Below are 133,559 nucleotides of genomic sequence, written 5' to 3'. Positions count from 1 at the left end.
GGGGGGCAATACTTTGGATCTTGGAACACTCAGGATAGATTTTCCGAGGGCATTCACCAGCATTTTTTCTAGGCTATAGCCGGCCGGTCAGATGTAGGAGATATAAGAAGGTCAATTTGATTTAATATTTTTTACTGTGTATATAAAATCTTTGTTTTACAAATACTATAGTACAGCAGTAGCTGTTTGCTTTCAGACTGTCTCTCTTTAAATGAAAATAAATACTGCCCTGTCTAAAGAAAAAGAAGGCGGAGAGGGGGCGATACATGGGATCTTAGCATACTTAGCATACTTTTCTAAGGGCAATAACCGATATTTACAAGGATTTAGCCAGCCAGCCGGTCAAATGTAGGAGATAATTGGATGCAAGTGAAAAACAATCAGCAGTTGGGTTGTAAATGAGCCATGATTTTCTGGAGAGCTCCTTTAATGTGTGTAAGAATTTTTTTTTAACCATACGGGCCTTGAAAACAGAAAATGTAATACTTTTCCATAATTTCCTCTTTTCCTGGTGCCTATCCATGGCATTCTATGAATGGTTGGTAGCTCCGCCCACATCCAACCCACAGGACAGAAAAGAGAATGGTTCTTTGGGTTGGATGTGGGCGGAGCTACCAACCATATGTATGCTGCCATGGAGGCACCAGGAAAATGGAAAATTGACTACGTACCTTTCCGTAATTTTCCTTTCCTAGTGTCTATCCATGGCAGCCTACATATGGTTTGTAGCTCCGCCCACATCCAACCCATGGAACATCAAAGAAAATGTCATGGAGGCACCAGGAAAATTGAAAATGTACTACTTACCTTTCTGTAATTTTCCTTTCCAGTTGCCTATTCATGGCAGTGTACCTATGGTTGGTAGCTCCATCCACATCCAACTCACAGGACTGAAAAGAGAATGGTCTTTTGGGTTGGATGTGGGTGGAGCTACCAACCACATGTATGCTGCCATGGAGGTACCAGGAAAACTTAAAATTTACTATTTACCTTTCTGTAATTTTCTTTTCCTGGTGCCTATCCATGGCAGCATATGTATGGTTGTTAGCTCCACCCACATCCAACCCAGAGGACAGAAAAGAGAATGGTCCTTTGGGTTGGATGTGGGCGGAGCTACCAACCACATGTATGCTGCCATGGAGGCACCAGGAAAATGGAAAATTGACTACGTACCTTTCCGTATTTTTCCTTTCCTGGTGCCTATCTGTGGCAGCCTACATATGGTTGGTAGCTCCGCCCACACCCTCCCCATGGGTCCTGGTACCTATCTATGGCAGCATATCTAGTGTTGTTAGCTCCACCCACATCCAACCCACAGGACAGAAAAGAGAATGGTCCTTTGGGTTGGATGTGGGCGGAGCTACCAACCATATGTATGCTGCCATGGAGGCACCAGGAAAATGTAAAATTGACTACGTACCTTTCCGTATTTTTCCTTTCCTAGTGCCTATCCATGGCAGCCTACATATGGTTGGTAGCTCCACCCACATCCAACCCATGGAACATAAAAGAAAATGTTATGGAGGCACCAGGAAAATTAAAAATTTACTACTTACCTTTCCGTAATTTTCCTTTCCAGTTGCCTATTCATGGCAGCGTACGTATGGCTGGCCAACTCACAGGCCTGAAAAGAGAATGGTTCTTTGGGTTGGATGTGGGTGGAGCTACCAACCACATGTATGCTGCCATGGAGGCAACAGGAAAACTGAAAATTTACTATTTACCTTTCTGTAATTTTCTTTTCCTGGTGCCTATCCATGGCAGCCTACATGTGGTTGGTAGCTCCGCCCACACCCTCCCCATGGGTCCTGGTACCTATCCATGGCAGAATATGTATGGTTGTTAGCTCCACCCACATCCAACCCACAGGACAGAAAAGAGAATGGTCCTTTGGGTTGGATGTGGGCGGAGCTACCAACCATATGTATGCTGCCATGGAGGCACCAGGAAAATGGAAAATTGACTACGTACCTTTCCGTAATTTTCCTTTCCAGTTGCCTAATCATGGCAGCGTACGTATGGCTGGCCAACTCACAGGCCTGAAAAGAGAATGGTTCTTTGGGTTGGATGTGGGTGGAGCTACCAACCACATGTATGCTGCCATGGAAGCACCAGGAAAATGGAAAATTGACTATCTTTCTGTAATTTTCCTTTCCTGGTACCTATCCATGGCAGCATATGTATGGTTGTTAGCTCCACCCACATCCAACCCACAGGACAGAAAAGAGAATGGTCCTTTGGGTTGGATGTGGGCGGAGCTACCAACTATGTATATGCTGCCATGGATAGGTACCAGGAAAAGGGAAATATGACTACTTACCTTTCTGTAGTTTTCCTTTCCTGGTACCTATCCATGGCAGCATAGGTATGGTTATTCGCTCCGCCCACATCCAACCCACAGGACCATTCTCTTTTCTGTCTTGTTGTTTGGATGTGGGCGGAGCTATCCACTACATGTATTGGAAAAATGTACAGGAAAATAGTTTTTATTTGGTAGCAAATCTGTCAACCATGAACTTTTTTTTTTTGTTGGTACCGGAGATGAGCGGATCCGCTCTGACCGAGTTCACAGGTTGGGGTTTCGGTGAATATTGCTTGGCATCAGGGGCGTTGCTAGGGGGTGGCTATTGGGGCTATAGCCCCGAATCTGGGGCCCATAGCCCCGAGTCTCTTGCCTCAGGGTCCCTGCTTAACCAGCGCTTCAATCACCCTGACACCATATAAACCATGGTGCCATGATGATTGAAGCGTCAACACCAGCCATTGCCCGCGAAATATGGCTTACCACCGGCGTGCCCCCCCCCCCCCCCCCCCGCGGGCCTGCAAAAAGGTTGGTGATCACTGCTATGGGCTCTAGCCCCAGATCTTTTGCAGACCTAGCAACACCCCTGCTCGGCATTGAACCGTATTGTAGTCTATGGCAGCAAATCTTGTAAATGCTTAGCCTGTTAGCCCCCAAAATGATGACGCCTCTAAGCCCAACGATTGAAGTTCAAAGAACCTTTTTTTTTTGGTTACAAAAGAATTTGATAAAATTCACCATAAATTCACCAGGGCAGCACCCGCAGGATTCACCGTGAGCCCGTGGTGGCACCGAACCTGGACTTCATCACTTATGGATACACAATGAAATATAACAAAGGTGCACAATATATAACACACCTCCAACCATTAGAGGTGAACGTGAACAACCAGTAGCCAGCCAAAAATTTAGTCGGTAACGAGCCGCCTGGTCTGCAGCGTGATCAGAACTGGTCGTCTTGTGCGGGGGAAGGATCCGATTTGTTGAAAGAATCAGAAGAGCTGAATGTGAGATCAAAAAATAAAATCATCAGACTGGTAAAAAAAAAAAAAAGAGCAGAATAAAAAACTTTTTTAGGTTGGATACAAAAATGTATTAATCCAACTATAAAATCCCTTTAGACGTCTACGACAGACTCTCCGAAACAATTCATCTTTACTTACCTTTGTGGTTAGTCGATTATTGACGATGGTAAATGTCTCCTTTTATAAGTCATTGTAAATGTATTGTTTTATTTTCTAGGATTTTTGTTATTCCCTCAAAAAAAAAAAAAAATCAGATTTTTGCACATGTGATTTGAACTGATTCTATTGTATAGATGGAAGTTTGTTAAATTTGACAGATCTGTATAGATATCAGAAGTGCCTTCAATAAAATCTTAAATGTTTACCTCCTATCATTATTATGCCACTGAAATTTGGTAAATAAACAAATAATAAAAAAGAGATGAGGAACTAGAATTTCTGTTGGGATTTATAATATTTTCTATTATGTACAGTGCCTTAAAAAAGTATTCATACCCCTTGAAATCTTCCACACTTTGTCATGTTACAACCAAAAACATAAATGTATTTTATTGGGATTTTATGTGATAGACCAACACAAAGTGTCACATAATTGTGAAGTGGAAGGAAAATGATACAAATAAATATGTGAAAAGTGTGGGGGGGGCATTTGTATGGCGCCCCCCGGAGTCAATACTTTGTAGAACCCCCTTTCTCTACAAGTCTTTTTGGGGATGTCTCTACCAGCTTTGCACATCTAGAGAGGACATTTCTGCCCATTCTTCTTAGTAAAATATCTCAAGCTCTGTCAGATTGGATGGAGAGCGTCTGTGAACAGCAATTTTCAAGTCTTGCCACAGATTCTCAATGGGATTTAGGTCTGGACTGTGACTGGGCCATTCTAACACATGAATATGCTTTGATCTAAACCATTCCATTGTAGCTCTGGCTGGATGTTTCGGGTCGTTGTCCTGCTGGAAGGTGAACCTCCGCCCCAGTCTCAAGTCTAGCCAGTGGCGGATGGTGCTCAAAATTTTCGGGGGGGGCGCAAACAAACTGAAAAGTTCTGAAAAAAAAAACCCATCAATCGCAGCCACTGTTCCATAAACGCAGCTACTGTGCCATATCAAATTCTGCCACTGTGCCCATCTTATGCAGCCATTGTCCCATCAAATGCAGCTAAATATTCACATCCATTTTGTATTTCAGCAAGGGTATCAGAGTGTCATCAAAAATGTAGTCAGAATCATCATCTACACTCTCCACTTGCTCCAGATCATTGACGCATAATTAGAATAGAATAGAATTGAAAAAAAACAATAGTATAGAATAAAATCTAAATATTATACCGGCTTCTGAAATTTGAATTTCTAATAGAATAAATTTGAATAGAATAGATTAGAATAGAATAGAAATAAATATAATAGAATATAAAATAGAAGAAAATAGAATAGAATAAAATAGAAAGACTATAACCATCTTCTGAAATTTGAATTTAGAATATCATAAATGCGAATATAAATAGAATAGAAATAAGAGAATGGAATAGAAAATATTAGAATTGAAAAAAAAAAAAAAAAACAATAGACTAGAATAGAATAAAATAGTAAAGATATAACTGTCTTCCGAAATTAGAATTTTCAAATAGAATACATTTGAATTACAATATACAGTGGAACCTTGGTTTACGAGTAACGCGGTTAATGAGCGTTTTGAAAGACGAGCGACTTTTCTTTTTTTTTTTTAATTCTGACTCGGTTTGCGAGTTTTGTCTTGCAAAACAAGCAGAATTCAACTTAATGGGCGGTGCAGTACTGCATTTGGCCAGAGGTGCGGGGGCGCCGGGGACACTCGGAATGGTTCGGAGCCATTCGGAAATACTCGGAAATACTTGGAAACATTTCCGAGGCTCTCCGGAGCCCCCCCCACCTCTGGCCACATGTGGTATTGCATGTAATAGAAGTCAATGCGGAACAAATTATCTTCGTTTCCATTGACTTCTATGGGGAAATTCGCTTTGACATGCGAGTGATTTGGATTACAAGCATTCTCCTGGAACGGATTATGTTCGTAATCCAAGGTTCCACTGTAATAGATTAGAACAGAAGAGAAAAGAATAGATAATACGAGAGTAGAATATAATAGAAAAATAATTAAATAAAATAGAAAAAAACAATAGAATAAAATAGAGAGAATATTACCGTCTTCCAAAATGCAAATTTCAAATAGAATAAACTAAACTAAACGAAATCTGAAAACGAATGAAATGAGTGTAAGGCATTTAACTAAACAAAATGAGTTCAATAATGAACTGAAACAAAACACATTTTTTTATTCTGCACATGTCTACTAATTCCTTTGAATAGGTGTTCACTTTAAGGTACAACTCCAGACTCTTGTATAGGAGTCTAAACAAGTATCTAATCCAGTTACTATGCTATGCAGAATCCGAAATACTTCCTCTACCTTCCTGGACTGAGCCAAATCCTCCTCCATTGGTGTCTCCGAAATGCGGAGACACCAATGGCTCTGAAGGTAAAATACAAGCAGATTAAACTTCAGCTTTAGGAAAACTGTTTACAGTCAGAGATAAAAGATCGATTTTCAGCCAATCCCATTGTATATTTTTTTCTGCCATTACCGACATCCATTCCAGCTTTCTTTGTGGTGATAATAACGAGTCCTCAGCTGCCGATTCCGGAATCTCTCCCGTTTATTGAGCGGGTTGATTTTCGGACGTTTTTTTCCCCGACGTTTCACTTAACAATGTAATTAGAAGAGCGATCGACGTTTTTTACAGGCGAATCTCCGGAGGCAAAGTGTTTGTAAGCACACGGATGTTTTCCAGCCTCGGATAGAAAAATCAATCAAAAATTCTATTTTGAAGGCAGATGAAACGAGAGCGATCGTTCAAACATCGGCACCGCCCTCCGCCATCAGCAAATATATAGATTGAACATTTTCAGCAGGGGGGGGGCTGAAAAAAAAGGACTAAATTTGATATCCGATGAATTGGAGATTTAAAAATTGTATCTGAAGCTGATTTTTTTTTTATGTTCAGAATTTTTTGATTGCTGATCGATATAGCACCCTTCCAGTGTAAAAGAGGGTGCTAGTTAAAGTTAGTTAGATCCTCTGTAATCAGTGAAGCGGGGGTTGATTATTTAGGGCTGCTCGTTGTTTCACAGGCTGCTGCTCTGTTGCTCCCCCCTGTCTTCTAGAGTAGTGGTCTCCAAACTGCCGCCCTTTGCTTGACTTTATCTGGCCCTTAAAGGCACCAGTCCATCCACTAACACCAATGATGAGGCACTATTCCTCCCACTGATACCAATGATGGGACACTATTCCTCCCGCTAACACCAATGATGGGGCACTATTCCTCCCACTGATACCAATGATGGGGCACTATTCCTCCCACTGATACCAATGATGGGACACTATTCCTCCCACTGACACCAATGATGGGACACTATTCCTCCCACAGACACCAACAATGAGGCACTATTCCTCCCATCGACACCAATGATGGGGCACTATTCCTCCCACCGACGCCAATGATGAGGCACTATTCCTCCCACTGACACCAATGATGAGGCACTATTCCTTCCAATGACACCAACAAAATGGCACTATTCCTCCCACTGATACCAATAATGAGGCACTATTCCTGCCACTGACACCAATGATGGGGCACTATTCCTCCCACATTATACCAATGATGGGGCACTATTCCTCCCACTGATACCAATGATGGGGCACTATTCCTTCCACTGCTACCAATGATGGGGCACTATTCCTTCTGCTGACACCAATGATGGGGCACTATTCCTTCCACTGACACCAATGATGGGGCACTATTGCTTCCACTGACACCAATGATGGGGCACTATTCCTCCTACTGATACCAATGATGGGGCACTATTCCTTCCACTGATACCAATGATGGGGCACTATTCCTTTCACTGACACCAATGATGGGGCACTATTCCTTCCACTGACACCAATGACGGGGCACTATTGCTTCCACTGACACCAATGATGGAGCACTATTCCTCCCACTTATAACAATGATGGGGCACTATTCCTCCCACTGATACCAATGATGGGGCACTATTGCTTCCACTGACAGCAATGATGGGGCACTATTTCTCACACTGACACCAATGATGGGACACTATTCCTCCCACTGACACCAATGATGGGACACTATTCCTCCCACTGACACCAATAATGGGGCACTATTCCTCCCACTGACACCAGTGATGGGGTACTATTTCTCCCACTGACACCAATGATGGGGCACTATTTCTCCCATTGACACCAATGATGGGACACTATTCTTCCCACTGACACCAATGATGGGACACTATTTCTCCTACTGACACCAATGATGGGGCACTATTCCTCCCACTGACACCAATAATGGGGAGAAATTCCTTCCACTTACACCAATAATGGGGCACAATTTCTCCCACTGACACCAACAATAGGGGACTATACCTACCACTAACACCAATGATGGGGCGCTATTCCTGTCACTGACATCAATAATAGGGGACTATACCTACCACTAACACCAATGATGGGGCTGACACCAATAATGGAGCACTATTCCTCCCTCTAATACCTCTAAACTCTGAAGGACAGTAAACTGACACTTTAGAAAGTTCGAAGACCCCTGATCTAGAGGATTATACTATAGAAGTGTAGTGGGAGGAAGAACAAAGCAGGAAGTCTGAATATTTATGGAGCTCCAGCCAATCCCTGGGGAGGTGTGCCCAGAAGGTGGATGGAGGGCCCCTAAATAGTCTGAGGCCTGAGCAGCAGCAGTAGCAGAGTTCCTAGGTCTAGTCCTGCTGGAGGAGACCCCTGTGCAGGGGCCTAGCCCCTGGGGCAGCTTTCTGGAAGGATCTGTGAGGAAGACACCAAGGTCCCAGATAGGCTTAGCTGGGGTGCTATTCGCAAGCTAAGAACCAAGGATCAAAAGAGTCATTACACAGTACCTAGAGACTCCTCAAAGATCATATCCTACTCCTTGTCCTCTCAAATATGTAGTGTGCATGAGAACCAACAATCCTTGTCAACATGAAGACCTAGAAGGTCCTTATCCCACCAAGGGGAGAAAGGCAATCCGAAAGAGACAAGTAAGCAATGGAAAAGAGAGAGAAGAAAAACGACCTAGAGATCTCCAATAATAATAGCTTAATATCTGCAATGGGAGAAAAAAGTCAGCTAGAAATGCACATATTGGGCCCAGGGATCCCAAGTCTTCCTAAACTACCCTATCAATAATGACACTGGAGATCTTTCCATGGAGCATAATCCACCAGATTTTGTGTTTAACCTGCCATAAAGATACAAAGGGTTTCTTGCAATCAAAATTTTGGAGTGGAAAAGATCAACCATTGCATACTGGGAGGAGTGTTAGGGACTGGTTCATCGAGCAAGGCTATGTAGGACTGTTGATGTGTAGATCATTTGGATACTCGCCGGAGCAAGGAACAAATCCTATTCCAAATGTCTCCTGATCTTGGGGCAATTCTACCATATATGGTACAGTACCCCTATATAGTACCCCTTAGCTCACATCCTCTAAAGCAGGGGACTTCAAAATGTTTAAACAAGGGGCCAGTTTACTGTCCTTCAGATTTTAGGGGGGCTGGACTGTGGCCATTGGGAGTAGAAAAAAACATTGTCCCATCTTTAAAAATAAATAAAGAACCGCACTACGTGCATAAATGGGAAAACATAAAATAAGTGAATCGTGAGTGACCAAATTTGAAGAAAATCCTGCTGCTAAACACAATAACCTCGATATAAGGCAAAGATCAAGTACATAGCAATCGGTGTAGCGCTGGACATAAAAAATGTGACTAGTGACTAAAAAAATAGTGCACAATCTCTAATATTACTAAAATATAATGTCAAAAACAGTATAAACACACGTAGATTATTCATCTAAGGCTTATATCTAAATATGATACATAGTGAAGTTTTCATGAGTGATATTCCTTATAAATGTGGGTCCCTGCCCAAAATAAAAATAAATATAACATGAATAGTGAAATAAAAAGTTCAAAAAAAGTGTCCCAAATAACAATGTGTTAATTCCAAAGAAATCCAGAAAAAGATGTATTGCAGGGTTCGGGAATACTTGATCCACCTCTCGTGCAGCCCACCACCAAATGTTAAAATTGGAGTACCCCTGATGACGTCAGTTGTGACGAAACGGCCGTAGGGTCACAACGTTGATGCGCAACGAGCATGCGCGGACTGTTTTTAAACCGCTAAGGAGTTTTTCTTTTCTTTTCTCTGTCACTGTCATTTTGCTACAATTGCTTTTAATGCATTCTGGCTTTAATAAATCGCCCCCATATTTTTCAATCTACACTATTGGAGCCCTGTTCTATTTTTTCTTGGGAGCTGTGGTTTACCTATACTTGACCTTTTCCGAGAAGAAATATTGAAGGAATTCCTGGGAGCATATTTCCACATCGGGGTCCCCGTTGCTGTGGGCTGCCTGTCCGATGAAGTGAGAGAGGGCTCGGAGGGTCCATCATCCCTGGATATTTCCACAACTAAGCCTGTTTTGACCCCCCTGAGTAAGGGCGGTCGCAGGCTTTTCGGTAAGCCTCCAATTTTAACATTTGGTGGTGGGCTGCACGAGAGGTGGATCAAGTATTCCCGAACCCTGCAATACATCTTTTTCTGGATTTCTTTGGAATTAACACATTGTTATTTGGGACACTTTTTTTGAACTTTTTATTTCACTATTCATGTTATATTTATTTTTATTTTGGGCATGGACCCACATTTATAAGGAATATCACTCATGAAAACTTCACTATGTATCATATTTAGATATAAGCCTTAGATGAATAATCTACGTGTGTTTATACTGTTTTTGACATTATATCTTAGTAATATTAGAGATTGTGCACTATTTTTTTAGTCACTAGTCAAATTTTTTATGTCCAGCGCTACACTGATTGCTATGTAATTGTCCCATCTTTGGTGTCAGTGGGAGGAATTTTGTCTCTTCATTGGTGTCATATCGCCCCATTGTTGGTGTCATTGGAAGACATTGTGCCCCATCATTGGTGTCATATCGCCCCATTGTTGGTGTCATTGGAAGACATTGTGCCCCATCATTGATGTCATCAGGCCCCTTTGTTGATGTCATTGAGAGGAATTGTGTCATTGAGATTCATTGTTGGTGTCATTGGGTGGAATTGTCTCCCATCATTGGTGTCACTGGGCCTCATTGTCGGTGTCATTGGGAGGAATTGTTTTTCATCATTGGTGTCATTGGGCCTCATTGTTGGTGTCATTGGGAGAAATTGTGCCCCATTATTGGTGTTATTGAGAGGAATTGTACCCCTTCATTGGTGTCAGTGAGGGTAATTATGCTCCATTGTTGGTATCAGTCAATGAAATAATGCCCCAAGGGCCAGATAAAAGCAAGCAAAGGGCTGCATCTGGCCCCCCCGGGCCGCAGTTTGGAGACCACTGCTCTGAAGCAAAGCAGGGAAGATCGAGGATCCATTTTGACAAGACTGGAAGGGACCACATGGATGACACTGAGCACTACAGACAGAATTCTGTTAGAGAACAACAATCCTCAGGTGTCCAGCATTTTTGAGCCAGTGTCATGGAGCCTGCACCAACCCAACAATTCTGGCAATTCTGTTAGGAAACACACTTTTTTTCATTTTCCATGCTTGCTTTCTCATCCAGAGACCTCGCCACCTCAACTCTCTTTCCCGTGACTCCAGGATAGGTCCCTAGGCCATTTTTTGCTGCGGATCGGATCCCAGGTAGTGGAAAGCCGGTCGTTAGTGAAGGTGCCAAGCACATCACCCCCTGCACTACCGGTGTAACCATCAATTTGGCCATGTCACCCGTCTCCTGTCTGGTTGGCTGCTTTGGCATGTGACACAGACATTGGCAACAACATTTTAGGTGGACATCATTCTACCCATGTAATGTATCTTTCCTAACTCAGTAGTTGTAAGCCCTGTTCTTTTGATACACCATGCATGTGCCCCTTTAAGAGATTTCAGAACAGGCAAATCAGGAGAGCAAATAAAGATTCTTTACTGAGGTAGCTGCAGATCACAATGAACAGTTCTCACAGACATCTTCACACAGCTCCTATACAAAGCTCTCTATTGCCACATAAAGTGACTGTACCTTAGGCAGGTGGCTGGCAAGTCCATTAAAGCAATTCTTTCAAGGCAAAAGTCCAGTAGGCAGCAAATCCACAATAGTCCCTCAGAGTCCATGATCTGGTGCTAACCCACAAAGGCAATAAAGTCCATAACTGGCATTTGTAAGTCCATGAGGGTTTACAGGCTCCCAACCCCCCCCCCCCCCCCCAGGAACCAGATTAGGCTCCTATCAACCCCCCAAGGGAGAGATCCACACCAATAGAGTAACAGCTTTGGCAACCTTTTCCCAACCAGAGAATCCTAGGGCATTTAGTGAGCCCTATTGATATGATATGGCCTAAGGGGGGCAGTAACCTTTCAGAAAAGTGTTGGCAAAATGTGAACCCTCCTGCTAAGTCACCACCAGCTCAGCAGATCAACCCCAAGGACACAGTGCAACATTGCGCCTGGCTGGCTCAATTAACTTGAGGGCATGAGCACAGACAGTAAAAACACACTAACCCTTCAGAACCCTCTTGGATGCACCTACCTACACCAGTGGCGGCTGGTGGTATATTTTTTTTGGGGGGGGGGGGGCGACAAACAATCCACCCACCACCAACCCCCCCCCCCGGTTGGTCGGGTCACAGGCACCCCAGCGCCCCCGGTCGGTCACCAGCCCTGCACTTACCCCATCTAGGTCGCGGGCAGCACTTGCTCATGGTGGCATCTCCTCCTCCTGGTGCTTCATGACAGATTCCCCTGCATCTCCTCCCTTCTCCCCCTCTGTGGCCAATAGGATCGCTTCTCCTCTTGGCCAACCGGGTGACGGGACCCGCTTCCTGATTGGCCAGGAGGAGAATCGGGAAGACAATAGCGAATATTATTTTGCTATTGTCATATAACTGTGTAGGCTCAGGGCGCAGTACTCCCCCCCCCCCCTGCTTCTAAAAAAAACCCATTGGAATCCATGCGTCCGGCATGTAGATTGGGGGGCCGGGCGCATGGATTAGGGCATTATGGGTCGCCGCTGACCTACACCTTCCTTGTCCTGTATCTTTAGCACACCAGAGTGAGGGAGGGTCAGAAACTTTTGTCTAGGTAAAGGTATTGCAAGCATTTTCTTACACCCTGCTCTTTGATTTGATTTGGGGAGGGGGGTGGATTCCAAACCTAGATCTGTAAAAGCTTCATTTTGGGTTTACAACCACTTAGGGTTTAGGGTTAGTGGAGTTAGCCTTCAAATTTTCCCAGACAATCTTAATAAATATAGTCAAGAACACTATAGTGTGGAACTGGTATCTGACTGATCAAGGCTGCCGATAGAAATCCCGGGGCCCCCCCCGTACAGCCTACCTGACAGGGCCCTCCTCCGAAAATATCAAATGATATTTTTGTAAAAATGCCATTGCCCCCGATGCTTTGCTTCGCAGCCATGTCAGAAATTACACCCCAGTCAAACAAGTAACTACATTCAAGTAAATAGCGCTGCTCTGCAAGCGCCCTGCACATGACAAGGAGCCATTAACCTGCACTCCCACAGTGAGCGATTAGTACCGATCGCTCACTCTGTTCATTCAGGAAAGGTGTGCTCATTTAGGACCACGTAAAATAAACCCCCTGTGTGCCCTCGGCAGCTTAAGGGCAGGAGAGGAGAGAAGGGAAACTGGCAACACTGTGGGCTAAACGGACACAAAGGGTTCCCAGACAGCAGGGGGTGCAGATACTAGAACCGATCCCCCTGCAGTGCAGCTGAGGAGAGAAAGAAACATAGAACCTGGCAGCACTACAGGGGGATCCACAACAGTTAAAAGCGTCAGCAATAAGGCAGTACAGCCGCCCCTCCTGCCCAGCGGATATCCAGGCCCCCTTTGGAATTGATGGGGCTGGGTCTGGTACAAGAGGGCTGGCTGTACCGCCTTATCAATGGCCCTGTGATTGCTCACCATCGTGTTTTGGACTTCATAGTATCTAAGAGTTTCTTTTTAAAGAATTGGCTGTTGTAATTGAGACCTGTGAGGTATCTTAAAACTTCTGGGATTTGGTTGTCCTGCAGATCAATGTAGACCGGGATCACCCTGGCGGCATTTTGCTCTATAGCATTTTGGAGACACCATTGAGAAACCCATCTGCACCAGGACTCTTCCAGGAATCGAGAGGACAGGAGAAGGAAGGACGCCCTGCTGGACTGGATGACGGCATCGGCCTCTAAAATGGCCTGCACTCCGCCGGCCTGATCGCGGTGCTCAACAAAGCCATGGTAGCCGTTCTGCTCCAAAATACCGGCAACACGGAGAGCAATGTCTGTGTCGTGTTCAGTGTGCCACAAGGAGAACTCATACTTATATGGTGTTGGGCACATATCTCCAGTGCAGACACAACGGCAAGGCCAATGGCATGTTCCAGATCTTTTTACGAGGCTTTTGTCCAAAATAAACTATGCGCATGAACTATATTCACATGGATGCTCCTCTGAGCTCCTCAATGACACTTCCGAGCTTCATCCCAAAGATCTCAGAGCTGCACATTGTCCTTCAGTTCATAATGGGCTTCCTTCAACTTGATGTTTTATTGAACACATGAACGTACGTACTGCTTATTCACCTTAATGGATGCGTCATCTGTAGGAATAAAGGTCGCTGTTAGAAAAACATGACAAAGAAACCAGAAAAACAGAAGACCTCCATAAATGACTCAAATTCAAGCCATGGGTGGCCCTGTTGGCACCACCTGATTCAACAAAAGTTGACCTAAAAATCGAAGGAAATATGTCCGTTGAACAGTGAATGTGCCCTACCAGGTGCAGTCACTGTTCAGGTGTTCATACATGGCACGGGTGCCATGGCTGTCTGATCTAAACAGCTGGCAACCACCCAGCTACATAAAAGCCTTCTGGGCCCTTCGGATTACTAGTCAACACCACACTGGTGACGCCTACTCCTAGCTCCATCCCTTTTGTAAAGTGACTAAAGTACCTCCAGCCAGGGGCGTTTATAGGTCTGCAAAAGATCTGGGGCTAGAGCCCATAGAAGCAGTCACCAACCTTTTTGCAGGCCGGGGGGGGGGGGGGGGCCCTGGGCGTGTCACTTGCCACATCTCCTGCCACCAGATGCAGCTTGTCACTTACCACTGTCGCCTGTCACCAGATGCAGAGTGTCACTTGCCACCAGATGTGGATTGTCACTTGCCATGTTGCCTGCCACCAGATGTGGATTGTCACTTGCCACATCTCCTGCCACCAGATGTGGATTGTCACTTGCCACGTCGCCTGCCACCAGATGTGGATTGTCACTTGCCACATCTCCTGCCACCTGATGTGGATTGTCACTTGCCACGTCAGCTGCCACCAGATGTGGATTGTCACTTGCCACATCACCTGCCACCATTTGAAGATTGTCACATCACCTTCCCCCATTTGCAGATTGTCACTTCACCTGCCACCATTTGCAGATTGTCACTTGCCACGTCACCTGCCACCAGATCTGGGTTGTCACTTGCCACCTGATGTGGATTGTCACTTGCCACCTCATGTGGATTGTCACTTGCCATGCCAGCCAGTGCCACTAAATATACATTGTCACCGTATTGGTGGCAGGCTGGCAGCACTGGTCCATTTAGTTCTGAGTGAGGGCAGGAGAGCGCTGATGCAGGGCGGGCAGTGAGAGGTGATGTCATCTCTCTTCTCCCCACCGCATTTCACTCCGACATTGAAGAGGCCCGGCTGTGAGGGCGGAAGAGCAGTGATGTGGAGCGGCCGGAGAGAGATTATGTCATCTCTGCTTGTCTGCCCGCTCGCTTCTCTCCTCTCATCTGCCTGCCCGGCTCTCTCTTTCAGCCCGCCGCAGCCGTGGCCCGGCTAAATTGGCAGGGACCCTTTCGGCAAGAGACTCAGAGCTATGGGGCCCAGATTCGGGGCTATAGCCCCAATAGTCACCCCCTAGCGTCACCACTGCCTCTAGCACTTCCCACTACCTCTCAGACCAGGCACAGCCACTACAAACAAAATAGATGTAAATCCACTGCAACTAAAGGAGACTGGGATCAATTCACTACTGCATGTGATATGAAGGTCACGTGACTCATTATTTTTTTAAATATCGCATGAAGTAATAAAAGGATCAAATCATCAAAGTAAAATATTGAATGTGAGGTAAATACCACATAATGATAAATCATTAAAGTCAATTCACTATAAAAAACCACACATTGGTTATTTATAATCTTGTGTTTGCTGGCCGTATTTTAGAAATGTACAAAAATTAAAAGTATACAATGTATCAGTGTAAAAATGTTCTCCTCTGAGCTCATAGAATGTAAATAAATTGTAACATTTAAAGTGATTGTAAAGTCTTGTTTTTCTAAAAATAACAAACATATTATACTTACCTGCTCTATGCAGTGATTTTGCACAGGGCAGCCCAGATCCTCCTCTTCTCGGGTGCCTCTTTGCTGCTCCTGCCCCTCCCTCCTGTTGAGTGCCCCTACAGCAAAGAGCTTGCTGTGCCCCTCCACTGGCCAACCATTCCACTGGCTTCCATTCAGTGTCCTCCACCCCTCTCTGCCAATCCCTCCACTGGCTTCCATTCAGTGTCCTCCACCCCTCTCTACCAATTCCTCCACTGGTCTCCATTCAGTGTCCTCCACCCCTCTCTGCCAATCCCTCCACTGACCTCCATTCAGTGTCCTCCACCCCCCGCTGCCAATCGCTCCACTGGTCTCCAATCAGTGTCCTCCACCCCCCTCTGCCAATCCCTCCACTGGTCTCCATTCAGTGTCCTCCACCCCCGGCTGCCAATCCCTCCACTGGTCTCCATTCAGTGTCCTCCACCCCCCTCTGCCAATCCCTCCACTGGTCTCCATTCAGTGTCATCCACCCCCCACTGCCAATCCCTCCACTGGTCTCCATTCAGTGTCCTCCACCCCCCTCTGCCAATCCCTCCACTGGTCTCCATTCAGTGTCCTCCACCCCTCTCTACCAATCCCTCCACTGGTCTCCATTCAGTGTCCTCCACCCCTCTCTACCAATCCCTCCACTGGTCTCCATTCAGTGTCCTCCACCCCTCTCTACCAATCCCTCCACTTGCCTCCATTCAGTGTCCTCCACCGCTCTCTGCCAATCCCTCCACTGGTCTCCATTCAGTGTCCTCCACCCCTCTCTGCCAATCCCTCCACTGGTCTCCATTTAGTGTCCTCCACCCCTCTCTGCCAATCCTTCCACTTGCCTCCATTCGGTGTCCTCCATCCCAGAAGGACACTGGCATGGAAGGAGCAGCGTCAAGGTAGGAGCCCCTGTCATAGGGACCCTCCAGGGCCTGCTGCAGGGCTTCATGCTTTGAGTGCCCCTACAGCAAAGAGCTTGCTGTGCCCCTCCACTGGCCAACCATTCCACTGGCTTCCATTCAGTGTCCTCCACCCCTCTCTGCCAATCCCTCCACTGGCTTCCATTCAGTGTCCTCCACCCCTCTCTACCAATTCCTCCACTGGTCTCCATTCAGTGTCCTCCACCCCTCTCTGCCAATCCCTCCACTGACCTCCATTCAGTGTCCTCCACCCCCCGCTGCCAATCGCTCCACTGGTCTCCAATCAGTGTCCTCCACCCCCCTCTGCCAATCCCTCCACTGGTCTCCATTTAGTGTCCTCCACCCCTCTCTGCCAATCCTTCCACTTGCCTCCATTCGGTGTCCTCCATCCCAGAAGGACACTGGCATGGAAGGAGCAGCGTCAAGGTAGGAGCCCCTGTCATAGGGACCCTCCAGGGCCTGCTGCAGGGCTTCATGCTTCCAATTCCAGCGGTAGCCCTGGGAGGAATCCTCATCGCCGGCGGGACCCAAAGGGGGAGGGGGCATCCCGCTCTTACTCCCCTCTTTTCAGGTACCGGAGCTTGCGCCCCCCCGGTGTTCACCTGAATGTGGTAGGGACAGATATTTGGTCTTTGGGCCTGCAGGAGGGGGTGCTGAGGGCGCTTCAGGTGTGGAGGGAATCTCTTGAATGAGGTGTCACTCAAGCTCATGTGGCGGGTCAAGGGGTCTTTGAGGGGGTCAGTAATTACATGGTTACAAAAGTGTGGGTCCCATCTAAGGTATGCCGCTTCTACTTGGTTAGTTGTGGTTCTCCCAGGAGCGTGGTCTCCTGGGGGAGGGTAATATGGAATTATGTGTGATATCGGAACGTCTTCGAGCCAGATGGGGTGCGGCTGTGGACATGGACGATTCCAGTTAAAATTGTGCCTGAAGGACACCCAAAGATCTCTTGTTGTTGGGCATTACATTGTTGAATTTGCACTTATTGGTATGTTTTAATGTTATGATATTTTATTCTTTCGTTAATAAAAATGGCTGCCGTGGCCGTATAGAACCCATGTCACTCAGTCCGTGTCTTTATTCTAAATTTGTCAGGACCCAGGTTGACGAATCCTTTAGTCATGCATATTTGCAAAAGCTGGAGCTATCCTGTAAAATGATCAGCCAATGCAACTGGAAAACACTTACCATTCTGTTAGTGCAGTTCACCCCCCGTGTTCTCTGCCTGTTCCTCCTATTCCAATGTGACCCCCTCCCCCCCCTGTTATGAACCTGTTCTATACATCGTGTCACTTCCCCATTCCAATCATTCTGGATTCACTGTGCATTAGCCTCAGGCTCAGTACAGTCTCTTCTCTCATACAGAGGGTTCCACCATATCTTCAGATAAATGGGCCTGATAAAGTAAGGGGGGAGTAGAGTCAGAAACTCCACCACAGCAATGATGGACAAGCAAAGTCACAGACCGAGACAAATGATCCAATACAGTGGTCTCCAAACTGCGTCCCTCTAATATGTTGCAGCGACATAATAAACATGGAGTTCACCAGTGGCGGCTGCTCCATGCGGGGCGCAGGGGCGCCGCCCCCCTAATCCATGCGCCAGGCCCCCCCAATCCACATGCGGGGCGCCGTACGCATTGGATTTCCATGGGTTTTTTTTTGTTCTAAAAGGGGAGTTCCCTATTCCTGCCACACGTCACATTCCACAGGAACATGTGAATCATTGTTTATTTGTTACACTAGCAACAATGTTGCAACTTGCACTTAGATTAGATTAGGTTTGCAATTATAGTATGCATGTCGGATATGTGCACACAATCATGTGCTTGTAAACTATGTGGCATGTTCACCAATGCCAGGAGCCTGGCGGACAAGATGGGTGAAGCAGAGATACTGTTGTACGAGGAGGATTTGGATTTTGTGGGAATTTCAGCAGCAGAAGGGGCCGGCGTGACGTCATCTATCAGGACTTCATTTTTCTTGCTAAACTTCCCCTTTCAGCAGACAGTTTCAATAAAAGTTTAAAAAATATATAAAAACACCTTTTTTGGGGTTATTTTCGGAGCAGTGACTGGACCGCGGTCTCTGCTCTTCTCCCCCCAGCTCTGAGTGCTGGGGGCGGAGTCTCGTGATGATAATGGGGTGCAAGGCTCTGACGTCACACATCTCTGGGGTTCTTTAGCTCCACAGAGACAGGGAGAAACATCCTCAGGCTGTGGGGATGATTGACAACGGTGACACTCCCTACACTCCCTACAGGAGCCGCTGTCAGTCTCCAGCTGGTGTGGCCGCTGTCAGTATCTCCAGCTGGTGTGGCCTCTGTCAGTCTCCAGTTGGTGTAGCCGCTGTCAGTATCTCCAGCTGGTGTGGCCGCTGTCAGTCTTCAGCTGGGGTGGCCGCTGTCAGTCTCTCTGGTGTGGCCGCTGTCAGTCTCCCTGGTGTGGCTGCTGTCAGTTTCTCTGGTGTGGCCGCTGTCAGTCTTCAGCTGGGGTGGCCGCTGTCAGTCTCTCTGGTGTGGCTGCTATCAGTCTTCAGCTGGGGTGGCCGCTGTCAGTCTCTCTGGTGTGGCCACTGTCAGTCTCCCTGGTGTGGCTGCTGTCAGTCTCTGTGGTGTGGCTGCTGTCAGTTTCTCTGGTGTGGCTGCTGTCAGTCTCTGTGGTGTGGCTGCTGTCAGTTTCTCTGGTGTGGCTGCTGTCAGTCTCCAGCTGGGGGTGGCCGCCTGTATAGTCACAGGCAGACTACTAGAGTGCACAGGACGCCATTCTCCAGTTGGGGTGGCCGCTGTCAGTCTCCACTTGGTGTGGCCGCTGTCAGTCTCCAGCTGGTATGGCCGCTGTCAGTATCTCCAGCTGGTGTAGCCGCTATCAGTATCTCCAGCTGGTGTGGCCGCTGTCAGTCTCCAGCTGGTGTGACCGCTGCTGGAGACTGACAGCGGCCACACCAAGTGGAGACTGACAGCGGCCACCCCAGCTGGAGATACTGACAGCGGCCACACCAGCTGGAGACTGACAGCGGCCACCCCAGCTGGAGACTGACAGCAGCCACCCCAGCTGGAGACTGACAGCGGCCACACCAAGTGGAGACTGACAGCGGCCACCCCAACTGGAGACTGACAGCGGCCACACCAGCTGGAGACTGACAGAGGCCACACCAGCTGGAGACTGACAGCGGCCACACCAGCTGGAGACTGACAGCGGCCACACCAGCTGGAGATACTGACAGCGGCTACACCAGCTGGAGATACTGACAGCGGCCATACCAGCTGGAGACTGACAGCGGCCACACCAAGTGGAGACTGACAGCGGCCACACCAGAGAGACTGACAGCGGCCACACCAGAGAGACTGACAGCGGCCACACCAGCTGGAGATACTGACAGCGGCCACACCAGCTGGAGACTGACAGCGGCCACCCCAGCTGGAGACTGACAGCAGCCACCCCAGCTGGAGACTGACAGCGGCCACACCAAGTGGAGACTGACAGCGGCCACCTCAACTGGAGACTGACAGCGGCCACACCAGCTGGAGACTGACAGAGGCCACACCAGCTGGAGACTGACAGCGGCCATCCCAGCTGGAGACTGACAGCGGCCACACCAGCTGGAGATACTGACAGCAGCTACACCAGCTGGAGATACTGACAGCGGCCATACCAGCTGGAGACTGACAGCGGCCACACCAAGTGGAGACTGACAGCGGCCACCCCAACTGGAGAATGGCGTCCTGTGCACTCTAGTAGTCTGCCTGTGACTATACAGGCGGCCACCCCCAGCTGGAGACTGACAGCAGCCACACCAGAGAAACTGACAGCAGCCACACCACAGAGACTGACAGCAGCCACACCAGGGAGACTGACAGCGGCCACCCCAGCTGAAGACTGATAGTGGCCACACCAGAGAGACTGACATCGGCCACACCAGAGAGTGGCCGCTGTCAGTCTCTCTGGTGTGGCCGCTGTCAGTCTCTCTGGTGTGGCCGCTGTCAGTCTCCAGCTGGGGTGGCCTCTGTCAGTCTCCAGCTGGTGTGGCCGCTGTCAGTCTCCAGTTGGGATGGCTGCTGTCAGTCTCCACTTGGTGTGGCCGCTGTCAGTCTCCAGCTAGGGTGGCCGCTGTCAGTCTCCAGCTGGTGTGGCCGCTGTTAGTCTCTCTGGTGTGGCCGATGTCAGTCTCTCTGGTGTGGCCGATGTCAGTCTCTCTGGTGTGGCCGCTATCAGTCTTCAGCTGGGGTGGCCGCTGTCAGTCTCTCTGGTGTGGCCGCTGTCAGTCTCCCTGGTGTGGCTGCTGTCAGTTTCTGTGGTGTGGCTGCTGTCAGTTTCTCTGGTGTGGCTGCTGTCAGTCTCCAGCTGGGGGTGGCCGCCTGTATAGTCACAGGCAGACTACTAGAGTGCACAGGACGCCATTCTCCAGTTGGGGTGGCCGCTGTCAGTCTCCACTTGGTGTGGCCGGTGTCAGTCTCCAGCTGGTATGGCCGCAGTCAGTATCTCCAGCTGGTGTAGCCGCTGTCAGTATCTCCAGCTGGTGTGGCCGCTGTCAGTCTCCAGCTGGTGTGGCCGCTGTCAGTCTCCAGCTGGTGTGGCCTCTGTCAGTCTCCAGCTGGTGTGGCCGCTGTCAGTCTCCAGTTGGGGTGGCCGCTGTCAGTCTCCACTTGGTGTGGCCGCTGTCAGTCTCCAGCTGGGGTGGCTGCTGTCAGTCTCCAGCTGGGGTGGCCGCTGTCAGTCTCCAGCTGGTGTGGCCGCTGTCAGTATCTCCAGCTGGTGTGGCCGCTGTCAGTCTCTCTGGTGTGGCTGGTGTCAGTCTCTCTGGTGTGGCCGCTGTCAGTCTCCACTTGGTGTGGCCGCTGTCAGTCTCCAGCTGGTATGGCCGCTGTCAGTATCTCCAGCTGGTGTAGCCACTGTCAGTATCTCCAGCTGGTGTGGCCGCTGTCAGTCTCCAGCTGGTGTGACCGCTGTCAGTCTCCAGCTGGTGTGGCCTCTGTCAGTCTCCAGCTGGTGTGGCCGCTGTCAGTCTCCAGTTGGGGTGGCCGCTGTCAGTCTCCACTTGGTGTGGCCGCTGTCAGTCTCCAGCTGGGGTGGCTGCTGTCAGTCTCCAGCTGGGGTGGCCGCTGTCAGTCTCCAGCTGGTGTGGCCGCTGTCAGTCTCTCTGGTGTGGCCGCTGTCAGTCTCTCTGGTGTGGCCGCTGTCAGTCTCCACTTGATGTGGCCGCTGTCAGTCTCCAGCTGGGGTGGCCGCTGTCAGTCTCCAGCTGGTGTGGCCGCTGCCAGTATCTCCAGCTGGTGTGGCCGCTGTCAGTCTCTCTGGTGTGCCCACTGTCAGTCTCTCTGGTGTGGCCGCTGTCAGTCTCCAGCTGGTGTGGCCGCTGTCAGTCTCCAGCTGGTGTGGCCGCTGTCAGTCTCCAGTTGGGGTGGCTGCTGTCAGTCTCCACTTGGTGTGGCCGCTGTCAGTCTCCAGCTAGGGTGGCCGCTGTCAGTCTCCAGCTGGTGTGGCCGCTGTCAGTCTCCAGCTGGTGTGGCCGCTGTTAGTCTCTCTGGTGTGGCCGATGTCAGTCTCTCTGGTGTGGCCACTATCAGTCTTCAGCTGGGGCGGCCGCTGTCAGTCTCTCTGGTGTGGCCGCTGTCAGTTTCCCTGGTGTGGCTGCTGTCAGTCTCTGTGGTGTGGCTGCTGTCAGTTTCTCTGGTGTGGCTGCTGTCAGCCTCCAGCTGGGGGTGGCCGCCTGTATAGTCACAGGCAGACTACTAGAGTGCACAGGATGCCATATGGACGCACAGCGCCCTGTACACTGCCCATGGGTGTGCGCAGCCTATTAGGGTGTGCGCCCCCAAAGCTCAAACAAACACGCTTTTCTCTGCAGCCTCAGCAGCACTGGACAGTGAATGAATGGGAAGTGCTCTGTGCTAAGTGGCTTTCTGTTCATTCACAGACTGAAGCGTAGTAAACATAGTCCACTATGCTTCGGCTATGAATGAACACAGTGAGTGAGTGTGTTCAATGTGTTCATTTAGAAAAGGAAGGGGCCTGTGAATTACATATTTACTAGCCCCTTCCCCCCACTCTCCATCCTGAAACATCCCCCGCAGTAGTAAGGGGTAGTAATAATAATAATAATAAAAATAAAAATAATACAGAAATACTAATAATACAAATGAAATTATAATAAAAATGACAGAAATAATAATAATATAAATGAAAAAATAAATAGTAGTGGTGTATGGCAATGGCCTGAATCAGTCACTAGATGGCAGCACTGCAATGTATAATACAAATTAGCAATAAATGGCAAACTAAGGTACTCTATACTCCATGGCTGGGGGTATAACTACAATTCATGTGCCCCCTATAGTGAAATATTGATGCCCCCACCCCCCCACCCCAGGAACTTCCCTCTGTGACACCGGGGAATGTCATTTGGGACTATAGTGTAATTGATCCTAACATGAAATATGTCTAAAATAAGGACAGGCAGAAGGAGAGTTGTTTGTTAAAGCTGAACTCCAACCCAAAACTATTTTTGGCCGTTTGCTATAAAAAACAATGAATAAAATAATTACGCGCGTGCGATGTGCGTGCGATGTGCGGCCGGCGCTGTGTTGTGTAAGACTCTCACTTTCATCCCCTTCAAACTTAAAGGGGCTGATTTACTAAAACTGGAGAGTGCAAGATCTGGTGCAGCTGTGCATGGGAGCCAATCAGCTTCCAGGTTTTATTGTCCCGGTTCACACTGCCGCTGCTTGTCATGCGACTCGAGAGTTGAAAGTCGCATGACAAGTTGCGCCCCATTAACAGCAATAGAGCCGTTCTAATCAGTGCAACTCAAGTCGCTCCGACTTAGAGAAAAAAGTTCCTGCGCTACTTTGGTGCGACTTCAACACGACTTGCAAGAATTCCTATGGAAGCCGCGATGAAGTCACGTGGGGATGTCGGATTTAAAGTCGCACGACTTTGAAGCCGCGGCGGTGCGAACAAGGGGCTCAGTGAACGACGTTCGAAGCTGATTGGATCCGATGCAGAACTGCACCAGATTTTGCATTCTCCAGTTTTAGTAAATCTCACCCCCCCCCCCAGTGTCAGCTGCAGTATGACGATCACAGTGGGTCGCTCGCTCTGTGGCTCGTCCATTCTGAAAACGTCTTGCATTCTTTTCAATGAATACAAATCATTCTGTGATTGGAGGAGGCGAGGTTGTGACGTTCGTCTGCACTTCCTCCAATCACAACAACTATAGCAATTATTAATGAATTTGATCCCAAATTGTGATCCCGTCCATCTGATGTCAGCTGTTCAGGAATGAAGACTTCAGACAAGCTCTCTAGTTGGGGGCCCCTTCCCCCCCTCGGGCCCCATAGCAGCCTCATGGACTGCTATGGAAGCAGTTCTGCCACCTCTTCAGGGGGAGCACAGACCCCACAAGTCGGATGACTGTCGGGTTTTTGAACCTTGATCAATCTTTGTTATGAAAGATCTCAAATTTAAGAAAACATCCATATTGGCGCTGGGTGTCGGGTGATGTTTCTGTCGGATGCAGATCTGAGTGTCAGTTGCTACTTTTTGTAAACCACCCCCCCATAGTGCTTTATTTACCCCCATAGTGCTTTATTTACCCCCATAGTGCCCCATATTGCTTTATTTACCCCCATAGTGCTTTATTTACCCCCATAGTGCCCCATATTGCTTTATTTACCCCCATATTGCTTTATTTACCCCCATAGTGCTTTATTTACCCCCATAGTGCCCCATATTGCTTTATTTACCCCCATAGCGCTTTATTTACCCCCATAGTGCTTTATTTACCCCCATAGTGCCCCATATTGCTTTATTTACCCCCATATTGCTTTATTTACCCCCATAGTGCCCCATATTGCTTTATTTACCACCATATTGCTTTATTTACCCCCATAGTGCCCCATATTGCTTTATTTACCCCCATATTGCTTTATTTACCCCCATAGTGCTTTATTTACCCCCATGGTTCTTTATTTACCCCCATAGTGCCCCATATTGCTTTATTTACCCCCATAGTGCTTTATTTACCCCCATAGTGCCCCATATTGCTTTATTTACCCCCATATTGCTTTATTTACCCCCATAGTGCCCCATATTGCTTTATTTACCCCCATAGTGCTTTATTTACCCCCATAGTGCCCCATATTGCTTTATTTACCCCCATAGTGCTTTATTTACCCCCATAGTGCCCCATATTGCTTTATTTACCCCCATAGTGCTTTATTTACCCCCATAGTGCCCCATATTGCTTTATTTACCCCCATAGTGCCCCATATTGCTTTATTTACCCCCATAGTGCTTTATTTACCCCCATAGTGCCCCATATTGCTTTATTTACCCCCATAGTGCTTTATTTACCCCCATAGTGCCCCATATTGCTTTATTTACCCCCATAGTGCCCCATATTGCTTTATTTACCCCCATAGTGCCCCATATTGCTTTATTTACCCCCATATTGCTTTATTTACCCCCATAGTGCCCCATATTGCTTTATTTACCCCCATATTGCTTTATTTACCCCCATAGTGCCCCATATTGCTTTATTTACCCCCATATTGCTTTATTTACCCCCATAGTGCTTTATTTACCCCCATAGTGCCCCATATTGCTTTATTTACCCCATATTGCTTTATTTACCCCCATAGTGCCCCATATTGCTTTATTTATCCCCATATTGCTTTATTTACCCCCCATAGTGCCCCATATTGCTTTATTTACCCCCATAGTACTTTATTTACCCCCATAGTGCCCCATATTGCTTTATTTACCCCCATAGTGCTTTATTTACCCCCATAGTGCCCCATATTGCTTTATTTACCCCCATATTGCTTTATTTACCCCCATAGTGCCCCATATTGCTTTATTTACCCCCATATTGCTTTATTTACCCCCATAGTGCCCCATATTGCTTTATTTACCCCCATAGTGCTTTATTTACCCCCATAGTGCCCCATATTGCTTTATTTACCCCCATAGTGCTTTATTTACCCCCATAGTGCCCCATATTGCTTTATTTACCCCCATATTGCTTTATTTACCCCCATAGTGCCCCATATTGCTTTATTTACCCCCATAGTGCTTTATTTACCCCCATAGTGCCCCATATTGCTTTATTTACCCCCATAGTGCCCCATATTGCTTTATTTACCCCCATAGTGCCCCATATTGCTTTATTTATCCCCATATTGCTTTATTTACCCCCCATAGTGCCCCATATTGCTTTATTTACCCCCATAGTACTTTATTTACCCCCATAGTGCCCCATATTGCTTTATTTACCCCCATAGTGCTTTATTTACCCCCATAGTGCCCCATATTGCTTTATTTACCCCCATATTGCTTTATTTACCCCCATAGTGCCCCATATTGCTTTATTTACCCCCATATTGCTTTATTTACCCCCATAGTGCCCCATATTGCTTTATTTACCCCCATAGTGCTTTATTTACCCCCATAGTGCCCCATATTGCTTTATTTACCCCCATAGTGCTTTATTTACCCCCATAGTGCCCCATATTGCTTTATTTACCCCCATATTGCTTTATTTACCCCCATAGTGCCCCATATTGCTTTATTTACCCCCATAGTGCTTTATTTACCCCCATAGTGCCCCATATTGCTTTATTTACCCCCATAGTGCCCCATATTGCTTTATTTACCCCCATATTGCTTTATTTACCCCCATAGTGCCCCATATTGCTTTATTTACCCCCATATTGCTTTATTTACCCCCATAGTGCCCCATATTGCTTTATTTACCCCCATATTGCTTTATTTACCCCCATAGTGCCCCATATTGCTTTATTTACCCCCATAGTGCTTTATTTACCCCCATAGTGCCCCATATTGCTTTATTTACCCCCATAGTGCTTTATTTACCCCCATAGTGCCCCATATTGCTTTATTTACCCCCATATTGCTTTATTTACCCCCATAGTGCCCCATATTGCTTTATTTACCCCCATATTGCTTTATTTACCCCCATATTGCTTTATTTACCCCCATAGTGCCCCATATTGCTTTATTTACCCCCATAGTGCTTTATTTACCCCCATAGTGCCCCATATTGCTTTATTTACCCCCATAGTGCTTTATTTACCCCCATAGTGCTTTATTTACCCCCATAGTGCTTTATTTACCCCCATACAGGACATCACTATAATTCTATCACTGAAAACTCCACTCTGTCCCTCTGTTCACACAGCCCCGCCCCCATGCCCCGGGATTGGCCCGCTGAGCAGTCAGTCTCCGCCAGGGGCCGCCCCGCGGCGTAGGGATTGGGCGGTGGGAGGAGTCGGCTCCTCCTCGGTGGTCGGGGATTGGAGGAGTCTCCGGAGTCCGCTCCGGAGTCTCTCCGGTAATAACAGCTGGAAACTTCAGGGGGAGAAGCCGATCCGGGAACCGGAACACCCGACTGAGACCCGGGACCGGGGGACGGTAAGCGGGGAGAGTACCGGGAGAGCGGGCGAGGGGCGGGGCACTGTGTGTGCGTTCTATGGTTGTCATGGCAACGGCGGGGAGCCGCACCACGTGACACCCTCTCTATACAGCCCAGAGGATACAATGTATCACCCCGACTTCCCTCTAATATACAACATTGTATCATCTCTATATTATCATTATCATTATTATTATTATTATTATTATTATTATTATACATTTATATAGCTCTGACATATACTGCAGTGCTGTACAGAGATCACTGAACCAATCACATCAGTCTCTGTACAGAGGAGCTTACACTCTAACCTATGTGTGTGATTATATGTCAGTATTACATTGTATATCCCTGTATGTTGTGGTCATTCAGGTGATTATCTAATAGTTTCTTGAAGCTATCAATGCTCCCCGCTGAGACCACCGCCTGTGGAAGGGAATTCCACATCCTTGCCGCTCTTACAGTAAAGAACCCTCTACGTAGTTTAAGGTTAAACCTCTTTTCTTCTAATTGCAATGAGTGGCCACGAGTCTTATTAAACTCTCTTCTGCGAAAAAGTTTTATCCCTATTGTGGGGTCACCAGTCCGGTATTTATATATTGAAATCATATCCCCTCTCAAGCGTCTCTTCTCCAGAGAGAATAAGTTCAGAGCTCGCAACCTTTCCTCATAACTAAGATCCTCCAGACCCTTTATTAGCTTTGTTGCCCTTCTTTGTACTCGCTCCATTTCCAGTACATCCTTCCTGAGGACTGGTGCCCAGAACTGGACAGCATACTCCAGGTGCGGCCGGACCAGAGTCTTGTAGAGCGGGAGAATTATCGTTTTATCTCTGGAGTTGATCCCCTTTTTAATGCCAATATTCTGTTTGCTTTGTTAGCAGCAGCTTGGCATTGCTGAGCCTATCATCTACTAGGACCCCCAGGTCCTTTTCCATCCTAGATTCCCCCAGAGGTTCTCCCCCCAGTCTATAGATTGCATTCAGATTTTTGCCACCTAAATGCATTATTTTACATTTTTCTACATTGAACCTCATTTGCCATGTAGTCGCCCACCCCATTAATTTGTTCAGGTCTTTTTGAGAGGTTTCCACATCCTGCGGAGAAGTTATTGCCCTGCTTAGCTTAGTATCGTCTGCAAATACAGAGATTGAACTGTTTATCCCATCCTCCAGATCGTTTATAAACAAATTAAATAGGATTGGTCCCAGCACAGAACCCTGGGGAACCCCACTACCCACCCCTGACCATTCTGAGTACTCCCCATTTATCACCACCCTCTGAACACGCCCTTGTAGCCAGTTTTCAATCCATGTACTCACCCTATGGTCCATGCCAACGCACCTTATTTTGTACAGTAAACGTTTATGGGGAACTGTGTCAAATGCTTTTGCAAAATCCAGATACACCACGTCTACGGGCCTTCCTTTATCTAGATGGCAACTCACCTCCTCATAGAAGGTTAATAGATTGGTTTGGCAAGAACGATTCTTCATGAATCCATGCTGATTACTGCTAATGATATCATTCTTATTACTAAAATCTTGTATATAGTCCCTTATCATCCCCTCCAAGAGTTTACATACTATTGATGTTAGGCTAACTGGTCTGTAATTCCCAGAGATGTATTTTGGGCCCTTTTTAAATATTGGTGCTACATTGGCTTTTCTCCAATCAGCTGGTACCATTCCAGTCAGTAGACTGTCTGTAAAAATTAGGAACAATGGTCTGGCAATCACTTGACTGAGTTCCCTAAGTACCCTCGGATGCAAGCCATCTGGTCCCGGTGATTTATTAATGTTAAGTTTCTCAAGTCTAATTTTAATTCCGTCCTCTGTTAACCATGTAGGTGCTTCCTGTGTTGTGTCCTGAGGATAAACACTGCAGTTTTGGTTACTGAAGCCCCCCGATTCACTCGTGAAGACTGAGGAGAAGAATAAATTCAATACCTTCACCATCTCCCCAGCCTTTCTAACCAGATGTCCTTCCTCATTCTTTATGGGGCCAATATGGTCTGTCCTCCCTTTTTTACTGTTTACATACTTAAAGAATTTCTTGGGATTTTTTTTGCTCTCCTCCGCTATGTGTCTTTCATGTTCTATCTTAGCCGTCCTAATTGCACCCTTACAATTCTTACTGCATTCTTTATAAAGTCTGAATGCTACGTGCCGTTGGCTCTGTGACTGGCCGGAGCCCCGTGACGTCACTCCCACGTTATGCACGCAGGAGCCGCCAGTCAAGGCACATGTTCCTGAAGAAATGGCACGGGCAGCCGTTTCTTCACAGCGCATGCGCCGATGACATTATTTGCGCAGCGTACAGTAAATATCTCTTAAACAGCGCATATTCTAGAGATATTTACATTACCTATCAGTGATCCTAGAATAAGGCTTATCTAGAGGTACAAGTACTGCAGGGAGGTTTACAACTTCTTTAAGGACACGGCGGCCCCGCTCCGTAACAGCCACTAAATGACAGATTTTTTTTTTGTTTATATTTCAGCTGTTAATGGGGGAATGCTGCTGAAAGAAATTTTATTCATATCCAAAAAAATTGTAAAAGAAAGTTACAACTTTAAAAAAAAAAACTCGCCATGCCTCTTACTAAATACCTTGGACTGTCTGCTTTCCAAAAAAGGGTCATTTGGGGGGTATTTGTACTGTCCTGACATTTTCGGACCTCAAGAAATGAGATTGGCCGTCAGAACATCAGGATTGATAGATTTTCAGATATACACTATGTTACCAAAAGTATTGGGACACCTCCCAGTCTTAGTCTGTAGGGTTCTATATTGAGTTGGCCCCTCCCCTTTGCAGCCATAACAGCTTCAACTCTTCTGAGAAGGCCATCCACAAGGTTTAGGAGGGTGTCTATGGGAATGTTTGACCATTCTTCCAGAAGAGCATTTGTGAGGTCAGGCACTGATGTTGGACGAGAAGGCCTGGCTTGCAGTCTCCACTCTAATTCATCCCAAAGGTGTTCTATCGGGTTGAGGTCAGGACTCTGTGCAGGCCAGTCAAGTTCCTCCACCCCAAAAACGCTCATCCATGTCTTTATGGACCTTGCTTTGTGCACTGGTCCAAATCATTTGGTGGAGGGGGGATTATGGTGTGGGGTTGTTTTTTAAGGGTCGGGCTTGGCCTCTTAGTTCCAGTGAAGGGAACTCTTAAGGCGTCAGCATACCAAGATGTTTTGGACAATTTTATGCTCCCAACTTTGTGGGAACAGTTTGGGGACAGCCCCTTTCTTTTCCAACATGACTGCCCACCAGTGCACAAAGCAAGGTCCATAGAGACATGGATGAGCGAGTTTGGGGTGGAGGAACTTGACTGGCCTGCACAGAGTCCTGACCCCAACCTGATTTAGAGTGATAACTGCGAGCCAACATCAGTACTTGTCCGGTCTTGTTTTTTTTTTTCTTGCTTAAAAATAACAAACATATTATACCTCCCTGCTCTGTGTAATGGTTTTGCACAGAGCAGCCCGGATCCCCCTCTTCTTAGTCCCTTTTCGCTGCTCCTGCCCCTCCCTCCTGTTGAGTGCCCCCCACAGGGAGCAGCTCACTATGGGGGCATCCGAGCCACTGTTCTGCGTGTCCATTATGACATGGAGCCGCAGCCCGGCCCCGCCCCTCATCTCCTCGCTGACTTTGATGGTGCTGTGCTGCCGGCTCAGCCAATGAGGAGGGAGAGTCCCGGACAGCTGAGTCTATCTGAGAGGGGACTCGGGTAAGTATTGGGGGGGGGGCTTTTTATATTAATGCCCAGAATGCACCTTCTGCCTTCCCCGGGAAGTGGCCGGGATTTGATCCATCTCTGTCCGGTTCTCCTCTCCTGGAATACTCGGCACCGTGGAGGACTCTCCTTCTATACAAGTAACAATGGAGCGGCTCCCTCGTACCGCCTTGCTCGCGGTGGGTGCTCGTACCAGCCCCGGCCGCCATGGCGGTTTTTCTCTTGGCCGCCATCTGTTATTGAATTTGGCCGGCGTTCATAAAGCTTCTCAGCTAATTAATGTTTGGCTGGAAGTATCTGTCTGGAATTTCAGTGTCTGTGGAATGTTAATTGGCCCGTCTGTCAGGTAAAGTACATAGTGATTGGGTTTCCTAACGTTTACCTGGCCTGTTGCTGGAGATATCGCATTAATTATGCGCAAACAAAGCGCCGCTGCAATCCTCGCAGGAAACCAGGCTCATTTAGGAGTGAAAAGTCTGACTGCTGTGACAAAGTATCTGCCCCCTTCCTGAGTTTTTACATTTTCTTTGTATATTTGTCACATTTAACCTAACCACTTCAATACCGGGTACTTTTACCCCCTGCCTGCCCAGGCCAATTCTCAGCTTTCAGCACTGTCACACTTTGAATGACAATTACACGGTCATGTAACACTGTACTCAAATGACATTTTAGCATTGTTTTCACACAAACAGAGCTTTCATTTGGTGGTATTTAATCACCACTGGGGGGGGGGGGGGGGTTATTTTTTTGCGAAACAAATGAAAAATGACCTAAAAATTTGAAGAAAGTTTTTCTTTATTTCTGTTATAAAATGTTGTAAATAAGTATTTTTTTCCTTCACTGATGGGCGCTGATGAGGCTGATAGGCATCACTAATGGGCACTGATAGGCTACACTGATGGGCACTGATAGGCTACTGATAGGCTATACTCATGGGCACTGATAGGCTATACTCATGGGCACTGTTAGGCTACACTGATGGGCACTGATAGGCTACACAGATGGGCACTGATAGGCTACACTGATGGGCACTGATAGGCTACACTGATGGGCACTGATAGGCTACACTGATGGGCACTGATAGGCTATACTCATGGGCACTGATAGGCTATACTCAAGGGCACTGATAGGCTATACTCATGGGCACTGATAGGCTATACTCAAGGGCACTGATAGGCTATACTCATGGGCACTGATAGGCTATACTCATGGGCACTGATAGGCTACACTGATGGGCACTGATAGGATACACTGATGGGCACTAATAGGCTACACTGATGGGCACTAATAGGCTACTCTGATGGGCACTGATAGGCTACACTGATGGGCACTGATAGGCTACACTGATGGGCACTGATAGGCTACACTGATGGGCACTGATAGGCTATACTCATGGGCACTGATAGGCTATACTCAAGGGCACTGATAGGCTATACTCAAGGGCACTGATAGGCTATACTCATGGGCACTGATAGGCTATACTCATGGGCACTGATAGGCTACACTGATGGGCACTGATAGGATACACTGATGGGCACTAATAGGCTACACTGATGGGCACTAATAGGCTACTCTGATGGGCACTGATAGGCTACACTGATGGGCACTGATAGGCTACACTGATGGGCACTGATGGGCTATACTCATGGGCACTGATAGGCTACACTGATGGGCACTGATAGGCAACACTGATGGGCACTAATAGGCTACACTGGTGGGCACTAATAGGCTACACTGATGGGCACTAATAGGCTATACTCATGGGCACTGATAGGGTATACTCATGGGCACTGATAGGCTATATTAATGGGCACTGATAGGCTACACTGATGGGCACTGATAGGCTACACAGATGGGCACTGATAGGCTACACTGATGGGCACTAATAAGCTACACTGATGGGCACTAATAGGCTACACTGATGGGCACTGATAGGCTACACTGATGGGCACTGATAGGCTACACTGATGGGCACTGATAGGCTATACTCATGGGCACTGATAGGCTATACTCATGGGCACTGATAGGCTACACTGATGGGCACTGATAGGCTACACAGATGGGCACTAATAGGCTACACTGATGGGCACTAATAGGCTACTCTGATGGGCACTGATAGGCTACACTGATGGGCACTGATAGGCTACACTGATGGGCGCTGATAGGCTATACTCATGGGCACTGATAGGCTATACTCATGGGCACTGATAGGCTACACTGATGGGCACTGATGGGCTACACAGATAGGCACTGATAGGCTACACTGATGAGCACTAATAGGCTACACTGATGGGCACCAATAGGCTACACTGATGGGCACCGATAGGCTACACTGATGGGCACTGTTATGCTATACTCATGGGCACTGATAGGCTACACTGATGGGCACTGATAGGCTACACTGATGGGCACTAATAGGCTACACTGGTGGGCACTAATAGGCTACACTGATGGGCACTAATAGGCAATACTCATGGCCACTAATAGGCTACACTGATGGGCACTGATAGGCTACACTGATGGGCACTGATAGGCTACACTGATGGGCACTGATTAGGTGGCACTGATGGGCACTGAGGAGGCAGCATTGATAGGCAGAACTGGTGGGCACTGTTGGGGCTGCACTGATAATCAGGATGATTTGTGCCCTGATTATCAGTGTAGATGCCCCCTGTGTGGATTTGCCGGTTATCGGCTCTCCTCTCTTCACGCGCTGCCAGCTTGTCATAGTGATCAAGAATCACACCGCATTCCTGTTCAAATTGCATCCGTCTCCTTGCAGTGCAATTTGCGATTATTCATTTTGTATAATGGGAAGTAAAGACAGTTCCCAAAACTGGTCTCCACTGAGAGAAGGAGAGAACTATCTCGTTACTGGCAAGGCAATATACACATATAAGATAAAAAAATCATATTTTATTTTACATATAAAAAAGACTGAACATGATTTCCAATAATCGATACAAAACAATATAAAAACAAGGAATGTTGATACAGTTATATGGATACCTAAATGCTCCAGGAGTGGAGTCAAAAGTATAGAAGGTCCTCACAGGACATGTGGTCCTCTACATGTTTCGCGGCCATTTGTCTGCTTCATCAGGAGGACGAGTCTGCAATAGAAGTCCATATAACATTCCTTGTTTATATATTGTTTTGCAGTGATTATTGGAAATCATGTTCAGTCTTTTTTATTTGTAAAATAAAAAACGATTTTTTAATCTTATATGTGTGTATTGCCTTACTGGTACCGAGATGGTCCTTTCTTTCTCTCAGTAAAACCAGTTTTGGGAACTGTCTCTACTTCACATTATGCATTTCACTAGGATGATGGTACCCCCCCCCCCCCTACAATTTTTTTCTTCCTTTTTGGAATTATAATCCTTCAAGGATTACTTTTTCTTTTTTGCATTCATTTTGTAAGTCAAACACTGCAAAGTACTGGTTTTCAGCAACATTTTCATGAGAACTCGTGAGAATACTTTGTATCGGGACTGATACCAGTATTGTTGTTGGTGCATTCCTAGTATTTTAAAAGCGTTCAAATGTGTAAATTTAACCGCTTGCCAACCAGCACACGACGATATACATCGGCACAATGGCATGGCTGCACAAACGGGCGTACGGGTACGTCCCCTTTAAGACGCGGCATTTCCGTGTTCTGCCCAGTGACATGACAGGGATGGTCCCTGTCATCGGAAGCAGTGATCGCTGTCATGTCAGTGGTAGCCCATCCCCCCCACAGTTAGAATCACTCCCTAGGACACACTTAACCCCTTCATCGCCCCCTAGCGTTTAACCCCTTCCCTGCCAGTGTCATTTATACAGGAATCAGTGCATTTTTATAGCACTGATCGCTGTAAAAATGACAATGGTCCCAAAATAGTGTCAAAAGTGTCCGATGTGTCCGCCATAATGTCGCAGTCACGATAAAAATCGCAGGTCGCCGCCATTACTAATAAAAAAATATTGCCATAAATCTATCCCCTATTTTGTAGAAGCTATAACTTTTGCGCAAACCAATCAATATACGCTTATTGCGATTTTTTTTTTTTTTTTACCAAAAATATGTAGAAGAATACATATCGGCCTAAATTCAGAAAGAAATTTGTTTTTTTATATTTTTTTGGGGATATATTTTAATTTATTTGGCAAAAAGTAAAAAATATTGTTTTTTTTTTTTTTTTAAATCGTCGCTCTTTTTTTGTTTATAGCGCAAAAAATAAAAACCGCAGAGGTGATCAAATACCACCTAAAGAAAGCTCTATTTGTGGGGAAAAAAGGACGGCAATTTTGTTTGGGTGCAACGTCGCACGACCACACAATTGTCAGTTAAAGCGACGTAGTGCAAAAAGTGCTCTGGTCGGGAAGGGGGTAAAATCTTCCGGGGCACGGATAGGTTAAAAAAAAAACTCTTTGAAAAAAAATGCTGTGCGGTATTTTCACCACATACTCGGATGCGGTCAAATACCGCCTTATGAATGGAGCCCATAAATATTTATAGCCTTCTAAAATGACATCAGTGGCTAAGCGGCATCATGTCTGTAAATGGCTGTTCAGCAGGTGCCCCGCCCCCTCGGTGTACGAGCCGGGGGGTGGGGTATATATAACCCCCTGCATCTGTTTGTGGGTGGAAAGGTGGTTTGCGTGCTATTAAATGTTGCCTGGTGATGTCAGCGCTCTTCTCCAATGTTTGCTGTGAGATCTGGATGGGCTGTGATTGGAGGATCCGGTATACATTGCCCATCGCCAGATCCGGTATACATTGCCCATCGCCAGATCCGGTATACATTCCCCATCGCCAGATCCGGTATACATTCCCCATCGCCAGATCCGGTATACATTCCTCATCGCCAGATCTGGTATACATTCCCCATCGCCAGATCCGGTATACATTCTTCATCGCCAGATCCGGTATACATTCCCCATCGCCAGATCCGGTATACATTCCCCATCGCCAGATCCGGTATACATTCCCCATCGCCAGATCCGGTATACATTCCTCATCGCCAGATCTGGTATACATTCCCCATCGCCAGATCCGGTATACATTGCCGATCGCCAGATCCGGTATACATTCCCCATCGCCAGATCCGGTATACATTCCCCATCGCCAGATCCGGTATACATTGCCGATCGCCAGATCCGGTATACATTCCCCATCGCCAGATCCGGTATACATTCCCCATCGCCAGATCCGGTATACATTCCCCATCGCCAGATCCGGTATACATTCCCTATCACCAGATCCGGTATACATTCCCCATCGCCAGATCCGGTATACATTCCCCATCGCCAGATCCGGTATACATTCCCCATCGCCAGATCCGGTATACATTCCTCATCGCCAGATCCGGTATACATTCCCCATCGCCAGATCCGGTATACATTCCCCATCGCCAGATCCGGTATACATTCCCCATCGCCAGATCCGGTATACATTCCTCATCGCCAGATCCGGTATACATTCCCCATCGCCAGATCCGGTATACATTCCCCATCGCCAGATCCGGTATACATTCCCCATTGCCAGATCCGGTATACATTCCTCATCGCCAGATCCGGTATACATTCCTCATCGCCAGATCCGGTATACATTCCCCATCGCCAGATCCGGTATACATTCCCCATCGCCAGATCCGGTATACATTCCCCATCGCCAGATCCGGTATACATTCCCCATCGCCAGATCCGGTATACATTCCCCATCGCCAGATCCGGTATACATTCCCCATCGCCAGATCCGGTATACATTGCCGATCGCCAGATCCGGTATACATTCCTCATCGCCAGATCCGGTATACATTGCCGATCGCCAGATCCGGTATACATTCCCCATCGCCAGATCCGGTATACATTCCCCATCGCCAGATCCGGTATACATTCCCCATCGCCAGATCCGGTATACATTCCCCATCGCCAGATCCGGTATACATTGCCGATCGCCAGATCCGGTATACATTCCCCATCGCCAGATCCGGTATACATTCCCCATCGCCAGATCCGGTATACATTGCCGATCGCCAGATCCGGTATACATTGCCGAACGCCAGATCCGGTATACATTCCCCATCGCCAGATCCGGTATACATTGCCGATCGCCAGATCCGGTATACATTCCCCATCGCCAGATCCGGTATACATTCCCCATCGCCAGATCCGGTATACATTCCCCATCGCCAGATCCGGTATACATTCCCCATCGCCAGATCCGGTATACATTGCCGATCGCCAGATCCGGTATACATTCCCCATCGCCAGATCCGGTATACATTGCCGATCGCCAGATCCGGTATACATTGCCGATCGCCAGATCCGGTATACATTCCCCATCGCCAGATCCGGTATACATTCCCCATCGCCAGATCCGGTATACATTCCCCATCGCCAGATCCGGTATACATTGCCGATCGCCAGATCCGGTATACATTGCCGATCGCCAGATCCGGTATACATTGCCGATCGCCAGATCCGGTATACATTCCCCATCGCCAGATCCGGTATACATTCCCCATCGCCAGATCCGGTATACATTGCCGATCGCCAGATCCGGTATACATTGCCGATCGCCAGATCCGGTATACATTGCCGATCGCCAGATCCGGTATACATTGCCGATCGCCAGATCCGGTATACATTCCCCATCGCCAGATCCGGTATACATTGCCCATCGCCAGATCCGGTATACATTCCTCATCGCCAGATCCGGTATACATTCCTCATCGCCAGATCCGGTATACATTCTTCATCGCCAGATCCGGTATACATTCCCCATCGCCAGATCCGGTATACATTGCCGATCGCCAGATCCGGTATACATTCCTCATCGCCAGATCCGGTATACATTGCTGATCGCCAGATCCGGTATACATTCCTCATCGCCAGATCCGGTATACATTGCCGATCGCCAGATCCGGTATACATTCCCCATCGCCAGATCCGGTATACATTCCCCATCGCCAGATCCGGTATACATTGCCGATCACCAGATCCGGTATACATTCCTCATCGCCAGATCCGGTATACATTGCCGATCGCCAGATCCGGTATACATTCTTCATCGCCAGATCCGGTATACATTCCCCATCGCCAGATCCGGTATACATTGCCGATCGCCAGATCCGGTATACATTCCCCATCGCCAGATCCGGTATACATTCCCCATCGCCAGATCCGGTATACATTCCCCATCGCCAGATCCGGTATACATTTCCCATCGCCAGATCCGGTATACATTGCCGATCGCCAGATCCGGTATACATTCCCCATCGCCAGATCCGGTATACATTCCCCATCGCCAGATCCGGTATACATTGCCGATCGCCAGATCCGGTATACATTGCCGAACGCCAGATCCGGTATACATTCCCCATCGCCAGATCCGGTATACATTGCCGATCGCCAGATCCGGTATACATTCCCCATCGCCAGATCCGGTATACATTCCCCATTGCCAGATCCGGTATACATTCCCCATCGCCAGATCCGGTATACATTCCCCATCGCCAGATCCGGTATACATTGCCGATCGCCAGATCCGGTATACATTGCCGATCGCCAGATCCGGTATACATTGCCGATCGCCAGATCCGGTATACATTGCCGATCGCCAGATCCGGTATACATTCCCCATCGCCAGATCCGGTATACATTCCCCATCGCCAGATCCGGTATACATTCCCCATCGCCAGATCCGGTATACATTCCCCATCGCCAGATCCGGTATACATTGCCGATCGCCAGATCCGGTATACATTGCCGATCGCCAGATCCGGTATACATTCCCCATCGCCAGATCCGGTATACATTCCCCATCGCCAGATCCGGTATACATTGCCGATCGCCAGATCCGGTATACATTGCCGATCGCCAGATCCGGTATACATTGCCGATCGCCAGATCCGGTATACATTCCCCATCGCCAGATCCGGTATACATTCCCCATCGCCAGATCCGGTATACATTCCCCATCGCCAGATCCGGTATACATTGCCCATCGCCAGATCCGGTATACATTCCCCATCGCCAGATCCGGTATACATTGCCCATCGCCAGATCCGGTATACATTCCTCATCGCCAGATCCGGTATACATTCCTCATCGCCAGATCCGGTATACATTCTTCATCGCCAGATCCGGTATACATTCCCCATCGCCAGATCCGGTATACATTGCCGATCGCCAGATCCGGTATACATTCCTCATCGCCAGATCCGGTATACATTGCTGATCGCCAGATCCGGTATACATTCCTCATCGCCAGATCCGGTATACATTGCCGATCGCCAGATCCGGTATACATTCCCCATCGCCAGATCCGGTATACATTCCCCATCGCCAGATCCGGTATACATTGCCGATCACCAGATCCGGTATACATTCCTCATCGCCAGATCCGGTATACATTGCCGATCGCCAGATCCGGTATACATTCTTCATCGCCAGATCCGGTATACATTCCCCATCGCCAGATCCGGTATACATTGCCGATCGCCAGATCCGGTATACATTCCCCATCGCCAGATCCGGTATACATTCCCCATCGCCAGATCCGGTATACATTCCCCATCGCCAGATCCGGTATACATTTCCCATCGCCAGATCCGGTATACATTGCCGATCGCCAGATCCGGTATACATTCCCCATCGCCAGATCCGGTATACATTCCCCATCGCCAGATCCGGTATACATTGCCGATCGCCAGATCCGGTATACATTGCCGAACGCCAGATCCGGTATACATTCCCCATCGCCAGATCCGGTATACATTGCCGATCGCCAGATCCGGTATACATTCCCCATCGCCAGATCCGGTATACATTCCCCATTGCCAGATCCGGTATACATTCCCCATCGCCAGATCCGGTATACATTCCCCATCGCCAGATCCGGTATACATTGCCGATCGCCAGATCCGGTATACATTGCCGATCGCCAGATCCGGTATACATTGCCGATCGCCAGATCCGGTATACATTGCCGATCGCCAGATCCGGTATACATTCCCCATCGCCAGATCCGGTATACATTCCCCATCGCCAGATCCGGTATACATTCCCCATCGCCAGATCCGGTATACATTGCCGATCGCCAGATCCGGTATACATTGCCGATCGCCAGATCCGGTATACATTGCCGATCGCCAGATCCGGTATACATTCCCCATCGCCAGATCCGGTATACATTCCCCATCGCCAGATCCGGTATACATTGCCGATCGCCAGATCCGGTATACATTGCCGATCGCCAGATCCGGTATACATTCCCCATCGCCAGATCCGGTATACATTGCCCATCGCCAGATCCGGTATACATTCCTCATCGCCAGATCCGGTATACATTCCTCATCGCCAGATCCGGTATACATTCTTCATCGCCAGATCCGGTATACATTCCCCATCGCCAGATCCGGTATACATTCCCCATCGCCAGATCCGGTATACATTCCCCATCGCCAGATCCGGTATAAATTGCCGATCGCCAGATCCGGTATACATTCCTCATCGCCAGATCCGGTATACATTCCTCATCGCCAGATCCGGTATACATTCCTCATCGCCAGATCCGGTATACATTCCCCATCGCCAGATCCGGTATACATTCCCCATCGCCAGATCCGGTATACATTCCCCATCGCCAGATCCGGTATACATTCCCCATCGCCAGATCCGGTATACATTGCCGATCGCCAGATCCGGTATACATTCCCCATCGCCAGATCCGGTATACATTCCCCATCGCCAGATCCGGTATACATTGCCGATCGCCAGATCCGGTATACATTGCCGAACGCCAGATCCGGTATACATTCCCCATCGCCAGATCCGGTATACATTCCCCATTGCCAGATCCGGTATACATTCCCCATCGCCAGATCCGGTATACATTCCCCATCGCCAGATCCGGTATACATTGCCGATCGCCAGATCCGGTATACATTCCCCATCGCCAGATCCGGTATACATTGCCGATCGCCAGATCCGGTATACATTGCCGATCGCCAGATCCGGTATACATTCCCCATCGCCAGATCCGGTATACATTCCCCATCGCCAGATCCGGTATACATTGCCGATCGCCAGATCCGGTATACATTGCCGATCGCCAGATCCGGTATACATTGCCGATCGCCAGATCCGGTATACATTGCCGATCGCCAGATCCGGTATACATTCCCCATCGCCAGATCCGGTATACATTGCCCATCGCCAGATCCGGTATACATTCCTCATCGCCAGATCCGGTATACATTCCTCATCGCCAGATCCGGTATACATTCTTCATCGCCAGATCCGGTATACATTCTTCATCGCCAGATCCGGTATACATTCCCCATCGCCAGATCCGGTATACATTCTTCATCGCCAGATCCGGTATACATTCCCCATCGCCAGATCCGGTATACATTCCCCATCGCCAGATCCGGTATAAATTGCCGATCGCCAGATCCGGTATACATTCCCCATCGCCAGATCCGGTATACATTCCTCATCGCCAGATCCGGTATACATTCCTCATCGCCAGATCCGGTATACATTCCCCATCGCCAGATCCGGTATACATTCCCCATCGCCAGATCCGGTATACATTGCCCATCGCCATGCGTTCTCCATGTCTCCTGTAGTTTGATGGATCTCCAGTTGGAACGTTTCCCTCTTCTGATGCAGCAAAGAGCTTTTCTGAGCGCTGCTCTGAGCCTTTGGGGTTGATTTACTAAAGGCAAATAGACTGTGCACTGTGCAAAGTGCAGTTGCTCCAGAGATTAGTATATGAGGTAAGGCTTCACTTTGCAAAGAGTATCCAATCACATGCAAGGAAAAAAAAAAAAAAAAACGCACTTTTGCCTGCACATGATTGGATGATTGAAGCCAGCAGAGATTCTGCTCATTTACAAAGCTCTGGAGGTCTTCTTGCCTTTAGTAAATTAACTCCTTTGCGTCTGTTTGTGCAGCGAGCGCCCCCCCCAAAGAGGTCACGAATGACCCTTTACCTTACTGAGATGTTACCAGCGACCGTCTATGCTTGGGGTCTGATCGATCGTTATTCCTTGTCTGGCTTCTATGGCTCAGTCTAATGTGAAAAGTCTCTTTACAGCCATTTCAGTGTAGATCGGGCGGGGAAGGGTTACGGCTGGGTAGTAATGCGCAGGTTAAATGCCTTGTGATGCCATTCATTTTGAATGAACCCCCCAACACACTAAGAGGCCCTCACACCGATCAGTTTGTCATCCATTTTTGCCTTACCAAAAGAAAAATGCATGATCATTAAAGTGCCTACCGGGCACTTTCACCCCCTTCCTGCCCCAGGCACCAATTTTCAGCTTTCAGCGCTCTCACATTTTGAATGACAATTGCGCGGTCATCCAACATTGTACACATAGGACATTTTTATCATTTTTTTCACACAAATAGAACTTTCTTTTGGTGGTATTTTATCACTGCTGGGTTTTTTATTATTTGCTAACAAAACTAAAAAAGACCGAAAATTATGAAAAAAAAGAAAACTGTTTCATATTTTGTTAAGAAATTTTGAAAACAGGTAATTTTTCTCCTTCATTGATGTGCGCTGATAAGGCTGCACTAATGGGCACTGATAGGGCGGCACTGATGGGCACTGAGAGGTGGCACTGAAGCACACTGAATGGTGGCATTGAAGGGCACTGATAGGTGGCATTGAGAGGTGGCACTGATGGGTGGCACTGATGGGCACTGATGAGTGGCACTGAAGGGCACTGATAGGTGGCACTGAAGCACACTGAATGGTGGCATTGAAGGGCACTGATAGGTGGCATTGAGAGGTGGCACTGATGGGTGGCACTGAAGGGCACTGATAGGTGGCACTAAAGCACACTAAATGGTGGCATTGAAGGGCACTGATAGGTGGCACTGATAGGCACTGATCACTAATGGGTGGCAATGATGGGCACTGGTAGGCGCTGGTAGATGACCCTGATAGACAGCACTGATCAGTGGCACTGATGGGCATTGATTGGCAGCACTGGTGGGCATTGATAGGTGTCACTGTTGGGCAAAGGTAGGTGGTGCTGAGGGCACTGGTGGGTGGCACTGTGGGCACTGGTAGGGCGGCACTGGTGGGTAATGATATGTGGCACTGGCAGATGGCACTGCTGGGCACAGATGAGGCAGCCGCGGATCTCTGTGTGAGGGATTGATGTCCCTCTGACAGAAGCCGGTGATTGGCTTTTTCTTCCCCACACACTGACAGCTTGGGGAAAAAAACATCATTATATCACGTGATCAGCTGTCATTGGCTGTCATTGGCTGACAGCTGATCAGGTGGTAAGGGGCAGGGACTGGCCCCTTACTCCGATCTGAGATCAGCCGGGTCTCATAGACTTGGTGATCACAGAGCGCGCTCTCCCCAGGGGGCACGTAGGCAGCTCATGCGCAGGAGGACGTCATATGATGGCCTCCTGGCAATTAAGGCCCGTGCTGTAGATGTCATTCGGGCGGGAAAGGGTTAACCTCTTGCCGACCGCCCAACGTACATTTACTGTGGGGCGGCGGCTCCTCTGCGCAGAATTAAGTACAGGTACATGATTCTGCACTTCGGGGACTGCAGAGCAAATGCACGCCGCCGCCGACCCACTTTGCTGGGACACAGCGGGAGCCAATCCGAGGGTCCGGTGTTCCGTCAGGTTAGGCGACCCGTCAGATTTCGTAACGGAAGTGACGCTCCGTCGCGGCCATCTTGCTACACTCAGCCACACTAAGCCTACAGTCTGAAGTCACCAAGCGGCCATCTTTTTGAACCCATTGGAGTCTTGCATTTCACACTTATTTTTACCAGTAAGCTGAGCTTATATAGTGAAATACAGGATTTAGAACTCGGTGACGCTGTTTTGATGTTAAATTTTAAAAGCAGCGGCCGAGCTTGCTGATCTCACACGTTTGCTAATCTGACAGAAGACCGCTGCTTTTATTATTCAACATTAGAACAGTCTGATGGATATCTAAATCCTGTATTTCACGTTATAAGCTCTGTTTACTGGTAATAATAAGTGTGAAATGCAAGACGGGTGTAAAAAGATGTCCGCTTGGCGACTTCAGACTGTAGACTTACTGAGGCTGAGTGAGGGGTGTACCAAGATGGCCGTGACAGAACGTCACTTCCATTACAAGATTTGACGGGTCGCCTAATGTGACAGAACACTGGCAGACCTGATGTCCACCGGGACCTGCCGATCGTTCCTGACAGAGGCAGAACGGCGCTCTGTTAGTAGGGAAGACAGAGATCCTGTGTTTCTGCTAAGCAGGAACACGGATCTCTGTCTTCCTACAGTTAAAGCTCCTCCCCCACACAGTTAGCAAGCACTCCCTAGGGACACATTTAACCCTTGATGTTAACCCTTTCCCTTTCAGTGCCATTAGTACAGTGACAGTGTATATTTTTAGCACTCATTACTGTATTGGTGTAACTGGTCCCCAAAAAGTATCAATTGTGTCACTAAGGGGTTAATTTGCTAATGGCAAATAGACTGTGCACTTTGCAAAGTGCAGTTGCTCCAGAGCTTAGTAAATGAGCAGAAGCTCAGCTGACTTCCATCATCCAATCGTATGCAGGCAAACATGCTGTATTTTTTTTCTTGCATGGGACCGGGTATTCTTTATTCTTTGCAAAAGTGAAGTGTTATCTCATTTACTAAGCTCAGAAGTAATTGCACATGCAGAGTGCCTACTTGTCTTTAGTAAAGCAACCCCTTAGTGTCCAATTTGTCCACCGCAATATCGCAGTCCCGCTATAAGTCGCTGATTGCCCCATTATTAGTAAAAAAATAAATAAAAATTCCATAAAAATATCCCATTGTTTGTAGACGCGATAACTTTTGTGCAAACCAATCAATATACGCTTATTGGTATTTTTTTTAACAAAAATATGTAGCAGAGAATCCATATTGGCCTAAATTGATGATAAAAGTTGTCGCTCTTTTTTTGTTTATAGCCCAAAAAATAAAAAACGCAGAGGTGATCAAATACCACTAAATGAAAGCTCTATTTGTGGGGAAAAAAGTACATCAATTTTATTTGTGAACAGCGTCGCATGACCGCGCAATTGTCAGTTAAAGGAATGCAGTGCCGCATCACAAAAAATGGTCTGGTCATGAAGGGGGGTATATCTTCCGGGGCTGAAATGGTTAAAGGCTGGAGGTTTTTACCTTCATGCATTCTATGTATGGAGGTAAAAACCCTTCTGTGTGCAGCAGACCCCCCCTCCCTTACTTACCTGAGCCCAATCGCAATGCAGCAATGTGCACAAGAGTCTTGGCTCTCTGGGGACTCTCCCTCCTCATTGGCTGAGACAGCAGTGGGGAGAGAGGGGGGCGGGGTTGAGCCACATCTCCGTGTCTGAATGGACACACAGCAGTGCTGTTTGCTATTGGGACACTTGGCAGGAGGGAGGAGCATGGAGTGCCAGCAGAGAACCAGAGAAGAGGAGGATGGGGGGGGGGGGGGGGGCAAAACCATTTCACAGAGCATGTAAGTATAACTAGTTTGTTATAAAAATAAACTTGCCTTTAATATCACTTTTAACATTGCTTATAAACATTGTTCAGACAGGAAAAAAGAGAGATACAAAGTAACATTGTTTATAAACATTGTTCAGCCAGGAAAAAAGAGAGATACAAAGTAACATTGTTTATAAACATTGTTCAGCCAGGAAAAAAGAGAGATACAAAGTAACATTGTTTATAAACATTGATCAGACAGAAGATAGAGAGATACAAAGTAATATTGTTTAAAAAACATTGATCAGATGGGAGATAAGAGTAATGCCATGGGGTTGATTTACTAAAACAGGAGAGTGCAAAATCTGGTGCAGTTCTGCATAGAAACCAATCAGCTTCCAGGATTTATTATCAAAGAATAAGGTAAGAAGCTGATTGGTTTCTATGCACACCAGATTTTCATCTCTCCAGATTTAGTAAATCCACCTCGGTGTGACTATTCAGTTTTTCTTGAAACTCACAATCTCTTGCCTTTTGTAACCTTGGATGGGTGGAGCTTAGACAGGTGGGAGCAGAAATGGGAGGTGCTTAGAGCTGGGACGGTACGGCTGGTCGATCGCCTTGTCAGACCTCAGGCAGGGGACGCTGGCGGTGACATGGGCCCCCGGGCTGTGTACAAGATCGCTGTGAGACGCACAGATATGGGTGAGAACGCACAACGCCGAGTCTCTGAATTCATTTTATCTTCTGATAGAAACAAAGAGAACTTTACAGGGAAGAAGGATTTCCTTTTCATGTTTATCTTTTCATATCTATGAATGTTTTGTTTCTGGTTTATTTACAAAAGAAACAAAATTACATCCCTTCCTTTATTTATTTCCTTTCCATCCTTTTCTCCTCCTTTTCATGTTTTTATTGTCAGGATTTATAAACTTTAATTAGTTTTTGCTCTTATCACTCGTTACTAAATCCGGATAAAAGATTTACCAGAAAAAAAGGAGCAAGAAAAGCGAGAAGGCGATCGTAATAAAATGTCAGCGATCTCCAATTCCCCTTCCCAGAAACTTGAATTTGTGACAGGAGTATAGAATGTATCTAATCGGAGAATGTATTTAACCTTATAAAATAATAATATTAATATAACATAATAATTCTTCTTCTTATAATACAAGATATATATATATTCTTTTATATCGGACATGAAATGATATTATTGTAATGTTTACTTTCTACCATTTTATGACTGATATAAAAGAATATATATATATATATATATATATATATATATATATATATATATATATATATATATATATATATATATATATATATATATATATATGTGTATATATATATATATATATATATATATATATATATATATAATATAAATAATAATAATATTTTTGTATATTATACAATATTCTTCTTCAAAAATTATGAAAATAATAATTATTATAATTCAGGATATATATATATATATATATATATATATATATATATATATATATATATATATATATATATATATATATATATATATATATATATATATATATATATATATATATCCTGAATTATAATAATTATTATTTTTGACACACATCTACACACCCCGGGTAAAATCTTTTAGGTGGAGGGAAGTAAAAATAAAAAAATAAAAAAATCTGGTCACATAAGTTTGCACACCCCTTACACTAATACTTGTGAAGCCCCTTTTGATGTTATACCAGCACTCAGTGTTTTTGGGGATGGGTCTATCAGCATGGCACATCTTGACTTGGCAATATTTGCCCCGCTCTTCTCTGCAAACACACTCCAAATCTGTCAGATGGTGAGGACATCTCCTGGGCACAGCCCTCTTCACATCACCCCACAGATTTTCAATGGGATTCAGGTCTGGGCTCTGGCCGGGCCATTCAAAAACATTAATCTTCTTGTGAAGCCGTTCCTTTGTAGATTTGGATGGATGCTTTGGGTGGTTGTCATGCTAAGAGATGAAGTTCTTCTTCATGTTCAGCTTTCTAGCAGAAGCCTGAAGGTTTTGTGCCAATATTGACTGGTATTTGGGATTGTTCAGAATTCCCTCCACCTTGACTAAGGCCCCTGTTCTAGCTGAAGAAAAACAACCCCATAGCAGGATGCTGCGACCACCATGCTTCACGGTGGGTATGGTGTTCTGCACGGTGATGTGGAGTGTTCGGGGATCGGGGCTGCTCTGCAAAACCACCTGCAAAAAAAAAAAAAAAGAAGACTTTAGAATCGCTTTTAACAGTAGTCTTTGAGATCCGACGCCTGATGTCATCATTGTGAGCCGGCAGCGGGGGGACCAGAGGAGCGGCTCGGCTCTCCAAGCTGGCCGTACAATTAGTAGACTTTCCTTTGAAAACTTAAATTTTAAGAACATTCATTCAGGCCGGGTTCACACTTAAATCGGATGTGGCTCACAGCAGGGGTCCGGTGCGTCTCCTGTTCTCAGTATCGGGAATGAACCAGGCCAGAATTTTTGCCTATCTTCGGACCTGAAACGGTGCCAAAAACGCACAGGACACCGCATCCGTCACGGAGATGTGTGAAGCGGCTCCATTGAGAGCTCACAATCTCCTGTCATGTGAATCGGATGATTCGGCCTCAATCTTCTAATGGTTAGTGGAGGTCCAGCTGACATTCATTTTCAACTGCAGTGATGGTGGAAAACTTAAAGCAGAGTTCCAGGCTAAAATGAAAGTAGGTCTTGAACAATAGCGCACCCCACCCCCACCCCACCCCCCTTGTTTTTGGATATTGGTTTTTTTTTTTTGTCGTTTTGTAAATTTTTTGTTTTTTTTCTTCTCCAGCTGGACTTCCATCCTACCTTGCCGCGGCGAGGTATGTCATATACGCCCCCCCCCCGCGGCCTTCTGGGACCTGTGTGTGTCCCAGAAGATGACGGGGCCACTCAGAAAGCGCCGCGCGACTCGCACATGTGCAGCAGGAAACCGGTTGGGAAGCCTGAAGGCTCCACTGCCGGCTTCCCTTACTTGCAATGCCGGCGCAAACTTGATTTAAACCACTTCCGGACCGTCCGCCGGCGTTATATGTTGGCACTTTGACATAGCTGCCATAACCCCGGTATTTTTTAAAAACGCCGGGCGGTCCGCTTTCTGATAAAAGTGGTCTCTGCGGGGGATTCGCCGCGAGATCACTTTTATCGGCAGCAGGAGAGGTACACATCCCCTCCCGCCATGTTCCAGTCATCCCCGCCGCTTAGCTTAGCGGAGCCGACGGTAGCGGCAGAGGCGATCTGGTCCTCTCCCCTCTGAAGCATGGAGTTGAGTGAGGCAATGATGGCCCCCCCCCACTCCGCTCCATACCATTGGATGATGGAAGCGACGTCAAACTTCACTTCCACCCATTGGTCTTAAAGGGGGAAAAAAATGTATTGCAAAAAAAAAAAAAATTTTTTTTTTTTTTTTTTAATTGCATTCAAGTGTAAATGTGAGACCTGAGGTCTTTTTGACCCCCCAGATCTCACATTAAAGAGGACTTCCTGACCTTCTTATTTCTGTTAAAAGGAATATTTACATTCCTTGTAATAGGAATAAAAGTGATCCAATTTTTTTTTTTTTAAAGGGACAGTGTAAAAAAAAAAAAAAAAAAAAAAAAAAAAGTTAAATAAATAAGAAAAAAAAGAAAAAAATTAAAGTGCCCTGTCTCCCCCATAGCCATGCATGTGCGCAGAAGTGAACGCATGCGTGAGCCGTGCCCACATATGTAAACAGTAAACACAGCACACATGTGAGATATCACAGCAATCGTTAGAGTGAGAGCAATAATTCTAGTATTAGACCTCCTCTGTAACTCTAAACTGGTAACCTGTAGAAATTTTTAAACTTCGCCTGTGGAGATTTTTAAGGGTCAAAGTTTGTCGCCGTTCCACGAGCGGGCACAATTTTGAAGCATGGCATGTTGAGTATCAATTTACTTGGCGTAACCTTATCTTTCACAATATAAAAAAAAAAAAAAAATTGGGCTAACTTTTCTGTTTTATTTTTTAATTAAAAAAAGTGTATTTTTTCCCCATAAAATTGCGTTTGTAAGATATGGTGTGACATAAAGTGTTGGATAAGAAGGACAAGCAGCGCCTATCAAAGTGCAGCAGTAATTATAACACATTTAATTAAATAGTAATGCACTTACTCAAAGTAAGATAAAAGCAGGCACGTCTTTGTTAATGTCAAATGGACGACAGGGATCCAAAAACGAGCATCCTGGCATAGCGCTGCAGGGTCTTGCTTGGCGGCGCCAGTGGTTTCCGGTGTCCCGGGCTTGAACATGCAGGGAGCAGGAGGAAGTTGTCACTCGGAGGGTTCCTGGTCTCAGTGGGATGATGCTGTAATGTGAACGCGTTGGGAGCATGCGTGCTCCTTCATCAGGCTTCCAGTATTGGAACAACCGCCATTTTATTCTTTAGGGTGTCTGAAAATATATATATAATGTTCAGGCATTCATGTGAATGTTCCTACGAAGAGTCATTCTAAAATCTGAGTGTCCGGCCAGCCAAGACCCCCTCCTTGTAACGTTCTCTCTCTGCACCGCCAATAATCCTCGTCATGGAGCAGAGAAATGCATCCTGTGTGTGGAGGAACATGGACTTCTCATCATTATAATGTAATTAATGCCAGGGTTGTGAACTAAAACAAAACCTTTATTACCCCCACCCCAGCCGACACCAGGGAGGGGCATTTATACGGGACAGAGATGAAGATTTTTTTTTTTCTTCTATAATTAGAATAATTGTTTTGTGTCGTGATTTCACAAGAGCCGTGAAATGATCTCACCTGACATAATAGTTCAGGTTTCTGAGTGACAAATTATCATTTTTAAGAACTCCATAATGAATTACAGCCCCCCCCCCCCCCCATCCGTGGCTGTAAGAAGGAGAGTGTCCACACCTACAGTGCCTTGAAAAAGTATTCATACCCCTTGAAATTTTCCACATTTTGTCATGTTACAACCAAAAACGTAAATATGTTTTTTATTGGGATTTTATGTGATAGACCAACACAAAGTGTCACATAATTGTGAAGTGGAAGGAAAATAATAATTGATACAAATAAATATGTGAAAGGTGTGTGTGTGGGGGGAGCATTTGTATTCAGCCCTCTTTACTCTGATACCCCTAACTAAGATCTAGTGGAACCAATTGCCTTCAGAAGTCACCTAATTAGTAAATAGAGTCCACCTGTGTTTCATTTAATCTCAGTATAAATACAGCTGTTTTGTGAAGACCTCAGAGGTTTGTTAGAGAACCTTAGTGAACAAACAGCATCATGAAGGCCAAGGAACACACCAGACTGGTCAGGGATAAAGTTGTGGAGAAGTATAAAGCAGGGTTAGGTTATAAAAAAATCTCCCAAGCTTTGAACATCTCACGGAGCTCTGTTCAATCCATCATCGGAAAATGGAAAGAGTATGGCACAACTGCAAACCTACCAAGACATGGCCGTCCACCTAAACTGACCGGCCGGGCAAGGAGAACATTCATCAGAGAAGAGCCAAGAGGTCCATGGTAACTCTGGAGGAGCTGCAGAGATCCACAGCTCAGGTGGGAGAATCTGTCCACAGGACAACTATTAGTCGTGTTCTCCACAAATCTGCCCTTTATGGAAGAGTGACAAGAAGAAAGACATTGGTGAAAGAAAGTCATAAGAAGTCCTGTTTGTAGTTTGTGAGAAGCCATGTGGAGGACACAGCAAACATGTGGAAGAAGGTGATCTGGTCAGATGAGACCAAAATTCAACTTTTTGGCCTAAAAGCAAAACGCTATGTGTGGGGGAAAACTAACACTGCACATCACCCTGAACACACCATCCCCACTGTGAAACATGGTGGTGGCAGCATCATGTGGTGGGGATGCTTTTCTTCAGCAGGGACAGGGAAGCTGGTCAGAGTTGATGGGAAGATGGATGGAGACAAATACAGGACAATCTTAGAAGAAGACCTGTTAGAGTCTACAAAAGACTTGAGACTGGGGGGGGGGTTCACCTTCCAGCAGGACAACAACCCGAAACATCCAGCCAGAGCTACAATGGAATGGTTTAGATCAAAGCATATTCATGTGTTAGAATGGCCCAGTCACAGTCCAGACCTAAATCACATTGAGAATCTGCGGCAAGACTTGAAAATTGCTGTTCACAGACGCTCTCCATCCAATCTGACAGAGCTTGAGATATTTTACAAAGAAGAATGGGCAGAAATGTCCTCTCTAGATGTGCAAAGCTGGTAGAGACATCCCCAAAAAGACTTGTAGAGAAAGGGGGTTCTACAAAGTATTGACTCCGGGGGGCGCCATATAAATGCCCCTCCCCCACACTTTTCACATATTTATTTGTATCATTTATCATTTTCCTTCCACTTCACAATTACGTGACACTTTGTGTTGGTCTATCACATAAAATCCCAATAAAATACATTTATGTTTTTGGGTGTAACATGACAAAATGTGGGAAATTTCAAGGGGTATGAATACTTTTTCAAGCCACTGTATATTCATTGGTTTCCACAAAAGTTATAGGGCCTACAAACTATGGTGCATATATATATATACTGGAATTTTATTTATTTTTATACTAGTAATGGCGTTGATCAGTGACTTATAGCAGGACTTCGATATTGCTACTACGCCGCTACTACACAGCTACTACAGTGATCTCCACTAGTTTCCTGCTCCTGTACCAATTGGCTGCCCTTCAGCTTAGTGAACACAGGAGGTCACTCGCTCGCTCAGTCTGGGCGCCATTCAGAGAACACTTTCCATTTTCTCTATGAATGCGAAGTGTTCACTGAGAGTTGTCACTCAGCACCAAAGCAATTCCAGATTTCACATTAAAGAGGGACATGCTATACATTGTATTATTATATTTATTATTACATCAACACCTCACTGATGACATCACATTAACATTCCACCAGCTGGTGATCAGAAAATGATTTCCTGAGACCTGGAAATTCCTCCAGTGTGAAACGCTCGGGAAAGGTTGAACAATGTATCCGGTCTGCGCTAATCTTTTATATCTGAATATGTATCCGCTACTGTGATAATAAGATTGCAGTAAAAACTTGAAACAAACAAAAAATCCCCCAGATCACTATAAATGCCTAAAAAATAATAATGTGTATTTAAAGAAAATAAGTACCCAATGGGGGGTACTTATTTTCTTTAAATACACATAGGGATGAGCTTCGAGTTCGAGTCCAACTCATGGTTGACTCGAACATCGTCTGTTCGCAAGTTCGCCGAACAGCGAACAATTTGGGGTGTTTGCGGCAAATTTGAATGCCGCGGAACACCCTTTAAAAGTCTATGGGAGAAATCAAAAATGCTCATTTTAAAGGCTTATATGCAAGTTATTGTCATAAAAAGTGTTTGGGGACCTGGGTCCTGCCCCAGGGGACATGGATCAATGCAAAAAAAAGTTTTAAAAACGGCCGTTTTTTCAGGAGCAGTGATTTTAATAATGCTTAAAGTGAAACAATAAAAGTGTAATATCCCTTTAAATGTCATACCTGGGGGGTGTCTATAGTATGCCTGTAAAGGGGCGCATGTTTACCATGTTTAGAACAGTCTGACAGCAAAATGACATTTCAAAGGAAAAAAAGTAATTTAAAACTACTCGCGGCTATTAATGCATTGCCGGTCCGACAATACACATAGAAATTCATTGATAAAAACAGCATGGGAATTCCCCACAGGGAAACCCCGAACCAAAATTTAAAAAAAAAATGAAGTGGGGGTCCCCCTAAATTCCATACCAGGCCCTTCAGGTCTGGTATCGATATTAAGGGGAACACCGGCCAAAATTAAAAAAAAAAATGGCGTGGGGTCCCCCTCAAAATCTATACCAGACCCTTCAGGTCTGGTATGGATTTTAAGGGGAACCCCGCGCCAAAATAAAAAAAAACGGAGTGGGGTCCCCCCAAAAATCCATACCAGACCCTAATCCGAGCACGCAACCTGGCAAGCCGCGGGAAAAGAGGGGCAGACGAGAGAGCGCCCCCCCCCTCCTGAACCATACCAGGCCACATGCCCTCAACATTGGGAGGGTGCTTTGGGGTAGCCCCCCAAAGCACCTTGTCCCCATGTTGATGAGGACAAGGGCCTCATCCCCACAACCCTGGCCGGTGGTTGTGGGGGTCTGCGGACGGGGGCTTATCAGAATCTGGAAGCCCCCTTTAACAAGGAGACCCCCAGATCCCGGCCCTCCCCCCTGTGTGAAATGGTAAGGGGGTACTACATTTCACTAAAAAACTGTCAAAGATGTTAAAAATGACAAGAGACAGTTTTTTGACAATTCCTTTATTTAAATGCTTCTTCTTTCTTCTATCTTCTATCTTCCATCTTCCTTTGGTTTCTTCCTCCATCTTCTTCTTCTTCTGGTTCTTCTGGCTCTTCTGGTTCTTCCTCCGGTGTTCTCGTCCATCATCTCCTCCACGGCGTCTGCGTCTTCTTCCCTTCTTCTCCTCAGGCCGCTCCACATCCAAGATGGCATGGAGGGTGGCTCCCGCTCTTCTCTTCACCTTCTTCTCTTCATCTTCTTCTCTTCTTCATCTTCTTCTCTTCATCTTCTTTTCGGGCCGCTCTGCATCCATGATGGCATGGAGGGAGGCTCCCGCTGTGTGACGGGACTTCCCTGTGGTATCACGGGAATGCCAAAATTAGCACGTTTTTAAAACTTTTTTTGCATTGATCCATGTCCCCTGGGGCAGGACCCGGGTCCCCAAACACTTTTTATGACAATAACTTGCATATAAGCCTTTAAAATTAGCACTTTTGATTATTCATGTTCGTGTCCCATAGACTTTAACGGTGTTCACGTGTTCAAACAAATTTTTTGCCTGTTCGCATGTTCTGGTGCGAACTGAACAGGGGGGTGTTCGGCTCATCCCTAAATACACAATGTATTTGGGATGGTGGCAACAACAAATGGAGCTTTTTATTCTCCATAATGGTTCCCTCTCTATAATTTAAAAAAGAATAATAATCAACTTGCTGTGAAGAATAATTCATATAACAGCCGCATAATAAAGTACTGAATTATTGTCATTGGGAACTCAGTGAGAAAAAAGAAAATGCTGAATGTTATTTTGGGGGGGATTTACTAAGACTGGAGAAAGCAAAACCCTGGTGCAGCTGTGCATGGCAGCCAATCAGCTTTAACTTCAGCTTCTTCAATTAAGCTTTGACAATAAAACCTGGAAGCTGATTGTTTATAAACAATTTTAATTTGTATCTCTCTATCTCCCTTCTAATCAATGTTTATAAACAATGTTACTTTGTATCTCTCTATCTCTGTCTAATCAATGTTTATAAACAATGTTACTTTGTATCTCTCTATCTCTGTCTAATCAATGTTTATAAACAATGTTACTTTGTATCTCTCTATCTCTGTCTAATCAATGTTTATAAACAATGTTACTTTGTATCTCTCTAGCTCCTGTCTGATCAATGTTTATAAACAATGTTACTTTGTATCTCTCTATCTTCTGTCTGATCAATGTTTATAAACAATGTTACTTTGTATCTCTCTATCTCCCGTCTAATCAATGTTTATAAACAATGTTACTTTGTATCTCTCTATCTCCTGTCCTGGAAAATCATTGGCTAACGACTTCCTCCCGTAATGTCCTATCAGATGCCGTCACTATTTGGACTATGACAGTTTTCATACAATAGCCGGCGGGGGAGATTCCTTCATACACCATTTTGTTCTTGCTCAGCCTGCTGTCTATGGAGTTAGCCTTGGTCTTGTCCCTTCATCCTGGATCTGCACATGGCTTTACCAATAGTAACCTCTGATTATGGATTATTGATTAACGCCTGAGGCTTGTAGTATTATGGCATCCAGATGGTGAGAATTCAGCGCATTTATATTTTTATTGCAGAAAAAGTCTATCTTCATAGTTCAGAAAAGGTCATGAGATGCTCTGAAGCCCAGTGAGACTTCACTCGCCCATTCCAGCTCATTGCCCTCCGGACTCATACTTTGGTACTCTGCTCTGGTCTTTGTTGGAGAAATGGAATGTTTGGCTGATTGTAGCTGTTTGAAGTCGCCGCGTATCATTTTGTTCGATGATCTGTGAGAATCTCGGCAGCGCTTACAAATTTTTGGCCTTCACTGCTCTTGACGTCACAAAGTGTCCTCAGAGAGCTCCATTGCTCAAGTAGCGGCAGATCATGTTGGAACTTGTAACTTTCCTCCTCAGTAACTTTGTATCCAAGTGAAACGTCTCTACAGGTAGATAACAACCGTCATTGGTCAGCGTCCAGATAATTCTGTGTGCGTCCTTCCCATTACATCTCCCCCAGGATAGACGGTCCATGAGACCCAAATCCTTCTCAATTATTTGTGCTGATATTCTGGGATGTAAGTGATCCCCCTTTATTGGATTACTTACATTATTAAAGGTTCAAACTTTGGGGATGACTTTGATTTCTTCTTCTGGCTTTATAGAAGGCCATACAGAAAGGATCAATGTTACCCAGAAAGGTTCACAGTTCTTATAACTAATAAAGGGGATCACCTGCACCCCAAACTTTCTGCTTTCATCAATGGTTAATATGGTACAATACAACTCAGTACTGACCTACTCTACTTCTATCCCAGAGGAGCTTACACTCTAATGTCCCCCACGGTCACATATTATTATACATTTATATATCTCTGACATGTACCGCAGTGCTGTACCATCACTGAGCCAGGCACAACAGTCTCTGTACCAGAGGAGCTTACACTCTAATGTCCCCTCCCCCCACAGTCACATCAGTCTCTGTACAGAGGAGCTTACACTCTAATGTCCCCTCCCCCCACAGTCACATCAGTCTCTGTACAGAGGAGCTTACACTCTAATGTCCCCTCCCCCACAGTCACACACTATTATTATTATACATTTGTATAGCTCTGACATATACTGCAGTGCTGTACAGAGATCACTGAGCCAGTCACAACAGTCTCTGTACCAGAGGAGCTTACACTCTAATGTCCCCTCCCCCACAGTCACACACTATTATTATTATACATTTGTATAGCTCTGACATATACTGCCGTGCTGTACAGAGATCACTGAACCAATCACATCAGTCTCTGTACCAGAGGAGCTTACACTGTGACTGTGTCATCTGTCCCAGTTATGAACTATGCTAATGCTGTCGGGACAAAGTCATGCTTCTGGTGGTGGAAGGGAGACAGTTGTGCGATTTTCACCTAATGCACCTTCTTCCATTAAATGCAGGAATGTGGTACAGCTCAGGTGGGAAGGAGGAGATATTCCACCTATCAGGAGGGTGGTTGTGGATAAGATACTAGCCATAGGATTTAAGGCAGAGGACATTTATGCTCTTATCAATCTGGCTGGTTCCTATGAATATGATTTATCATTTGTGCGTCCAGAATCGCTGGATCTGTTTTGGGAGCGGTTTGAGCATGTATATGGGGGCCAGCCGGACTGGAAGGGGCTTGTCCCCAACGCTGTCTCACATCAGCGCTTGATTAAGAATGTAACTATCCTGACAAGGAATGAGTCTATACCCCCCATGGATTTATGGGTCTGGTTGAGGAGGTTTGGTGAAACATTGTGTCCCCTAAAAAAGATTGTGGATGATAGAGGAATCTGGACGGGTGGGTGGTCAGTATCAATGAGGTTGAGTGTGTGTGGGAATGTGGTCCAGCATTTGCCCTCCTCTGCCTTTATTGGTAGAGATAGGATTACCGTCTTCTACCCTGGTCAACCTAAGCTGTGCCATAAATGTGGAGTCAAGGGACATTTCTCCACTAAATGTCCAGAACAGAAGTGCTCTTTGTACCAGGAACTGAGGCTTTTGGCGAGGGACTGTAACCTCATTATATGTAACCTATGTGATAAGTTTGGTCACCCTTATAGCCGGTGCCCTGAGGCTTTGCACAATAAGCCAGAGTTAGTGGAGGAATTTTTCTGTCTGGATGGAGAAGAGTCTGGGTTGGCGGAGGTTGTACCAGGGGATCCTAGTGTCTCTGTCCCATCAGAATCTGTGTCTGTGAGGCCCTCTGTGGTGTCAGTGTCCCCCCAGTCTGTGGTGTCAGTGTCCCCCCAGTCTGTGGTGTCAGTGTTCCCCCAGTCTGTGGTGTCAGTGTTCCCCCAGTCTGTGGTTCCCCAGTCAGTGTCAGAAAGTGTGGTTGTCAAGTCTGTGTCTGCACCTATTGTTTCTCCTAGTGTAGTGAAGGCAGTGGAGGGTGCTGGACCAGAGTGTATGGTGCCAACCTCTCCTCCTCGGTGTGGCAGAAGTGCGGCTAGAGGTCGGCAGACACCGAGGGGTGGAGTGAGGGATGGATTGGATGATGGTGGAGGGGGAGGTAGGAAGGGAATGAGGGTGGCTGGTGCAGAATGCAAGGTGAATGATGTGGAAGTCGGGGTGAATGATGTGGAAGTCGGGGCGAATGATGTGGGGGGAGGGGTTAATGGGGGGGTTTTGGAATCACATCCTGATGGCGATTAAATCTCAAAATGTTTCTTAGCCTGGATTGTGTTTAAGTTGAGGTTTGGGGTTTGTAGTTGTCATTAAAATGTGTTTCTTTCTATGTAATCTTGTCAGGAAACGGTTTTCTTTACTTGCTGATGTAAACACGCTTGTTTTTGTTTAGTAGTTGTTTATTTTTGTGTAAATATGTTTTTATTAATGAACTGTATGTTTGTGTGATTTTTTTAATAAAGAAATTTACACTCTAATGTCCCATCCCCCACAGTCACATCAGTCTCTGTACCAGAGGAGCTTACACTCTAATGTCCCCTCCCCCCACAGTCACATCAGCCTCTGTACCAGAGGAGCTTACACTCTAATGTCCCCTCCCCCACAGTCACATCAGTCTCTGTACCAGAGGAGCTTACACTCTAATGTCCCCTCCCCCACAGTCACATCAGTCTCTGTACCAGAGGAGCTTACACTCTAATGTCCCCTCCCCCACAGTCACACACTATTATTATTATTATTATACATTTATATAGCTCTGACATATACCGCAGTGCTGTACAGAGATCACTGAGCCAATCACATCAGTCTCTGTACCAGAGGAGCTTACACTCTAATGTCCCCTCCCCCCACAGTCACATCAGTCTCTGTACCAGAGGAGCTTACACTCTAATGTCCCCTCCCCCCACAGTCACATCAGTCTCTGTACCAGAGGAGCTTACACTCTAATGTCCCCTCCCCCACAGTCACATCAGTCTCTGTACAGAGGAGCTTACACTCTAATGTCCCCTCCCCTACAGTCACATCAGTCTCTGTACAGAGGAGCTTACACTCTAATGTCCCCTCCCCCACAGTCACATCAGTCTCTCTACAAAGGAGCTTACACTCTAATGTCCCCTCCCCCAGAGTCACACACTATTATTATCGGTATGTATGAAGCCGGTGGGGGTTGGTGTCAGTTGATATCGGGTCCCCAGTACGTAGCACGCAGTCCTCCTCCCTGAGTTTTTGTCCCTCTGATTGCCACCTTTGTCCCCCCCGGCATTGTGTGACCACCTGTGTGCGCATTCACGGTGTCAGCATGACTGATGGTTGCGCAGTATTTATTGCGTTCGTTGATCCGGCTCATTGGCTGTCAATGCCGGCAATGTAATGCCTGTTCTTCTCTAACATCCGCTGTGATTGAGCGCCGCACTCTCAGGTTACACATGTAGTATACGGAGGAGATGTTTCTGCAACAATTTCTATTTTAGCCTGTTGCTCGGCATTAGGAGAATTGTTTGGTGGGCCAATTAAAAGGCGTCATTGTGCTGCCACCTGTCTGCCTGTCAATGTCCTGCTGCAGGTGTGATAGAAAAGTGCTATCCAGCAAACACCGGAACTGTGCTAAAGTCAGAAAGTTCACTCAGTTTACCTTTAATCCAAGTTATAAAATATAATCTGAGTGGCTCTATGTTGTCATGCACCTCATCCCGCTAAGCGAAAATTGAAAATGTGGAGGAATGGGATTGTAACGGTGCTAGCAACAATAATTTCATAACAGATTTTGTAAAAAAAATTATATTTTCTTTATTAAATACAAAGAAATAAAGAACAAAGTGCAAAAAAGATATGAAAATGGTTAAAATCAATGATAGAGTATTTACAGGGTACATATTTTGGGTTGCTGGTGACCCACGAGAGAAACGGAGGGGCGGTCACAGATGGATGTTAAATCCCAACATGTTTCGCCAGTAATGGCTTCCTCAGGGGATAATGTGGGACCACCACAGTATTCCAGCTCTAGCATAAAAAGGAAAAAAATATGCATAAAGTTCACCCCTCAGTCACATCTCTGTAAATCTTTTCTTCTATCTTTTCATGTGACAACACTGAAGAAATGACACTTGTCTACAATGTAAAGTAGTGAGTGTACAGCTTGTATAACAGTGTAAATTTACTGTCCCCTCAAAATAACTCAACACACAGCCATTAATGTCTAAACCGCTGGCAACAAAAGTCAGTACACCCCTAAGTGAAAATCTCCAAATTGGGCCCAAAGTGTCAATATTTTGTGTGGCCACCATTATTTTCCAGCACTGCCTTAATCCTCTTGGGCATGGAGGTCACCAGAGCTTCACAGGTTGTCACTGGAGTCCTCTTCCCCTCCTCCATGATGACATCACAGAGCTGGTGGATGTTAGAGACCTTGCACTCCTCCACCTTCCGTTTGAGGATGTCCCACAGATGATCAAAAGGGTTTAGGTCTGGAGACATGCTTGGCCAGTCCATCACCTTTACCCTCAGCTTCTTTAGCAAGGCAGTGGTCATCTTGGAGGTGTGTTTGGGGTGGTTATCATGTTGGAATACTGCCCTGCGGTCCAGTCTCTGAAGGGAGGAGATCATGCTCTGCTTCAGTATATCACAGTACATGTTGGCATTCATGGTTCCCTCAATGATCTGTAGGCCCCCAGTGCCGGCAGCACTCATGCAGCCCCAGACCATGACACTCCCACCACCATGCTTGACTGTAGACAAGACACACTTGTCTTTGTACTCCTCACCTGGTTGCCCCCACACACGCTTGTCACCATCTGAACCAAATAAAAGACAACTGGATATTGGGATTTTTAAGGCACCGAGCCCTCCTTAAGGAATGACATCTGACAAAGTGATGTATAAAAATATTTATTATAATATATAAAATGGCGTCTATGCCATATAGACCTAAAGAGTATATATACATCTACAGCAATCTCTAAATGCAAAACAAGCATTTCCTATATGCCAATTCCTTTATAATCATACAAGCTGTACACTCACTACTTTACATTGTAACAAACTGTCATTTCTTCAGTGTTGTCACATGAAACACGCCAAGGTTAGGAGAGCGAGGAGAGAGTAGCACATCCTAAGGCCTAACTCCAGGGATATAAAAAAAAAGTCCTCCCTTGTCCTATATCCCAGGGTAGGGTTAACCCTGCAAGGGTTAAATGCTTATTACGAGAAAGAGAGGTGATGTGGAGGGAGCACAGTGATATAAAATGGAAAGGGGGGACTATGATGTAAAGGGTGGGATTCTGAAGTAGAAGGGGGTACTGTGACATGGAGGGGGGACTGTGATATATAATGGAGGGGGGCTGTGATGTAAAGGGGGGGGGCTGTGATATGGAGGAAGGGGATAAAAATACCCCCAAAAAAGGTTGATGGGACTTTAACGGCAATCAAGTAATAAAAGAACAATTTTATTAGATACAAAAGGAACAATACAAAACAACAAAATTGGTATGTACATATACGCAGAAAAGTATATAACAATAGATAGCTAAAATCACCGGTATGCAATGGTAGTGATACTTGTGAAGTCTTCCACGCGGACCTACGCGTTTCGGGACTGTGCAAAACGTCCCTTCATCAGGGCTAACTTGTGGAGAAGAATCACACTGTATAGTAGAATCCAGATTAAGAAAGAGTATATCAATAAATTGTTACATGAATATATTAGAACAACCGCTTTATATCACAAAAACCATTCAGTATTGTAGTCACATCAAGAGAAATAACATACCCAGACATATCAATATTGGAATCTCATTGCCAAAGTCCTGGCGGCGGAAAAACCACCCCAAGATCCAAAAGAGGAAGCCGGGGTGTATTGTTCCTTTTGTATCTAATAAAATTGTTCTTTTATTACTTGGTTGCCGTTAAAGTCCCATCAACATTTTTTGGGGGTATTTTTATCTCTCGACTTTAGGGATGGTGGCAACCTTTATGATCTAGCTGGATGGTATTTTCTGTTTTAATATTGTGATATGGAGGCAGGACCGTGATATGAAATAGAAAGGGGGACTATAATGTAAAGGGTGGGGTTTTGAAGTAGAAGGGGGTACTGTGACATGGAGGGGGGACGGGACTGTGATGTGTAATGGAGGGGGGCTATGATGTAAAGGGGGAGCTATGATATGGAGGGAGGACCGTGATATGAAATAGAAAAGGGGGACTATAATGTAAAGGGTGGGGTTTTGAAGTAGAAGGGGGTACTGTGACATGGAGGGGGGCTGTGATGTGTAATGGAGGGGGGGGGCTATGATGTAAAGGGGGAGCTGTGATATGGAGGGAGGACCGTGATATGAAATAGAAAAGGGGGACTATAATGTAAAGGGTGGGGTTTTGAAGTAGAAGGGGGTACTGTGACATGGAGGGGGGCTGTGATGTGTAATGGAGGGGGGGGGCTATGATGTAAAGGGGGAGCTGTGATATGGAGGGAGGACCGTGATATGAAATAGAAAAGGGGGACTATAATGTAAAGGGTGGGGTTTTGAAGTAGAAGGGGGTACTGTGACATGGAAGGGGGCTGTGATGTGTAATGGAGGGGGGCTATGATGTAAAGGGAGGGGTCTTAATGTAGAGGGGGGACTATGATGTAAAAGGAGGGAGGGAGCTGTGATGTGAAGGATCAGAATTATTGGAATTATTGGAAAAAAACCTGAGATTTGGACCTCTACTTGAAGAAAATTTTGCTGACTGGACCTCCATGATTGTTACATGAAGAGATCTGGGAAAAGGGAGCGCTTGACTTTTCTTTGGCTGTTTCTGTGATTACTGGCCGGGTGGCTTTGTGAAATGGAAAGGACTCTATCTATAGGTGACTCTATCTTTAAGTGACTCTCTATAGGTGACTCTATCTATAGGTGACTCTCTATAGGTGACTCTATCTAGTTCTTTGTTTTATTGTTCCGTCTTCTCTAAACTCTCTGGAGTCGCTGGTTACCTGGTTATGTGTTGGTTATGTGTTGTTGTGGACGATGTAACGAGGTTCAATTCTCTTTTTAGACATACTTCGCATTCATACGGTGCACCGTCCATCATGGCTGTCAGCCATCACTCATAATGAGAGGGAAGATCTGCTAACAATGGCTGTGCGGAATGTGTTCAAGTCATTGATCGGCCCGGAGACAGACACTGTACCTGCAGTTCTCATGAATCATAGATGGGGATTACTGCTGGAGGGCTATTAGGTTATAATTGACATGGAATTGGAGGAGATACAGTGGGATTTGTGGTAGAATGGCAGACATTGCTGGGTTCTGGTGCCCAGTTGGATGCACGGTAGAATGGGGAGCATTGCTGGGTTCTGGTGCCAAATTGAAACTGTGGTAGAATGGGGGGCATTACTGGGTTCTGGTGCCCAGTTGGATCAGTGGTAGAATGGGGGGCATTGCTGGGTTCTGGTGCCCAGTTGGATGCACGGTAGAATGGGGAGCATTGCTGGGTTCTGGTGCCAAATTGGAACTGTGGTAGAATGGGGGGCATTACTGGGTTCTGGTGCCCAGTTGGATCAGTGGTAGAATGGGGGGTATTGTTGGGTTCTGGAGCCCAATTGGAACCATGGTAGAATGGGGGGCATTGCTGGGTTCTGGTGCTCAGTTGGATCCATGATAGAATGGGTGGCATTGCTGGGTTCTGGTGCCCACTTGGAACCATGGTATAATGGGGGGCATTGTTGGGTTATGGTGCCCAGTTGGATCAATGATAGAATGGGTGGCATTGCTGGGTTCTGGTGCCCAATTGGAACCATGGTAGAATGGGGGGCATTGCTGGGTTCTGGTGCCGAGTTGGATCAGTGGTAGAATGGAAGGGCATTGCTGGATTCTGGTGCCCAATTGGAATCATGGTAGAATGTGTGGCATTGCAGGGTTCTGTGCCCAGTTGGATCCATGATATAATAGGTGGCATTGCTGGGTTCTGGTGCCCAGTTGGATCAATGATAGAATGGGTGGCATTGCTGGGTTCTGGTGCCCAGTTGGATCAATGATAGAATGGGTGGCATTGCTAGGTTCTGGTGCCTAATTGGATCAGTGGAAGAATGGGGGCATTGCTGGGTTCTGGTGCCCAAAAGGAACCATGGTAGAATGGGGGCCATTGTTGGGTTCTGGTGCCCAGTTGAAGCAATTATGGAATGGGTGGCATTGCTGGGTTCTGGTGCCCAGTTGGAGCAATGATGGAATGGGTGGCATTTCTGGGTTCTGGTGCCCAGTTGGAGCAATGATGGAATGGGTGGCATTGCTGGGTTCTGGTGCCCAGTTGGAGCAATGATGGAATGGGTGGCATTGCTGGGTTTTGGTGCTCAGTTGGATCTGCGGTAGAATGGGGGGTATTGCTGGGTTTGGTGCCCAGTTGGATCAATGATAGAATGGGTGGCATTGCTGGGTTCTGGTGCCCAATTGGAACCGTGGTAGAATGTTGCTGTTATCTGGTGCCAGGTGGATCCCGGGCAGAATGATTGACATTGCTGGGTTCTGGTGCATTCTGGATCCCTGGGGCGTCAGATCTATTAATACAAGGCCAGGGCCATTGGCAGCAAAGGGAATCACCAGAACCTTCTCAGTGTTGGCCATGGATGGCATTCTTCAGATGTGTTCAAAGCTTTCTGACAGAAATGAAAGGAAATACCAACATGTCGAGGGAGGATGGTTTAGAAAAGGTGCTGGAGTCTATCCTAGGCATGAGTATGAGCCCGGGTTAGGCAAGAGAGGAGATAGGAGCATGTTCTAAAACCCAACTCCAGGGATGTATGAAAATCCACCACCCCCCTAATCGGACCCACCCACAGACACACGCTGCAAGGGTCAATTGCTCATTATATCTAGGGGTAGAGGATAAGGAAGAAATATGTTATTCCTCACTCCAGCAGTGTCCCTCCAGTTCCGTGACTGATCCTTCTCAGTGTAAGCTATGACCAACCATGGTCAGATACAGCCTCCTCGGCATACAATACAGGGTTAATGTGGTAGAGGAGGAAAGCACCAGATCCGGTTAAACAGGTAAGTAATACAGTCAGCGGTGTACCCCCCCGGACATAACTTAATAGTAACCCTTGCAGTCCATGGGAAGGGGGGGGAGGAGCGGAGTTCAGTCTAAGGATGAATTTTTGATATGTCTGGAGTTGGGCTTTAAAGTCACCCTGTCAGTTTTATCCCATAAAATCCCGCATCACCGGAACCGCGTGCATTGCGCTGCCTTATTCAATTGGATGGGTTATGACAGCAGGCCGTGCCACAATGCAAAGCATGTGTATAACCCCACCCGGTTCCACTGTGTGTTTTTACTGCCATTATGCTGATGTTAATACCCCCCCCCCATCATACTTTCTAATGTATGCCTAAAGTGGACATTTTAATAACTTTACAAGTCTTCATAAATAAATCCCTGACATATCACTGTATACATAGTAACTGTATAATGTTTCAGATACGCTGTTGTCCTTGATCTCCAGGCAGTGACTTTGCCTAGGCTGAGATGATGTCATCAGTCTGCTGCAGGCAAGTGGAAGCATTTCCTCAGTCTCCCCTCTACCACTTATCGGACTATACAAAGTGACTTTGCCTAGGCTTGGAAGTTGGCCCAAACAAACTTTTTAAGGTAACAGAAAACATTGAGTTAGGCTTGAAAAGGTGCAAGAGAAATTAAATAAATAGTATACTATGAATGAGAGATACCCAAACCAACTTAAATTATTGTGAAATCATAATAATCAATAAATGAATATATTAAGACAATAAACCATAAAAAAGATGACATCTTGAGTGGAAACCACCCATAATCTGTTGATAGTTCATTATAATGACCAGTTGTTACCTATTTTTGCATTATAGCAATAAAACAACAAGTCAATACAAAGCCAGAAAAAAACACTTTGATTGGTGGAATCATTTCCTCTCGAGTATGAAGACATTTGAAAGGATATTTTGGTGAATATGAATGTGTATATTGGGGGTGTTCTGGGTTCAGTCACATTCCATCTGTCTGGATGGAGAGTCTAAAGTGTAAATCTCTAGAAGGTTCCCGTATTTTTAGTCTTCTGTATGTTGTGTTCTTCTGAAGCCTCATTACGTTCTCCGGGTTTATTGTTTGGTAACTTCTCATAGAATAAGGTGGAGTGCTCACATTTCATTGAGCCTTCTACAATGGTACCTCTGTGTTGGTTGATTTTGTTTCTCGGTTTTTATGTCCTTTCCATGTACTGTAGACCGCAAGGACATTCCAACCGATAATTAATGTATATCAGAGATTAGATGGTGTCAAAGTCTTGCGTACCGGTGGAAACAAAGTCTTCCGTTGTATTGTTAGTGATTTCTTTTTCATGTAAGACATATGGCGTGATTACATTCATAGTTTCCTGGTAGAAGGTTCTCCGTCTCGTTGTGAAGTTTCTCTTTTTGTTTTTAGTCTACTGGGTGCTGAGATCTTCTTGAAGGTTCTGGCCAGTCTGAATGTACACCTTAAGTGTTATATAGCTGATGTTAGATATGAGTCTTGTAAAGCTGGTAATACATTTAGGTTTTTAAACAAACGTTTGTAGAAACCTTTGAGAGCCTGATGTTGGAAAGCACTTCAAAATTGAGTTTGTTTCATTTAGTTTCGGAAAGCATTATTATTATTATTATTATACAGGATTTATATAGCGCCGACAGTTTACGTAGAGCTTTACAACATTAGGGCAGACAGTACAAGTACAATACAATTCAATACAGGGGGGAATCAGAGGGCCCTGCTCGTTAGAGCTTACAATCTAGGAGGGAGGGTCAAGTTATACAAAAGGGTAATAGCTGTGGGGGATGAACTAATGGAGAAAATAGTGCAGTTGTTAGATGGAGGCAAGATAGGCTTCTCTGAAAAGGAAAGTTTTCAGGGATCGCCTAAAAGTTGATAAATTTGGAGACAGTCTGACAAATTGGGGTAGGGAATTCCAGAGGATGGGCGAGGCTCGGGAGAAGTCCTGGAGGCGGATATGGGAGGAGGTGATGAGGGAGCTAGAGAGCAGGAGGTCTTGGGAGGAACGGAGAGGGCGATTAGGTTGGTATTTTGAGACTAGGTTAATGATGTAGCTGGGGGCAGAGTTGTGGATGGATTTGTAACTTATTGTTAGTATTTTGGATTTAATTCGTTGGGCGAGTGGTAGCCAATGGAGAGATTGGCAGAGAGGGGTAGCAGACACTGAATGGAGACCAATGGAGAGATTGGCAGAGAGGGGTAGCAGACACTGAATGGAGACCAATGGAGAGATTGGCAGAGAGGGGTAGCAGACACTGAATGGAGACCAATGGAGGGATTGGCAGAGAGGGGTAGCAGACACTGAATGGAGACCAATGGAGGGATTGGCAGAGAGGGGTAGCAGACACTGAGCGGTTTGTAAGGTGGATGAGTCTGGCAGCAGCATTCATGATGGACTGAAGGGGGGAGGAGTCTATTTAAAGGTAAGCCAAAGAGGAGGGAGTTGCAGTAGTCAAGGCGAGAGATAACCAGGGAGTGAATCAGGAGCTTTGTGGTTTCATTGGTTAGGAAGGGACGTAGTTTAGAGATGTTGCGGAGGTTGAGGCGCCAAGCTTTGGAAAGTGATTGGATGTGGGGCCGAAAGGAGAGTTCAGAGTCCAGGATAACACCCTGACATGTGGATGGTTTTGCCATTGTTCTTGACAGAGAAGTCAGGGGAAGAGGCACGTGGGGGAGGAAATATTATAAGCTCGGCTTTGGACAAGTTGAGTTTGAGGAAGTGGTGTGACATCCATACAGATATGTCGGTTAGTAAGTTAGTGATGCGTGAGGAGACTGATGGAGTGAGTTGAGGGGTGGAGAGATAGATTTGTGTGTCGTCAGCGTAGAAATGATATTGAAAGCCATGAGAGGCTATCAGCTGACCCAGGGAAGAGGTGTAGATTGAAAATAAAAGAGGTCCAAGAACAGAACCTTGGGGGACCCCAACAGAGAAGGGAAGAGGAGTGGAGGAAGTAGAATTGTAAGTGACACTGAAGGTGCGTTGGGATAGGTAGGATGAGAGCCACTGAAGAGTCACGGAGACCGAGGGAGTAAAGTTTTTTGAGGAGGAGGGGGTGGTCAACCGTGTCAAAGGCAGCTGAAAGGTCCAGAAGTAGGAGTACAGAATAGTGTCCGTTGGTTTTTGCAGTTAGTAGGTCATTTGTGAGTTTTAAAAGAGCAGTTTCTGTGGAGTGTTGAGGGCGAAATCCAGATTGAAGGGGATCAAGAAGGTTGTTTTTAATGAGGTGGTCACTCAGTTGGTTGTAAACCAGGCGCTCAAGGAGTTTAGAGGAAAAGGGGAGAAAGGAGATAGGGCGTAGGTTGTTAAGAGCATAGACTTTACCGAATGAAAATCACATACATTTGGAAATTTGTTAGGTCCACCTTGCTAGTAGCAGGTTGGACCTCCTTTTTTAGGACCACCTTGCTAGTCCTGGGTTGGACCCTCTTTGGCCTTCATTCTTCCTGGCATAGATACAACAAGGTGTTGGAAACGTTCCTCAGAGATTTTGCTCCATAGTGACAGGATAACATCACGCAGTTGCTGCAGATTTGTCGGCTGCACATCCATGATGCCAATCTCCTGTTCCATCACATCCCAAAGGTGCTCTATTGGATGAGATGTGGTGTGGAGGCCATTGGAGTACAGGGACCTCATTGTCCAGTGGTGAGATGATTGGAACTTTGTGACATGGTGCATTATCCTGCTGGAAGGTGCCATCAGAAGATGGGGACACTATAGTCATAAAGCGATGGACATGGTCAGCAACTATACTCAGTAATACAAATATTCGGATCCCTCCCATCAAATTTTATCCCTTTTTCTTTTTCGTCTCTCCTCTCCTGATTTATGGAGAACCTCCAGATCTTTTAGTTGATTTCCACACTTTCTGCCATAGATCAGTACTAGAAGGAGAGTCACAATTGCACATGAAATATGGGACAGCAAGCATGTGAAATGTGAATGTTCCATGTAGTAGAGATTAGACGGCACGGTCTGTGAACTCAGCGAAGGTTCAGTGAAGGGCCCCATATATCTCAGACACGTCTGTCTACCAGGCTTTGCAGATATTGTACTGTCACGTCTACAAATATTAACCCAGGTGGAGGCGGCCCTTTGTTTTGTCTGATATTCTCTCTGACGTCATTCGGGGGAAAATGTCCCTGTGATTAAATAACGATGTATGGCAACGCAAACATGGAGAGAAATGCAGAGACGGGTGGACACCTGACATGACATGACATGACCCGTACCACCACACCTGACCTGACACCGACCCATACCACCACACCTGACCTGACACCGAACCGTACCACCACACCTGACCTGACACCGACCCGTACCACCACACCTGACCTGACACCGACCCGTACCACCACACCTGACCTGACACGACCCGTACCACCACACCTAACCTGACACCGACCCATACCACCACACCTGACATGACACCGACCCATACCACCACACCTGACATGACACCGGCCCGTACCACTATACCTGACACCGACCCGTACCGCCACACCTGAAATGACACCGACCCATACCACCCCACCTGACCTGACACCGACCCGTACCACCACACCTGACACGCCACCGATCCGTACCACTATACCTGACATGACACCGACCCATACCACCACACCTGACATGACACCGACCCATACCACCACACCTGACATGACACCGGCACCTAACCACTATACCTGACACCGACCCGTACCGCCACACCTGACCTGACACCGACCCATACCACCACACCTGACCTGACACCGACCCATACCACCACACCTGACATGACACCGACCCATACCACCACACCTGACATGACACCGACCCATACCACCACACCTGACATGACACCGACCCATACCACCACACCTGACATGACACCGGCCCGTACCACTATACCTGACACCGACCCGTACCGCCACACCTGAAATGACACCGACCCATACCACCCCACCTGACCTGACACCGACCCGTACCACCACACCTGACACGCCACCGATCCGTACCACTATACCTGACACCGACCCGTACCGCCACACCTGACATGACACCGACCCATACCGCCACACCTGACTTGACACTGACCCGTACCACCACACCTGACATGACACCGACCCGTACCACCCCACCTGACCTGACACCGACCCATACCACCCCACCTGACCTGACACCGACCCATACCACCACACCTGACCTGACACTGACTCGTACCACCACACCTGACATGACACCAACCCAAACCACCATACCTGACATGACACCGACCCATACCACCACACCTGACCTGACACCGACCCTTACCACCACACCTGACATGACACCGACCCATACCACCACACCTGACCTAACACCGACCCATACCACCACACCTGACATGACACCGACCCATACCACTATACCTGACCTGACACCAGATGACCCATAATGCCACACCTGACCAATGGTAACACAGATAGCAATGAAACAAAACCGAGACTCCAATACTTTTACCTGACATGACACCGACCCAGTACCACAACACCTGACCTGACACCGACCCGTACCACCACACCTGACATGACACCGACCCATACCACCACACCTGACATGACACCGACCCATACCACCACACCTGGCATGACACCAACCCATACCACCACACCTGACATGACACCAACCCATACCACCACACCTGACCTGACACCGACCCATACCACCACACCTGGCATAACACCAACCCATATCACCACACCTGACATGACACCGACCCATACCACCATACCTGACATGGCACCGACCCATACCACCACACCTGACCTGACATCGACCCATACCACCACACCTGGCATGACACCAACCCATACCACCACACCTGACCTGACACCAACTCATACCACCACACCTGACCTGACACTGACTCGTACCACCACACCTGATATGACACCAACCCATACCACCACACCTGACATGACACCGACCCATACCACCACACCTGGCATGACACCAACCCATACCACCACACCTGACATGACACCAACCCATACCACCACACCTGACCTGACACCAACCCATACCACTACAACTGACCTGACACTGACTCGTACCACCACACCTGACATGACACCGACCCATACCACCATACCTGACATGGCACCGACCCATACCACCATACCTGACATGACACCGACCCATACCACCACACCTGACCTAACACCGACCCGTACCACCACACCTGACCTGACACCGACCCATACCACTATACCTGACATGACACCGACCCATACCACTATACCTGACCTGACACCAGATGATCCATAATGCCACACCTGACCAATGGTAACACAGATAGCAATGAAACAAAACCGAGACTCCAATACTTTTACCTGACATGACACCGACCCAGTACCACAACACCTGACCTGACACCGACCCGTACCACCACACCTGACATGACACCGACCCATACCACCACACCTGACATGACACCGACCCATACCACCACACCTGGCATGACACCAACCCATACCACCACACCTGACATGACACCAACCCATACCACCACACCTGACATGACACCAACCCATACCACCACACCTGACATGACACCGACCCATACCACCACACCTGACATGACACCGACCCATACCACCACACCTGACATGACACCGACCCATACCACCACACCTGACATGGCACCGACCCATACCACCACACCTGACCTGACACTGACCCATACCACCACACCTGACCTGACACTGACTCGTACCACCACACCTGACATGACACCGACCCATACCACCATACCTGACCTGACACCAGATGACCCATAATGCCACACCTGACCAATGGTAACACAGATAGCAATGAAACAAAACCGAGACTCCAATACTTTTATGTATTTTGCAAAATGAGCTCCAGGAAAGAAGTGGAGGAACTCTTCCTTTCTTGACCTGTAGAAGGGTCCGTATCAGAAGCCCCAGCCAATCAGAGCCCCTGAACAACTCTGTAGTGGACCAATGGTTGGAGCCACCCAGGAGTCTTCACCCGCTCCCAGAAAGTCATTTGGTATTAGCATCCTTCCAAGGACTGAGCGCTCCTGTGGTGTTCCCCTCCCCCGTATCATCCCAGGATGAGGCATTCGGGTATCCTCAGGACTGATTGGGGCAAAATTGGCCCAGCTGGTGGTCACCTGTCCTGAACTGAACACACCTGAGAACTGGCCAAGACCCCCCTATATAGAATACCGTCCATTCATATATATTCCATCCAATGTGATGATGGTTACGTTTGTTTAAAGTTGGAGTATTTCTAGCCCTCCAGTCCTGAAATTTACACAGCTCTGCCACTTCGCACAGCCTCGTCTGGTAGGGCTTTGGGACCCGATATGTCTCTGCTGCATGTTTCTTGTTCTTGGAGATCATTTCTCATTGAGTTTTTTTCCTTCCCCTGGAGTTGAATTTGAACCCCCGGGGTGATCGGAGCGCACGGCGCAGACATGTGACCCGGTGACCCAGCGTTGTGTATCCTTTCTGATCTCCTAATGCCACTCATTGTGCCGATCCCGTTCTCTCTGATCCCGGGTCTTGTTTTTGGGATTACAGAACAATCCCCGGCCGCTCTGCTTGTGTTTATTATGGGCGGTTATGTAACGTCGGATTTGTTGGTAAACATGTTTGTGCGTTGAGTCATACGTCGCTCGTGTTCCTCATCTGCCCTTCATCCTATAAAGGAGTTTGTAGAACATCTGAAATTGTTTTATAAAAAAAAACTCCAATTCAGGTAAAAGAGAAGATTATAAAGTGCAGATAGAACTTTGTGAGCATCTCTGATGAAGGCGCCTGGGGCCTGAAACATGTTAGCAGAATACCTTTTTGGTTTCCTTATCTTATCATTGTGGGTGATTTGTAGTTCCTCTCTCCATAGGATTCCCATTGTCCCTTCCACAGGGGTCCCTGCCTTGAAGTTAAAGCTAAAGGTTCATCTTTTTATATTTTGCCTTCCCTGGTTCCCTCCTCCCTCAAAGAGTGAGTTAATATTACATCAGCCTTTGCAAAGGTGAAAGAACACATCCCTGGGCACCCTTTAGATGTGCATGTTCCTGAGAGGGAACTGGCCGCTGGATGATATAGACCAATGGTCTCCAAGCTGCGGCCCAGGGGCCAGGTATGGCCCTTTGCATGCCTTTATCTGGCCCTTGGGGCACTATTCCTCCCACTGACACCTACAATGGGGCACTATTCCTTCCACCAACACCAACGATGGGGCTTTATTCCTACCACCGACACCAACGATGGGGCACTATTCCTCCCACTGACACCAATGATGAGGCACTATTCCTCGCCACTGACACCAATGATGGGGCACTATTCCTCCCACTGATACCAATGATGGGGCACTATTCCCTCCCACTGAAACCATTGATGGGGCACTATTCCTCCCACTGATACCAATGATGGGGCACTATTCCCTCCCACTGAAACCATTGATGGGGCACTATTCCTCCCACTGACACCATTGATGGGGCACTATTCCCCGCCCCTTATCCTCCTCCTAGCATCATCACACGTCCCCGCCCCTTATCCTCCTCCTAGCATCATCCCATGTCCCCGCCCCTTATCCTCCTCCTAGCATCATGCCATGTCCCCGCCCCTTATCCTCCTCCTAGCATCATCCCATGTCCCCGCCCCTTATCCTCCTCCTAGCATCATCCCATGTCCCCGCCCCTTATCCTCCTCCTAGCATCATCACACGTCCCCGCCCCTTATCCTCCTCCTAGCATCATCCCATGTCCCCGCCCCTTATCCTCCTCCTAGCATCATCCCATGTCCCCGCCCCTTATCCTCCTCCTAGCATCATCACACGTCCCCGCCCCTTATCCTCCTCCTAGCATCATCCCATGTCCCCGCCCCTTATTCTCCTCCTAGCATCATCCCATGTCCCCGCCCCTTATCCTCCTCCTAGCATCATCCCATGTCCTGCCCCTTATCCTCTTTCTAGCATCATCCAATGTCCCCGCCCCTAATCCGCCTCCTAGCATCATCCCATGTCCCCGCCCCTTAGCCCCCTCCCAGCATCATCCCATGTCCCTGCCCCTTATCCTCCTCCTAGCATCATCCCATGTCCCCGCCCCTTATCCTCCTCCTAGCATCATCCCATGTCTCAGCCCCTTATCCTCCTCCTGGCATCATCCCATGTCCCCGCCTCTTATCCTCCTCCTAGCATCATCCCATGTCTCAGCCCCTCATCCTCCTCCTAGCATCATCCCATGTCCCCGCCCCTTATCCTCCTACTAGCATCATCCCATGTCCCCGCCCCTTATCCTCCTCCTAGCATCATCCCATGTCCCCGCCCCTTATCCTCCTTCTAGGATCATCCCATGTCCCCGCCCCTTAGCCCCCTCCCAGCATCATCCCATGTCCTCGCCCCTTATCCTCCTTCTAGGATCATCCCATATCCCAGCCCCTTATCCTCCTCCTAGCATCATCCCATGTCCCCGCCCCTTATCCTCCTCCTAGCATCATCCCATGTCCCCGCCCCTTATCCTCCTCCTAGCATCATCCCATGTCCCCGCCCCTTATCCTCCTCCTAACATCATCCCATGTCCCCGCCCCTTATCCTCCTTCCAGCATCATCCCTTGTCTCCGCCTCTTATCCTCCTCCTAGCATCATCCCATGTCTCTGCCCCTTATCCTCCTCCTGGCATCATCCCATGTCCCCGCCCCTTATCCTCCTCCTAGCATCATCCCATGTCCCCGCCCCTTATTCTCCTCCTAGCATCATCCCATGTCCCCGCCCCTTATCCTCCTCCTAGCGTCATCCCATGTCCCCGCCCCTTATCCTCCTAGCATCATCCCATGTCCCCGCCCCTTATCCTCCTTCTAGGATCATCCCATGTCCCCGCCCCTTATCCTCCTCCTGGCATCATTCCATGTCCCCGCCCCTTATCCTCCTCCTAGCATCATCCCATGTCTCCGCCCCTTATCCTCCTTCTAGGATCATCCCATGTCTCCACCCCTTATCCTCCTCCTGGCATCATTCCATGTCCCCGCCCCTTATCCTCCTCCTAGCATCATCCCATGTCTCCGCCCCTTATCCTCCTCCTAGCATCATCCCATGTCCCCCCCTTATCCTCCTTCTAGGATCATCCCATGCCCCGCCCCTTATCCTCCTTCTAGGATCATCCCATGTCCCCGCCCCTTATCCTCCTTCTAGGATCATCCCATGTCTCCACCCCTACTTTCCTCCCAGTACCGCCCCTTTTAGAGAATACGGAACCAAGTATCATTTTTCAGTGTAATTTGTATTGGAATTTGTTAATGTTACCAAGAAAGGCAATAAAATAGATACCCTGCAGCCAGAACTAATATATCCCCCAGCAGTAACAGATCCTCCACAAGCAACAATAGACCCCCCACCAGCAACAATAGACCCCCCAGCAATAAAAGACTCCTCCAGCAACAATAGATCCCCCCGGTAACAATATATCCTCCCCAACAACAAAACCCCCCCCAGCAATGAAATACCCCTCAGCAACAATTATCCCCTACCATCAACAATAGCTCTCCCAGCATAAATAGAAACCCCCCTCCTATTCTCCAACAGTAGATTCTGCCCAGCAACAGTAGATCCCGCACCTGCAACAATAGATCCCATCCAGCAACATTAAATCCCTCAGCAGCCAGCAACTAAGACCACCCCTCAGCAATATAAGACTGCACCAGCAACAGTAGACTCCCTCAGCAACAATAGGTCCCATCCAGCAACAATAGACCCCCCAGCAACAATTGTTACCCCCAGCAGCAATAGATCCTCCATAGCAGCAATAGATCTCCCACCAGAATTAATATTTCCTCACCAACAACAATACACCCCCATCAATGAACTACCTCCCCAGCAACAATAGACCCCCCACCATCTACAGTAGCTCTCCCAGCATAAATAACCCCCCCCCCCCTTCCGTTCTCTAACAGTAGATTCTGCCCAGCAACAATTGATCCCCCACCAGCAATAATAGAACCTCCAGCAACATTAAATCACTTAGCAGCTAGCAACATAAGACCACCCCTCAGCAACATAAGACTGCACCAGCAACGGTAGACCCCCCCTTTAGCAAAAATACCCCCCCCTGCATCACTAGATCCCTTACGTGCAACAATAGATTCCCTCCAGCAACACTAGACCCTCCAGCAACAATTGATACCCCCAGCAATACTAGATCCCCCATCAGAAACAATAGGACCCCTCCAGCAGCCAGCAACATAAGACCCACCCCTCAGCAACATAAGACTGCACCAGATACACTACACCATCACCTGCAACAATAGACCCCCCTCCCAGTGACAATAGATCCCCAGCAGCCAGTATCAATAGACCCTTCCTGTACACACATTCAGTGCTGCGTACCACTTATATATTTATTATTTATTTATTTATTTATTTCAGGTACTTATATAGCGCCGTCAATTTACACAGCGCTTTACATATACATTGTACATTCACATCAGATGTACAGTATATACAGTATAGTACCAGAAGAGAATGTGATCCACAATCTGCCCACAAAAAGAATTCCTTTATCAGAAAAGAATATATAACAATGTGATTATGGAATTTGTGTTATTTGTATGTGATATGTTTTATAATTGTGAGGTTCCGGTTGTCAGTTTGTCCTGGCTCTGGCTCTGGTTATGGGATGTGAGGGGCGAAACGCGTCTGTCAGTATATTTTGGAGAACATTATTTTATTGGGTGAAGATAAAGGTGATCCGTATTTATATATTATACTCAATAACTTTTATATATTAATTTTTATATATATATATATATATATATATATATATATATATATATATTTTTTTTTTTTTTTTTTTGTGGGAACCCCCATTGCGGTGCCCCCCTCACACTCCCCGCTGCTGTATATGTCGATGTGTTGGGTGATGACAGCTCACATTATAAGGAGGGGATCCGCTTCTTTTCATCTTAATTTGGGGGTTCCTTTGATGTCCCTCTTGTTCCCCTCACACTGATCTGTACATTGTAGGTGGAGGAATCCTCATACATGAACCTTTTATGTCTCATTCCTTCCACCCAGAAATCAGTTTTTCTGCCTGAAAAGGACAAATTGTTCCATTTTATGATTTGCTGAGTTGAAGTTTTAATGAATAAATTGTTTAAATTTCGGCAAAGAAGACAAGAAAAAAAGAACATTTGTCTGTTTGTAGCTGGCAGACACTTAATCTTCTGCTAATATTGAATGACCTTTATCAGAACTCCATCTAATTAATCCCCATTGTCATTTTTATTTGACGATCCGCTTGATGGGATTTTTGTGGGGACTCAGCGGAGCGCTGCTGCCCCCTTGTGGAAAACTTGGGGAAGTTGCAGATTTGTGGAGAAGTTGCAGATTTGTGGAGAAGTTGCGTATTTTTTTTCTTCTTTGTAAATTATTATTATTATTATTTCAGGTACTTGTATAGTTCAGTCCATTTACGCAGCGCTTTACATATATATATATATATATATATATATATATATATATATATATATATATATATATATTACATTCACATCAGTCCCTACCCTCAAGGAGCTTACAATCTAAGGGACCTAACTCACATTCATACATATATACATACTAGGGGCCAATTTAGGCAGGATCCAATTAACCTCCCAGCATGTCTTTGGAGTGTGTAAAGTTATCAGCCTGCCAGGAGCCTATATAGGTGTGTGCAGCCTATTGCATTAGGAGGTGCACCCCAAAGCTCAAACACATAGGTATGTACTCTGTATATATATATATAGTGTATCTCACAAAAGTAAGTACACCCCTCAGTGACATTTGTGTAAATCTTTTCTTCTATCTTTTCATGTGACAACACTGAAGAAATGACACTTGTCTACAATGTAAAGTAGTGAGTGTACAGCTTGTATAACAGTGTAAATTTGCTGCCACTCAAAATAACTCAACACACAACCATTAATGTCTAAACCACTGGCAACAAAAGTCAGTACACCCCTAAGTGTGGGTCCATCTGTATCCTTGCCGGGGGCCCACCTGTATCCTCGCTGGGGGCCCATCCGTATCCTCCCCGGGGGCCCATCCATATCCTCGCCGGGGGCCCATCCATATCCTCGCCGGGGGCCTATCCATATCCTTGCCGGGGGCCCATCCGTATCCTCACTGGGGGCCCATTTGTATCCTCGCTGGGGGCCCATTTGTATCCTCGCTGGGAGCCCTTCATTGTCCTCCTTGGAGGTCTACCATTGTCCTCTCCGGGGGACCATCTTTGTCCTCCCTGGGGGCCCATCATTGTCCTCCATGGAGGTCTACCAATGTCCTCCCCCGGGATCCATCTGTGTCCTCCACGGTGGCCCTTCAGTGTCCTCCCCAGGGGCCCATCTGTATTCTCCCTGGAGGCCTACCAGTGTCCTTCCTGGGCTCCCATCTGTGTCCTCCCAGGGCCCCCTTTGTGTCCTCCCATGGGGGCCCATCTATGTACTCCCGGGAGGCCCATCTGTATCCTCTCCGAGGGCCCCTCTGTATCCTCTCCGAGGGCCCCTCTGTATCCTCTCCAGGGGCCCATCTGTATCCTCGCTGGGGGCCCATCTATATCCTCGCCGGGGGCCCATCTGTATCCTCATTGGGGGCCAATCTGTATGCTCGCTGGGGGCCCATCATTGTCCTCCCTGGGGGCCCATCTGTGTCTTCCCCGGGGCCCATCTGTGTCCTCTTCGGGGGCTCATTAGTGTCCTCCCCTCCCCTCTGCATCCTCCCTGAGGGCCCATCACCCTCCATTCCTATAACTTAATTTTATTTGTCTCGCAAAAACTTTATCCTGACTCCGGTCAGAACGGATCTTCTCATAGGGGCTGTCAGGTGATTATATTGGTTGGAATTGCAGAGTGTTTGCCATGTTCTCCTCCTCGGCAGAAGGCAATGCGTATTCCAGCGGCCGCCCGGCGTCCAGATGGCGTTTTATATTACTTTATATGAAGAATTTCACACGTCTCCGATATCTGTAAAATGTTAGAGAGAAGAATCCAATTACAATGTTCTGAACACCTGAGAACTTCTGATTATTGGCTGAAAATTAGGAGGGGTAATTCCATTTATTACATTTGTAGAGTGTAAGCTCCTCTGGTACAGAGACTGATGTGACTGTGGGGGAGGGGGCATTAGAGTGTAAGCTCCTCTGGTACAGAGACTGATGTGACTGTGGGGGAGGGGACCATAGAGTGTAAGCTCCTCTGGTACAGAGACTGATGTGACTGTGGGGGAGGGGACCATAGAGTGTAAGCTCCTCTGTACAGAGACTGATGTGACTGTGGGGGGAGGGGACATTAGAGTGTAAGCTCCTCTGTACAGAGACTGATGTGACTGTGGGGGGGAGGGGACATTAGAGTGTAAGCTCCTCTGTACAGAGACTGATGTGACTGTGGGGGAGGGGACATTAGAGTGTAAGCTCCTCTGTACAGAGACTGATGTGACTGGCTCAGTGATCTCTGTACAGCACTGTGGTATATGTCTGAGCTATATAAATGTTTAATAATAATAGTGTGTTACTGTGGGGGAGGGGACATTAGAGTGTAAGCTCCTCTGTACAGAGACTGATGTGACTGTGGGGGAGGGGACATTAGAGTGTAAGCTCCTCTGTACAGAGACTGATGTGACTGTGGGGGTGGGGACATTAGAGTGTAAGCTCCTCTGTACAGAGACTGATGTGACTGTGGGGGAGGGGACATTAGAGTGTAAGCTCCTCTGTACAGAGACTGATGTGACTGTGGGGGGAGGGGACATTAGAGTGTAAGCTCCTCTGTACAGAGACTGATGTGACTGTGGGGGAGGGGACATTAGAGTGTAAGCTCCTCTGTACAGAGACTGATGTGACTGTGGGGGGAGGGGACATTAGAGTGTAAGCTCCTCTGTACAGAGACTGATGTGACTGTGGGGGGAGGGGACATTAGAGTGTAAGCTCCTCTGTACAGAGACTGATGTGACTGTGGGGGAGGGGACATTAGAGTGTAAGCTCCTCTGTACAGAGACTGATGTGAATGTGGGGGAGGGGACATTAGAGTGTAAATTTTTGTTTATTAAAAAATCATACAAACATACAGCTTATTAACAAAAACATATTTACATAAAAATAAACAAAAACAAGCATGTTTACATCAGCAAGTATAACACAGAACGAAACAAGATAACATAGAAAGAAACATATTTTAATAACAATAAAAAAGAGACTACAAACCCCGAACCTCAACTCAAACACAATCCAGGCTAAGAAATATTTTGAGATTTAATCGCCATCAGGATGCAATTCCAAAAAACCCCCATTAACCCCTCCCCCCACATCATTCACCCCGACTTCCACATCATTCACCTTGCATTCTGCACCAGCCACCCTCATTCCCTTCCCATCCCACCCCCCACCCCCACCATCATCTAATCCAACCCTCACTCCACCCCTCGGTGTCTGCCGACCTCCAACCACACTTCTGCCATGCCGAGGAAGAGGGGTTGGCACCACCATACACGCTGGTCCAGCACCCTCCACTGCCTTCAGTACACTAGGAGAAACTATAGGTGCAGACACAGACTTGACAACCACACTTTCTGACACTGACTGGGAGACCACAGACTGGGGGGACACTGACACCACAGACTGGGGGGACACTGACACCACAGACTGGGGGGACACTGACACCACAGAGGGCCTCATAGTCACAGATTCTGACGGGACAGAGACACTAGGATCCCCTGGTACAACCTCTGCCAACCCAGACTCTTCTCTATCCAGACGGAAGAATTCCTCCACTAACTCTGGCTTATTGTGCAAAGCCTCAGTGCACCGGCTATAAGGGTGACCAACCTTATCACATAGGTTACTTTTAATGATGTTACAGCCCCTTGTCAGATGCCCCAGTTACTGACACAAAGAACACTTCTGTTCTGGACATTTAGAGGAGAAATGTCCCTTGACTCCACATATATGGCACAGCTTAGGTTGACCAGGGTAGAAGACGGTAATCCTATCTCTACCAATAAAGGCAGAGGAGGGCAAATGCTGGACCACATTCCCACACACACTCAACCTCATTGACACTGACCACCCACTTAGCGGGCACAAAGTTTCACTAAACCTCCTCAACCAGACCCAAAAATCCTCGGGGGGTATAGACTCATTTCTTGTCAGGCAAGTCACATTGCTTATCAAGGGCTGTCGTGAGACAATTTTGGGGACAAGCCCCTTCCAGTCTGGCTGGCCCCCATATACACGCTCAAACCGCTCCCAAAACAGATCCAGTGACTCTGGACGCACAAATGACAAATCATATCCAGGTTTTAGATTATTTATTTTCCCCTGTCGTTTGCACATTAGTTCCCCCCTTTTTCTTTTAATTTACTAATTCAGATTTCAGAGGTTTCTATGCAGCCAATTAATATTGCTATGCAACCAGTTAATGTGTCATCTGTCCCAGTTAGGAATTATGCTAAGGCTGTGTTGGGACAAAGTTATGCTGCTGGTGGTGGAAGAGAGCCAGTTGTGCGACTTTCACCTAACGCACCTTCTTCCATTAAAGGCAGGAATGCGGTACAGCTCAGGTGGGAAGGAGGAGGTATTCCACCTATCAGGAGGGTGGTTGTGGATTTATCCTTTTGGAACTTCCAAAGATGCAATACTATTTTATTATGGTGTTTTTGCCATTCTGAGTAAGCGCCACATTACTACCCATTTTTTTTTTTTTTTTGGTTTGCTAAATTACCCAACACTTGATTCTCCCTCCTCCCCTCCAGCACAACAGTCCCACTCACCATAGTCCCAGAAGTACCACAGATACCAGCAATCCCATCATCAAGTAAAGTCTTCCGTTTAGAAAAAACAGCTGTTTCAGCGTTCATTCGGCCCTCCTGCTCTGCAGTTTCAATGTTCATGCGACATTCTTACTCTGCACTGTTAGTGTCCATGTGGGACTCCTCGCAGCCAGCAGAAACTTCTCTGGATTCATGCCATCTCCTCCTGCATTCCCTGATGATTGCAAGGATCTGTTGGCAGGTGAAATCCGAGGAAAGTCCTCCACACACTGAAAGAGATTTTCAGCAAGCACTCCTTTACCAAGATCTTCATCTGATGAGTCGGTGCCACTCAAGGGAGATTCCAGCCTCAGCAATCTGCCATTTTCCTCAACCTCCACCTGAGATGACCCAGGCTACTGGGGAGGGAGGGGGGGCAGATACTGACTCAGACATGACAGATCCTGAGACAGGGGTAGTACTGGGGCCACCATGGGAAGCCACTTCCTTACCCCCCATCCATACTGTTGCCATTGCTCTGGTATCCACCCTCTGGCTGGTACTAGCACAGGCACTCTCCTTCATGTGTTGGAATCTCTCCTCATTCTCGCACTTTTCTCTGAACACATGCTTTCCTTCAGAGAAGCAACCAGCTTCTCCTGCTTTTTCAATGCCTACTCCAGAGACTTCAGTTTGGAAACTTCCCTCTTACTTTTTCCCAGACTTACTATGCAGGGATTTCTTTTTCCTGAGATCTTCTTTCATGACAGCAAGTTTCTGTTCCTCCTTAGCAATGCAGCAAAATCTGTTCACCACTCTATCCTGGAAGACTGGTAAGGATTCCTCTTGCATAGGGACAGGCCCAGGATCCATTGCAGCTTGAGCACATGGAGTAGGCCTCAGTGCCTCTGGGGAGCCTCCACCTTCATCTTCCTCAACATGGTCCATGCTTGCCTGGGAAAAGCCTGCAGGAGAGGCCCCAGGCTTGCTGCTTCTCTCAGCTGAGATCACAGCAGAGTGAGCCAACAGCACCCTGCAGAACAGCACCACCTGGTGGAGAAGCTCCTCTGGTGCAGAGACTGATGTGACTGGCTCAGTGTTCTCTGTACAGCACTGCGGTATATGTCAGAGCTATATAAATCCATGGCAATTCACAAAGGGTCCGCATACTGCAGGTTTTGTTCCCTTTAAATTGAAACTGAAAATTGACGTAATTTCCGGTTCAAATTGACGTGACTTCCGGTATTGTGGAACGCACACCATAAACGGCGTTTTTGTACTCGCAGCTCCATGTTTTTTATGCCTGGTTTTATCTTGCTTCTTGTAAGTATTCATTTTTATGCGCAATAAACCCTTTACCAAAGCGGTACTTCACTATCAGTCCCTTCCTTTCATTTTGAGTACTTTTTATCCTGGCTGAGTAGTCTTAATAAGGGAGGTCTACTTGATGATCTGATGTTCAAGCTGCCATTCCTGGCCACCACTAATAAGCCTGAAGTGACCCCTAGACTGAAAAGCTGGGGGTCCATTCCATCCGGGGAGTGGGGACACAGGAGGGGGTGTTGTGGTACACCTTGATAACTTTGAAGCACTTTGCACTTTTTTTGGATTGGAGCACATCAGTCACTTTATATGGACTTTCACTTTTTGTTATTAATGAATTGTTTTCACTTTCACTAATGTTGTGTTTGCTAGCACTGTACTTCATATGGTTATTTGTAGGAAGCATGCAGCCAGTGAAAGTCTGTGCTCTTGACCTACTTGCGTGTTCCAGGTTCAGCTCACCATAGAGATTCCAGGATGAGAAGGACAACCCTGGAACCTTTAAATGCAAGTCATCGACAACATGTACAGTAATGCTGACATGACAGGTCCCTTTGTTAGAAATGTTGCCGGCAATCTGCGTTTTCTTTCACACATCTCAGTTCTCAACTTTTTAGTTCTGTGGAAGTTGTAGTAAGCCGCTCTTTGTGTTTCAGATGCTGAATCCAGAGAGTAGTGATGTGAGTAGGAAGATGGCGTCGCAGTGGTTGCGCAGCAACAGCGCAGAGAACAAAGTCCCGCACACTCGTATGGACGATGAAGCTGCAATCCAGGTAGGACCAGCTGATGAGTTGTCTAACCTTGACCTAATTCCAACCCGCGGAGCTCCTCCAACCTGCGCCATCCAATACACATGTCCATCCTTTCCAGGGTCTGATCATTACTGATTGGACATAGATTGGTTGAGAAGAGAAGAATCCCCTCCAGGTCCGTTGTGTGTGTTACCTTGCTGGTAAAGCACCTTGTCTCCTCGTTGGGGGGAACATGAACCTCGTCCAAACAACCCAGATCCAGTGGTTGTGGTGGCCTGCAAGCTTATCAGAATCTGGAAGCCCCTTTAACAATAAGGGGGTCCCCAGATGTTACCCCTCCCCCCATGTAAATGAGTAAGGGGTATGTAGTACCTCTATTCTCTCACACAAAATGTAAACCATAAAAAAAAAAACCCAGACACCATTTTTGACAATTTCTCTATTAAAGAAAGGGAAAAAACCTCCCACAATGTATACCCACCATCAATCACATTGTCCACTAATGCAAATCCACCGGAAACACGATGAACGATGCCGACCCTCCAAAAGATAAAAACCCCAATGCTAACCGACACATCCAATCCCATCGCTTCACTCAGGGTGCACCTAGTCCGTGATCTGACACTCTCGGGGTCCGGGGTGCGTGTGTCGCCGGTGGTCTCCTCGATGTCTGCAGGCACCTGCCGATTGTTCAGTACACGGGCAGAATGGCGATCGGCCTATTTAAAAAAGGCAGATTGCCATTCTGTCAGTAGGAAAGACATTAATCCTGACATGGATCAATGCCTTCCCTTAGTAAAAGCACCTCCCCCCACAGTACACAAGCACCGGCTAGGAACACATTTAACCTTTTGATTGCCCCCTGATGTTAACCCCTTCCCAGCCAGTGTCATTAGTACAGTGACAGTGCATATTTTTAGCACTGATCACTGTATTAGTGTCACTGGTCCCCAAAAAGTGTCAAAAGTGTCAGTTAGTGCCTGATTTGTCCACCGCAATGTCGCAGTCCCGCTATAAGTCGCTGATCGCCGCCATTACTAGTATAAAAAATAAAAATATCTCATAGTTTGTAGACGCTATAACTTTTTGCGCAAACCAATCAATAAACACTTTTTGGGATTTTTCTTTGCCAAAAATATGTAGCAGAATACATATTAACCTAAATTGATGTAGAAATTCATTTTTTTCAGTTGTTTTTTTTTTTTATGTTTTATAGCAGAATATAAAAATGTAGTTTTGTTTTCAAAATTGTCTGTCTTTTTGTTTTGTTTACAGCGCAAAAAATAAAAACCGCAGAGGTGATCAAATACCACAAAAAGAAAGCTCTATTTGTGGGAATAAAAAGGGACATCAATTTTATTTGGGTACAACATCGCACGACCGCCTAATTGTCAGTTAAAATAACGTAGTGCCGGATCGCAAAAATTGGTCTGGTCATAAAGGGGGGTAAATCTTCCTGAAGCTGAAGTGGTTAACGTATATTTACACGTTTCACGTTGAAAAACATGCAAAAATAAAAATGTATTTTATTTGTAAATAACTTTTCAATGCTTTGTACTAGGGTTGCACCGATACTAATATTGGTATCGGTGCCGATACGGAGTATTTATATTTAGGTATCGGTACTCGTGCAAATGCACCGATACCTGAAACCGATACTTTCAGGCTCGGCTCTTTGAGCTGTCATCAGGTCTCCCCTGTGTTAAAGAAGTCCGGTAATTGGAGCTGTCAAAAAAAAAAAAAAGAGCAGCCGGCAATGTTTATTAACAACCACTGAAACACTAAAATTAAAAGAAACATTGTTTCTTTTTGTATCTTTCTGTTTCTTTATCTGCAGATCAAAGGGATGAACAAATGTTCCTCTGTTTAACCCCTTAATTTACTCTAATCAGCCTTAATTAACTCCCTATTCTCCTCCATTTAATTATTATTTCCCAGCTTTTTTTTTTTTTTCGTTCACATCTATTTTACAAACGATAAAAAAATGAAAACTTTTTTTTTTTGTTTGTTTGTGAATATTTTTACACATATATATTAACATATATTTACACATTTCACATTGAAAAAGTGCAAAATTAAAAAAAAAAAATCTATTTCATTTGTAAATAACTTTTCAATGCTTTGTAACATTGCTGACAGATGAAGTGAAAACAAAACAGTTGCCGGCAGGTATCGGTAGTTGGTATCGGCGAGTACGAAAAAAAGTATCGGTACTTGTAAAAAAAAAAAAAATGGTATCTGTACAATGATGCGAATAAAGTTTTCTGTTTTTTTTTTTTTTTTTTTTGCGTTCTGAGGAGATCCAATTTTAAGTGTTCTATCTTTGAATCAGAGAGCAGTGATTGGCCGGGGTATAGACAGTCACTTGTAAGGGCTACCAGGTGGTAATAAGTGATGGCCTTGTCTTAGTACCTTTCCCAGATCTTTAATAACATGTCGGCATTCAGTCCCTCTGCCTGCCATTGTATTGTCACCTTCTTGTCACCCCCCCCCCCCCCCCGGCCAGGATGGTTGTCGCAGTAACACAAGACGCTCGCTGCCAATGACACGCAATGAGGAGCCGAGCCGCGTGTTACACACAATGGAAATTCCTCACCTCCATTCTGGATGGACCATAATTATCATTCTAGTTCTAGCTGTCCAACCCCATTATTAGTCCTGATTGTAGGTGCTGAAGCCTCAGGCCCTTCACACGCGCTGTCCGTCATCCTTCATTGACGGATGAAAAACGGACATCAATGCATCCCTATTGAAAAACTGATGTAAATGGATGATCATCCATTTACAGATGTGCTCATAAGTTTACATACCCTGGCAGAATTTATGATTTCTTGGCCATTTTTTAGAGAATATGATTAATAACACAAAAACTTTTCCTTCACTCATGGTTAGAGTTTGGCTGAAGCCATTTATTATCAATCATGTGTTTACTCTTTTTATATCATAATCACAACAGAAACTACCCAAATATACCTGATCAAAAGTTTACATACCCTGGTGATTTTGGCCTGATAACATGCACACAAGTTGACACAAAGGGGGTTTGAATGACTATTAAAGGTAACCATCCTCACCTGTGATCTGTTTGCTTGTAATTAGTGTGTGTATAAAAGGTCAATGAGTTTCTGGACTCCTGACAGACCCTTGCATCTTTCATCCAGTGCTGCACTGACGTTTCTAGATTCTGAGTCATGGGGAAAGCAAAAAGAATTGTCAAAGGATCTGAGGGAAAAGGTAGTTGAACTGTATAAAACAGGAAAGGGATATAAAAAGACATCCAAGAAATTGAGAATGCCAATCAGCAGTGTTCAAACTCTAATCAAGAAGTGGAAAATGAGGGGTTCTGTTGAAACCAATCCACGGTCATGTAGACCAACTAAAATTTCAGCCACAACTGCCAGGAAAATTGTTTGGGATGCAAAGAAAACCCCACAAATAACTTCAGGTGAAATACAGGACCCTCTGAAAACATGTGGTGTGTCTGTTTCATGTTGCACAATAAGGAGGCACTTGAAGAAAGATGGGCTGCATGGTCGAGTCTCCAGAAGAAAGACATTACTACACAAATGCCACAAAGTATCCCGCTTACTATACACCAAACAGCACAGAGACAAGCCTCAAACCTTCTGCCACAAAGTCATTTGAAGTGATGAGACCAAAATTGAGCTTTTTGGCCACAACCATAAACACTACATTTGGAGAGGAGTCAACAAGGCCTATGATGAAAGGTCCACCATCCCTACTGTGAAACACGGAGGTGGATCGCTGATGTTTTGGGGATGTGTGAGCTACAAAGGCACAGGAAATTTGGTCAAAATTGACGGCAAGATGAATGCAGTATGTTATCAAAAAATGCTGGAGGAACATTTGCATTCATCAGCCAGGAAGCTGCACATGGGACGTACTTGGACATTCCAACATGACAATGATCCAAAACACAAGGCCAAGTCCACCTGTCATTGGCTACAGCAGAATAAAGTGAAGGTTCTGGAGTGGCCATCTCAGTCTCCTGACCTCAATATCATTGAGCCCCTCTGGGGAGATCTCAAACGTGCCGTTCATGCAAGACAGCCCAAGAATTTACAGGAACTGGAGGACTTTTGCCAAGAGGAACCATCTGAGAAGATAAAGAGCCTCATCCACAAATACCACAAAAGACTTCAAGCTGTCATTGATGTTAATGGGGCAATACACGGTATTAAGAACTGGGGTACGTAAACTTTTGATCAGGGTCATTTGGGTAGTTTTTGTTGTCATTATGATACAAAAAGAGTAAACACAGTTGATTGATAATAAATGGCTTCAGCCAAACACTAACCATGAGTGAGAGAAAAGTTTTTGTGTTATCATTCATATTCTCTGAAAAATGGCCAAGAAATCATAAATTCTGCCAGGGTATGTAAACTTATGAGCACTACTGTACATCAGTTTACATCCACATCCGTCATCAGCTGTTTTTTTAAACTGATCAAAGCTCTATTTTTTTTTTTTCGTTAAAAAAAACAGATCGGAAACTCGCAAATGGTGCATTTTTCATCTGTTTTTTGCATTGGCAGTGGATGTAAAAAAAACGGATGCAAAACTGATGAGCACGGATGAAAAACGAATAAAAAACGGATGAAAAACGAATGAATACTTCACCCGTTTTGACATGACTGATCCGATGAAACGAATGGTCCGCATGTGTGAAAGAGGCCTGAGATGCTGGTCATACACTATACGAAAAAATCGGCCGAACCCATTTTCAAAAACGAAGATTTGGCCGTGAGCGGAAACGATAGTGCCATCATGTAATAAATCGTTCAGTGGACATAAATGAATGCATTTTTTGTTCGTTTTTATACATATACTTAGTGCAGACAGTTCGGACGGCAAACACATTAACCTTTCAATTTATCGTTCGTTCGGCAGAAAATTTCCAAACTTGTCCTTCGTGTTTTCGGCTCCAAAACGTCCCAACGATTATCGATTTTGTGCCCATTAACTGACCGACAAACGAACAAATTTTGGCTGATATTTCATACAGTGTGTGGCCAGCATTAGACTCATTTCACACTGTGGCAGTTTTCAGGCATTTTAGCTAAAACGATGGTAAAGCGCCCCTAAAACGAGCAGTGCTTTACTGCCAAGCGTCAGCGACTTCAGTGTGAGAGAGGTCTTACTCTTCCGCTTTTTCATGTTTTGCCTGCAGCTTTTTACGGTTGTGAACTTGCAGAGCTGCACTCACATACTGATGGCTTATTTACTTGTTTAGAATCTACAACTCCCAGCAACTCCTTCAATAAGATATTGTGAATGGCCAAATTCACTGTTCCTATGATTTCCCTTTTGTCCTTATATTACAAATGTGCTGCAAGAGGAGTGAGACTCCTTTTCTTGGACTCACAATAGTTACCAGGGAATGACCTCAAAATTCACAAACCTCTGAGTGATATTACTGTCATGTAATAATACGGCTCTCTGCCTCTCCTCCCTGTAGCTCTCTCTTTCCCTCCCACTCTCTTCCCTCTCCTTACCCGTCTCTATTTATATCCAATTATATTATTTGTATTATTTCAGCAAATTTACACCTTCGGGAAGAAGCTGGGAGAGGGGAGCTTTGGCGTTGTGATTGAAGCCACACACAATGAAAGTGGAAAGAAGTGGGCCATTAAGAAAGTCAACCGAGAAAAGGTGAGACTGAAATCAGTGCAGATAGACGTTTCCTCCTCTAACCAATCTCCTTCCTCCTATAATTCCCTTCCTTCTTTGCTCAGTGTAAATAGACGTGTCCTTCACCAATCCCCTTCCTTCCCTCAATATAGATAGATGTGTCCTCCTTCAATCCCCTTCCTTCTCTCAGTGTAGATAGAAGTGTCCTACACCAATCCCCTTCCTTCTCTCAGTGTAGATAGACATGTCCTCCACCAATCCCCTTCCTTCTCTCAGTGTAGATAGACATGTCCTCCACCAATCTACTTCCTTCTCTCAGTGTAGATAGTTGTGTCCTCCACCAACCCCCTTCCTTTTCTCAGTGTAGATAGACATGTCCTCCACCAATCCCCTTCCTTCTCTCGGTGTAGATAGACATGTCCTCCACCAATCTACTTCCTTCTCTCAGTGTAGATAGTTGTGTCCTCCACCAATCTACTTCCTTCTCTCAGTGTAGATAGTTGTGTCCTCCACCAACCCCCTTCCTTTTCTCAGTGTAGATAGACATGTCCTCCACCAATCCCCTTCCTTCTCTCAGTGTAGATAGACATGTCCTCCACCAATCTACTTCCTTCTCTCAGTGTAGATAGTTGTGTCCTCCACCAATCCCCTTCCTTTTCTCAGTGTAGATAGACATGTCCTCCACCAATCCCCTTCCTTCTCTCAGTGTAGATAGATATGTCCTCCACCAATCCCCTTCCTTCTCTCAGTGTAGATAGACATGTCCTCCACCAATCCCCTTCCTTCTCTCAGTGTAGATAGACATGTCCTCCACCAATCTACTTCCTTCTCTCAGTGTAGATAGTTGTGTCCTCCACCAACCCCCTTCCTTTTCTCAGTGTAGATAGACATGTCCTCCACCAATCCCCTTCCTTCTCTCGGTGTAGATAGACATGTCCTCCACCAATCTACTTCCTTCTCTCAGTGTAGATAGTTGTGTCCTCCACCAATCTACTTCCTTCTCTCAGTGTAGATAGTTGTGTCCTCCACCAACCCCCTTCCTTTTCTCAGTGTAGATAGACATGTCCTCCACCAATCCCCTTCCTTCTCTCAGTGTAGATAGACATGTCCTCCACCAAACCCCTTCCTTCTCTCAGTGTAGATAAATGTGTCCTCCACCAATCCCCTTCCTTCTCTCAGTGTAGATAGTTGTGTCCTCCACTGAACCCCTTTCTTCTCTCAGTGTAGATAGACATGTCCTCCACCAATCCCCTTCCTTCTCTCAGTGTAGATAGATGTATCCTCCACCAATCTCCTTCCTTCTCTCAGTGTAGATAGACGTGTCCTCAACCAATCCCCTTCCTTTTCTCAGTGTAGATAGACGTGTCCTCAACCAATCCCCTTCCATCTCTCAGTGTAGATAAATGTGTCCTCAACCAATCCCCTTCCTTCTCTTAGTGTAGATAAATGTGTCCTCCACCAGTCCTCTTCCTTCTCTCAGTGTAGATAGACGTGTCCTCAACCAATCCCCTTCCTTCTCTCAGTGTAGATAGACGTGTCCTCCACCACCAATCCCCTTCCTTCTCTCAGTGTAGATAGTTGTGTCCTCCACCAATCTCCTTCCTTCTCTCAGTGTAGATAGACATGTCCTCCACCAAACCCCTCCCTTCTCTCAGTGTAGATAAATGTGTCCTCCACCAATCTCCTTCCTTCTCTCAGTGTAGATAAATGTGTCCTCCACTGATCCCCTTTCTTCTCTCAGTGTAGATAGACGTGTCCTCAACCAATCCCCTTCCTTCTCTCATTGTAGATAGACATGTCCTCCAGCAATCTACTTCCTTTTCTAAGTGTAGATAGACGTGTCCTCCACCAATCTACTTCCTTCTCTCAGTGTAGATAGATGTGTCCTCCACCAATCTACTTCCTTCTCTCAGTGTAGATAGATGTGTCCTCCACCAATCTACTTCCTTCTCTAAGTGTAGATAGACGTGTCCTCCACCAATCTACTTCCTTCTCTAAGTGTAGATAGACGTGTCCTCCACCAATCTACTTCCTTCTCTAAGTGTAGATAGACGTGTCCTCCACCAATCTACTTCCTTTTCTCAGTGTAGATAGACATGTCCTCCACCAATCCCCTTCCTTCTCTCGGTGTAGATAGACATGTCCTCCACCAATCTACTTCCTTCTCTCAGTGTAGATAGTTGTGTCCTCCACCAATCTACTTCCTTCTCTCAGTGTAGATAGTTGTGTCCTCCACCAACCCCCTTCCTTTTCTCAGTGTAGATAGACATGTCCTCCACCAATCTACTTCCTTCTCTCAGTGTAGATAGTTGTGTCCTCCACCAATCCCCTTCCTTTTCTCAGTGTAGATAGACATGTCCTCCACCAATCCCCTTCCTTCTCTCAGTGTAGATAGATATGTCCTCCACCAATCCCCTTCCTTCTCTCAGTGTAGATAGACATGTCCTCCACCAATCCCCTTCCTTCTCTCAGTGTAGATAGACATGTCCTCCACCAATCTACTTCCTTCTCTCAGTGTAGATAGTTGTGTCCTCCACCAACCCCCTTCCTTTTCTCAGTGTAGATAGACATGTCCTCCACCAATCCCCTTCCTTCTCTCGGTGTAGATAGACATGTCCTCCACCAATCTACTTCCTTCTCTCAGTGTAGATAGTTGTGTCCTCCACCAATCTACTTCCTTCTCTCAGTGTAGATAGTTGTGTCCTCCACCAACCCCCTTCCTTTTCTCAGTGTAGATAGACATGTCCTCCACCAATCCCCTTCCTTCTCTCAGTGTAGATAGACATGTCCTCCACCAAACCCCTTCCTTCTCTCAGTGTAGATAAATGTGTCCTCCACCAATCCCCTTCCTTCTCTCAGTGTAGATAGTTGTGTCCTCCACTGAACCCCTTTCTTCTCTCAGTGTAGATAGACATGTCCTCCACCAATCCCCTTCCTTCTCTCAGTGTAGATAGATGTATCCTCCACCAATCTCCTTCCTTCTCTCAGTGTAGATAGACGTGTCCTCAACCAATCCCCTTCCTTTTCTCAGTGTAGATAGACGTGTCCTCAACCAATCCCCTTCCATCTCTCAGTGTAGATAAATGTGTCCTCAACCAATCCCCTTCCTTCTCTTAGTGTAGATAAATGTGTCCTCCACCAGTCCTCTTCCTTCTCTCAGTGTAGATAGACGTGTCCTCAACCAATCCCCTTCCTTCTCTCAGTGTAGATAGACGTGTCCTCCACCACCAATCCCCTTCCTTCTCTCAGTGTAGATAGTTGTGTCCTCCACCAATCTCCTTCCTTCTCTCAGTGTAGATAGACATGTCCTCCACCAAACCCCTCCCTTCTCTCAGTGTAGATAAATGTGTCCTCCACCAATCTCCTTCCTTCTCTCAGTGTAGATAAATGTGTCCTCCACTGATCCCCTTTCTTCTCTCAGTGTAGATAGACGTGTCCTCAACCAATCCCCTTCCTTCTCTCATTGTAGATAGACATGTCCTCCAGCAATCTACTTCCTTTTCTAAGTGTAGATAGACGTGTCCTCCACCAATCTACTTCCCTCTCTCAGTGTAGATAGATGTGTCCTCCACCAATCTACTTCCTTCTCTAAGTGTAGATAGACGTGTCCTCCACCAATCTACTTCCTTCTCTCAGTGTAGATAGATGTGTCCTCCACCAATCCCCTTTGTTCTCTAAGTGTAAATAGACTTGTCCTCCGCCAATCCCTCTTCCTTCTCTCAGTGTAGATAGACATGTCCTCCACCAATCCCCTTCCTTCTCTGGCAGTGAAATATCTTCTCCTCAGAGTGATCATTTAATGTGTGAAATAGTAGAATTATGAGGGATGATTTTGGTTCTCTAGGCCGGGAGCTCCACTGTCAAGCTGCTGGAACGTGAAGTCTCCATCTTGAAGAGAGTCAATCATGAACATATCATCCACCTGGAGGAAGTCTTCGAGACCCCCAAGGTCAGCCTCTCCACCAGTCTTTCAATCATCTTCATTCCAGAGGGGTTAGGGAGGAAACCTCATTGTTGTGTGTTCTCCATTCCTCGATTCGTCTCTCTGGCTCCGCCCACTGTAGGGATCACCTGTTGATCAGACATAGTAAATGCTACAAACTTGTATCAACCGAGGGCAATCCACATGAATAAAATAGACTGTTATTGTAGAGATAATTATTATTATTTAAGGTACCTATATAGTGCCGTCAATTTACGCAGCGCTTTAAATATACATTGTACATTCACATCTATTAAAGTGCACCTGTCACTAACTTTACAAGTCTCCATAAATAATTTCCTGAAGTGTCACAATATACAGAAACATGATCATTGTTCAGAAAACCTTCACCTTTTATCAGAAATAAGCCGTCCTTGAGATCCAATCAGTGACTTTGCCTAGGCTGAGATGATGTCATCAGTCTGCTGCAGGCAGGAGGAAGCATTTCCTCAGTCTCCCCTCCCCCATTGATCAGACTGTACATTGTAACTTTGCCTAACCTGAGATGATGTAATCAGTCTGCTGCACACCTGAATGTGTCCTTGTATAACCTTTCTGTAATCCCCTGAACAGCACCCTCAATTAGAGAGAAGTCAGGCTTTGCTGCATTGTGCTGTGCTGCCAGTCTAACACAGGGGACATTCTTACAGGAGGGGGGTGGGGGACACATATATGACCTCATAATTGAATTGTCCAATGACCAAGCCAGTATCATTCAGTACACTGAGAACATTTCTATGTCTGTCACATATTGTGGCGTGGTTGGGAAATGCGGTTGTGTCACCTGCGTCAGTCTCTGACGGAACGTATTAGGTTTGGTGGTTTGTCTTGCAGCGGATGTACCTGGTGATGGAGCTCTGCGAGGGCGGTGAGCTGCAGAAGATCCTCCTGCGCAGAAAGCACTTTTCAGAGACAGAAACCAGACACATTATTCACAGCTTGGCCTCCGCTATCACCTACCTGCACAAGAAAGGTAAGTGCACATCATATCATATACTGTTCAGAATCCTGACACTGGGGCCCCGGGTTGTATTCACTGCTGAGGACAGGGGGGCCTGGGCTCTATTCATTGCTGAGGACACCTAGGCCCTGGTCTCTATTTACTGCTGAGGACGCTGGGGCCCAGGCTCTATTCACTGCTGAGGACACTGGGGCCCCGTGCTCTATTTACTGCTGAGGACACTGGGGCCCCGTGCTCTATTCACTGCTGAGGACACTGGGGCCCCGTGCTCTATTCGCTGCTTAGGACACTGGGGCCCCATGCTCTATTCACTGCTGAGGACACTGGGGCCCCGTGCTCTATTCACTGCTGAGGACACTGGGGCCCCGTGCTCTATTCACTGCTGAGGACACTGGGACCCCAGGCCTATTCACTGCTGAGGACACTGGGGCCCCGTGCTCTATTCACTGCTGAGGACACTGAGACCCCAGGCCTATTCACTGCTGAGGACACTGGGGCCCCGTGCTCTATTCACTGCTGAGGACACTGGGGCCCCGTGCTCTATTCACTGCTGTGGACACTGGGGCCCCGTGCTCTATTCACTGCTGAGGACACCGAGGCCCTGGGCTCTATTCATTGCTGAGGACACAGAGGCCCTGGGCTCTATTCACTGCTGAGGACACTGGGGCCCCGTGCTCTATTCACTGCTTTGGACACTGGGGCCTCGTGCTCTATTCACTACTGAGGACACTGGGCCCCGTGCTCTATTCACTGCTGAGGACACTGGGGCCCCGTGCTCTATTCACTGCTGAGGACACTGGGGCCCGTGCTCTATTCACTGCTGAGGACACTGGGGCCCCGTGCTCTATTCACTGCTGAGGACACTGGGGCCCCGTGCTCTATTCACTGCTGAGGACAGTGGGGCCTTGGGCTCTATTCACTGCTGAGGACCCTGAGGCCCTGGGCTCTATTAATTGCTGAGGACCCCGAGGCCCTGGCCTCTATTCATTGCTGAGGACCCCGAGGCCCTGGGCTCTATTCATTGCTGAGGACACCGAGGCCCTGGGCTCTATTCATTGCTGAGGACACTGGGGCCCCATGCTCTATTCACTGCTGAGGACACTGGGGCCCTGTGCTCTATTTACTGCTGAGGATGCTGGGGCCTTGTGCTCTATTCACTGCTGAGGACACTGGGGCCCCGTGCTCTATTCACTGCTGAGGACACTGGGGCCCCGTGCTCTATTCATTGCTGAGGACAGGGGGCCTGTGCTCTATTCACTGCTGAGGACAGGGGGCCTGTGCTCTATTCACTGCTGAGGACACTGGGGCCCCGTGCTCTATTCACTGCTGAGGACACTGGGACCCCAGGCCTATTCACTGCTGAGGACACTGGGGCCCCGTGCTCTATTCACTGCTGAGGACACTGGGACCCCAGGCCTATTCACTGCTGAGGACACTGGGGCCCCGTGCTCTATTCACTGCTGAGGACACTGGGGCCCCGTGCTCTATTCACTGCTGAGGACACTGGGGCCCCGTGCTCTATTCACTGCTGAGGACACTGGGGCCCCGTGCTCTATTTACTGCTGAGGACACTGGGGCCTCAGGCTCTATTCACTTCAACAGCTGAGGACACAGTTTGTTCTGAAAATGTTCTCATTGTACTCCCTGTCTGTGTGATGGAAGGACTCAAAATGTGGCATCTTGAAGAGTCTTATTGGCCTATTTCCCAATGTTTGAAGTGAGGAGATGTGTAATCTCCTATATGTGATATATAGGAAGTGTCTTTTATTTAGTGCACATTGATATCTGCATCTACCGATCACCAATAACTACTGTGCATCATCAATACTTCATATACAGACAGATAATAATCAGCATCTCCGGCATTCTGCTGCTGCACACTGACTCCCTCTGCTGGACACTGTCATCATCACAGAAAAATGGAACTACTCAATACAGATCCTAAAAGATTGAAACCGTTTAATTCAGACTTTTGTGCTGATAATCTGGAGAGTGGCGGGAATTTATTGTATTGTTCTGTGTGCTGCACATTTCCTCTAGTTATAAATTCACCTGAGCAGCTGCTATTTTTGTTTGATAAAGAGTTAAACCCATTGAGAGGCTCTTCGATATCTCAGAGACTCTGTTGGTAAGATGCGTGCCCATCCCTGTGCTGAGTTCCCGGGTCTGTACACCCGCTGTGCCCATTATGAGGGGTTCCCACCATCCCTGTGCTGAGTTCCCGGATCTGTACACCCGCTGTGCCCATTATGAGGGGTTCTCACCATCCCTGTGCTGAGTTCCCGGGTCTGTACACCCGCTGTGCCCATTATGAGGGGTTCCCACCATCCCTGTGCTGAGTTCCCGGGTCTGTACACCCGCTGTGCCCATTATGAGGGGTTCCCACCATCCCTGTGCTGAGTTCCCGGGTCTGTACACCCTCTGTGCCCATTATGAGGGGTTCCCACCATCCCTGTGCTGAGTTCCCGGGTCTGTACACCCGCTGTGCCCATTATGAGGGGTTCCCACCATCCCTGTGCTGAGTTCCCGGGTCTGTACACCCCGCTGTGCCCATTATGAGGGGTTCCCACCATCCCTATGCTGAGTTCCCGGGTCTGTACACCCGCTGTGCCCATTATGAGGGGTTCCCACCATCCCTGTGCTGAGTTCCCGGGTCTGTACACCCGCTGTGCCCATTATGAGGGGTTCCCACCATCCCTGTGCTGAGTTCCCGGGTCTGTACACCCGCTGTGCCCATTATGAGGGGTTCCCACCATCCCTGTGCTGAGTTCCCGGGTCTGTACACCCGCTGTGCCCATTATGAGGGGATCTCACCATCCCTGTGCTGAGTTCCCGGGTCTGTACACCCGCTGTGCCCATTATGAGGGGTTCTCACCATCCCTGTGCTGAGTTCCCGGGTCTGTACACCCGCTGTGCCCATTATGAGGGGTTCCCACCATCCCTGTGCTGAGTTCCCGGGTCTGTACACCCGCTGTGCCCATTATGAGGGGTTCCCACCATCCCTGTGCTGAGTTCCCGGGTCTGTACACCCGCTGTGCCCATTATGAGGGGTTCCCACATCCCTGTAGGATTTTATATGTATTTTACATTATGTAGAATGTAACTGGAGGAGCCGGGGCACACAATGGTGAACAGGAACACTCTGCGGGAGCAGAGAAATACAAAAATGGGTGGGAACACCCAGAACTCCTCATGGGTGGGAACACCCAGAACTCCTCATGGGTGGGAACACCCAGAACTCCTCATGGGTGGGAACAAAGTGAGGAATTCTGCCAGAGAGAGCTTCAGACATACAGTATAAAGGGGGGATTTGGGGGCTGTAATGTGTCTTTTTAGTCTGTAATGTCCAATCAGATGGTAGATTTCATGTTCTGACCATGGTGGGGGGTGGCGGGGATGACATTGAAGTCTCATTTATGATAAATCTGCCGTACAATATATATTGTTCTATGATCCAGAAGATTCCAGTCCCGGTGTTTGTGTCTCCGCACAGATATCGTCCACAGAGACCTCAAACTGGAGAACATTTTAGTGAAGAGTAACGAGAACCAGCCAGGTGAAGGGATGATGGTAAACATTAAGGTCAGTAAATCTGCGTCTGCGCTCACCCATTCCCACTCTTCTCCGCACCAACGCGGAGCCGTCACCAAGTCACGTCACTTGTTTGTAAGATTTTAAAGGGAAAGTCTTCAGGGAGAAATGAGGATACTTGGCTGTTATGCCTATTCTTTATTTAGATCTGGTGATCTGGGAACACCAGCTTGTAGTGGTAATAAGGAATTCTCAGACACGCCCCCTGCAGGCTCATTGTTGTCTCTGACATACAGGGAATCAGATGTATCAAGAAGTCAGTGATTAGAATGGTGGACAATGGTTCTGGATAAATTTTGTTTTTCTGCTCCCATTGGCAGGTGACGGATTTCGGCTTGGCGGTACAGAAGGGCGGAGTTGGAAGCGAGAACATGTTGCAGGCCACGTGTGGCACTCCTAAATACATGGGTAAGTCTGCATGGGGCCCCCCGCGGGGTCAGGGGAACTCCCAGGATATAACTTTATTAACTACTTGAGTGCCGTGTGATGTCTTAAGATGTCACCACCACCTAGTACTAAGCCCAGGAGCTAAATCGGTCAACATCAAGGCGTGTCATCTTATTGTAGAACACAGAATATATCACCGCAGTGCAATACAATGATTTTGCTTTGTGTTTAAAGGGGGAGGTGCTGTGATGTCATCTGCAAGGGGGAGGTGCTGTGATGTCATCTGCAAGGGGGAGGTGCTGTGATGCCATCTGCAAGGGGGAGGTGCTGTGATGTCATCTGCAAGGGGGAGGTGCTGTGATGTCATCTGCAAGGGGGAGGTGCTGTGATGTCATCTGCACTTCAGCAGTCATCTTCTACCAGTTCAGTTCTCACGCCCGGACACACCTTACAGAGCTGAACAATATTTTTTCCTTTTTTCTAGAATAAACAAGGATTATTTTGGTGATAATTTACTAAAAATAGAGAGTGCAAAATCTGGTGCATCTGTACCAACAGTGGCAGCCGGTGGAATTTTTTTCGGTCAGTCGGTAGCACTTTCCTCTTTTACCAGCGGCTTCCCCCGCTCGGCGGCCTCCCGTTCTCCTGCTCTCCACGGGTCATCGTGGCGATGGCGGCTTCCGTTTTCTCTCTCCTCCTCGGCAGCCAATCGAGAGTCTTCTCTTTTTCGGCCAATCGAAAAAAAAGGTGGAAAACTCACACCCACTTCTGTTCTAATTGGCCGGATTATTGAGGATCGGTGTTACAATAGCGAATATTCATTTGCTGTTGTAACACACCTGGGTGGGCTCCGGTCGCATTCTCTGTGACCCGAGCCCACCCTATTTTGAAGCCTCTGGCTCTAATCAGGTGCAAAAAAAAAAAACCCGGCGCTTTAATTCATCCGTCCGGTGACCTGAAAGGGGCCAGACGCATTAATAGGGGGCGGCTGCGGCAGGCATGGATAGATTCATCCTAAGCATGGATCTATCCACTGCATATAGGGGGTTGGCGTGGAAAGAGGGGGTGCGGCGCTCGGGCACCCATAATGGACTGGCCTCCCCTGGTAGCCAATCAGCTTCCAGGTTTTAGCCTAGGTTCACACTGAGGTCCGGTTTGAAATTGCGCAAGTTCAGCTGAACCGCCATTTCAGACCGACGTCGGGGGGGGGGGGGGGGGGCGATTTGATCGACATCTGTGCGGGTTCATGAACATATGTCTATGTAAATCAATGTTTATAAACAATGTTACTTTGTATCTCTCTATCTCCTGTCTGATCAATGTTTATAAACAATGTTACTTTGTATCTCTCTATCTCCCGTCTGATTAATGTTTATAAACAATGTTACTTTGTATCTCTCTATCTCCTGTCTGATCAATGTTTATAAACAATGTTACTTTGTATCTCTCTATCTCCTATCTGATCAATGTTTATAAACAATGTTACTTTGTATCTCTCTATCTCCTATCTGATCAATGTTTATAAACAATGTTACTTTGTATCTCTCTATCTCCTATCTGATCAATGTTTATAAACAATGTTACTTTGTATCTCTCTATCTCCTATCTGATCAATGTTTATAAACAATGTTACTTTGTATCTCTCTATCTCCTATCTGATCAATGTTTATAAACAATGTTACTTTGTATCTCTCTATCTCCTGTCTGATCAATGTTTATAAACAATGTTACTTTGTATCTCTCTATCTCCTATCTGATCAATGTTTATAAACAATGTTACTTTGTATCTCTCTATCTCCTATCTGATCAATGTTTATAAACAATGTTACTTTGTATCTCTCTATCTCCTGTCTGATCAATGTTTATAAACAATGTTACTTTGTATCTCTCTATCTCCTATCTGATCAATGTTTATAAACAATGTTACTTTGTATCTCTCTATCTCCTGTCTGATCAATGTTTATAAACAATGTTACTTTGTATCTCTCTATCTCCTGTCTGATCAATGTTTATAAACAATGTTACTTTGTATCTCTCTATCTCCCCTCTGAACAATGTTTATAAACAAGGGGGAATGTATCATAGAAGGGTGTGAACATAATGTTGGCAACATTCTTCTAACAAATGGAGTAGATGTGGCTCCTAATTAACAAAAAAGGGGTGTAAGACCCCCTCCTGTCGTTTTCTGCAGGCAGCCTGTAGTGGGTGGAGCCTGCTGGGCCGGCCCCTCCCATAGCTCAGGGAGGATGTAATTGCTACATTTACAATGTAATATTTGGGTTTGCAAAGATATTTGGTGCTCTCAGAAAAGATCGATGTCCTTTATGACTATTGAGGAACGTTTATTAAGTGAAAGTCTTTATGCCCGGAGTTCTCCTTTAACAGACCAGAAGGGAGAATCTGAGAAGCTCATTTCTAGGATTTCCTTTCCGGTGGCCTTTGTGTGATTTCTGCTGGCGGTGAGTTTTGCGCCCGTCTGTCCCGGTGTCATTCATCCGTCCCGCCGGTGTGTGTCGATGTCTCCTGCAGCATCAGCATCCAGAACATCAAAGATTTAACAAGCGCGGCTCGCGATGTCCGCCGTCCCGCGCCCCATCTGTTTCCACAGTCACTCGGAACAATTAAAAAGTCACCGATCATCGGGATATTTATCCAGTCATCGTTTCTGGGAGCGCTGAGCGGGGGGAACTCGAGGGGCCGCTACATAATTCATACAAACATCTGTCCGCTCCCCCCCATCGGGGGAATAAATTAGGGCGATCAGCAGGTTGCGTGCGTTGCCGGTTTAAGCATTTATAAGTGTTTTGTGTATTATTAATATTGTTTTTTTTTTTTTGTTTTTTGCTTCCTCCGGCAGCTCCAGAGATCATCAACGCTCACGAATACACCCAGCAGTGCGATATCTGGAGCATCGGAGTCATCATGTATATGCTGTGAGTGCATCCAACTCCAGACAGTATATGTGTGTGTGTATATATAATATATACTATATTGCCAAAAGTATTGGGACGCCTGCCTTTACACGCACATGAAATTTTATGGTATCCCAGTCTTAGTCCGTAGGGTTCAATATTGAGTTGGCTCCGCCCTTTGCAGCTATAACAGCTTCATCTCTTCTGAGAAGGCCGTCCACAAGGTTTAGGAGGGTCTCTATAGGAATGTTTGACCATTCTTCCAGAAGAGCATTTGTGAGGTCAGGCACTGATGTTGGACAAGAAGACCTGGCTCTCAGTCTGCACTCTAATCCATCCCAAAGGTGTTCTTTTGGGTTGAGGTCAGCACTCTGTGCAGGCCAGTCAAGTTCCTCCACCCCAAACTTGCTCATCCATGTCTTTTATGGACCTTGCTTTGTACACTGGTGGGCAGTCATGTTGGAACAGGAAGGGGCCGTCCCCAAACTGTTCCCACAAAGTTGGGAGCATGAAATGTCTTGGTATGCTGACGCCTTAAGAGTTCCCTTCACTGGAACTAAGGGGCCAAACCCAACCCCTGAAAAACAACCCCCACACCATAATCCCCTCTCCCCCCCCTCACCATAATCCCCCCTCCCCCTCCACCAAATGATTTGGACCAGTGCACAAAGCAAGGTCCATAAAGACATGGAACGGATCAGATATTGGCAGACGTCGGCGGACATGTCACCGCTCCATAGAAGTGAATGGAGAGTTCGATCGGGTCCGCCTGAGAAACTGACAGACAGACCTGATGGGAGCGCTCGTGTGAAAGGGGCCTAAGGATAGACTCACATCTGTGGCTGAGGAACATGTGGGAAATCACATGCGTTCCCAACCCACAGAGAATCGCACTGCACTTTAGCAGATGCATGGGGGTGCCATTGATTCTTAATGGCACCCCCACACATTGGCACCTACAGCACATTTAGCCCCCCATTGCTGTCCTTAGCGCCCCCCACATTACTGTCCTGGGCACCTCCCCTCCTCACATTACAGTCCTCTGCCCCTCCATTACTATCCTGAGCACCCCCCATTATTGTCCTGAGCTCCCCCATTACTGTCTTGAGCCCTACCATTACTGTCTTGGGGCCCCCCCATAACAGTCCTCCACCCTCCTTACCATCCTCAGTAACCCACATTACTGTCCTTAGCCCGCCATTACTGTCCTGAGCCCCCCCTTAACTGTCCTGAGACCCCCATTACTGTCCTGAGCCCCCCATTACTGTCTTAAGCCTCCCCCATTGCTGTCCCGAGCCCCCCATTGCTGTCCCAAGCCCCCCATTACTGTCTTAAGCCTCCCCCATTACTGTCCCGAGCCCCCCATTGCTGTCCCGAGCCCCCCATTGCTGTCCCGAGCCCCCCATTGCTGTCCCAAGCCCCCCATTACTGTCTTAAGCCTCCCCCATTACTGTCCTGAGCCCCCCCTTAACTGTCCTGAGACCCCCATTACTGTCCTGAGCCCCTCATTACTGTCTTGAGCCCTACCATTACTGTCTTGGGGCCCCCCCATAACAGTCCTCAACCCCCCTTACCATCCTCAGTAACCCACATTACTGTCCTTAGCCCGCCATTACTGTCCTGAGCCCCCCCTTAACTGTCCTGAGACTCCCATTACTGTCCTGAGCCCCCCATTACTGTCCTGAGCCCCCCATTACTGTCCTTAGCCCCCCATTACTGTCTTAAGCCTCCCCCATTACTGTCCTGAGCCCCCCTTAACTGTCCTGAGACCCCCATTACTGTCCTGAGCCCCCCATTACTGTCCTGAGCCCCCCATTACTGTCCCGAGCCCCCCATTGCTGTTCCGAGCCCCCCATTACTGTCTTAAGCCTCCCCCATTACTGTCCTGAGCCCCCCCTTAAGTGTCCTGAGCCCCCCATTACTTTCTTGAGCCCCCATTACTGTCTTAAGCCTCCCCCATTACTGTCCTGAGCCCCCCCTTAACTGTCCTGAGCCCCCCATTACTTTCTTGAGCCCCCATTACTGTCTTAAGCCTCCCCCATTACTGTCCCGAGCCCCCCATTACTGTCCTTAGCCCCCCATTACTGTCTTAAGCCTCCCCCATATTGTCCTGAGCCCCCCCTTAACTGTCCTGAGTTTCCCCTCTTAACTGTCCAGAGCTGTTTTTGGCGATCCAGTTAATGTCCTCAGCCCCCTTTTACATTGCCCCCCCCCCCCTCCTGTCCTACCTTATTTAGAAAGGGAGGAGGATGGGAGGCACAGCAGGTTTGGCCCCAGGGCAGGAGCTGCAAGTTGGTGATTGGCTGCTAGGACAACCCTGCATCCAGAGCTGTCCCGCCCCCACTGTTGTGAGAATGACAGCGGCAGGCAGTGACGGCTCTGGGCAGAATGTCTTCTAAACAGAAGTACTGCGGTGGTCCAGATAAGACATTGACTTGGTCCGGACCTGGACCGCGGTCCGCCATATAGTGATGCCTGACATGAAGGGACCATTCCCAGACTGGAGCTCTAAAGAGAAGAGGGCAGCACCAGAGCCAACCAGAACAGGGCAGCACTACACGCGGCGCGGGTAAAGACGCACATGCCGTCGTGGCTACAGGCATGGACCTAGCCTAATGCGAATCCAGCTACAGTGAGGGAAAACAGTATTTGATCGGCTGCTGATTTTGTACATTTTCCCCATTGACAAAGAATCGATCCGTCTATAATTTTATTGGTCGGTTTATCATAACAGTGAGAGAATAACAACAAAAATATCCAGAAAAACACATTTCAAAAAAGTTATAAATTGATTTGCATTTTAATGAGTGAAAGAAGTATTTGATCCCCGATCAATCAGCAAGATATCTGTCTCCCAGGTGTCTTCAATACAGGTAACAAGCTGAGATTAGGAGCACTCTCTCTTAAAGGGAGTGCTCTTAATCTCAGCTTGTTACCTGTATAAAAGACACCTGTCCACAGAAGCAATCGATCAGATTCCAATCTCTCCACCATGGTGGCCAAGACCAAAGAGCTGTCCATGGATGTCGGGGACAAGATTGTAGACCTACACAAGGCTGGAATGGGCTCCAAGACCATCGCCAAGCAACTTGGTGAGAGGGTGACAACAGTTGGTGGGATTATTCACAAATGGAAGAAACACAAAATAAAGGTCAATCTCCCTCGGTCTGGGGCTCCATGGAAGATCTCACCTGGTGGAGGTTCAATGATCATGAGAACGGTGAGGAATCAGCCCAGAACTACACGGGAGAATCTTGTCAATGATCTCAGCTGGGACCATAGTCACCAAGAAAACAATCGGTAACACACTACACCGTGAAGGACTGAAATCCTGCAGCGCCCGCAAGGTCCCCCTGCCTAGGAAAGCTCATGTACAGGTCCATCTGAAGATCACTAATAAACATCTGAATGATTCAGAGGAGAACTGGGGGAAAGTGTTGTGGTCAGAGGAGACCAAAATCCAGCTCTTTGGCATCAACTCAACTTGTTGTGTTTGGAGGAGGAGGAATGCTGCCTATGACCCCAAGAACACCATCCCCCACCGTCATACATGGAGGTCTTATGACCCTAAGAACACCATCCCCCACCGTCATACATGGAGGTCCTATGACCCCAAGAACACCATCCCCCACCGTCATACATGGAGGTCCTATGACCCCAAGAACACCATCCCCCACCATCATACATGGAGGTCCTATGACCCCAAGAACACCATCCCCCACCATCATACATGGAGGTCCTATGACCCCAAGAGTACCATCCCCCACCGTCATACATGGAGGTCCTATGACCCCAAGAACACCATCCCCCACCGTCCTACATGGAGGTCCTATGACCCCAAGAACCCCATCCCCCACCGTCATACATGGAGGTCCTATGACCCCAAGAACACCATCCCCCACCGTCATACATGGAGGTGGAAACATTATGCTTTGGGGGTGTTTTTCTGCTAAGGGGACAGGACAACTTCACTACATCAAAAGGGACGATGGACGGGCCATGTACCATCAAATCTTGGGTGAGAACCTCCTTCCCTCAGCCAGAGCACTGAAAATGGGTGGTGGATGGGTCTTCCAGCATGACAATGACCCAAAACTCTCGGCCAAGGCAACAAAGGAGTGGCTCAAGAAGAAGGACATTAAGGTCCTGGAGAGGCCTAGCCAGTCTCTAGACCTTAATCCCATAGAAAATATGTGGAGGGAGCTGAAGGTTCGAGTTCTCAAACGTCAGCCTGGAAACCTTCATGACTTGGAGAGGATCTGCAAAGAGGACAAAATCCCTCCTGAGATGTGTGCAAACCTGGAGGCCAACTCCAAGAAATGTCTGACCTCTGTGATCGCCAACAAGGGTTTCTCCACCAACTACTAAGTCATGTTTTGTGCAGGGGTCAAATACTTATTTTACTCATTAAAATGCAAATCAATTAATAACTTTTATGAAATGCGTTTTTCTGGATATTTTTTTTGTTATTCTCTCTCACTGTTATAATAAACCGACCAATAAAATTATAGACCGATCGTTTCTTTGTCAGTGGACAAACCTACAGAATCAGCAGCCGATCAAACACTTTTTTCCCCCTCAATGTACGTGATGGTTTTTTTTAGTAACGCCGCACCCAGGAACAGATGAGGAATCCGATCGTCACATCAAAAATGTTTATTAGGATCGGGAATAAATCAAAATGCGAATTTACTGAAATTGCGCTAGAGGTCCCCTTTAACTCTTCTCCATTGACGGATCGCGGTCGGACGCGGTCGGACGTCCCCCGATTCTCTCAATAAAGTGACGGCTGTCTCCATTCTCGTCAAATTAGCGCCATTTTACAGAATTGCGTGCACTTTAATTTGGAATCCTCGTATCTCGCCTTTTATCCCGAGACGCGCTCAATGCCGCACTCATGTCACTGAAGACGGATATTTGGGTTTTTTTTTTTTTTCCACGTGGCTCATATCGCGGGAATTAAACATAAATCGTCGCCCGTTTCTGCGCTCCTTCCTTTAAACTAATTGCGACTTTCATTATTCTGACTGTAATATCTTTATACGTCGGCACAAAGCAAATAAAAAGAAATTTGCATTTTGATGACTGTCATTATGTAACCCGCGTCTTCGGTGACAGTTGGGAAATTGGGTTACGCTAAAACGGCGTCATAATTGACTACCGGAAACCGACATTCTTCAAAACGTTTATTAGTCAATAAAGTTAATCAGAGCCGCGCCGGAGGCCCCCTGCAGGCTGCCAGCTGGTGCTGCGCTGTGAGGGCGTCGCAATCAAGAGGTTGAAGAACGTTTTGTCGATTAAATATAATCTGCAGTTTTACAATCTTAAGGTCCCTTTCACACTTGTCCTGCGACTCGGGACTGCAAGGTCACATGACACGTCGTACCCCCCCATGATTTCCAATGAGCACCGTTCATATCTGTGCGACTTCAATGTACTCCCTGCGCTACTTTGGTCCGACTTTGATGCAACTTGAGGTTCACAGACCTCAAAATGACACAGGCGTTGCTTCAAGTCGCATCAAAATCGTGGCAAAATTGTGCGACTTTTAGGTCCCTCAAGTGTGAAAGGGGCCTCAAGTGGACTTCAACTGAACTCACATGACCTGTATGAAAGGGGCGGGATCTGTGTCCAGGCAGAGCCCCTGATTGGCTGATTCTGTCTTTGGGGGAGGGGATTGGGGAACACATTGATAACTGCTAGCAGCTTTAATACTAGCAATAATCGCATGTAAAATCCGATAGGCTGGTTGCTCCCAAGATGATCAATCAATCAACTTGAGTACATCCGGCCTTCCCATACATGGTTTGAATCTCGGTCCAGAATCTGCAGAACCGGCTGAGACTCGAATCCTCTTATGGCCGGATTTACACTTCCAGGTATTTGTCACGTCTCCCAGAGACCATAGTGCTTCCCCCTGTCAACACCACCATCGTGGTTTCTCTCCAGAAGGACAGCGCCATCTTTGTTCAGGCAATCATCCAACGTTACCATCTGCTTACTGGACTGGATGCCGGCTCAGAGTCGGGTAAATCCTGGTGCCTGCGTACAGGGCCGGTGCTACCTCTAGGCAAACTAGGCAGCCGCCTAGGGCCACTGGTGTTCCTGCTCTCTTCTCTGCAACAAGCAACTAAGTTTTAGCATCAGTCGCCGCTCCGTTCGCACAAAGTGTCAGAGGCGGAGGCGGATTAGGAGGAGGACTGTGTCTGTGTCCTGACTCCCGAATGAATGGAAGCAAGCAAACATTCATTGATGCGCACTTCATGTACCACTTCCTGCCCGGGCCTATAGCAGAATGACGGCCGGGGCGGTGCCATCGCGACGATCGGTGGAGCGGGGTGTCGGTCTGACACACCGCTCCACCGATCTCAGTAAAGAGCCTCCGGCGGAGGTGATCAGCCGTGTCCAATCACAACTGATCACCATGTGAACAGGAAGAGCCGGTGATCGGCTTTTCCTCACTCGCGTCTGACAGACACAAGTAGAGGAGAGACGATCGGCGGCCCTCCTGACAGGGGGGTCTGTGGTGATTGTTTATCAGTGGAGCCCCCCTTCGAGTGCCCACACTGGACCACCAGGGAAGCCCCTAACAAGTGGATGGCCAGGTACATCCCCCATGGCCATCCACATGGAAAATCAATGCCCAACATATGCCAATCAGTGCCCACAAATGGGCACTGACTGGCACCTCTATGGCACAATAAAAATGAGTGATGCCCAGCAATGCCACCCATCAGTGCCACCCATAAGTACCCATCAGTGCCGCCTATGAGTGCCCATCGATGCCACATACCAGTGCCACCCATCAGTGTCCATCAGTGCCACCCATCAGTGCCACCCATAAGTACCCATCAGTGCCGCCTATGAGTGTCCATCGGTGCTGCATACCAGTGCCACCTATCAGTGTCCATCAGTGCCACCCATCAGTACCCATCAGTGCCGCCTACGAGTGCCCATCGGTGCTGCATACCAGTGCCACCCATCAGTGTCCATCAGTGCCACCCATCAGTGCCACCCATGAGTACCCATCAGTGCCGCCTATGAGTGCCCATCGATGTCACATACCAGTGCCACCCATCAGCGTCCATCAGTGCCACCCATAAGTACCCATCAGTGCCACCCATAAGTACCCATCAGTGCCGCCTATGAGTGCCCATCGGTGCTGCATACCAGTGCCACCCATCAGTGTCCATCAGTGCCACCCATAAATACCCATCAGTGCCGCCTATGAGTGCCCATCGGTGCTGCATACCAGTGCCACCCATCAGTGTCCATCAGTGCCGCCTCATTGGTGCCCATCAGTGCAGCCATATCAGTGCCCGTCATTGAAGAAGAAAACGTACTTATTTACAAAATAATTTAACAGAAACAAAGAAAAACTTTTTTTTTTTTTTTCAAAATTTTTGGTCTTTTTGTATTTGTTGCGCAAAAAATAAAAACCGCAGAGGTGATGAAATACCACCAAAAGAGAGCTCTATTTGTGGGAACAAAGTGATAAATTTAGTTTGTGTACAGTGTAGTATGACCGCGCAATTGTCATTCAAAGTGTGTCAGCGCTGAAAGGTGAAAATTGGTCTGGGCAGGAAGGTGTATAAGTGTCCCCCGGTATTGAAGTGGTTAAAAAGGTGGGGCAGGGCAAAGGGGGTGTGGTCAGGGGTGAAGCCAAGGGGGGGTGCAACAAAATGAGGTTTCGTCTAGGGTGTCAAAAATCCTTGCACCAGCCCTGGCTGTGTAGTTCTTTTCTGTGTTCACAAATGTCCGACTCACATCAGCCCCTCTCACCTTGTGAATTGCTACAAAGTTACCATATTGCAGTCTGATCATTGGGGGAGGGGAGACTGAGGAAATGCTCCCTCCTGTCTGCAGCGAACTGATGACATCATCTCAGCTTAGGCAAAGTTACTATGCTGCAGTCTGATCACTGGGGGGAGTGGAGACTGAGGAAGTTCTTCCTCCTGCCTGCAGCAGATTACTAATATCATTTCAGCCTAGGCAAAGTTATAATGTACAGTCTGATCACTGGGGGGGGGGGGAGAGTGAGGAAATGCTCCCTTCTGTCCGCAGCAGACTGATGACATCATCTCAGCCTAGAAAAAGTTACAATGTTGCAGTCTGATCACTGGGGGAGGAGAGACTGAGGAAATGCTTCCTCCTGCCTGCAGCAGACTGATGACATCATCTCAGCTTAGATAAAGTCATATTGTGACCTATTAGGAATGTATAGAATTCAGACAGCTCCACTTTAAACAGAATCCCCTTTACATCTGTTTCCATCGCGGCGTCTGACGAACGTTTTTCTTTGCAGGTTGTGCGGAGATCCGCCGTTCATGGCGAATTCGGAGGAGAAACTTTTCGAGCTGATAAAGAAAGGAGAGTTGAACTTTTCCCACGCGGCGTGGCAGATCGTCAGCAGCCCCGGTAAGTGGCGGGCGCATTTTTTTTTAAAGTTCGGCTTTAAGGACAGGCGCAGCGTGCGACTCTGAGAAAAAAAAAATAGGGGCTTTTAAAAGCCGTCGGAATCGGAGCGTCGGGGCGGCGCTCCAGGGAAAAGCGGACGCGGGGGAAATAAAAGGCCTTTTTTAGCAGCCGGCACGCCGGGGCAGAAGGCGCCATTGTTTCGGCGTACATGAAAGCGTACTTTAGGAAAGGTTCTGGTATTGATCGATCGCATTTAGTCTTTTGTCTTTACAATGGAAGGCCGCGCCGCGATCTCGTATCATAGCGAGGAAATGTCACGGCTTTAATGCACAAACAACCTTTCCGAGGGGAACGTCGGCAACCTTTTCCCTCTTAAGTGCGCTCAGCGTTCCCCGACGTTACGATCCGCTCTCCGCGCTTTACATTCACAGGGAAAGACATTCCGCTGGTTTCCCATCACCTCAAATCAGCGTCCAGCCGGGCCGACTCCGCCGGGAATAATAACCAGCGACATCAAAGTCACAAACTTACAAACTTCCTACTTTTACTTTTACATTTTGTAGAATCCTCACTGGAGGGAAAGTATCAAAACTAAAGCGGGTGGAATCTGGAGCTGCTGTACACGGCGACCAATCAGCTTCTGTCTTCAGCTTGCTTGGTTAAGGTTTGAAAATAAAAGCTAGAAGCTGATTGGCTGCCGCGCTCAGATACGTTTCCCCTCGTTGTGTCTGAATTCTGACGATGGAAACGGTTTAATATTCGGGTGGAACCAGATTGAGGCTCCGTGCCCAGAACTCACTCTGACATTTTATTGTTAAGGAGCTTCTTTTTGGTGCAGCGATTTTATGTCCCGTCCATCTGTGAGTAGGAGGAACTCGTATTCCTGTTTGTGGGGTTTTTTTTTTGCATGTTTTTTTCATGCGGTGATTCACGTCATGCATAGAGAAGCCCTACACATGACAAACACCCCTAAATAAGCTACTGTATTTTTTTTTTTGAGCAGAATGTGGTGCCCCATCATTGGTATCAGTGGGAGGAATAGTGTCCCATCATTGGTATCAGTGGGAGGAATAGTGCCCCATCATTGGTGTCAGTGAAAGGAATAGTGCCCCATCATTGGTGTCAGTGAGAGGAATAGTGCCCCATCATTGGTGTCAGTGAAAGGAATAGTGCCCCATCTTTTGTATCAGTGAGAGGAATAGTGCCCCATCATTGGTGTCAATGCGAGGAATAGTGCCCCATCATTGGTGTCAGTGAAAGGAATAGTGCCCCATCTTTTGTATCAGTGAGAGGAATAGTGCCCCATCATTGGTGTCAGTGCGAGGAATAGTGCCCCATCATTGGTGTCAGTGGGAGGAATAGTGCCCCATCATTGGTATCAGTGGAAGGAATAGTGCCCCATCATTGGTGTCAGTGGAAGGAATAGTGTCCCATCATTGGTATCAGTGGGAGGAATAGTGCCCCATCATTGGTATCAGTGGGAGGAATAGTGCCCCATCATTGGTGTCAGTGGGAGGAATAGTGCCCCATCATTGGTGTCGGTGGGAGGAATAGTGCCCCATCATTGGTATCAGTGGAAGGAATAGTGTCCCATCATTGGTGTCAGTGAGAGGAATAGTGTCCCATCATTGGTATCAGTGGGAGGAATAGTGCCCCATCATTGGTGTCAGTGAGAGGAATAGTGTCCCATCATTGGTGTCAGTGGGGGGAATAGTGCCCCATCATTGGTGTCAGTGAGAGGAATAGTGTCCCATCATTGGTATCAGTGGGAGGAATAGTGCCCCATCATTGGTGTCAGTGAGAGGAATAGTGTCCCATCATTGGTGTCAGTGGGGGGAATAGTGCCCCATCATTGGTGTCAGTGAGAGGAATAGTGTCCCATCATTGGTGTCAGTGGGAGGAATAGTGCCCCATCATTGGTGTCGGTGGGAGGAATAGTGCCCCATCATTGGTATCAGTGGAAGGAATAGTGTCCCATCATTGGTGTCAGTGAGAGGAATAGTGTCCCATCATTGGTATCAGTGGGAGGAATAGTGCCCCATCATTGGTGTCAGTGAGAGGAATAGTGTCCCATCATTGGTGTCAGTGGGGGGAATAGTGTCCCATCATTGGTGTCAGTGGGAGGAATAGTGCCCCCTCATTGGTGTCAGTGGGAGGAATAGTGCCCCATCATTGGTATCAGTGGGAGGAATAGTGCCCCCTCATTGATGTCAGTGGGAGGAATAGTGCCCCATCATTGGTGTCAGTGGGAGGAATAGTGCCCCATCATTGTTGTCAGTGGGAGGAATAGTGCCCCATCATTGGTGTCGGTGGGAGGAATAGTGTCCCATCATTGGTGTCAGTGGGAGGAATAGTGTCCCATCATTGGTGTCAGTGGGAGGAATAGTGCCCCATCATTGGTGTCGGTGGGAGGAATAGTGCCCCATTGTTGGTATCAGTGGGAGGAATAGTGCCCCATCATTGGTGTCAGTGGGAGGAATAGTGCCCCATCATTGGTGTCAGTGGGAGGAATAGTGCCCCATTGTTGGTATCAGTGGGAGGAATAGTGCCCCATTGTTGGTGTCAGTGGAAGGAATAGTGCCCCATTGTTGGTGTCAGTGGAAGGAATAGTGCCCCATTGTTGGTGTCAGTGGAAGGAATAGTGCCCCATTGTTGGTGTCAGTGGAAGGAATAGTGCCCCATTGTTGGTGTCAGTGGAAGGAATAGTGCCCCATTGTTGGTGTGCTCTAAGCTCGACAAATGCCCCCAAAGAAGCTCCTGTACTTTCTTTGGAGCGGAGTGCGGTGCATTTGTTTTATTTTGCAGCAAACACTCGCCCACTCCCCGCGGTCGGGATAAATTGAACATTTAATGGTTGCGCACGGCGTGTGTTTGCAGCATGTTTTGTGAAATGCGCGGTAAGGTGTTGCGTTTTCTGTGTGATTTGCTGCATGATCAAAAATGCGGAGATGTGAATTGGGGCCTGATTTTTAAACCGCGCGTTTCTATTGGGTGACAGAATCCGCCGCTTTTGGGGGCGCCTTTAAAGAATAATTCTCACATTTTCAAAATGGCCCAATGTGAGCTGGAGGAAATTCCACCGAACGTTTATCATTTCACCGCTCGGCATCTCAGCTTCTGATTGGTTGGAAATGTTGAGACTGCGGGATTGGTGGGATTTTGGTTGTCACATTCGGGGGAAGCCGTCCATTTATTTATTTATTTATTTATTTATTTCTTCTTCAAGCCAAAGACGTTCTGCAGAAACTCCTCAGAGTGGATCCCGCAGAACGGATCACAGCCAACGAATTACTGGACGACCCCTGGATCACGGTGAGTCCCGATCCCTTCATAGTGAGTGACCTCCCATCATCCTCCAATCACCTTCAATCCTCCGTTCCCTAAATCTGACCTCCGGGGTAATAAATCCACCGGTCATGTGACTTCTTCTAGAATCTTCCTCCAGATCTGTGCAGTCATCCCGTGTGAGACTTCCTGTAATAAAGACCGCCCACTGCTAACCCTCTCCTTGTGCAGGGGGACTGGTCTTGTCTCCGCCCCCTCTTGTAGTTTTCTGTAGTGGGTGGAGCCTGCTGTGTCCCTCCCACAGCTCTGCTCTCTCTCTCTCCTTGTGCAGGGGGACTGGTCTTGTTTCCGCCCCCTCCTGTCGTTTTTTGTAATGGGTGGAGCCTGCTGGCCCCTCCCACAGCTCTACTCCCTCTTTGTGCAGGGTGACTGGCAGGGGAGTTGCTAGGTATACAAAAGATCTGGGGCTAGAGCCCATAGCAACGTAGTAAAGAAAGTCATATGCTTGGGCTGGCATACACATGTATATAATATACGTGTGTGTGTGTGTATATATCCCCAGGGAGCCCCCCCTCACATCAGGGTCCCCAGAGAGCCCCCTTACATTAGGATCTCCAGAGAACCTCCCCCTTGCATCAGGGTTCCCAGAGAGCCTCCCCTCCCCTTGGGGACCCCTGCAGAGACTCGGGGCTATAGCCCCAAAAGCCACCCCCTAGCGACGCCACTGGTGACTGGTCTTGTCTCCGCCCCCTTCTGTAGTTTTCTGTAGTGGGTGGAGCCTGCTGTGTCCCTCCCACAGCTCTGCTCTCTCTCTCTCTCTCTCTCTCTCTTTGTGCAGGATGACTGATCTTGTCTTCGCCCCCTCCTGTGGTTTTCTTTACTGGGTGGAGCTTGCTGGACTCCTCCCACAGCTCTGCTCTGCTCTCTCTCTCTCTCTCCTTGAGCAGGGTGACTGGTCTTGTCTCCACCTACTACTGTAGTTTTCTGCAGTGGGTGGAGCCTGCTGGCCCCTCCCACAGCTCTACTCTCTCTTTGTGTAGGGTGACTGGTCTTGTCTCCGCCCCCTCCTGTAGTTTTCTGTAGTGGGTGGAGCTTGCACAGGCTATGATGATGTCACTGCCCCTGTAATATCTGACTTGGTAAAGGCATTTTGTGCACATAAAGTGGATTTTGATTTTTTTTTTGTGGCTATTGAGGAAGACATTTGTATGGATGTGTTTTTTGCCCGGCGTTCAGCTTTAACCTCTTCCTGCCCATGCTATAGCTGAAGAAACAGCTACAGCGCGGGATTAATTTGCCGGGCACACATGGAGGTTCCTCCCTTTCTGGTGCTGCCCGCGGCGCCCCCTGCAGCGTGCAAATGAGCCTCAGACTCAGCTGATCACAGATCGGGGTAAAGGGCCAATCACAGCCGCCTTTAACATGTGATTAGCTGTGTCCAATGACAGCTGATTAAGGATATAAACACAAGACGGTTATTGACTTTTCTTTCCTCGCGCTGACAGCATGAGGAGGAGAGGAGAGAAGAGAAGAGAGCCGGTAAAAGGGACATCAACACTGATAATCAGGACAGTCCCTACAGTGCCCACCGATGCTGCCAATCAGTGCCAACTGTTAGTGCCTGTCAGTGCCTCCTATCAGTGTCTCCCATCAGTACCATCTATCAATGTCTCCTATCAGTGCCATCTATCAGTGCATCCTATCAGTGCCAACTATTAGTGCCATCTATCAGTGCCATCTATCAGTGCCATCTATCAATGTCTCCTATCAGTGTCTCCTATCAGTACCATCTATCAATGTCTCCTATCAGTGCCAACTATTAGTGCCTGTCAGTGCCTCCTGTCAGTGATATCTATCAGTGCCATCTATCAGTGTCTCCTATCAGTGTCTCCTATCAGTACCATCTATCAATGTCTCCTATCAGTGCCAACTATTAGTGCCTGTCAGTGCCTCCTGTCAGTGATATCTATCAGTGTCTCCTATCAGTACCATCTATCAGTGCCACCTTCAGTGCCATCTATCAGTGCCTCCTATCAGTGCCATCTATCAGTGCCTCCTATCAGTGCCATCTATCAGTGCCTCCTATCAGTGCCATCTATCAGTGCCATGTACCAGTACCATCTATCAATGTCTCCTATCAGTGCCATCGATCAGTGTCTCCTATCAGTGCCAACTATTAGTGCCCGTCAGTGCCTCCTATCAGTGATATCTATCAGTGCCTCCTTTCAGTGCCATGTATCAGTGCCTCCTATCAGTACCTATCAGTGCACCACGTTTCTTTCTCATTAACATGTAAAACTTTCACTTCCTAGGGGAAGACCATCCAGCGCACCCCCAACATCGTCCAGATGATGAAGCATTGGAAGGAGAGTGTGGACAGTGATGACAATGTTGATGGGGATTCTGATGATCCTTCCTTGGTCCAGAGAAGCCCATTGGACACGACGGAAGATCGCGCCAGTCCAATCAGCAGCACCGGAACCTCCGAAACCGACAGCTGCAGCAGCAAACCGTCTACACCAACCAAACCGGTACTAGAGCGCCCCCTATCTTCTGTCCTCGATATCAGGGAATGCTGGGACACCAAAATCTGCAATGGGACCCCTCTATTTGATATTATACTTTTATATAGCTGACATATACCGAAGAGCTGTACAGAGATCACTGAGCCAGTCACATCAGTCTCTGTACAGAGGAGCTTACACTCTAATGTCCCCTCCCCCCCACAGTCACATCAGTCTCTGTACAGAGGAGCTTACACTCTAATGTCCCCTCCCCCACATCAGTCTCTGTACAGAGGAGCTTACACTCTAATGTCCCCTCCCCCACAGTCACATCAGTCTCTGTACAGAGGAGCTTACACTCTAATGTCCCCTCCCCCACAGTCACATCAGTCTCTGTACAGAGGAGCTTACACTCTAATGTCCCCTCCCCCCACAGTCACATCAGTCTCTGTACAGAGGAGCTTACACTCTAATGTCCCCTCCCCCCACAGTCACATCAGTCTCTGTACAGAGGAGCTTACACTCTAATGTCCCCTCCCCCCACAGTCACATCAGTCTCTGTACAGAGGAGCTTACACTCTAATGTCCCCTCCCCCCACAGTCACATCAGTCTCTGTACAGAGGAGCTTACACTCTAATGTCCCCTCCCCCTACAGTCACATCAGTCTCTGTACAGAGGAGCTTACACTCTAATGTCCCCCCCCACAGTCACAGTCTCTGTACAGAGGAGCTTACACTCTAATGTCCCCCCCCACAGTCACATCAGTCTCTGTACAGAGGAGCTTACACTCTAATGTCCCCTCCCCCCCCCCACATCAGTCTCTATACAGAGGAGCTTACACTCTAATGTCCCCTCCCCCACAGTCACACACTATCATTATTATACATTTATATAGCTCTGACATATACCGTAGTGCTGTACAGAGATCACAGTCACATTTATGAAGAGACCCCCCCATGTCTCTCTGTGTCCCCCCCCCCCAGACTCCATCCATACAATCCATGGTCTGGAACATTCCGGAGATTTACTGCTCACCATATCTGGAGACATCACTCCGGACGGATCTCATTGAACATACAAGTCATGTTTCCTGTGATTGTTCCATAAACTCTTTGTTTTATCGTTATCTGCAGCTTATTGGAGAATTTAATATTTCCTTTAACTGGATTATATATCCAAAAGACATTTTAAATATCTTTTTACTGGACTGTAAATGTCCCGCTCTGACTTTATGACGACGATGCAACGGCTCGTAAACGCACATTTGGGCTGTTATTTTGGATGTATTACTGCGCAGAGAAATGACAGACGACCGAAAACCATCCCGACTCCAACGATCGACACGACACGATCGTAATTCCTTCTGTGATCCCATATAGATACATTCGTTATATTTATTTCCATGGTTACATATAGATACATTCCTTATATTTATTTCCATGGTTACATATAGATACATTCGTTATATTTATTTCCACGATTATAAAAATATATATATTATATATATTTCCACGGTTACATTTTATTTTCCATGATTACATGTAGACATTATATTTATTTCCATGGTTACCTATAGAGACATTCATTCAGGGCCGTCTTTAATATTAATTGGACCCTGGACAAACATTTTCTTGGGCCTCCCGAATCTACTTATCAACTATTTGCAGGCAGAGGGGGCTCAAGGGGCAGCTGCTTTGAGCACCACCACAATGACTGAGCCCGGGGCAGCTGCCCCTTTTGCCCCACGTTAAAGGCAGCCCTTCATTATTATTTCCTTGGTCACCAGTAGATAAATGTATTATATTTATTTTCTTGTTACCTGTAGATACATTCATTATATTTAGTTACATATACTGTCTAGACATTGTTTAATATTCCCTTGTGTTACATTCATACTTTTTATAATCTCCCTATTTATTATATATTTATATATAGGTACTTTGTAGACATGTGCACTGCCGAAAAATGTGTTTGTTTTTGTTTCATTTGTTTTTTTGGTTTCTTTTTGAGTCATTCGTTATGATTGCAATTCGTAAATACGTAGATTAGAAATTTCGTAAATTCGAAAATCTGAAAATAAGAAAAGAAAATTTGAAAATTCTAAAGAATAACTAACTAATAATAACAAACTATTAAATGATAGGTATTGGAATTTCCTTTCAAATTTGGCTGTTATTGAACGTAAAGAATACGAATTTATCCGTTATGAATTATCCGAAATAACGAATGCTGCATCTAAATGAATGGAATGGAACAAATTAATGATAAATAAATAATAATAAAAAGTTTTTTATTATTATTGTTATTTAGTATTATTAATTCATTACGTTCCATTCGTTTAGATGCGACATTCGTTATTTCGGATCATTCGTAACTTCAGATAAATTCGTATTTGTTACCTTCACTAAACAGACAAATTTGAAAGGAAATTCCAATACCTATAATTTATTAGTTAGTTATTATTTCAGATTTTCGAATTTACGAATTTTTAGATTTAACTAATTTACTAATATTCAATTTTTACGAATATTTGGAAAAAAACGTTAAACGAGTTTTCATTAATTCTGATGTTTCCAAATTAGCAAATTTGTCGAAATTCGTTAAAAAACGAATTTGGAACCAAGCGAATCGTACATGTCTAGTACTTTCTTGTGGCCCTTATGAAGGAGTAGTTTGCCCCCTGAAACGCGTTGGTTGTTTTATGTGATACTTATTATTAATCATACGTGATTTGGACTCGTTCACCATTTGATCCGCTGCTACTTCTGATGCTTTGAACCACGTTCTGGATACCCATTGGAAGGTAGCCGTGTTTTCATGTGAGCCGCCCCATTAACAACCAATAACCTCTGCGACTAACGATATTCTCTTCACTGTTGTGAACAAATCAGTATTGAAGTCTTGTGATTCTTGGATATGTCCTTCAGAATGGATCCTGGACGGTGTGGGGGAGCATCTAGGCAGGACTGTGGATTCAGTAGTAGGAAGTAAATACTTATTTTTAATGATCCTCAGCTCCATCTAGTGGCCAAAATGAAGTATTTTCCCGAACCACTCTTTTTTTAAATTTTTTTATGACTGAATAAAAGTTTGCTATGCAACTTTTCTATAAATAAACCACTACATGTCTTATGGAAAATCCTTTCTCTGTTTTTCAGGCCGTCCGTAAGAAAGTTCCATCTTGTCCTTTGCCCAACGGAACGTCTGCGAAGAAGACCTCTGGTCTGAAGACTTCTAGCTCTGTACGTAACACAATAATACGTCATTGAGAATGGTATTTATCAACAAGAAAATCTGATGTGAAGACAGATCGGGGTTCCAGAACATTGTTAGTCACGGGGCTTATTCAGATGATATCCTCAGTTCTAATGAGTGTCCAGAACACATCCGGTATTTATACCCATATGGGACATCTCAGCATTTATACCCACATGGAAAATCCCAGTATTTATACCCACATGGGAAATCCCAGTATTTATACCCACATGGGAAATCCTACTATTTATACCCACCTGGAAAATCCCAGTATTTATACCCACATGGGACATCCCGATATTTACAGCCTAATGGGACATCCTGGTATTTATACCCAAATGGGAAATCCTAATATTTAAACCCACATGGAACATCTCAGCATTTATCTCCACATAGGACATCCCGGTATTTACATCCACATGGGACATCCCAGTATTTACACCCTCATGGGTCATCCCGGTATTTACACCCTCACGGGACACCCTAGTATTTATACCCTTGTGGGACATCCCGGTCTTTACACCCTCACGGGACATCCCGGTCTTTACACCCTCACGGGACATCCCGGTCTTTACACCCTCACGGTACATCCCGGTATTTACACCCTCAGGGGACATCCCAGTCTTTACACCCTCAGGGGACATCCCGGTATTTACACCCTCACAGTACATCCCGGTATTTACACCCTCACGGGACATCCTGGTATGTATACCTACATGGGATATCCCCAAGAAGCTCTCGCCAGATGATGAATTCCTGGATGTGTACAGAGGAGAGCCTTGAAGGACTTTCATAAACATTTAATGGGTAAGAGCATCAGATACAGCCAACACATTTAGGGGGGAAATAACCTCCCCCCCTCTTCTTCAGGGCTGGCGTCTCCTGATGGCACTAAAGGCAGCCAGCTGAGTGTCCACGTTGGCTGTATCTGCTGCTCCTACCTATTAAATGTCTAAAAAGAAAATGTAAGATGTAAAAATATTGTTTTTGGAGCATCTTACCACACTTCATATACATATTTTATTTTTTTCTCGTCCACTGAGGGACACAGAAGTCATATACTGTTGGGTTATACTGCCATCTGCAAGAGGCTTTGAACACCGGAAAAAAAAAAAAACTTTAGGCCAGCCTAGGATAACCCCTCCTACCCAGCATGCCTCAGTTGTTTGCTAAAGTCCTATAAAGACGGACATCTTCAGCTCTGCTAGGAAATGTCTACAATGTTTTGCTGCCTTCTCCTTAGGGTTGCCACCTCATCCCTTTAAACCCGAACACATATTAATTACACGGGTTCTGTGGCTGATTAAGGTGGTAATTAAACTCACTTGTTGCCTTATCTGCATTTAGTTAACCTCAGAACCTTGAAGTGTAATTCAAAGGTGTTCGGGTTTAAAGGGATGAGGTGGCAACCCTACTTCTCCTCCTTTCCATGGATCAGGTAGACCAGTTTCCATGTTATGGTCTATGTATTGGGGTTCCCTCCATGCTGTGTCTCTCTCACTAGTATAAGTATTCATGGTCTTCTGACATCAGGCTTAGTTCCTGTGCTGGTCACCACCTGGTCTTGTCTTCTTCCTACCAGGTGGGGAGTTTGGCCTCATCCGATACCAGCTTTGGGCGTAAGTCCTTGAATTGTATGGAAGCTCTAATTTTTAGTCATCATTGGGCTGTTTGCTTTTGCCCATCCCTCGGTTGGACCAATTTTGGATGACTTGAAGGTTTTAGAAATCCCTCAACAGGCCAGATGTAATTTTTGTACTTGTTGTAAAATCCTTTCTTGGAGTCCATTGAGGGACATAAATCCCACCCTTCTCTCTTATGGTATTGCTTGCTACAAACTGAAGCATGCTGGGAATGGGAGAGGCTTGCTAAAGATTTTTTTCATTGCCAACGTTCAGTGCTCCTGTAGACAGCAGTATAACCCGAGAAACTGTATATGACTTCCTGTGTCCCTCAGTGGATTTTTTTACTCACTGTAAAATCCTGTTTCTTGGAGTCCATTGTGGGGGACACAGGTCCCACCGCTCTATATTTATGATCATGTTCTTAGTACCGCTTGCTGGGAATAGGAGGGGCTAGCCTACAGATTTTTTCTTTGCCAGGGTCCAAGCCTCCTTTAGGCAGCAATATATCCCAAATCACTGTATATGACTTTTTGAGTCCCTCAATGGACTCCCAAGAAAAGGATTTTAAAATGAGGACAAAAATTCAATTTTTCAAGTTGTTCCCGCAGTTTCCAATCTAATGGTGTTCTGTGTCCTAACCCACAGCCTGCCGGAAGAAAAGAATCTCCGCAGCACAAGCCTCGCAGGATGCAGGACAGCCAGGGCCAGAAACCCTCCCAAGGACAACCGGCCACCAGCCAGGGTCAGAGACCCTTCCAAGCACAACCGGCCGCCAGCCAGGGTCAGAGACCCTTCCAAGGACAACCGGCCACCAGCCAGGGCCAGAAACCCTCCCAAGGACAACCGGCCACCAGCCAGGGCCAGAGACCCTCCCAGGGACAACCAGCCGCCAGCCAGGGCCAGAGACCCTCCCAGGGACAACCAGCCGCCAGCCAGGGCCAGAAACCCTCCCAAGGACAACCGGCCGCCAGCCAGGGCCAGAAACCCTTCCAAGGACAACCGGCCACCAGTCAGGGCCAGAAACCCTCCCAGGGACAACTGGCCACACCACGGGTCAAGAAAACATTTTAGGGAAGGTTCGAAAACATTTTACTGTTGTGCCAAAAACATTGACGACTGAGCCCAAGAAATAGTGTACTCGGGAGATGGCGTCCATTCTCCTCCGCAAAGTGTTATCGAATCTGACAACGACACCTGAACTGAAGCGAAAACGTGGAGGTCTTTATGATTAAAGGTCTCAGAAAAAAATGGACTGCACTTTGTGGAGAAATTTCTGGACCAAATATCCAAAACTTTTATCAAAGGAGGCCGATACCGGCGTGCCTAGGAAATCACAGGGGTGCCTGACTTATTGGAGGGTTTTTTAGTGAAATGTAAAACTGGGGAAGTGCCTGAATGACTCCTGAATTCTATATTCACTAGTACACTCTACTCTTATTGTATGCAATTGTTTTTTTTTTTTCCGTTAGTGTAAAGGAAAATCGTTTTTACTAAATGCAGCCTAAAAAAGTTGGGTTCAAAGTTCAACCTGCACAATTAAATCCTCCCTCCGGCCTTCCCTAGAACATTTTCCCCATCTTGGGACCTTTTGCAGACCGATCTATGAATGGATTGGTGGAAATTAGTTTTTTTTTTGGTTTTACTGTCCTGATGATGTCACATTGTCATGAGTTGTGCTGCACAGTGTTTTATTTTCTGCTGCTGAAACATTGTTCTGATTGCTAACCATTTGTAGCAAACGCTTGACCTTCGACCTGCTGCTTGATACAATCAGTTGCATGTTACGATATGTTACCATTCCCAGATTTTATTTTCCATTAAAGATTTTCAACGTGTGAGTAGATGGATTGTTGGTGGGGTGTGGAGGGATGGTTAGCGGCACACAGTAGCCTGGTAGCTCTCTGGGTACTACAAGTCCCAGCATGTCTAGACAAACCTGGGAAATTCAGACTGAGCATACGATGAATTAGCTACATCATCGAAGGTCACAGCATGTCAAGGCGATGAAAAGTTCAGAGAGAGGCAACTGAAGTTATATGCGGATCTTGACTTTTCTTGTAAAAGTCAATCTCGGGCAAGGCCCTCTGGTCTCCTGAGCTTCTCTTATTGGTCATTGAAGCCACCAGCCAGCTCCCAGAACTCACACTTTCTGCATTCGCGGACATGTTCCCACGTGGGTATCAAATTTGGAGCACTCCATGCTGGCAAATACGACTCTCCCATGGGTGTACGATTAAAGTCTTTGTAAAACCTTAAAGTGGAGTTCCACCCAAAAATGGAACTTCCGCTTTTTTTAATTGGAACTCCGCTTTAAGGTTTTTTACCGTAATGCATTACGGTAAAAAAACCTTCTGTGACTGGGATCCCCCCAGCACCCCCACCCCCCCCCCCCCCTGCTGTGACCCAGAGCAGCGGCTCTCTCTGTTCTATCCCTACTCACAGGGCAGATCAATAGACATTGGCTCCTGCTGCTGTCAATCAAATTCTGTGAGTGAAGGGCGTGGCCGAGCCCTGCCAGAAGCACAAAGAAGAGGAGAATGGGGGATGCTCTGTGCAAAACCATTACAGAGCAGCTAAGTATGACATGTTTTAATAAAATAAAAATTAAAGCTTTACAATAACTTTAAGTATGTCCATGAGAATGAGGCCTAATTGTTTCTTTTTTTTTTTGTGTGCTTTCTATTGGCAGTATTGTCTTGCAAAACTTTTCTTATGGAACCTAAAAAAAGACATGACGATAAAAGAAAAAAAAATCTATTTTAACTGGCGTTCATTTTTTAAAAATGTAGTTGTACTGTAAATAAAAATTATACATTTTATTCTCTAATTAGTCCCATTTTTTTTGTATGGCAGAGTTTTTTGCAAATGAAAAAGGGCATTTTTAATTTTTTTTTTATTTTGCAAACTTTCTTTTTATGCGACACTTAAAATATAATCAAGCAAAACGCATGAAAAAAAAAAAAAAAATAGAAAGAATAAAGAAAAGTCAGAAAAGTAATAGCCAGGGACGGATCTAGCTTATCTGATCCAGGGGTGCAGTATATAAATTCAGGGGCCATAATGTCAGCAGTGTTATGGGGGTGCAGGAAACCAGTATTCCCCGTTCACTCAGTGCACTTATGTATTATGAGCCACAACTAGCAAATAACATCTGACGGACAGGGGTGGTGCAGGAGTGGACAGGGAACACTGGTATGTACTGGGTTGTCATTTCATTAGGAGGATTAATCAGAACCAGTGCCTCCTTATATCCAGTGTCCCTTACATCAGGAGTCCTCATCAGAGTCCCTCTTTACATCAACTGTCCCCATCAGAGCGCCCTTTACAGAAACTGTCCCCATCAGAGCCCCTTTACAGCAACTGTCTTCATCAGAGCCCCCTCACTTCAACTGTCCCCATCAGAGCCCCCCTTACAGCAACTGTCCCCTCAATCAGAGCCCCCATTACATCAACTGTCCCCATCAGAGCCCCCATTACATCAACTGTCCCCATCAGAGCCCCCTTACATCAACTGTCCCCATCAGAACCCCCATTACAGCAACTGTCCCCCCATCAGAGCCCCTTTACAGAAACTGTCCTAATCAGAGCCCCTCTTACATCAACTGTCCCCATCAGAGCCCCCATTACAGCAACTGTGTCTCCATCAGAGCCCCCATTACATCAACTGTCCCCATCAGAGCCCCCTTACATCAACTGTCCCCATCAGAACCCCCATTACAGCAACTGTCCCCCCATCAGAGCCCCTTTACAGAAACTGTCCTAATCAGAGCCCCTCTTACATCAACTGTCCCCATCAGAGCCCCCATTACAGCAACTGTCCCCCCATCAGAGCCCCCTTACAGCAACTGTCCTCATCAGAGCCCCCTTTACATCATCTGTCCCTATCAGAGCCCCCTTACAGCAACTGTTCCCATCAGAGCCCCCATTACAGCAACTGCCCCCCCATCAGAACCCCCTTACAGCAACTGTCTCCATCAGAGCCCCCTTACCGCAACTGTCTCCATCAGAGCCCCCATTACAGCAACTGTCCCCATCAGAGCAACTGTCCCCATCAGAGCCCCCATTACAGCAACTGTCCCCATCAGAGCAACTGTCCCCATCAGAGCCCCCATTACAGCAACTGTCCCCATCAGAGCAACTGTCCCCATCAGAGCCCCCATTACAGCAACTGTCCCCATCAGAGCCCCCCTTACAGCAACTGTCCCCATCAGAGCCACCATACAGCAACTGTCCCTCATCAGAGCCCCCTTACAGCAATTGTTCCTATCAGAGCCCCCCTTAAATCAACTGTCCCCATCAGAGCCCCCTTACACCAACTGTCCTTATCAGAGCCCCTCTTACATCAACTGTCCCCATCAGAGCCCCCATTACAGCAACTGTGTCCCCTCATCAGAGCCCCCATTACAGCAACTGTGCCCCCTCATCAGAGCCCCCTTACATCAACTGTCCCCATCAGAGCCCCTCTTGCATCAACTGTTCCCATTAATGCCCCAATTACAGCAACTGTCTCCATCAAAGCCCCTCTTAGATCAACTGTCCCCATCAGAGCCCCCCTTACAGCAACTGTCCCCATCAGAGCCCCCCTTACAGCAACTGTCCCCATCAGAGCCCCCCTTACAGCAACTGTCCCCATCAGAGCCCCCTTACAGCAACTGTCCCCATCAGAGCCCCCATTACAGCAACTGTCCTCATCAGAGTGCCCCCTTACAGCAACTGTCCCCATCAGAGCCCCCTTACAGTAACTGTCCCCATCAGAGCCCCCTTACAGTAACTGTCCCCATCAGAGCCCCCTTTCAGCAACTGTCGCCATCAGAGCCCCCTTACAGTAACTGTCCCCATCAGAGCCCCCTTACAGCAACTGTCCTCATCAGAACCCCCATTACATCAACTATCAACTATACATCGTTACATTGTATTTACGCAATGGCACTTGTAGATTATCTACAAGTGTCAGTTTACACAGAGGAGGCTGAATTTTGACAGCTGCTGCTGATGATTAATATGAAGCAATGCCTGGCTGTCATTATGACAGCCAGTAATTATGGCGGGCGGGGGGAGGGGTCAGTGGCAGTGGGAGGAGCTGGATGTAGAAAATGCGTCCCGAAAACTGCGTCAGCATTATTTACATATCTCCTGTGTTCAAAATCCTAAAGAGAAACCTTCACAGAGCAAAATACCTATCTATCATTGTGGATCATCCTTCTCCCCCAATGAGATTTTTTCTCACTTCCTGTCCTTGTGACACCAATACATGGAATGGAAGCATCAGTTGTCACCAGGAAGACAAAACAAAAAAACCTTTTCACACATTCCAAACCTTCCCCGCTCCGTTATCAATGTGTCTTTTTGCCTTTGCCTGTGTCTCCATTAAAGATATTTTCATGACTTCCTGTCCTGACAGGAAGTGAGAAGAAATCTCCTCCTCAGCTACGCAGATGGAAATAAAAGCCAGAGACAAGATCCCGATCCCCTCCCCCCGCTCTACTGAAAATATGATTTTGTCTGTGACCCCCATCAAAGAGATTTTCTATCACTTCCTGTCCAGACAGGAAGTGAGGGGTAAATCCCCCCCTTTGTGGGGAAATTTGTAAACATTCTTATTTTAACCTTTCATGGACGACGCCCTTTTATCGTGGCGTCAAATCTGACCGTCTTCCCAGCAGGAAAGGTCACGTTCGTGATTTTGGGATTGGCGGCGACGATATATTCACCCGCGTCTCCCGCCCCCTCCCCCTCCCCCCGTCATCTAAATGAAGATGATTTTAGTTCTTTTTTTATTTGTAATTCCTCCCGAAAATGTAAGAGCCGTCGGTGAAGTCAAGGGGGGGGGGGGAGACATATGGCGCGGGAGGACCATCAATCTCGCCGTGACGTTCCTTATTTTAAACTGCTTTGTATTCAGGACTTCCGCAATTATAATAAATGAGTTCATTTAAACTTCAAAATCAATCAGTAATTTCACCAGAGGAAAAAAAATGTAAGTACCAATTAAGGAAGAAGAAGTGATCTCTATTGTCTAATACAATATTAATGCCGCGTGATTGGGGGAGGGGGGGGGGGCTGCAGCTGCGGCTATATCGCCTTACCTGGAGCCGTCTTCTAAATAAGATGTGATTTCTGTGCCGGGGACGATCGCTGCGTCACAACAATGCTAATTACTGGATGGAAATCATTGCGAGCAAATTCACGAGGCGCGAACGGCGCCCGCCTAAAGGAAAGAAATCTGGGGCTGTCATCCTCATCCCTCGGTATTGGGGACAGGCATGGCATCACGTACCAAGACAGCAGATGTGCTCATTGTTATTCCAGTGTGAATCCAAGAATCGGGATGACAGCGCCATTTTTTTTCTTAGAATTAAAGCACACTGTGATGTCACCACCCCACCCCACCCCCCAGCCCGTTGAATGGACAATAAAAAAGAAACAGCTATACACTAAAGGGCGTATTTACAGTGGAACCTTGGACTGCGAGCATAATCCGTTCCAGGAGAACGCTTGTAATCCAAAGCACTCGCATATCAAAGCGAGTTTCCCCATGGAAGTCAATGGAAACGAAGATAATTCGTTCCGCATTGACTTCTATTGCATGCAATACCGCATGTGGCCAGAGGTGGGGGGGCGCCGGAGAGCCTCGGAAATACTCGTGAACGGAGTATTTCCGAGTGTTTCCGAGTATTTCCGAACGGCTCTGAACGGCTCCGTACCGTTCCGAGTATAAACGGCGCCCCCGCACCCCTGGCCAAATGCGGTACTGCACACCCCATTATCTTGAATTCTGCTTGTTTTACGAGACAACACTCGCAAACCGAGTCAGAATTTAAAAAAAAAAAAGTTGCTCTTCTTTTAAAACACTCGTTAACCGCGTTACTCGTTGACCAAGGTTCCACTGTATTTAAAAAAAAAAAAAAGGCATAGCTATTTGCTGAGTGGAATGCTGGTACATTTGTTCTGTGCAAATAGAGCAAAATCTAATGTTATTAGGCCGAAGGTCGAATGTTATTATTTGAAAGTGCTTCAGGAAGACACCACATTATGGCCACTAGATGGAGCTGGGGATCATAGAAAATAAATTACATAGGTTTTGTTCTTCTACAAACTGCTGGTAAATCAACTTCTACTAGCGTGTTTTTTTTTTTTTCCTATTTTTTGTGTATTTGATTATTTGTGTACTGTTTTTATTTTTTCCCCTCTGTCTGTTTTTTTCTTTCTAGTAACATGAGGCTAATAAGGGTCCTTTTTTGTCACAAGAACAGGTCCAGGATAAATGAAAGGAGCTTCCATAACTCTAAAGGACCCAACTAAAAAAAATCCCTTAAAAACTGAAAATTGTATCGTACTTACCGTAATTTTCCTTTCCTGGTGCCTATCCATGGCAGCATACCTGTGATAAGCTCCGCCCCTCAGGATAGTGAATATATTATAAAAGAAAGACCAATACCCCCCAATATCGAATGCCAAGGACGGGCATGCATGCTGCCATGGATAGGCCCCAGGAAAGGAAAATTACGTTAAGTATGATACAATTTTCTGTTTTCCTGGTGCCTCCATGGCAGGATACCTGTGATAAAATAAATAGCTGGAAAACTGGGTGGGTAACGCTCATAAAGAAATGTATTAAGTAAACGTAAGAGCTGATTTAATTGCCCTTCTTCTGGACTCCACTGAAGTGAGTGCTCCTGGATCAATTCTATAATGTCGCATGAACGTGTTTGGAGAAGACCAAGTAGCCGCTCTGCAAATTGTCTCCAAAGAGACATTAGCCCTTTGCCGCCCAAGATGAAGAAACTGCCCTCGTTGAGTGGGCTTTAACGGCCGGAGGATCCATCCTTCTAGCTCTACATGCCCTTTAGATCAGCTTACAAATCCAGGAGGCAATAGTTCTTGAGGCTGCTTCCTTCCCTTTATTCTTACCCCAAGGGGGTATGAACAATTTATTTGATGCTCTGAAGGGCGCTGTAGCCTGTAGGTAACATCTTAGAACTCTGGAAATGTCCAATTCATGCAAAGACCCTGACTGTGGATCTGGAAAGGTAGGTAGTGTCCAAGCTTCTGAGACAGTGGATCGGGGAGGATACCTTAGGAACAAACCCTTGAACTGTCCGTAGCTCCACTCTATCTGGGAAAAAAGGATATATGCTCATCTTCTGCCCCCAATGCTTGCAGTTCTGAGGCTCTTTTACCTGAAGTAACTGCAATCAAAAAAGGCAGTTTTGAGCATCAGGTTCCATAGAGAAGAGGATTCCGACGGGGCAAAAGGATGAGTTGTCAGAAAGTCCAAGACAAAGGACAGATCCCAAGCAGGAAAAGATCGCTTTACTGGCGGCCAAATCTTCTTAACTGCTCTGAAGAATTGGATGATAAGCATGTCTTCCGCCCATCTTTTGTGTAGATGCTGAAATAGCCGCCACCTGAACCTTTAGAGAACTTAGTCCGAGACCGAGGTTTAGGCCTGCCTGTAGAAAATCTAAGAGGAGCGAGGAAGAAGGGACCGTGGGGTCCGAACACCTGCCGGTTGCAAACATTTTGAACTTATTCCAGATTTTTGTTGTATACACAATTCGTGAATGGTTTTCTAGCCTTTAACAGCATTGAAATCACTTCAGATGAGCAACCTAGGGATCGGAAGTTTTGCCTCTCAACATCCAAACATGAAGATTCAGCTTGTGAGATGCTGGGTGTACAAATCTCCCTTGAGAGAGAAGTAGAGGTAAGATTGGAATCTTGACAGGTGCTGAGGTACATTGCCCAGGGGAACCACGGCCTCCGCGGCCGGTATGGGAGAATTGCCACCACTCTGACCAATTCTTTCAGTAATCTGAGGAGGAACCTGGAGATTAGAGGTTTGGGGGGAAATGCATATGCTGTCCTGCATTGCCAAGAACTCGAAAGGGCATCCACTGCTTCTGCCTGGGGATGAGGCAGTCGGGCGAGGAACCTCAGTAATTTGGCATTCACTGATGGGGCGAAGAGATCGATTTCCGGGGGATTCTGGAGATTCATGAGCCAGCTGAATATTGAGGGGTGAAGGGACCATTCGTTGCTGTCCTGAAAGTTCCCGGGACAGATGATCTGCCTCCTCGTTCAGGTGGCCCGGAAGGTAGACTGCCTTCAGATCCAGCAGGTTCCTTTCTGCCCATAGCATAATGGGCTCCACCTCCCTCAATAAAGGAATGATGTGGGTTCCCCCCTGCCGGTGGATATACGACACTGCCGCCCTGTTGCCCAAGCAGCGTAATTCTCTATTTATTTATCTATATTTGTGTTCTAATTTAATTTAATTTTACCATTTTTTTTTGAGGGTGTGAGTTTTTTTAAGTGTATATTAATTTTGTTTAGTTTATTTATTTTTATATATATATTTTTTTATTTATTTTATTTAGAGGACCTTCTTTTGTATATTTAGATTAGGTTATTTACATTTATTTACACACACACACACACACACACACACACACACAAACACCCACACAAATATATATTATATATATATAATATTTTTTTTTTCGTTTTGAGTTTCTTTATTTAGAGGGTCTGTGGTTTTTGTATATTTAGATTAGTGTATGTATTTTCATTTTTATATCTATTTATTTATTTATTTAGATGGTGTGGGTTTTTGTGTATTTAGGTTAGTTTAGTTTATTTACATTTTCATATATATTTATTTATTTTTTTTGTTTTGTTTTTTTTTATTTCCTTTATTGAGGCCAATAAGGGGAAGTTTTTTTGTCACAAGAGCAGGTCCAGGATAGGATAGGCGAATGGAGCTTCCATACCCTTAACCCCAAGGAGCCATTATAGGTCTGTTAGACCCCTAAAAACCACCCAAAAATATTTTGGAACTTTCTGGGATATGAAATATGGCATATTTTCTCTTACCTAATACATGACAGTGTTGGACCTTCGCCCACTCTTGGTGGTCTTTGTATGGGCCCACTATAGAGTGTGCCAACGTTGTGGCATAGTGGTACCTCAGCGTCTGTGGGTCCTGCACCGCCATGTCATACGCGGCATTGCTTATCGATAACTTCATTTACTGCGCTACTTACGGCCTCATTGACCCGGAAGAAACGCGCTGGTCGGAGCTTCGACCCCCTAAACTCGACCATTATAACCGCTTCAGATTTTTTTCTCTATTGTCTGGAATGGATTGTAGCCGCGAACCCGTCCTGGTATTGAATCGTAAACGAAGAACAATGTTGCAGCATTTCCCAGGAAACACGGCGCACGCAGGCTACCTGCGGGGGGAATAAACCTTGTCGTAATTTGAGACGACAGCGGTTAATGGGGCGACGCTGGATGCGGCCCCCCGGGACACCTCTAGACGGGTAATTGCTGCCACTGACAAGAGTCGGGAGAGAACAGAAAAAGACTTTACGTGTAACTGGCTGCACCACTGTGGGGTATTTGGGACGCCTTGTTATCTAATGCTCGTAGTCTGCGGTAAGAAAAAACGTTCGCTGCGTCCGAAAGTCATTGTCATGGAAGATGTCGTGTTTATGCAGAGGAAATCACAGAGACCCACTGCAAGGATTAACTCAAATACTCCATTAACCCCTCGCTCCCTGAGATTTCCCCTTTACACAGCTGAGAATCTGGACAGGATTTAAAGGGCAACACCACCCAAAATGTTGGTAAAAAAAGTAACATAATATGCCGGATTCTTATATTTCTCAAGAAATCCAGTGATTAGATTTCCTCACCTACTGCAGGGAAATCTCACCATTGTGGGAGGGGCAGAGACACAAGCTACTGCAGGAAATCTCACCATTGTGGGAGGGGCAGAGAAACAAACTACTGAAGGAAATCTCACCATTGTGGGAGGGGCAGAGACACAAACTACTGCAGGGAAATCTCACCATTGTGGGAGGGGCAGAGACACAAACTACTGCAGGGAAATCTCACTATTGTGGGAGGGGCAGAGACACAAACTACTGCAGGGAAATGTCACCATTGTGGGAGGGGCAGAGATGCAAACTACTGCAGTAAATCTCAATATTGTGGGAGGGGCAGAGACACAAACTACTGCAGGGAAAGCCCACCATTGTGGGAGGGACAGAGACACAAAATACTGGAGGGAAATATCACCATTGTGGGAGGGGCAGAGACACAATTTACTGGAGGGAAATATCACCATTGTGGGAGGGGCAGAGACACAAACTACTGCAGGAAATCTCACCATTGTGGGAGGGGCAGAGACACAAACTACTGCAGAAAATCTCACTGTTGTGGGAGGGACAGAGACACAAACTACTGCAGGGAAATCTCACCATAGTGGGAGGGGCAGAGACACAAACTACTGCAGAAAATCTCACTGTTGTGGGAGGGGCAAAGACACAAATTACTGCAGGAAATACCACCATTGTGGGAGGGGCAGAGACACAAACTACTGCAGGAAATCTCACTGTTGTGGGAGGGGCAGAGACACAAACTACTGGGGGGAAATCTCACCATTGTGGGAGGGGCAGAGACACAAATTACTGCAGGAAATCTCACCATTGTGGGAGGGGCAGAGACACAAACTACTGCAGAGAAATCTCACCATTGTGGGAGGGGCAGAGACACAAACTACTGCAGGGAAATCTTCCCATTGTAGGAGGGGCAGAGACACAAACTACTGGAGGGAAATCTCACCATTGTGGGAGGGGCAGAGACACAAACTACTGCAGGGAAATCAAGACCCTAAGCAATGTAAAAGACACAAGTAAGTGCTAAAGAAATTCTACCTCAAATGGTCGGTGAGAGAACAATTTCCATCCAGCATTTGCAAACTCCTTCAAAACTGGGTAAAAAAGTTTTCAAATTCTTTTTTTCTCTCCAATTTCGAAAAAACACTAAAATTATAAGAATGAAATAAAAATCAGGTGAAGAATTACAAACCCCATTCGCAGGAGATTACAATTCCGCTGGGAGATTTTCCTCGGGACGAATCTGCGGCGGTTTAACGCGGCGAACAAAAACCCCATAAATGACAAGAGCTCAGGTAAACAAAAAGCTATTAAGGATAACCCTACCGCCTCTATCAGCCGTCCGCGCCAATTGTCAAATCTGCCGTTTTACGAGGTTGAAATAATAGTTTGGGGAACGACTCCGCCGAAAGTTCATTACGGAGAGACAAAAGACTTATGTATAATCAATAGTGGAAAACCATTATTATTGACTTTAAATTAATGAGAAGGCGAGGGGGAGCTGCCGCGGCGAAGATACCGCGAGTTGGAAATCTCTTTTTCTCTTTTTTTTTTTTTATTGCACAATAAAGGATTAGCGGTATCCAGATAACGGACTTAGACGCTTTTATCTTAAATTAATACGGCGCTCTTCTTTTGTTATTAAGTTTTTATTTCTGGTAATTTCACAAAAATTGGTCTTTCCGACATGACATCATTTTTAGGCCTTCGAAAATTTTACGAGAGAGCGACGCAACTCCGCGACGTCTGACCTCGAAGGGTCAAAATCGCTACCAATATACGACATGGTCACTAAAATTGTTACCGATATTTTATTAACCACGTGACCTCCAGAAAGTTTTAACCCCCCCTTTGACGACCAGGGCATTTTTTGCTATTCAGCACTGCGCTATTTTAACTGGTAATTGTGCGGTCATGCAATACTGTAACCCAAACAAAATTTGTATTTTTTTTTAATACAAATAAAGCTTTCTTTTGGTGGTATTTGATCACCACTGTTTTTTTCTTATTTTTCTTATTATAAAAACAAAAACATTTCGAAAAAAATAATGATATTTTCATATCATATATATTAACATATCCGATCAAATCAAATTTCTTCATAAATTTAGGCCAAAATGTATACTGCATGTCTTTGGTAAAAAACAAAAAAACAAAAAACAAAAAAAAAAATACCCCAATACATGTACATGAATCGGGTTGTATGAAGGGTATAGCACCTGCAAACTATGGGATATATAGTGGAATTTACGTAGCTATAGACGCCATACTGGTAATGGTGGTGATCAGTGACTTATAGTGGTACTGTGATAGTGTGAAAGGCGATCTGGCGCTGTCATCTGGGAGCATTTCCGGGACAAGGTCACCTAGATCCCAGGGCAAAGATGCCAAACTGCCCCCCCCCCCAAAAAAAAATATGTGTCAGCAACCCCCCCCCCCTCAAAATAATTGAGCACTAATCTGCACACTGACCCCCTAATCATAAATTCCCTTTGCAAGCCAAAATTCTCCCAACAAAATTTACCCCTCCTACCAATACAACTCCACCCTCTCCCAGCTACCACCCCTCAAAATTCCCTGTTCCTAAAACAAATTCCCCACACCTCCTAGCAAATACCTACCCCCCCCCCCCCCCCAAATTTCCCATCCTAGAACAAGTCTTACCCCCTGCCACCCACAAAGTCCCCCTACCACAAATCATTTTCCCCCCATCCCCTCTCCCAGCACAAATCCCCCCCAAATCAACCCTGCTAACACAACTCCCCCCCCCCCCC

General features: G+C 46.7%; 1 protein-coding gene across 2 annotated transcripts; it reads left to right on the top strand.

The window, feature by feature from the left end:
• The first annotated feature begins 27,024 nt into the window (after positions 1 to 27,024).
• On the top strand, positions 27,025 to 121,935 carry STK33 (serine/threonine kinase 33). 2 transcript variants are annotated; one of them, XM_073603975.1, is made up of 13 exons: positions 27,025 to 27,188; positions 83,432 to 83,548; positions 89,087 to 89,200; positions 93,024 to 93,128; positions 93,996 to 94,134; positions 97,616 to 97,704; positions 98,034 to 98,121; positions 100,958 to 101,033; positions 109,318 to 109,430; positions 112,657 to 112,742; positions 115,028 to 115,246; positions 118,379 to 118,462; positions 120,746 to 121,935. In XM_073603975.1, the coding sequence occupies exons 2-13, from the start codon at positions 83,432 to 83,434 to the stop codon at positions 121,169 to 121,171; spliced, it is 1,656 nt and encodes a 551-aa protein (XP_073460076.1). In that variant the 5' UTR covers positions 27,025 to 27,188; the 3' UTR covers positions 121,172 to 121,935. The 2 variants fall into 2 exon arrangements, with proteins under 2 accessions (XP_073460076.1, XP_073460077.1); XM_073603976.1 differs by lacking the exon at positions 27,025 to 27,188 and adding an exon at positions 45,961 to 46,098.
• Positions 121,936 to 133,559: the final 11,624 nt, after the last annotated feature.

The sequence above is a fragment of the Aquarana catesbeiana genome, linkage group LG11 (genome assembly GCF_042186555.1).
Source record: "Aquarana catesbeiana isolate 2022-GZ linkage group LG11, ASM4218655v1, whole genome shotgun sequence".
Taxonomy (NCBI): domain Eukaryota; kingdom Metazoa; phylum Chordata; class Amphibia; order Anura; family Ranidae; genus Aquarana; species Aquarana catesbeiana.
The sequence above is the reverse complement of the archived record's forward strand: the minus strand, read 5'-3'. Positions and strand labels throughout refer to the sequence as shown.

Coding starts and splice junctions, on each gene's coding strand:
- STK33 (XM_073603975.1), top strand. CDS start 83,432: ATGCTGAATCCAGAGAGTAGTGATGTGAGTAGGAAGATGGCGTCGCAG. Junction 97,705..98,033: donor GGATGATGGTAAACATTAAG/GTCAGTAAATCT, acceptor TCCCATTGGCAG/GTGACGGATTTCGGCTTGGC. Junction 115,247..118,378: donor CGTCTACACCAACCAAACCG/GTACTAGAGCGC, acceptor TCTGTTTTTCAG/GCCGTCCGTAAGAAAGTTCC.